General features: G+C 44.0%; 1 protein-coding gene, 2 long non-coding RNA genes and 1 pseudogene across 4 annotated transcripts; all 4 read right to left on the reverse strand.

Annotated features, from left to right (window-relative positions):
• Positions 1–18,221: 18,221 nt before the first annotated feature.
• Positions 18,222–21,300, reverse strand: LOC116657058. Its single transcript, XR_004311982.1, has 2 exons — positions 21,084–21,300; positions 18,222–19,027 (listed from the first exon to the last, which is right to left on the reverse strand). It is a non-coding gene; the product is annotated as an uncharacterized LOC116657058 (long non-coding RNA).
• A 5,523-nt stretch (positions 21,301–26,823) lies between these two features.
• Positions 26,824–30,165, reverse strand: LOC102513843 (annotated as a pseudogene).
• An 11,017-nt stretch (positions 30,166–41,182) lies between these two features.
• Positions 41,183–47,012, reverse strand: LOC116657059. Its single transcript, XR_004311983.1, has 3 exons — positions 46,935–47,012; positions 42,118–42,120; positions 41,183–41,242 (listed from the first exon to the last, which is right to left on the reverse strand). It is a non-coding gene; the product is annotated as an uncharacterized LOC116657059 (long non-coding RNA).
• Positions 47,013–70,474: 23,462 nt separating this feature from the next.
• LOC106730226 (ephrin type-A receptor 8-like) lies at positions 70,475–108,432 on the reverse strand. Of its 2 annotated transcripts, XM_032458025.1 has the most exons (4): positions 108,421–108,432; positions 106,508–106,650; positions 103,037–103,135; positions 70,475–72,355 (listed from the first exon to the last, which is right to left on the reverse strand). In XM_032458025.1, exons 2-4 carry the CDS (start codon positions 106,592–106,594, stop codon positions 72,224–72,226), a joined length of 318 nt encoding a protein of 105 aa, XP_032313916.1. In that variant the 5' UTR covers positions 106,595–106,650; positions 108,421–108,432; the 3' UTR covers positions 70,475–72,223. The 2 variants fall into 2 exon arrangements, with proteins under 2 accessions (XP_032313916.1, XP_032313915.1); XM_032458024.1 differs by lacking the exon at positions 108,421–108,432 and having other exon boundaries at positions 106,508–107,108.
• Positions 108,433–121,427: the final 12,995 nt, after the last annotated feature.

Genomic DNA, 121,427 nt, shown 5'->3' on the forward strand with positions numbered 1-121,427 from the left:
AGTTAAACAGAGTGACGTGCCACACACTGTTGGGGCTTGAAGCTGATCTTCTCGGGCAAATTATGTCACCTCTCTGTGCCTTAGTTCCATCTTCTGTGACTGCCCCCGGGCCACTCATCACAGCTGATTTCCTAGACTAGATGTTGGGAGGGAGGCTGCTGAAGGGAATAAGAAGTGGCAACTTCTAGGGATATTGAAGAGAGAGACAAAAACAGATTAAAGCCGATAAACTGAGTACAAATACCCTCAAAAGAGAAAGAATCCCGCAGTGTTTTGAGCCCCTTAGCGTAAGGGAAACAAAATCACGTGGACCCAAAGCTCTTGAGCATGTGAGTATTGTGGGTGGGAGGGTGTCATCAGAAAAGGGTTGAGAAAAGTCCTTTTGGTTTCCCTTGACGTTTCTGGTAAGGATGGGGAGCAGAAGAGAAAACCCCCCGCTTCACAGTGGAAGCTGCTGTTTTGTGCAAAACTGACCAAAGGGTGGAAAGCAGCCGTCAGCGGTGCTGGCAAATAAACAGACTCCTGGATTGGGTGGGGCACTTGCTGTGACTTCCAGGTGACCTGCTGGCTGGGGGCTGTGAGGTGGGCAGTAGGTTTGCAGGGTGACCCGGGCATAATCCCTGGCTCTGAGGCTGCTGGTCTGACTAGGAGACCTGGGCACACGCAGTCCTAATGGGGCAGCTCGGGATGTGGCCTGGGACACCTGTCATGCTGAGGACGAGAGGAGGGCTCCCCTGAGGGGGTGTCCCTGCGGAGAGTGGAAACGTCCTCCTGCAGGGGAGGAAGAGCCTCTGAGCAGGGGGCCAGATGCACAGGCAAGACCAGCCTGAGCACGGAGGGTTCGGGGAGCCGGAAGTCATACAGTGGCCCGAGCAGCCTTGTTCCTGCGAGACTGGAGGGAAAAGATGCTGAAAAGGCAGGCTGGGGACCGACCCTGTTGGTGGGTCATGAGTGACAGGAAAGGACTGGTCAGGCAGGCACGAGAGAACACTGTGGGCGTCCCAGCTGGGGTGTCACGCTGGAGGGAGGAGCAGAGTTATAGACTTTGCCACTTATTAGCTGTGTGACCTTGAGCAAGATCACCTCACCTCTCTCTATATATATCTTCATCTGTAAAGTGACAGAGTGACAAGCTCGTGTCATCAGAAGGCTTAGTTTAACTCTGATCCTCTATGTCCAGTCTTGTCAGTGCTGCCCTGTGAGGTTCTGCAGCGGCTGCTCTTACCCTGAGATGGGAGGGCTTAGAGGGACAGTGTAGCGCCCGAGGGCAAGAAGGGGTTGCTTTAAAAACAGACATGCAGCCGCCTGCAGCTGCAGACCTGCAGGCAGTTTGGTTGATGGTCGTGGAGAGGACTTTGGAGGACTTAGCATCGTCTTAAGATTTGCTTTCCCTTGGGGACCGGAATTGCCTTTGCAGATTAATGTTGAAGATTTGGGCTTCTGGCAAAGCTGTTTTCAGAGATGGATATATACGTAACATATCATATAAAATAAAATGCTTTTATTTAATGTATGGGACTTTGCAGCTGTTGGGAACAGCTCTGTTGGCCTGGTCTCCACGGAGGACACTAGGGGTCGGCAGAGCGTGCGGGAGGGCAGGCAACCCGCAGTGTTGTTGCCGGCTGTTCTCCCCAGTAGGGCACTCTGCTGAGTTGACTCTTCTCTGACTTTGGTTGCCTGATGAGCAGACAGCAAAGTAATGAGTTCTGGTGGGATTTTATAATGACAGGAACAAAGAGGGACCCGTAGTTTTTCTGGACTAGGACACGCTTTTGGTTCCTGATCGAGTGTGTTCCATTGCGGAATTGATGAGTTGTGTCTGTTCTGGATCTGATTTGGACTAATCTGGAAACTTGGAAAGAAACTGAGATGGAATTGTTGCAGGTACCTTGTGCTTTAATAAGCCCTGTGCAAACATAAACACGGAGGAAGCATACATTTGGATTTGGTGGTGTAGGAAAGGGGTTCTGCACATTACAGGAGAAGGCAAGGCAGAACTCCTCTTCTTTGTGGGCAGGGGCGTGGGTCCACCTGTCTTTTCTGTAGCGGTTTCTGAGAGCAGTTTATGATAATTAACCAGCATTGACAAACAGTGGCACACATTGCATGTAAGAGCTGGCCGGCTGCAAACTTGTGTATTGGACAGGTGGATTTCACAGGTAAATGGTCAGGTGAATGGGAGAGAGAAGGAGCACAGTCCTGGGCACCCCAGCTTCAGGTTTAAATCGCCATTTCCTCAGCATAGGACCTTGGACTAGAATGTAACCTCCCTTAACCTGTTGGTGAATCTGTAAAATGGGCATGATGATATTTGCTTCTTCCTGGGTTTGCTGTAAGTTGTAAACAGTATTATAACACACATGAAGCACTTAACACACTGTTTGGCACTTAGCAGTGTTCACTGTGTGCAGCCGCCCCACTTGGCATGTGTCACAGCCGTAAAGGTAGCATGTGCCTGTTGAGGATGCACTGGTAGCCCCTTGAATAGGTTGTGAATTTGGTGATTTCCTTTAATCCTTGTAACTCTGTGTGCCATGGGCAGTTATTTTCATGGAAACATGAGGAATCTCAGGGTAAAGAAGACTGCAATTTGCCCTAAGTCAGACCATAATTTTGGGTGCAGGGGCCTCGGTTCAGCATGGGCCCCTGGGCTTTCTGCCCTCCCCATTCAGCACCAGAGCCAGACGTGGGGTGGGATGTCTCCCAGCCCAGAATATCCAGCAGGCAGCAAGACACACCTGGCCCTGGGCTGCTTGAGCAAAAACTCCGGAGGGGAGGCAGGTATTAAAGGGATAAATATAAAAACAGATGGCTGCAAACTGTGACCAGCTCTGAGCAGGAAAGGAACACGCCTCGCCGTGCAGAGCTGGGAGCTTTCCCGTCAGGGCTGCTCTGGGGGCGTTCATCTCAGCTAAACAAGCTCTGCTGCTGCACCAAGGCAGGAAGGCAGGGAGCGTGTGTCCAGGTAGACTGGGCCTCGTTGATCATTCTCATTCCCCATTCAGCGGCAGCTGTCATGGGCACTTACCTAGTAAACAGATGTCGGCCATAATCATCAAGCAATTTGCTAGGTAGGTTTTTTGGCCCCACCTTTGAGATGAGGTAATTGAAGCTGGGGAGTTTGCTGCATGCCCGTGATTACCTTGGAATTACCCCCACTGGTCTTTAAACTTAGACTGTTGTGGCTCTCGTGTCCCAGGTCTGTGAATAACATCGTGTAGATTTCCACAAGTGGCTCAAATGACTGACATTGATTTTCTTAATTCGTAGGAAATGATATGTGACAATAAGAGAAAAAGGTAGTAAGAAATTGTTTGGAAAACTAGAAAACAATTCAATACTTCCCCAGCTGAGGACCAGTGTCACTCACCCCACTAACTGCCTGGCACCTCCTCCCTGCCGATTCCGTGTTCACAAGCCACTCTGAGCCTTTGAAGAACATTTTGCCTCATGACACTGTTGACCAGGACCTGCGACCTCTCTGTCCCTGGTTAACTCTCTCTTCAAAGCCATTTAAGTTTTATGCAGGCTCCTCCACTCAGATGTAAGAATAGCCTCTTTCAACTTCTTGATGCAGCTCCTTAATGAAGATCTTGCGAAGGAAACCTAGTCAAGACCTGGGATGTATGCACATAGTGACTGTAACCTCAGCATTTTTTGAAGTTCAGAATCAGAGGGGTGGGAGACTCAGGAAAGGCTATTTTAAGGTAGCAAGGGGAAAGTGAAAGGATGCTTTCACTCTGTGTGAGACTGAAACATCTCGGTCCCAGCCAGCAAGGCACCTGCATTCAGGATGGTGTGTGGAGAGTGCAGAGTTCTCACAAAGAAAGAAGAGGTGGGATGAGAAGGAGGACAGTCAGATTCTTTACTGGGGAAGGAAAAAAGGGGGCTGAAAATTTCCTGGTTGAACAAGAGGACTGTGACATGATGTGCTTGTATTTATGAGAGAAGGGTTTTGTGGGGACAGGCCTAGGGAGAACGCGCTCTGTGTGGGAATTCAGCACAACAGAGACCCGGGCAGACCCCAGGGCCCCTGCTGGGGGAGGGGCTGCCTGCCAGGTCCAGACCTGGGGCTGCTTCTGTCCCTTAGCTGGGGCCTCAGAGCTCTCTTCACAACCCAGTCCAGTTGATACAAGAAAAAATACGTGGAGCATGAGAAGGGCTGTGTCCCAGGCTTTAGTTGAGCCCCTGGGATGTGTCCCTCCAGATGTGGGTCCTTGGCTTCATGTAGGAAATGATTCAAGAGCAAACAGCTGTTGAGTAAAGGTAGATTTATTCAAAGAGATACATTGAAAGGCAAGAGAATCGCCACGAGGTATGGGGGTTGGGTGCTCAGATTAAAAGTAGGTACACACTCCACATACAGAGTGTGGGCCTTCTCCGAAGAGGGAGAGAGGGGGGTGAAGGCGAGGCGGCGCTGTGTTGCTTGTTTTCTTGGGCTTGGTGGTTTCATGTGCTAATAAGTAGAAGGACCAGCCTAAGGGGAAGGAGCTGGGATTCCCAGGGAGTTGGCCATTTCCCACCCTGTTACTTTTGTGGCTAGCCTTGGGACTGCCATGGTGCCTGGGGGTGTGTTATTCACCATGTTACTATTACAATGGGTGTATAATGAAGCTCAAGCTCTGCTAGAAGTTAAATGTCTTCATCCTGAGCCTCAAGGCCTACTGGGGGTTGAATCCTTCACCATTTTGATGTTAATTGCTGTGGCCTTCCTTGAATGGCTGTGCTCTGCCCCCTTCCATCCTGTCTCACTGTGATGACACAGAGAGAGCAAAGGCCGGGCCCTGCCTGTGCTCCTGCATTTAACGGGGGGAGGGGTGGGGTGGGCTGAGGATGACTCTGGGTGGTGTGAAGGATGTTTTAGATTTTCCCACGTGGGTCATGGGGACCTGCCAGCAGCCACCGCAGATTTATCTCACTGGCATTATGGTTTTTGTCACTCATCTTTTCCTATTTTTCTTTTTTTTAAGTGTTTAATCTAAATTTGATATCAGTTTTTTTAAAGAAAGAAATTTCTCTTTTTCTTTTCTTTGGGGCTCTTTTGCGGGTTAGGTAATCAGGTGTATTTGTTTGTTAGTGGAGGCCCTGGGGCTTGAACCCTGGAGCCCGTGCATGCTAAGAAAGTGCTCTGCCACTGGGCTGTACCACTCACCCCATCATCTTTTTCTTTTTGTTTCAGCTGCCAAGAATATTAGAACTGAATTTCTGGTCGGCCTTTAACAATTACCCTGACTTCATGGCATGCATTTTTATGGCTTTACCTCCCCCGGTTTCATTTAAGTATTGAATCTCCGTTGTCTCTTCACTCTCACTTTTGTCTTTTTTTGTTATGATTGTTAAGTTGTGTTTTAAAAGTTGTTTAATTTCTCTTTTAGCAGGAGGCTGAAAGCAAATATATAAACAGACTTATCACAATTAATTGCTTTTATACATTCTAAGGTATTTAGTAGTTACTCAAAAAACGAATTGAATATTAAAGTGATAAAAATTTTTAATTACTTTTCAATTTTTTATAAAGGTATAGTTGTACAATATTATATGTTCCAGGTGTACAATAGATTCACAATTTTTAATGTTATGCTCCATTAATAGTTATTGTAAAACATTAACTGTATTCCCTGTGTTGTAAGATACATCCCTGTAGCGTGTTTATGTTACATGGAGCAGTTTGTATAAGAAAGTTGGGTAACGCAGTCTGGGGCGCGGCTGTGTCTGACCCAGGTTCACGGTCAGTGGAGCCCCTGCCTGTCAGAGCCCAGGCCCTCACTCCTGTTTGCGGGGGAGCGAGTGGAGGCAGTGACAGCAGTGACTGTGGCCGTGCAAAGTGTTGTTCCAGCAGCTTTACACTCATTTCTACATTTTATCCTTAAAACCCTCCTGTGAGGAGTCATTTTATGGTTTTTAATGAATAATACACTTTATTTTTATTTTGAAAACCTTCAAAGCTCCGGAAAATTTACAGGAGTAGCTCAATGAACGCTTAGATACATTTCACCTTAAAGGACAGTATTTGCCCTTTTGTGTCTGGCTTATTTTAGCATAATGTTTTCAAGGTTCATCCATGTTGTAGCCTGAATCAGTACTTTGTTATTTTGGTTTGATAATACTCTGTTTCTTTTTTTTCTTCTTCTTCTTTCTTTTTTAGTTTTTGGTTTATTTAAAAATATTTTTATTGAAGTATAGTCAGTGTATAATGTTGCATCAGTTTCTTGTGTACAGCAAAACGCTTCAGTTATAGAGGAACATACATATATTCATTTTCGTATTCTTTTTAAGCATAAGTTACTATAAGATATTGAATATATTTCCCTGTGCTATACAGTATAAACTTGCTGTTTTTCTATTCTATACATAGTCAGTATATGCAAATCTTGAACTCACAGTTTATCCCTTCTCACCCCCTTTCCCCCCTGGTAACCATAGTTTGTTTTCTATGTCTCTGTGTCTGTTTCTGTTCTGTAGATAAGTTTGTCTTCTTCTTTCCTTTTTTTTTTTTTTTTTTAAGATTCCACATATGAGCGATCTCATATGGTATTTTTCTTTTTCTTTCTGGCTTACTTCTCTTAGAATGACATTCTCCAGGCCCATTCATGTTGCTGCAAATGGCATTATTCTATTATTTTTTATGGCTGAGTAGTAGTCTATTGTATAAATATACTACAACCTCTTCATCCAGTCATCTGTCAGTGGACATTTAGATTGTTTCCTTTTCTTGGCCATTGTAAACAGTGCTGCTGTGAACATTGGGGTGCAGGTGTCTTTTGGAATTAAAGTTCCCTCTGGATATATGCCCAGGAGTGGGATTGCTGGATCAAGTGATGTCTTTTTTTTTTTTTTTTTTTTGTCTTTTGAGGAATCTCCATACTGTTTTCCACAATGGCTCCACCAAACTACATTCCCACCAACAGTGTAGGAGGGTTCCCTTTTCTCCACAGCCTCTCCAGCTTTAATCATTTGTGGGCTTTTGAATGATGGCCATTCTGACTGGTATGAGGTGATAATTCATTGTAGTTTTGATTTGAATTTCTCTGATAATTAGTGATATTGAGTATTTTTTTCATGTGCCTGTTGGCCATTTGTTTGTCTTTAGTGGAGAATTGCTTGTTTAGTTGTTCTGCCCATTTTTGGATTGGGTTGTTTATTTTTTACCTATTACATTGTATGAACTGTTCATATATTCTAGAAATTATGCCATGGTCAGTCTCATCTTTTGCAAATATTTTCTCCCATTCCATAGGTTCTTTTTGTTTTGCTTATGGTTTCTATTACTGTGCAAGAGCTGATAAGTTTAATTAGGTCCCATTTGTTTATTTTTGGCTTTTATTTCTGTTTCTTGGGTAGACTGCCCTAGAAGAACATTTTTGAGATTTATGTGAGATAATGTTTTGCTTATGTTTTCTTCTAAGAGGTTTATAGCATCTTATGTTTAAGTCTTTAAGCAATTTTGAGTGTGTTTCTTTCTGTTTTTTTGTGACTCTGTTGTATGCTTTTGATTTGTGGTTACCTTATTTTTCAAGTATGTCAACCCATTACTGTATCTATTTCCTATAGACTGGTAATCACGTAGGCTCCAACACATCCTAAGAATAATGAAGAAAAAGAAAGAAAATCTATATTTTCTTGTTCCCCTTTCCCATTTCTACCTTTTTGTTTTGTTTTGATGTCCTTTTTCTTTTTTATATCTTCATGTTTATTCTCTTGTAACTCGTTATTGCATTTCCAACTATGGCTTTCCCATTTCTACAGCATCCTGCTTCCTTTCTGTTTAGAGCAGAACATTTTAATGTTTCTGTTAGGTTCAATATTCCTTAGTTCTTTTAGTTTCTGCTTTTCTGTGAAGTTCTTTGTCTCTCCTTCTCCTCTAAATGATAGTCTTGCCAGATAATATCCTAGGTTGCAGCTTTTTCTCATTCAGGACTTTGAATATATCTTGCCACTCCCTTCGGGCCATCAGTGTTTATGTAGAGAAATCAACTGAAAGCCTTATGGAGATTCCTTGTAACTAACTCTTTGTTTTTCTCTTGCTGCCTTTAGAATCAATTCTTTATCTTTAACCTTGGCCATCTTAATTATAATATGTCTTGATGTAGGTCATTTTGGGTTCTTGTTTGGGACCCTTGTGGTTCCTGAACATGGATATCTGTTTCTTTCTTTAGATTTGGACGATTTTCAGTCATGCTTTCTTCCAATACCTCTTAAATCCAGTTTGCTCTTTCTTCTCTTTCTGGGGGAACACTTTGTATTATTCCAATATAGGTCCCATATATTGCTTTCACTGGTTTTTGCTTTTCTGTCTGTTGTTCTGATTGGTGAGTTCTGTTATCCTGTGTTCTGAGTCACTTATTCGTTCCTCTGCTTTATCTAATCTGCTTTTGATGGCATTTAGCTCAGCTCTTCTAACAGCCATTGAGTTTCCTGTTTTTAATTGGCTTCCCTTTATAGTTTGTATTTCCTTTTCATAGTATTCTCTGTCTCTAATTCATCGTCTCTCTTATTTCCTTCAGTGTTTTTATCACCCCCTTTTTGAAGTCAAGATCTAGTAGATTGCTGAGGCCTATCTCATCGTTCTTCCCTTCAGGGGACTTCTCTTGTTCTTTAGTTGGGAAGTTCCTCTTCTTCATTTTACTTCTATTTCTCTGGCTCTGTGGATTTAGGAGTATCTGTTATCTACTGCGGTCTTGAAGAGACGTTTTATTTTTTGTTGGTTTTCATTTAAAGTAGGTGTTCCTGTGCAGACTGTGTACATCTGATAATTTTGTTGTGAGGGCTGTTCCTAGTATGTATGATTGCCTTGTCTCTTGTGTGTGTGTTGGCTGCTGTCCCTTTGATTGAGGGTGTGTTTGGGGTTATGCTGATCAGAGTTTACCCTGATCATTGTTGCTGAGCATGGCCCCCTTTTTTGGTCTGCGGTTGTCACAGCCTTGCCAGGGGCTGAGTCTTCTCCACTGTTGCTGGAGTAGAGGCTGCTAGACCCGTTTCTGAGCTGTGGTGTGTGGCAGGCGTGGTTGGGGTGCTTCGCTGGGAGAAGGGTTGCTGAGTGCACCTCCACAGGAGACAGCCCCTGGGACGTGCCCTCTGTGGTGGTGTCTGTCACTTTTTATACAGGCTTACAAAGTCTTTGTTGACGCTGCCTTTGTTCCCACCTTAGCTGTGGGAATGTCGGCCACCTGCTCTGGTGTCCCCCGTGTTCTGGGCCCCAGGAACCACCAGTGCTGATCTGCCAGTGTCAGGTGCTAGGACCTACCGTAGCAAGCGTGCAGGCACACACCTGAATCTGTGGTGTGCCACAGGTGCCAGCACAGATGCCAGCCCCACCTCCATGTACATACGGTAAGCCGGCCTCTTGTAAATCCCCGCACTCGCCCCTGCCACGTGCCAGAGCTCCACTCAGTGCCTGTTAGTCCCAGAGGCTTGGGTCCACAAAGGGTCCAGAGAGAGCACATCTGCCCTCTGCTGGGAGCTGTAAACAAATCTCAGTCCCGCCTGAGAAGCTGCCAGGCCCCCGCCTCTGTGCAGTGAGCCTCAGCCTTCTGCTCAGGGGGCCCCACCAGTCTCCAGCAGCCAGTTCCAGCTTGTCCCTGCTGGCTCGCATCTAGAGCTGGGGATCATACCAGTGTTCCTTAGTGCTGGCAACCAGACAGCTGCCACTTTGTCCTCTGAGCCTCAGAAGCTCCACTTCTGTCCCAGCTGACCTCCTGGCTGGAGAGGGATTGTCCCCGCATCAGCATGCCTGTCTTCCTGCACTGCTGCCTCCTTGCAGTGCTGGTCCTGCACCAAAGTTTCCTTTTCTTTTTTTCTTCTCCACACCCCCCCACCCAGATTTTGTGAGGATCCTCCTATGTTTTGAAGTGAGAGACACTGCCCATGTTCAGTAGGTGTTCTTTATGCTTCATTGGTTTTGTAGATGTAATTCTGGGTATAGTTGTGGGAGAGGGCAAGCTTTGACTCTCTCTACTCCACCATTTTGGCGCCTCTCCTAAGTTTTGCTTTCTGATATTTTGTTGTTAGTATATAGAAATGCAACAGATTTCTTTGTATTAATTTTGTATCCTGCAACATTACTGAATTCATTGATGAGCTCTTGTAATTTTCTGTTTGTGTCTTTCATATTTTCTATAAAAGTATCATGTCATCTGCAAACAGTGACAGTTTTACTACTTCATTTCCAATTTGAATTCCTTTCATTTCTTTTTATTCTCCAACTGCTTTGGCCAGGAACTCCAAAACTGTGTTGAATAAGAGTGGTGATAGAGGGCATCCTTGTCTTGTCCCTGATCTTAGAGGAAACATTTCAGTTTTTCCCCATTGAGTATGATGTTATATGCCTTGTATTATGTTGAGGTATGTCCTATCTATGCCCACTTTTTGAAGAGTATTTATCATAAATAAGTGTTGAGTTTTGTCATATGCTTTTCTGCATCTATTGAGATGATCATATGGATTTGTACTTCAGTTTGTTAATGTGGTGTATCATATTTATTGACTTGTGGGTATTAAGAAAGCCTTACATCCCTGGGATAAATCCCACTTGATCATGTTGTCTGATCCTTTTAATGTATTGTTGGAGTTGTTTTGCTAGTATTTTATTGAGGATTTTTACACTTATGTTCATTGGTGATATCGGCCTATAATTTTCTTTTCTGTCATCACTGTCTGGTTTTAGTATGAGAGTGATGGGAAACCACTGTCATCTGTCTTGTCTTACCTCGTAGGTTAGGTGTTACCCTCACTGCTTCACGTTTGTTGCTTTAGTTTTTGAAGTTTGACTATATTGTGTCTTGGAGTAGACTTGTTTGTTCTCTTTGGAATTTTCTGTTTCCTGAATGTACAGGTTTATGTATTTTGTCAGATTTGGTAACTTTCATCTGTTATTTCTTTGACTATTTTTTCAGCCACCTCCTTTCTCCCCTTTTTCTGTGACTCTATTGAGATGAATGTTAGATCTTTTGTTACACAGGTCCCACAGGTCCCTGAGGTTAGTATTTTTCCAGTTTCATTTTGGGCAGTTTTTATTGTTCTTTCTTCATGTTCACTAAGCTTTCCTCTGTCCTCTCCATTTTGATGTTCTTCCCATCTGTTGAGCTTTTTATTTCTGGGTTGGTTTTTTTGTTTTGTTTTGTTTTAGTTCTAAAATTTCTATTTGATTCTTTTTTTATATCTTCTATTTCTTTGCTGAGAGTTTCTGTTTTTTCACTTTCTCAAGCATGTTTGTAGTTGTTTATTGGATCATTCTTATAATGACTTCTTTGAAATCTTGTTGTCATTTGGTGTTGGTGTCTGTTGATTATGTGTTCATCCACTGAGAACGTTCTGGTTCTTGGTATGATGAGTGATTTCTGATTGGAACCTGGATATTAAGTATGAGACTCTTTTATGTGGAAATTTTTCTTTTGGCTGGTTTCCCATGGCTATACTTGTTGGAGGAAAGTGAGTACCACCACCTTGATGGTGCCAGATTGGGGTAAAACTTCAAGCTCCACACTGTTGGGAGCTTGTTGGGACTCATGGGGGTGGGAGTACCGCCTTCCTGCTGTGCAGGAGTTCTGGCTTCTTACTGGGGGAGAGGAATGAAAAAGCTGTTAGTTTTTACTGACTATGTGGAGCAAGGTGTGGTGGCGCTATGAATTAACAGTGGGCTGAAATCAAAGGTAGAGCTTTCTGCATGGCCTCTCTGACAGCCCAGCCTGGGGTTGATCCTTCATCACAGCCTGAGAAAGGTGGAAACTTTCAGATTTTCTTTGATGGTTTGCCTGGAGTAGGAGAGTTATTGTATAGTCGTTTTCTTCTCAAGAGGCTGCCCTATCCTGAGTCTTTGGCCAGAGAAAGTGGGCTTTTGTTGGAGTTCACAGTTGTGCCTGTCGGTGTTTCTGGGCCACCTGCATCTCCAGCGCTCAGTGTGGGACACGTGAGGCAAAGAGACAGCCCCAGGTGTTACCTCCGTGCCATTCCTGGTCCTGAGGTTTCTGCTTCCTTCAGTCTGCCTTCCAGAGCCTTCAGATGACTGTTTCACGTGTAACGTCCAGGACTTTCAGGGTACTTAGAGGAGGAATAGGGGAAAGTACTTGTCCATCTTCCAAAAAGCAGAGTCTTCACAATTGTTTAAATATCTAGTGTTATTAGGGAAACTACATCTAAGTCACATTTTGATAATCAAGATAAACCTATTAAGGTTTATACACAGCTTTTATAGGACACTGGGGTATTTTGTATGAGCCGTATTCGTAAATTTTTCCCTTTGATTTCTGGCTTTGTGTTTTATCTCACTGGCTAAAACTGATCAATGTAGCTGTCTGCTCCTAAGTTAATGTTTATCACGGCCTGAGGCTTGAGGGCTGGGTTTGGAGGTGGACGTGGATTTCAGGCACTATCTTTACGATGTCAGTGATTATTTGTCCCAGGTTGTTTGCTCCTTTTGTTTTTAATCAGGGTTGGATGTTTGATCTTCCCAGATGGCTATTTTGTTTCCTGTGGGAAAGGTTGTGTACTTTGGTCTTGGTTATTAATGTGGGTTAGCTTTGGCACTATTACTAATCTTGTGGATGGAGTTAATGCTGAGCTCTTGGTCAGAAATACAGCCTGTTGCTTGGAACTTCATATGACAATGGCTTATCCAAGTGAGATTACTCTCTCTCTTACATACGTATTCCAGGGCAGGCACTTTATGGTTGATGCGGCAGATCTGATTTATGCAGCCCTTACAACCCATTAAATGGTCTGCTGTCACTAGTGTGGCCTTCATCCTCCTGAAGTAAGATGGTGGGTACAAATCCAGCCGTCACAACTGTATTCCAGCAACAGTAGGAAGAAGGGACGAATAAGCTGTCTGTAAGGAATATCTTAGAGGATTTCATGACTCTTTAACTCCTGTCTCCTTGGCCACATCTAACTACACAGCAGGCTGCACAGTGAAGTTGTTATTCTGTGTTGCCAAGTCCCCTGATTTGAGTAAGGGGCTAGATTGTGGTGCTAGAGGTGGAAAAGGGATCCGGGAACAATGGCTGACTCTGATCCCCTGCTGTGGGGCTGGAACCAGAAGGAGAGGAGCCAGACCAGCCCATGCTGGTGCAGGAGGTGCTGAGTGTGGGTGCACGGACATGCTGGCCCACAGAGGGGCCTGAAGATGGATCCCAGCATTAGAGTGCAGGGTGTGGGTGAGGGGCCCGGGGCAAGAGGAATGGGCATGAAGTGAGTCAGAGTTGGGCACGGAGAAGGTGGTAGAGGACACGGCCACAACCAGCAAGAGAACCAGAAAGGCCATCTCTGCTATGGCTGACCTTGATAGTGGTGCCCGGCTTTTATAACCACCTGTGGTGCATCACAGTGGCTCCCTGTGACCCCTGCGGCCCTTCTAGCCAACCACCAGGCTGCTTTCAGCAGGCCATGCCTCCAGCCAATTGCCAGGAGGCTCTCACTATGTCCCTCTGTAACAGAAAAGAACAAATCAGACTCCATATTAGATCTGTTCCTTTAGCTTTACTCACTGTGCACCATTTTCCAGGCTTAGCCTTGCTAGCTCTGCACCTTTTGTAAAACAGTGTTGCCTTTAGCCTGAAATTTACAGGAGAGCCTATTCTCGGGGCACTGACCTTTAAGGATGTTAGTACTTCTACACTTCTGTAGAGATGACAAGTTGCAAAATAGAGAATAACTTTTATTTTGTTGGCGGTTTACAGGGACACCATGGCCTGACCCACATGGATGGCTGCAAGAACAAAGAATTCCTGCAGAAAGAAGTTTGTAACAACCAACCACACCATCTCCCCTATTTTTTTGTATAAAAGGAGCCTGTAGTCTGACTGGAGTAGGATGGTTCTCCAAGACATTAGTCTGCCATCCTCTCCGTCTGCCAGCTTTCCTAATAAAGTCACTATTCCTTGCCCTAATACCTTGTCTCCTGATTTATCAGCCTTTTGTGCAGCAAGCAGAATGAGTTTCGATTCAGTAACAAGTGGGATTTCCAGTCGCTGAAGAGGGCCACAGTGGGAGGGGCAGGCTTTAGTGGCGGGAAAGCAAGGGCGAGCTTTACCTCAGATGAGCGAGGTTTGAGATGCTATTACATGTCCAAATAAAGCTGCCAAATGCACAGTTGGAGATATGGGTCTGGAGTTCAAGAAAGTTAGAAGGACAAAGATGCTAACTTGGAGGTTCCCGAATTTCCCTTCTACCACAGAGGCCCTGAGTCCATGGCTTTTCATGGAGCAGTTGCCTCTGAGAGAAACCCGGAGCCTGCCTGAGTGATTCCTACACATCAGGTAACAGAAAACACCCCTATCAGAAAGGGTAGAAAGGTACATCCCCACCATAAGCCCCACCCCCAGCACAGTGCCCTGCAATTGAGGGGACCCCCAACTCCCAGCTCCTCCCTGTGGAGCAAAGGGTCCAAACTGAACAACTAACACCCCCCAGCTTTAAGGCTTCTGTCCAAAGGACGAGCTCCCAGGTCACTGAGCTTTGAAAGTCAGCAGGGCCTATGTCCACCAGTCCCACAGGAACACAGCCAACAGGGAACCAGTGGGAGCACCAGCACCCACTGGGCTTCTCCCCGAGGCCCCAGCTCAGAGGTTGCAGTTAGAAATAAAATCTTCCCGCTTCCACTTGCCTGGAAGGGGTTTGGTTGCAGAATTTGCAAAGGACTGCCTGGGGCCCAGCATCTAATTAGCACACATCCAGGTGCCAGCTGTGACCCTCCCCAGAGCCCTGCCTTCTCCCTCTGGTTCACTCCAACAGTAAAACCTAAACATCTCCCTGGAAGGAGATTGTCCACCCATCTAGTGCCCCAGCTTTTATACCTGCCACTCGAGGGATGGGCCCTCAATCACCCAGGCTTGGTGGCCTGCAGGACTTACACTCCTGAGTCCCACAGGACTGAAACAAAGATGCACATTTTAAATGGACACAAGAATACCCCCAGCTACACCCTGCACCTCAGCATGGAGTGAGCAAGTGAAAACACTCATCTCCCAGTTTCTCCATAGAAAGGCCTTCATTACATGCTTTCTCAGTCCTGTCTGAGGGTCCAACTTCCAATCAACCCACATTTAGGCGCTGACTGAGAGTTTCCCCTTTGGAAAACATGGGTCTTGGGAGCAACCAAAAACAAAGATAGCAGCTTGGACAATCACAGAGGTTTAAGACAGACAACCAGGAGCTCAGGCTGGGCTGACTGCCAGGGTTCAACTCCCACATGAGACCACTCCGTCCGGACTGGGAGAGGTGGTGATTTCATCTGATGTGTAGAAACCAACACAGAGAGTCCAGGAAAATGAGGAAGCAGGGAAATAGTTTTCAAACAAAAGAAAAAGATAAATCTTCAGAAACTTCTCATAATGAAATAGAAAGAAATGATTTCCCTGAGAGTTCAAAATAACAATCATAAAGATGCTCACTGATTCAGGAGAGCAAAGCATGAACAAAGTGAAAACTTCAACAAGAGATAGAAAATATTGAAAAGTACAAAACAGCAATCATATAACTGTAGACTAGACTGAACAGAAAGAATGATCAACAAACTTGAGAACAGGGCAGTAGAACTTATTCAAGAAGTAAACAAAAAAGAAAAAGAATGAAGAGTAAAGATGCTTAGGGGACTTTCAGGAACCACCAAGCAGGTGAACATGTACATTACAGAGGTACCAGAGGAGGAGAGAAAGGAAAAGAGACAGAACACCTATTCAAAGAAATAATGGCTGAAAACTTCCCTAAACTGGGGAGAGAAATAGACGTCCTGACCCAGGAAGCCCAGAACTCCAAATAAGCTGCATCTAAAGAATCCCACACTGAGGCACATTATAAATCAACAGTTAGAAGTTAAAGACAAGAAGACAGTCTTAAAAGCTGCAAGAGAAAAGCAACGTATTATAACAAGGGAACCCTCGTAAGACTGCCAGTGGATTTTTCAGCAGAAACCTTGCGGACCAGAAGAGAGCTCTCAGGATGATATATATTAAAAGTGCTGAAAGAAAAAAACATCAAGCAAGAATCCTCTACCTGGCAAAGCTGTCCTTCAGAATTAAAGAAGAGATAAAGAGTTTTACAGACAAACAAAAGCTGAAGGAGTTCATCACCACTAACATTGCCTCACAAGAGATGCTAAAGGTAGTTCTCCAAGAGGAAATAAAATGATGCAATTTAGTAACAGGAAAGCATATGAAAGCTTAAAACTCACTGGTAAAATTAAAAATAGAGTTAGATTCAGAATACTCTCCTATTGTAATGCTGCTGGTGGTTAAATCACTTATAAATCTAGCATGAAGGTTAAATAACAAAGCATTAAAGTAACTATAATTTGTTGATGAATACACAGGTAAAAATAGATAACTTGTGACATTAAAGGCATAAAATATGGAGAGAAAGTAAAAATGCAGAGATTTAATATGGTACAAAGTTATTATCAGCTTAAAACAGACTGTTATGTTTTCTGTAAGCCTCATGGTAAACACAAAGCAAAAATATACAGTTGATATACAAAAGAAGGAGAGAAAGAAATCTAAGAATAGCACTACATAAAATTATCAAATCACTAAGACAGAGAGCAAGAGAGGAAGATAGGGGCAGAGGAATTACAAAACAGCCAAGAAATAATGAATAAAATGGCAATAGTAAGGCCTTACCTATCGATTATTACTTCAAGTGTAAATGGACTAGACTAAATTCTCTAATCAAAAGACAGAGAGTAGCTAGGTGGATTAAAAAAAAAAACTAATTATGTGCTACCTACAAAAGACTCAATAGCTTTAAAGATACATGCAGACTGAAAGTGAAGTGATGGAAAAAGATATTCCATGCAAATAAAAACCAAAAGAAAGCACAGATAGCTATACTTATATCAGAAAAATAGACTGTAATCAAAATACTGTAATAAGAGACAGAGGTCAGTATATAATAATAAAGGGGTCCATTCAACAAGAGGATATAATATTTGTAAATATTTATGTGCCCAACATAGGAGCAACTAAATATATAAAGCAAATATTAACAGCTTAAAAGAAGAAATATATAGCAATACAAACTTTTTTTGTGGGGGGGGAACTTTGATACCCTGCTTTCATCAATGGATCGATCATCCAGACAGAAAATCAATAAGAAAACATTGGCCTTAAATAATGTGTCAGACCAGGTGGACGTAACAGACATTTATAGAACATTCCATCCAGTAGCAGCAGAATACACATTCTTGGCAAGTGTACATAGAACAGTCTCCAGGACAGATCCTATGTTAGGCACAAAACAGGTCTTAATGAATATAAGAAGATTGAAATCATATCAAGCATCTTTTTCTGGCCACAATTGTATGAAACTAGAAATCAATTATAAGAAAAAAACTGGAAAGTTCACAAATATGTGGAGATTAAACAAGTTGCTCTTGTTTGACCAGCCCACAGCTAACATCATACTCTACAGTGAAAATCTGGAAGTTTCCCTCCAGGATCAGTAACAATCAGGACATCCACTCTCACCAGTTCTATTTAGCATTGTACTGGAAGCCATGGCCAGAGAAATTAGGCAAGAAAAAGAAATAAAATGCATTCAAACTGGAAAGGAGGAAGTACGATTACCTCTGCTTACAGATGCCATGTTATTATATATAGAAAACCCTAAATGTTCATCAACAGATGAATGGATAAGGAAAAAATGATACATACATATATATAAACAAAGGAAGAAAATCCTGAAATTTGCAGCAATATGGATGAAACTTGAGGGGATTATTTTAAATGAAATAAATTAGAGAAAGACAAATACTTTGTAGTATCCAATGGGATTCAAAAAAGCCAAGCTAATAGAAACAGAGAGTAGATTGGTGTTGACCAGGGGTTGGGAGGTCAGCAAAATTAAGAGATGTTGATCAAAGGGTACAAACTTCCAGTTTCTAAGAGGAGTATGTTCTGGGGATCTAATGTACAGTGTGGTGACTACAGTTATAATGTTGCATTCTATAACTGAAATTTGCTAAGAGAGAACGTAAGGGTTCTCATCAAATAAAAAAAAATATGTGAGATGTTGAATGTGTTCATTAACTCAGTAGGAATCCTTTCACAATGACTGTGTATTTCAAATCAAAGAACTTTTAAGTTTTTTGCTATTTTATTTGTCAATTTTATGTTTATAAAGCTGAAAAAAAGAATTTAGCAGTATAATCATGGAGGTGAATTGCAGACCAACCACAGACCTCTGGTTACTTTACAAAAAGTGAATAAAAAAAACAAAACTGAAACATTAACTTAGCATTTAAAAACATTTATTTAGGGACAAGAGAACCATATCAACATAAGTTTACTCTACTGCTACAAATGAACATAACCTCACAAAGAGGAAAAGTTAATAGATGTCATCTTTTTTAATGAATAGTGGTTGAATTTCTTTGTAATATCATGTTACATATATGTACATGAAACATATATATGCAATTTTTGAAGGTATAGAAATAATTTTAAGAATTAATACCCTAGCTAGTACCTACAACTCTGAGTATTACTTATTACCCAGTTAGAATTCATGCCCCATTCTTAAGCTTCCCAAATTAAAGTCATCATGTACAAAGCCAAATAAAATGTTAATGGATTTTTGAAAATGAACACAAAAGAAATGTGACCATATAAATTAGAAGACATTAACTATTAAATAGCATATGTAATAAAATTTGTGGAAAATATTTAAAGATACGTAAGGTAACCATTTACATATAGAAAAACAAAATCTTTTACATATAGGATAAAAGTTTATGGAATAAACAGACGAGTTTTTGAACTTGTATTAAACATTGTTTAACTGGATAGTAAATCCTGTGAGTGTAGAAATAATTTTCTTGTAATTCTCAAAGAAGGAAATAATATGAACTTTAATTCATGGTAACAGAGTTGGCTGGAAAAATGCCGGCTTGACCTCAGAGCTTTCCTTCCCACCAATCAAAACACGAGTTTGTTTTTGATATAACTGTGATTCTGTCTCCGGCTTGAAAATTCATCTCCTGGTTGTTATCATTCAAAGAAATACAGTGCTGTCACTTCTGTAGGCTGGTTTAAATTGCCTAAAACAAGAAAGAAGTATTTAAATTATTCACATGTCTATGAGAAAACTGAAAGTATGTGTCAGTAAGATATCAATTAACAACTTGGGGCTTGGTATGCTGACGCCTTGGAAGCACGTGGGCTGTGTGACTTCACCACATTGTGAAGAGCAAATGTTTGGTAATAACATTCCCTAAATCCACGCAAGTCAAACTGCATATAATTATGTACTTAAACATGTGTTTAGCAAATATTTGTGGTTATTATTGTTTAAATTCTGAATAATATATAAAATAATATTATTCCGTTTTCCCCATTTTAATCAAATAGTCATGATAGTTTCCATAAGTTATAGTTAATTTGATAAAAGTGGATGCTTATGCCCCTGACTGTATCATTAAAGACTTAATGTAAACACCGTGCTCTGCAGTCACTGCTTTTGAGGCCTCCAGCCCCGGCGCACGTGGCCATTGCAGCAGCGGCATTTAATTCTCCCAGGCTTTTATGGCTGTTCTCACTGCTGTACTTACTGGATCCCTTCTCTCAAAACAGAGATGAAATTCAAATTTGCACATCAAGAAGCACATCTACATATCTTTTTCCAGAAGTGATTATAAAACACCCAAATAAAAAACCCTGCAATCCCCAAGCCAGTGATTTTCAAACATCCTTGCTTGCTTAACAGCTAAGATAATTTTTAAACAGCAATATTCACTAGTATATTTTTAATTGATATCTAAAATTGTTGAATATAAGCTTAAGGTATAATGTTCAGCATATTTCACTATCAATTACTTAATCATATTTCTCCTTTTCTGACTAAAAGGATCTTAGGTGATAGTGATTTGAACTCGCCATCATTCATTAAACAAAATCAGTGAGTTTTTTTTAATAGTCAGAGATTACATATTGTTTATTTTTGAAGGAAACTTAGCATAGAAACTGTGGATGTGCCTACACGCGGGACATTTCACAGAAGTGGCCGGACTTGTCTGCAAACAGAAATTCCTGCCAAGTGACTCTGCCCATTCCCAGGGGAAACATTGCTTGCAAACAAGAATGTTTATTAGTTCCTCAAAAGGAACAGGCCTGGGAACAGGAGGGTCTGAATGTAATTAAGATAAGGAAGTCTTAGATGTAGTGCGCACGCGTCAATTTAAAAACTGTTTACTCTCTGTGCTTGGCAAGGGTTACTCCTTTGTGTAGATGGTATAAAAAATAAAGGAACCCGAATCTCGGGAGACATTTTTCACCACAGCAGCTCTGTGATTCATTTCATCGGCAACAATTTTTAACCTTCAAACCATATATTCATTCCAGTTGTCCCAAATATTTTTACTCATGTATTAATATTATATTTTTATGTAAGTTTCTAAACAAAAATTTGTGCTTAAATATATTTTTAAATTTTAAGTAACACAATCCTATATTAAATAATTTCTTAGATTGAGTTTCATTTTCGTACACATTTATCAAAATGTGAAATATATTATGAATTTGTTGATTTACTAAACATGAAAGTAAAATTTTATTTGAAATGCATCCCAATATAAAGGCAAGACTTTTAAGAATTTGTTCACACACAGGATGACTATTTCTTGTTTCTGGAATGACACAGTTCAACATCAAATTGTATTTCAGTGTTCCTTTTTAAAGACATAGGTGCTAAGAAAGCTGATTTTTATAAAAACTAGAGAGGGCAAGAAAGAGATATTTTATAGCAATGTAACAGAATTCTATATCCTCTCCAAGATAGAGGTGAAAATATCACACAGTGACCTATCATCAAAAAAAATAATAAATTATTATTTATAAAGTAATAAACTATTACTATTATAACTTTTTATTTTGGTGATAGCTATGTGATTTTTAAGATACTTAATATATAATGATAATATTAATTACTACTCATTGTAAATTCAGATAACTATGTCATTAAAACCCCCTTCAGTTTTGCTAAAAGCAAAAAAAAAAAAAAAAAAAAATCACCTAATCTACAAAAGTATTTACTGCTCATCAGACTTACTAACTACACCATATCAACATCCATATTTCAAATTGGATCATTATATTTACATTGTGGGGACAGCGTACTGCAGATGATGAAGATGATTTGGCGGTGCTTTTATTCTAGTGTGAAAAAAAGCCCCCATGAAAGGCTAGCAGACAGAGGACAGCCTCATGTCACAGGTCTGCTTTGAGGAGGAACACACGTGGGAAATGGAGATCTGGAAATCCTGTCTCCAATTTTCCCTGTGCCCACGTGCCCTGCGCAGTCTCTGTGTGCCCCGAGATGTGCTCCAATGTGAAGGCCACTGGCTAAGAAGTCTATGCGTATAAAAATACACAATTAAGCATTGAGGGGGCAGTGACGGTGGGGGGGGGGGGAGGCAAGCAGGGGGAGTGGGGCTGAGGCGTGCGGCCTGGCTTGGGGCTGGTGGTGGATCTCGTTGGGTGCCGGGCCCAGACGGTGCCGGGGTGGGGCTGTTTCGGGGACGAGGACCCAGCCGGCCTAGGCCGGCAGCGGGTGGGCGGGGTGGGGCTGCCCCATCGCCCGGCCGAGCGTCCGCGCTGCGGCGGGAGGGGGAGGACGCGCATGCGCGGACGCACAGACGGGAGGACGCCGGACCCCGCCCAGAGCGTGTGGATGCTGGCGGGAACCTGGCGCTTCTGGGTCAGCTACCTGAGGAGGAACCGGCCTGGGGTCTGGGCTGTCGCTTGCCGTCGCCTCCGGTATGGCCGCCGGGCAGGTAAGGGGGCGCTCATGGGGGCGCGCAGGTCGGGGAGCCAGCGGGTGAGGCCTGGGCTGCGCGGCTGGGGAGGCGCACAGGTGTGTAGGTGAGGCCCGGGAGGGGCGGCCCGTTAGGACCCTGCACAGGGCAGGGCACGCAGCCCTGGTTCATGGTGCTCCCTCTGCCCACATTAGCAGTCCCTGAACCCCGCGTCTTCACTGCCGCTCACGCACGGATTTGGGAAAGCGAATGCAGCCATGGGAGGTGGGAGGGGGCCGGACAGACCCTGGAGCACCTCCCGCCGGCCCTCAGACCATGGCCATCCTGTGTAGGTGGACCTGCCTGGCGAGTGGAGGCCGCTCCGGACCCTCCAGGTCAGAATAACGGGTGAGACTTGGGCCTTTGGGAGCTTGGTTGGCCTGACCCTGAGATCAAAGCTTTTGGCAAGTCTAGTTTTAGTCGTTTGAGAAATCTCCCTACTGATTTCCACAATGGCTACACCAAACTACATTCCCACCAACAGTATAGGAGGGTTTCCTTTTCTCCACACAATCTGCAGCATTTCTCCTTTGTGGACGTTTGAATGATGGTGATTCTGACTGGTGTGAAGTGATACCTCATTGTAGTTTTGATTTGCATTTCTCTGATAATTAGTGATATTGATTAGTTTTTCATGTGCCTATTGGCCATTTGTATGTCTTCATTGGAGAAATGCTTGTTTAGGTCTTCTGCCCATTTTTGGATTGGGTTGCTTGTTTTTTTGTTATTCCATTGAGCTGTTTATATATTCTGGAAATTAACCCTTTGTCAGTTGCATCATTTACAAATATTTTCTCCCATTTCAGAGGTTGTTTTTTGTTTTGCTTATGGTTTCCTTTGCTGTGCAAAAGCTTGTAAGTTTAGTTAGGTCCCATTTGTTTGTTTGTTTTTTGCTTTTATTTCTGTTGCTTGGGTAGACTGCCCTAGGAGAACATTGCTGAGATGTATGTCAGATAATGTTTTGCCTATGTTGTCTTCTAAGAGATTTATAGTGTCTTGTCTTACGTTTAAGTTTTTAAGCCATTTTGAATTTATTTTTGTGTATGGGGTGAGGGAGTATTCTAACTTCACTGATTTACATGCAGCTGTCCAGTTTTCCCTATACCATTTGCTGAAGAGAATGTCTTTACTCCATTATATGTTATTGCCTCCTTTGTCAGAGATTAATTGACCAAAAGTGTGTGGGTTTATTTCTGGGCTCTCTATTCTGTTCTGTTGATCCATATGTCTGTTTTTATACCAATACCATGGATGACTGTAGCTCTGTAGTACTGTCTGAAGTCTGGGAGGGTTATTCCTCCAGTTTCAGTCTTCCAAAGTAATGCTTTGGTAATTCTGGGTCTTTTGTGATTCCATATAAATTTTAGGTTGATATGTTGTAGTTTTGTGAAAATTGTGACATGATAGGGTTCGCATTAAATCTGTAGATTGCTTTGAACAGTATGGCCATTTTAACAATATTAATTATTCCAATGCAAGAACATGGAATATCTTTCCATTTCTTTATGTCCTCTTTCATTTCCTTAGTCAGTGTTTCGTAGGTCTCCGCGTATAAGTCTTTAACTTCCTGGGTCAGATTTATTCCTAAGTTTTTTTTGTTTTTTTTGTTTTTGGATTCAATTTTAAAAGAGATTATTACTTTCTTGTAAAGAAATGCCACTGATGTCTGTATGTTGCTGTTGTATCCTGCTGCCTTGCTGATTTCTTTTATTAGCTCTTACAGGTTTTGTGTGGAGCCTTTAGGGTTTTCTATACATAGCATTATGTCATCCACATATAATGACAATTTTACATCTTCTCTTCCAATTTGGATCCCTTTTATTTCTTTTTGTTGTCTAATTGCTGTGGCCAGGACTTCCAATACTATATTGAATAGAAGGTGTGAGGGTGGGTATCCTTGTCTTGTTCCAGATTTTAGCAGAAAGGCTTTCGGCTCTCTTGGTAGGGTATTATGGTAACTGTAGGTTTGTCATAGGTTTTTTTATGTTGAGACATGTTCCCTCTATACCCACTTTAGTAAGACCATGGGCACAGCGTGGCCAGGGGGCTGGGAAGATGGCAGAGGCGGTAGCCTTGGAGGTGGTGGTGAGGGGAGCGGGGCTGCCCCTTGGGAGCCAGTCACTTGCTCCCATCTCCCCCGCTGCCTGGCCTGGGGGTGGCCTGTGCTGCCTCACATTTGTCTTTAGGTCAGACTGCACCCTAGAGGCCTGTGCGGTCCAGTCAGAGAGCAGCAGAGACGATGGCAGGTGTGACAGCTGTGGAGGCGGGATAAGGCGAGCTACCTGTGAGAACCCGTGTATTTCTTCCCATCTTCCACGCGGCCTGGCCTGGGGGCAGCCTCTGCTGTGCAGGTTCGCTGGAGGCACATCCCCAGGTGGGCCAGCTCCTGGGGAGCCTTGCTCGCAGTGCGGTCGGGGGGCTGAGGCGGCTGTGTTGGGAGGGGGCTTCCAGGTGTGAGCCCCTGGATTTGTTTCCACCTCCCCTGAGGCCTGGCTTGAAGGCAGCATCTGCTTCCCCAGGTTCCCCATATGCATGTCTCCTAGTTAGCTTGCTCCCAGGATGCCTGCACAGTGAGGTCAGGTTGTGGGGGCAGCGATGGAGGCAGGTGTAGGGAGCCTGCCCCGGATGCACTGCCCTGGTCATCTTGCTGCCATCTGCCCTGCAGCCTGGACTAGGGTGGCCTCTACTGCCCCAGGCTGGCAGGATACAGGTTACAGGTCAGCCTGCTGCTGGGAGGCAGACACCGTGCAGTCAGTGTGGGGGGGGCAGCAGCAGTGACAGAGAGAAATGGGAACAAAGCCCCCTGCTCACACGGGGCAGCCCCAATCCCGCCTTTACCACTGCTGCCACCCTCAGAAGACACCGCGCCTGCCTCCCAGGAGCAGGCAGATCAAGAGATGTGCATCCCGGGAAGCTGGGGCAGCAGAGGCAGCCCCCAGACTCGACGTGGGGAAGATTGAAGCACATCCACAGGTTCACACAGGGCAGCTCTCCTAACCCACCACCACTGCCCACTGACCACACCCCGCCTGCCTCAGGGAGCAGGCTGACATGAGGAGGTGCCTCCAGCAAATCTAGGGCAGCAGAGGCCACACCCAAGCCATATTGCAGAGGAGATGGGTGCAAATATACCAGCTTGTCAGGGGCAGCTCCCCTCTCCTCACCACTGCCCCAGGTTCCTGGGACACTTATTTCCAGGTGAGTTGGCTCCCGGGAGGTGGGCACGGTGCTGTCAGGGGGCAGTGGTGGCCAGGTGAAGGGGGTTGCCCCGGGGGAGCAGGTGGACATGCCTCCATCTCCCTGTGGCCTGTCCTGGGGGCAGTCTCTGCTGCCCCAGGTTCACTGGAAATGTGTATTCATGTCAGCCTGTTCGTGGGAGGAGGCCTCAGTGCTCTCAGCGCCATGGACAAGAACTTGTGAAGGACTGGGTTCTAGCCCAGGATAAATAACTCTCCTCTTTTATGTCAGGTGGTGGCTGTAGCAGTTTTTTCATTAATAGGTTATTACAATATATTGAGCATAGGTCTCTGTGCTATACAGAAGAAACATTCTTTAAAAATCTATCTGTATATATACTGACTAACATTTGTAAATCTCAAACACCCAAATTTATCTTTCCCCACCCCCTTTCCCTGGTAACCCTAAGATTGTTTACTAAGTCTGTGAGTCTGTTTCTGTTTTGTAGATGAATTCATAGTGTCCTTTCTTTTTTTAAGATTCCACATATGAGTGATATATGGTATTTTTCTTTCTTTTCCTGGCTTACTTCACCTAGAATGATGATCTCTAGGTCCATCTATGTTGCTGCAAATGACATTATTTTATTCTTTTTCATGGCAGAGTAGTATTCCATTATATAAATATACCACAATTTCTTTATCCAGTGAAATGTTGCTACATTTAGGTTGCTCCCAGGTCTTGGCTATTGTATATAGTGGTGCTGTAAACATTGAGGTGCAGGTATCTTTCCACATTAGAGTTCCCTCCAGATATATACCCAGAAGTGGGATTGCTGGATCATAGGGTAAGTCTATTTTTAGTTTTTTGAGGAATTTCCACACTGTTTTCAATAATGGCTACACCAAACTGCATTCCCACCAGCAGTGTAGGAGGGTTCCATTTTCTCCATGCCCTCTCCAGTATTTTTCATTCACGAACTTTTGAATGATGGCCATTCTGACTGGTGTGAGGTGATATAGTTTTGATTTTCATTTCTCTTAAAATTAATGAAGTTTAGCATTTTCTCCTATGCCTATTGGCCATTTGTATGTCTTCATTGGAGAATTGGTTGTTTAGGTGCCCTGCCCATTTTTGGATTGTGATGTTTTGTTGTTGTTGTTGTTGTTGTTGTTATTAAATTATATGTGCTGTTTATATATTCTGGAAATTAAGCCTTTGTCAGTCACATCATTTGCAAATATTTTCTCAAATTCTGTAGGATTGTTGTTACATTTTGCTTATGATTTCCTTTGCTGTGCAAATGCATATGAGTTTAATTAGATCCCATTGGTTTATTTTTGCTCTTATTTCCATTGCCTGGGTAGACTGCCCTAAGAAAACATTGCTAAGATTTATGTCAGAGGATCTTTTGCCTATATTTTCTTCTAGGTGATTTATCATGACGTCTTATATTTAAGTCTTTAAGCCATTCGGAGTTTATTTTTGTATATGGGGTGAAGGGAGTGTTCTATCTTCATTGATTTACATGCTGCTGTCCAGTTAACCAACGCCATTTGCTGAAGAGACTGTCTTTTCTCTATTGTATTCTCGTCTCCTTTGTCAAAAATTAATTGACCATAGGTCTGTGGATTTACTTCTGGGCTGTCTATTCTGTTCCATTGATCCATATGTCTGTTTTCATGCCAATCATGCTATTTTGATGCCTGTAGCTCTGTAATATTGTCTGGTCTGGGAGGGTTATTCCTCCAGCTTCATTCTTTTTCAATATTATTTTGGCAATTCTGAGCCTTTTGTGATTCCATATAAATATACACATATACACATACACATATATACATATATACACACAGACCCTGCACCTGAGCAGTCCCTCAGAGGTAAAGCTACCCGTGGGAGGGGAGGAGTGGTGGGAGAGGTGCAACCCAGGGAGGCTGCCCTGAGCTAAAGAAACAGGTGCTGGCAATGGGAAGAGGAAATTACAAAAGAGACTGGGAGCCATCTTAGAGATCAGAAGTCAAGAGCAGGGGAAAGATCTGGAAACCAACTGACCAAGGGCTGTTATGTCATGTGGCTATGAGCAATGATGTCTCATCTCTCCTCACGGTTCCCTTCTGAGGTGCCTGGGGCTGGGACCCTCCCCTGCCAGCCCTGGCGGCCACTCCAAGCCCCTCAGAGGGAGGCAATGGCTTTGGCAGCCACCTGGCGGCCCAGGGGCAGGCTGAGGTCTGTGACGGCCAGAACCACCTTGGGGCTGGACATGGCCGACACCCGCACCAGTGCTGATATGGTGGTGAAGGGCATGCACTGCAGGATGCTGTCCCAGCTGCCCTGCTCCAGGCAGTCCACGCCCTCCTCCATGAACCACTGCACAGACTGCGTGTGCAGGCCACGACCCCAGGATGGAGGAGATGACCAGGAACAGGTTGGCCAGCACTCAGTTCAGCGGGTCTCATGTTAACTTTGTGGAGCTGGGAGGCCGACAGGGAGCTAGCTGCTCATGGATCGGTCGGTGAGATTCGAGAGGCTACTTGCATCTTCCCCACTGGAGCTCAGCCTTCGCATCGGCTTCAAGGGCTGCATATCGTCCAAGGGGAAGAGGCTGATGTAATCCTCGATGTCTTCATGGTGTCTCTTCTTTCAGCGGGAGGACACCTGCCCCTTGTGGAAGGAGTAGGAATTCAGGGCACACCAGATGGCCAGCTTGACGACAGAGGTGCTGGGCGGCCCATGAGGCTGTGCCACTTGGAGGAGTTGGTGAGCAGGCCGGGCAGGCTGTGGCCCAGCAGGACCAGGGTCACCTGTCACGTGTCCAGCCAGAAGATGGAGTAGAGCAGCTCCACCACCCGCAGCGGGTGCTCCTGCATCTGCTTCAGCAGTTCCCTAATCCGGTTGTTGCAGAACCAGTAGATGCCTCCCATGTGCAGCAGGGTGTAAGAGATGTGGATGGAGTGGCTGTCCACCCATCCACTCTCCAGCACCTTGGCAAATATGTCCATCAGCACCTTCTTGATGTGTCGCTTTGCGGGCAGCAGGTTCCAGTAGGGCATGGTGTCCATGCCCGTGGATGGGAACTTGATCTGTGTGGCTGTCTGCTGCAGCGCGTCGGCACACATGTGTTCCAGGATGGAGCTCATGATCACCACCCTCTCATTGTAGAATTGCAGGGTGTTCTTGCTGTACAGCGGCCCTGCCAGCTGGCAGATCATTTGCAGTGACTTCTCATGCTCATCCAGCCCCAGCATCTGCACATGGACCACCAGCCAAGCCATGGCACACACTGCCAGACTGCAACCTTCCCCTTGATATTATCGGTGATTTTCTGGATGGACTCGAAGGCTAGCACCCCATTCTCCCAGGCGTTGAGGATTTCCAAGATGGCCACTGAAATGCTGAGACAGGCTTTGTGCCACTTCATCTGCACCAGCTTCACGTCCGAGGAGTTGCTGAGCAGAGCCACCAGGGACTCCACTGTGGAGTCGGGCCAGAAGCAAGGGTGGTCAGGTTTCAGGATTTTGCCCTCCTCGGGCATGCACGTCTGCATCTATGTCTCAAAGAAGAACACCTCTGTTCCTGTGCTCGACTCAGACAGGATGACCTCTGAGCCATAGGTCTGGGCTACATGGCACCGTATGAGGAAGGAGATGTCAAAGGGCAAGGCTCAAACCAAGGCCACCTTGCTGCTTTCTTCACTGCCGTGTGTACTGAAATCTTTCAAATTGATGAATTTCTGGGTGAAGGACTTAAGCTTCCCAGTGGCAGCAGCCACAGCCAGCAACAAGTCCAGGCTCTTCACTGACAGCATGTGGCCCAGGACCCCCAGCAGCCTCTCTGGGGACTCAGAGTGGCTGCGTCCATTGTTCTGAGGATGTTGGTGACTTTGGGCTCCACACACAGGATCAGCCAAGGGTTGGGCTGGAGGTTGGCATTTTCATCTGATTTCAGCCGCGGTGCATGCTCCCAGTCTGCTTTGCGCTTGGCCATTATGTTGTTCATACTAGCTTCAGACAGAAGCCCCTGCTTGCTGCATCCCTGGAACAGGAAGCTTGTACAGTCACAGTGGCAGCGCTGGTCAGCCTTGTCCAGCAAGGGGGTGAGCTTCAGCAGGAACTCAAAAGCAGAATTGACATCCTTAGTAAAGTCCTTGTCCCCATGAGAGTATTTCTTCAATTTCACCAAAACCTGTGGAATCTTAAGGAAGGTGAAAACTGTCCACTTGAGCTCTCCAGTACCCTCAGGAGACTCGATGAGACCCATGAAGCGAGCTTTCCAGGTCTCCAGGGCACAAGGCAGGGTGGGCATATGCTGCTCTTCACCAGCGGCTGTGTCTCACCTGTCAGGTTCTTGGTGCCCTCGAGCAGGACCGCGGCATGGATGGTGGGGAAGCCAGTCTTGTGCAGCTGCTCCGAGTGCACGGACAGCATGATGGGGATGCCCCTGATAAGCGCGTGCCACGCCGCTCGGCCTGGCTCCGGAGCTGGGGGCTGCTGAGACCAGCCAGAATAGCCTCCAGCTTCAAAAGGCAGTGTTCAATGGCAGTCCAGAAGGAGGCCTCCTCTAGTTTGGCCATGTGGAGCAGGGCCCGGTTCTTGGTGCTGCTGAGGGTCTTCTCCAGGCGCTACAGGCACATGGCAAGCTGCTTTTCAGTAGCAGCAGCGGGAGTGCAGGCCTCCAGCCCGTCCCAGAGCCGCTCAACAGAGGCTGCGGTGCGGCGCAGCAGCCAGTAGAGGGCGCTGAGAAGGGCCCAGCACAGCCCGATATACTCCTGTGCTTTGTTGTGACAGCCAAGTCAGTCACAAAACATGTCCATGATGCCCAGCAAGGCCTGGACACACAGGTCCCGGGAAAAGTCATCAAACTTCCTGATAGCTGTGAGGACAGAGGAGCAGGACACCATCTGGGAACTGATGGCGTACTTCAGGTAGGACAGGATGAGAGGATCAGGGGAAGGTCCAATCATGGCCTGCCCCAGTAGTGCTTCTGCTAGGTTGAGAATGTCCCAGGCGGCTCCTTTGGGAAAAAATTCCTTCATGTTGATTGCCCACTGGAAGTCACTCTATCGCTCCTTCCAAGCTTGCAAAATGGCTTGCTTCAGGTTCACCGCCTTCATGACTTCACTCAGGAGAGCAGGCCGGTGGTGGTCAGCTGCGAGGCAGAAGAAATCGAGCTAGAGAAGGGGAGAGGAGATTCTGAGGAAAAGAACGGGGTGCTGAGGGGGGAGTGAGTAGAGTTATACGGAATGGAGAAGACACAGGAAGATGCAAAGGAGGCAGAACTAGAAAGAAAAAAAGGGGGAAAGGGGGCAAAGTAGGGATCCTGTCAGGTTCTTCCCTCCTAAACCATCCTTGGAACTGGAGTGCTAAGGTGTCAGAGGGGCTTCATACAAAGATGAATGGGCAGCAAGGAGTTAAGCTGATTCCAGTTCCCTAACTACGACCTTAGCTCTCGCTACGTCCCTCAGCAGCTACCACCCGAATCCAGATTTCCCCCCTCATTTCCTCCACCTTCCCCAACCCTGAAATTCCCTATTTGATTCCATATAAATCTTAAGATTGTTGTTCCAGTTCAGTAAAAACTGTCCTGGGTAGTTTGACAGGGATTGCATCAAATCTGTAGATTGCCTTGGGCAGTGTGACCATTTTAATGATATTGATTCTTCCAATCCAAGAGCATGGGTTGTCTTTCCATTTTTTAAAGTCTTCTTTAATTTCCTTAATCAAAGTTTTGTAGTTCTCCACCTGTAAGTCTTTCATCTCCTTTGTCAGGTTTATTCCTAAGTATTTTATTGTTTTGGATGCAATTTTAAAAGGGGTTGTTTCTTTACTTTCTTTTCCTCTTGATTCATTGTTAGTGTAAAGAAATTCAACTGATTTGTGTATGTTAATCTTGTGTCCTGCTACCTTGCCAAATTCTTTTATTAACTCTAGAGTTTGTTTTTTTTTTAATGGTACTTTTCAGGTTTTCTATATATAGTATGTCATCCACATATAATGACAATTTTACCGCTTCTTTTTCAACTTGGATCCCTTTTATTTCTTTTTCTTTCCTGATTGCTGTGGCTAGGACTTCCAAGACTATGTTGAATAGAAGTGGTGAGAGTGGACAATGTTGTCTTTTCCCAGATTTTAGTGGGAAGGTTTTCAGCTTTTCACTGTTGAGTACTATGCTGGCTGTAGGTTTGTCATAAATAGCTTGTCATAAATGGATGCTGGATTTTATCAAATGCTTTTTCTGCATCTATTGAGATGATCATGTGTTTTTTCCTCTGATCATGGTCTCTACCATTCTTTCCTAGGATGGCAGGCAATTCACACCATGTCTTCTCTCCTTCTAGTGGATTCAGAGCTTCTCCCAAACCTGGATGCTCCTCAATCAATGCCCAGTCTGCTCTTTGCACAGTAAATCTAAGTGAGTTATGCCCTATTGTTGATGTTCTCCTAAAATTAGAATTAAATCCTGGAAAAGAATCAGGGTTAACTTGAAGCAAAAGAACTGGTTTAGTTTTTGCAAGGTTTGCAGACCAGGAATACACAGCCTTTGCCTGTAACTAAAAGTATGTTCCTAGGTGGTTGAGAGGTTGAAGGGCTCTTAAAAGCAAACCCCAGAGGATATATAGTTGGGAGACTTCTAAGGGGAATGGAAGGCCCTTGCAGACTGACTACACGTTATTGCAGATGGGCCTCAAGTATTCCATGATTCCTCTAATGTTTTGAAATTTCCTCGGGTGGATCACATCCAAGACACTGCTTTTAATTCAGTAACCTCCCTTATTTTTAATTTGCAAAATTTTAATTTAATGTAAAAAAACAATGATAATCACTCTCCTTATATATTATACAGACAGACCCAGCAGGCCACAAGTAATAAACTATCTCTGACAAGAATAATTAGGACGTGTATGTTCATAGATACATAAGGAACACTGGGAGCCCCAGCACTGCAGGTGAGGGGAGTCGGGAGAGACTGGCTAATACTGACAGCAGTGCCCTTTGCTCTGGCTCTGGAGCTGTCACAGGCAGGAGACATGTAGCTGGCTCTAGGTCTTCAGGTGTTTCCACAGCGTGTTCCAGAGCTGGTGCTATACCTCCAAGAAGGGAAACTGTCATCAGTCTGACTGCTTTTCCACATGTCTCCCAAAGACAGGAAAGTCCTCACTGATAGTCAGTGATGTCTGTCTCAAGTCCCACCCCCAGGGGGTGTTCTCAGACTGCAGTCCAGGGGAACTAAGTCTCCTATTGCTCCTGGCCCTGTCCCAGCCTCGGGAGGCTCTGCTCTGTCTGGTCCAGGGCTTTCCCCTTCCCACTCACCCCATCACCCACCCGGTATCCTCCTTACAGTCACCCTCTGCCTCTAGGCCCCAGGTGCTCCCGCTGTGCCAGGAGAAGCTGGGCCTGGTGCTCCAGGTCTGAGCCAGGCAATCTGAGCTCTATGTAAGCCAGTAGCATCTTCAGGAAGGGGAGTCCTGGGGGCTGTTGGAAATCCTCTGGGCACTGGTGCAGCCAGGTGCCCAGGATGGAGGATTTGGCCCTGTAGGTAGCCACGGGGGCAGCACAGTCAGAGGCCTGGCCTTGCCTTCCACACTGCACTCCCAGGGACATGGGCATTTTTGCCTCTGGCTCCTGCTATCCAGAGGCCCGTTCTACTCAATGTTCCGTCTAACATGGCAGTCTTGCCAGAGGCAGGTCTGAGCATAGAGGAGGGGTTTCTACAAGACGTTGGAAGTGACAGCCCTTGATCAGTGGTGTGACAACCTCTCCACATCTTCAGGGATCCCTGACACACTGCTCTATCCCTCTCTGTGCCCCTCCCCACTGGACATCTCTTCTGTGAGGACAGGCAGGCCATCTGCTCTGGGCACTACTCTCTTGGGAAGACAGGGGTGCTCTATGAGCATCTGACCCCAGAGGGAAAAAGCAGGCTGTGTTTCCCACCGAGACTTCCCATGGACCTCCTCACAACTCAGATTTCAGCTCATGTACCTAGCTGCTGTCTAACCCTTCAGGGCCCCTGCCTGGGTCTCCTCCTGCACCTGCCACTCACCTCCCACACAGCAGGCTGAGCTGTCCCCTCAGACTCACTGGGTCCCCTGAGCACCAGCTGAGTCCCCACCATTGAGGTTCCACCAGATGGAGAGCAGGCTGCTTTCCACCTCTTGTGCTCTGTGTCCCAGGGAGGGGATAGAGGCAGGGCTGAGACAGAGGGAATGGCTGTGGGTTCTCCAAGGGGATGGCTCTGTCCTCTGACATCCTGAATGCTCCTCCCAGCACCAAAGCCTCCTCCACAGCTCTCTGCTCCTCCTTTCTTCTTTGCCAGGCTAAGCCCTAAGACTTCTACTCTCAAGCCAGAATCATAAGTTTTGTGGGATCCATGGTTCTGCCTGCTCCTGCACATCAACTAAGCCCCAGCTCCACGCTGTTTTTGGAGCAGGAAACTCACTGTTTCAGCTGGTCCAGTGGTCCACTGTACTCATCGCAGTAAGGGAGGGCACATCCCTACCTAGAGGAGAGCAGGACGCCGTCACACGGGCTGTACCAGGAACACTACCTGGATGTGATGCCTAGTGTGACAGTGCAACTCCCTGCAGAATGGAAGCCCTGAAGGCAGACCTGGTGTCTTCTTAATGTGTTAAATGATGGTTTTTCCTAAAAAATCACCTGTCCCTAGTTGCCCTTCCTACATATTTGAAAAATGAGCTCAGCCAGCCCCATCACACACGTCTGAGTGGATCTGGGGCCACACTGCTCCCTCCCAAGGATCCCTGCTCTCACTCTCCTAGGACAGGGACACCTAATCCAATCACAAATCCTTTTTCAACTGTAAACATGGATTTTCTTCTCAGGTGAGCATGAATCCAGCCACTCTCTGCTGAATAAACCCATATCCCATCACAAGGAGCATAGCAATCTTGCAGGACTTGTCCCTTTTCTCTCAAGATGAAGACACCTGCCTTGTGGAAAGTAGTCCCAATTACTGCAAGGCAAATGTCCTTTTAAGTCCATGAAGAAATCCGTCCATTGCCAGATTCCTGCTTCACACCAGAGGCTAACTGCTTTTCTCTCCATAAATAGGTTCCTTTCTCTGGCAAAGTGGGCTCAGCGACTGTCCAGTGATTATACAGGGATTCTCTTCCAAGCAGGTTTGAAAAATTCCTGGGGTTTGCGCCATTCCCCATGAGACTGAGCCTGGTGTTCTGGCAAGATAATTCCTACTTACTGCAAGTCAAAATTACTCCTAACTCTGGTGAAGTAACCCATCCATCTTTACACTGTGTCTAATGTTACCCTTGAGAGTTACTCCTTTTCTCAACATATGCGGATTCCCTCCTAAGAAGCATAGAAACCCAGGCACTCTAGAGCAATTTTTTTATCTTATCATAATTAGTATGGCAAATATGAGATAATCCCTCTTATGGAGCTACAAATCTCATCGCTCTTGGGAGAGTAATCCCCATTATTGGAAGCCAAATCAGTTCTTAACAAGGGTGAAGAAATTATCGATTATCTTCATGAGATTATTTCCATTTGCAGTCCTGACTATAATCCCTTTTTACTGTAAATATGGGTTCCCTCGTCGGTTGAGAAGTAACCAGGCACTCTCAGGAGATCACCCATAACCTTCTCCAGGTGGTGCCAAATCTTATGAGATTTTCCCTTTTATCATGAGATTTAGCCCACTAGTCTGGGGAAAGGAATTCTCATTATTGCAAATCAAATCTATTCCCCCCTGAAGGGAAGAAATCACCCCATAGCCAGATTCAGTCCTTCATCACTCCAGGGTCTAAATCCATTTCTCTGTAAGGATGGGTTTTTGGTTTTTTTTAACTCAAGTGAGCATGAATCCAGCCACTGCCTGCTGAATATACCCATATCCTCTCACAAGGGACTCAGCAATCTCGCCAGTCTCTCAGGGGCATAATCCCTGTTATTAGAAGCTGACCGTGTTTGTAACACAGATGAAGGAATCATCACGGCTAACTATACCCTTCTGCAGTCTTGAGGACAGATCACTTTTACTGTAAACACAGGCTCCCTTCTCAGGCTAGCTGTCACCCAGGCACTCTCAGGTGGTCAATAGTAATCCTCTCCCGCTGAAGACAAATCTAGTGAGATTTGCCATTTTCTCATGGGATATAGCCCATTCTTCTGGGGAAAGTAATTCACCTTATTGAAAATCAAAACTAATCATTCCCAAAAGGAAGAAATCACTCCATCGACAGATTCTGCCTTTCATCACGCCTGAGACTAACTCCTTTCCTCTGTAAGGATGGATTTTCTTCTCAGGGGAGCGTGAGTCCAGCCACTCTTGGCTGCATTAACCCATGTCCTCTCACAAGGGGCTCAGCAACCTTGTGAGGTTTGTCCCTTCTCTTGGGAATTAACTTGCCAGGACACCAGGCTTGGTCTCACAGGGAATGTTTCAAATCCCATGGGATTTTCAAATCTGCTTGGAAGAGAACCCCTGGATAACCACTGGGCAGCGGCTAAGCCACACTTTGCCAGATAAAGAAGTTCATATATGAGGAGAAAAGAAGTTAGTCTCTGGTGTGAAGTAGGAAAGATTCTGGCGATGGAAAAATTTCTTCACAGACTTAAGAGGAAATGTGCCCCAGAATAATTGTAATTACGCTCCCCAGAGAAGGGGGCTGAGTCTCGTGAGGAAAGGTACAAGCCTTGCGGTACTGCTGAGCCCCTTGTGAGGGGATATGGGCTTATTCAGCTGAGAGACACTGAATTCACACTCACCTGGGAAGAAAACTCATCCTTACAGAGAAAAGGACTTAGTCTCAGGAGTGATGAAGGACAGAATCTGGCGAAAGAGTCATTTTTTTCTTCAAGGAATAGATTTGATTTCCAATAAGGATTACTGTTCCCAGAAGAGGGGGGTGAATCCCCTTGAGCAATGGACAGACCATGTGAGACCTGGCTCCACCTGGAGGTGACTAGGGGTGATTACCTAAGAATGTCTGGGCTCCTGTTTGCCAGAGAAGGGACCCATATTTACTGTTTTATTCTTGGTATTTATTCTTAGGACTGAGAGAAAAAAAAAAAAAGAATCTAGTGTTGATTTTTCAGCTCTGTTAAGAATAGACTCAACTTCCCATAATGGTGATTACTCTCCCAAGAGCAATGATTTTGTGTCTCCAGAAATTTAAAAAATCCATGAGATTTGTGATCCTAATTGTGATATGACAAAAAATATTAATAATCCCCAGAGAGTGCCCGGGTTTCTGCTCTTCTTAGAAGAAAATCTGTATATGTTGAGAAAAAAAACAAAACTGTCCTGGGTAAAGTAAAACCTAATGTAAAGATGGATGGATTACTTCCATGGAGTTAGAAATCATTTTGCTTGAAATAATTGGGAATTCTCTTGCCAGAACACCAGTCTTTGTCTCATGGTGAATGGTTCAAATCCCATAAGACTTTCAAACCCACTTGGAAGAGAATCCCTGAGTGATCACTCAACAGTGACAGCAGCAATCACATGTTGCAAATAAAGAAACTCTACATGCGGAGAAAAGGAGTTAGTCTCTGGTGTGAATTAGAGAAGAATCTGGTGAGGGATGGATTTCTTCACGTACTTAAGAACTTTATTTTGCAGTAATTGGGATTTCTCTTGCCAGAGCACTGGTGTTAGTCTTGCAAGAAAAGGGACAAATCTTGTGAGACTGGTGAGCCCCTTGTGAGATGATATGGTTTTATTCGGCTGAGAGAGGCTGGATTCACACTCACCTGAGAAGAAAATCCATCCTTACAGAGGAAAGGAGTTAATCTCAGGAGTGATGAAGGACAGAATCTGGTGATGGAATGATTTCTTCCCTTCAAGGAAAAATAATTTGACTTTTAATAATGAGAATTACTTTCCCCAGGGAAGCGGGCTGACTTCTGTGAGAAAAGGGCAAATCTCAGGAGATTTGGCTCCATCTGGAGAGGTCTAGGGCTGGTTACCTGAGAGTATCTTGGGCTACTGCTTGCCTGAGTAGGGAACCGATATTTACAGTTGAAAAAGTATTTGTGATTCCATTTGGTGTCCCTGTCCTAGGAGAGTGAGAGCAGGGGTTCCTGGGAGGGAGAAGTGTGGTCCCAGAAGCCCACTGTGACCTGTGTGATAGGGCTGGTTGAGCTCATTCCACACTGATGTAGGAAGGGCAAATAGGACAGGTGCTTTTCTAGGGAAAACCATCATTTACTGCATGGAGCAGACACCAAGCCTGCTCTCCAGGGCTCCCATTCTACTGGGAGTCACACTGTCACAACAGACATCACGTCCATGTAGCCCTCTGTACAATCATGTGACAGCTTCCTGGTCTCCTCTAGATACAGGTGCATCCGCTCTTACTGTGATGAGTAAGCAGACCCCAGGACCAGCTGAAACAGTGAGTTTCTTTGATTGAAGAAGGAGGAACTCCCTGCCCCCAAAACACTGTGGAGCTGTGAGCTCCGTGAATGGGCAGGCACAGGCAGAACCCTGGATTCCACACATCTTACGATTCTGGATTGAGAGCAGAAGTCTTACAGCTTCTCCAGCCAAAGAGAAAAGGAGAACTGGAGAGCTGTGGACAAGGCTTTGGTGCTGTGAGGAGCATCTGGGAGGTCAGAGAAGAGTCAGCACCCAGGAAACCCATAGCCATTCCCTCCCGATCTCAGCCCTGCCTCCATCCCCTTCCTGGAACCCAGAACACAAGGGATAGAGAGCAGCCTGCTCAGCCTCCGGTGGAGCCTCAATGGTGGGGACTCAGCTGGTGTGCAGGGGACCCAGTGAGCCTCAGGGGACAGCTCAGGTGAGTGGTGGGGGCAGGAGGAGTTCCAGGCAGGACCCCTGGAATATCAGCAGGTAGGTACAGGAGCTAAAGTCTGAGATGTGACAAGGCCCACAGGAAGCCTGGGTGGGAGACTTAGCCTGTTCTTTCCCTCCTGGGTCAGATGCTAACAGAGCAGCTCCTGTCTTCCTGAGAGAGTAATGCCCAGAGCAGGTAGCCTACCTGAACTCACTGCACTGACATTCAGTGGGGAGGGGCAGTGAGAGGGACAGAGCAGTGTGTCAGAGCAGTGCCTTTGAAGATGTGGAGAGGCTGTCACACCACTGATCAAGGGCTGTCACTTCCAAAGGCTTGTCACAGTCCTACCTCTGGCTCCAAACCTGCCTCTGCCAAGACTGCCAGTTTAGATGGGACATGGATTAGGACTGGCCTCTGAATGACAGGAGCCAAAGGCAAAGAATCCCATGTCCCCACAGGGCTGCCCCGGGAGTGCAGTGTGGAAGGCAAGGCCAGGCCTCTGACTCTGCTGCCCCCTGACAACCAGCAGGGCCATGTCCTCCATCCAAGGTACCTGGCTGCACCAGTATGCAGAAGATTTCCACCAGCCCCCAGAATTTCCTTGCCTGAAGATGCTACTGGCTTACATAGAGCTCAGCATGCCTGGCTCAGATGGAGCACAGGCCCAGCTTCTCCTGGCACAGCTGGAGCACCTGGGGTCTAGAGGCAGCGGGTGACTGTGAGGAGGATGCAGGTGGGTGATGGGGCGAGTGGGAATGGGAAGGCCATGGACCAGACACAACAGAGCCCCCTGAGCCTGGGACAGGGCCAGGAGCAATGAGGAGGCTTAGATCACTCTTCCCCTGGACTGCAGCCTGGGAAAACTACTTGGGGGTGGGATTTGGGACTGAGACGTCTCTGACTGTCAGTGAGAACTTCCCTGTCTTTGGGAGAGATGTGGAAGTGCAGCTGTATTGATGATAGTTTGCCTTCATGGAAGTACAGCACCAGCTCTGGGACCCGCTGTGGAAACACCTGAAGACCTAGAGCCAGCTACATGTCTCCTGCCTGTGACAGCTCCAGAGCCAGAGCAAAGGGCACTGCTGTCAGTATTAGCCAGTCTCTCCCGACTCCCCTCACCTGCAGTGCTGGGGCTCCCAGTGTTCCCTATGTGTCTATGACTGTTCAGTTCCTGATTATTCTTATCAGTCATTACTTATTATGTGCCTATTGTGTCTGCCTGGGTAATATATGAGATTGATTATCATTGTTTTTTTGCATTAAATAAAATTTTTGGAAATGAAAAATAAGGCAGGTCACCTGTTAAAGCAAGTGCCCTGGATGTCATCAATTGAGCTCATGTGAGCAGAAAGAGACTTAGATGAGGATCTGCAGGCATCTCAGAGCCCCATGCCAGGGTCCTGGGGAGTGATCACAGGCCCTAACACCCCTCAGGCTCCCCAGCAGTGACTCATTACAGACCTAGTTCTTAGAAAACCACAAGCCAAAACTCTAAGTAGACTTCTGAATCTGCTAAGGGTCCCACTTGGTAAAGCCACTAAGGAGATGTTCTGATGTCAGCCAATCACCACATATATATGATGTATATATGTATATATACCTATATATATTTATAAAAGCATATGTGTATCTATATATATATACACACACATATGCTTTTCTTCTTCAATCTCATGTGGAAGCTAAAGTAAGTCTACTAAAAGTCACAAATATAAGGTGAGCCACTGAGTGGAAGTTGTCCCTTGTGACACCTAGACATGTGAAATTCTTTGTCCAACCCCTATGTCCACTTCTCTTTCTTCCTCTCTCCTCTCAACCATCTGTAAACATCTAAATTTAAGAAAAATACTTTGACAATCAGTGTAAAAGAGCAGAGATATTTTAAAACATGTTGCCTTCTACTTGTGCAATGTAGATCTTTGGGTAGCAAGTGATTTGCTTACAAGACAATGGGGTATCCCTGAATACCTAGGAGACAGTGGAATGTGGGCAGTAGGTCTCAGTGGGAGTCACTCAAAGGGAAATTCTTCTACTCAGCACAGCCAGAGTGGGGTCCACAGTGTCTCCCTTGCCAGCACTGAGTCTGCTTTCCCCTGTGGAACTGTGCTAAGATCCTGTGTATCCTGAAGGAGTATCAGGGTCAGAAAAATGAATAATGATTTTAAGAATTGTGAGAAGGGGATAGGTCATGATTTTAATTCTCTGGTACTCTGTCTACAACAGCCTTCTCTGTATTTTATTATAACTGAGGCTCAGCCACCTGGGAACAGAGCCTATGCTTTGGTTTCCAGTGTATTACAGGTCTCCAGCCCAGCACTTGGCCAAGAAGACATGCCAGTATTGCTGAGTGAATACCTTTGGGAGGCAAGATGTGACAGGTTTGAGAATGTATTTGAAATTTGTCTTTACCAGTAAGCTTTTTTGTTTGTTTGTTTTTAGTTGTGGCCTTTCCTTCTTGGCTTAGAGAGGTTCTTTTAGCATTTGTTGTAAAGCTGGTTTGGTGGTGCTCGATTCTTTTATCTTTTGCTTGTCTGCAAAGCTTTTTATTTCTCCAACAAATCTGAACAAGAGCCTTGCTGGATATAATATTCTTAGTTGTAGGTTTTTCTTTCATCACTTTAAATATATCATGCCACTCCCTTCTGGCCTGCAGGGTTTCTGGTGAAAAACCAGCTGATAACCTATGGAGTTCCCTTGTATGCTATTTGTTGTTTTTCCCTTGACACTTTTAATATTCTCTCTTTATCTTTAATTTTTGATATTTTAAGGATAATGTGTCTTGGTGGGCTCCTCTGTGGGGTAATCCTGTATGGGACTCTCTGCACTCCTGGGATGGGTGACTGTTTCCTTCCCCACTTTAGGGGAGTTTTCAGCTATTATCTCTTCAGATATTTTCTTGGGCCTTTTCTCTGTCTCTTCCCCTTTTGGGACCCCTAAAATGTGAATGTTTTGTGCTTTATATTGTCCCAGAGGTGTCTCACTTTTTCTTCTAGCTCACTGGTTTCTTATCATATTTCTTAAATTTAAAAAAAATATATTAATTACAGTCAGTTACAATGGGTGGGTCAATTTCTTGTGTACACTGTAATGTCCCAGCCATGCATATACATACATATATTCATTTTCATTAAATGTTATTATAAGATATTGAATATAGTTCCCTGTATTATATAGAAAAAACTTTTTTGTTAATCTATTTTTATATTTAGTGGCTAATATTTGTAAATCTCAAACTCCCAAATTGTTCCCTTCCTACCCTCTTTCCCTGGTAACCATAAGATTGTTTACTGTGTCTGTGAGTCTGTTTCTGTTTTGTAGATGAGTACACCAGTGTCCTTTTTTTTTTTTTTTTTTAAGATTCCACATATGAGTGATATCATATGATGTTTTCTTTCTTTTTCTGTCTTACTAGAATGATGATCTCTAGGTCCATCCATGTTGCTGCAGATGGCATTATTTTATTCTGTTTTTATCACTGAGTAGTATTCCATTGTATAAACATACCACAACTTCTTTATCCAATAATCTTTCAATGGTCATTTAGGTTGCTGCCATGTCTTAGCTATTGTATATAGTGCTGCTGTGAACACTGGGGTGTATGTATCTTTTCAAATTAAAGTTCCCTCTGGACATATGTCTAACACTGGGATTGCTGGGTCATATGGTAATTCTATTTTTAGTCTTTTGGGGAATCTCCATACTGTTTTCCATAATGGCTGCACCAAACTACATTCCTACCAACAATGTAGGAGGGTTTTTTTTTCTCCACACCCTCTCCAGCATTTATCTGTTATGAACTTCTGAATCATGGTCATTTGACTAGTGTGAGGTCATATATCATTGTAGTTTTGATTTGCATTTCTCTGATAATTAGTGATACTGAGCATTTTTTCATGTGCCTATTGGCCATTTGTATGTCTTCATTGGGGAATTTCCTGTTTAGGTCTTCTGCCCATTTTTGGATTGGGTTTTTTATTTTTTTGTTATTAAGTTGTATGAGCCATTTATATATTCTGGAAATTAAGCCCTTGTCAGTCTCATCTTTTACAAATATTTTGTCCCATTCTATATGTTGTCATTTTGTTTTTGCTTGTGATTTCCTTTGCTGTGAAAAAGCTTATAAGTTTAATTAGGTCCCATTTGGTAATTTTTTATTTTATTTCTATTGCCTGGGTAGACTGCCATAGGAAAAACATGGCTAAGATTTATGTCAGAGAATGTTTTGCCTACGTTTTCTTCTAGGAGGTTTATCATGTCTTGTCTTAAATTTAAGTCTTTAAGCCAATGTGTGCTTATTTTTGTGTATGGGGTGAAGGAGTGCTCTAACTTCACTGATTTACATGCTGCTGTCCAGTTTTCTCAACATCACTTGCTGAAGAGATTAGACTGTCTTTTCTCCTTTGTATGTTCTTGCCTCCTTTGTCAAAGACTATAGGTCTGTGGGTTTATTTCTGGGTTCTCTATTCTGTTACATTGATCCATATGTTTGTATTTATGCCAATACCACACTATTTTGACTACTGTAGCTCTGTAGTATTGTCTGAAGTTTGGGAGAGTTATTCCTCCAGCTTCATTCTTTTTCTTCAGTATTGCTTTGGCGGGTCTGGATCTTTTGTGATTCCACATAAATTTTAGTATTATTTGTTGTAGTTCTGTGAAAAATGTCCTGGGTAATTTGATATGGATCATATTAAATTGGTAGATTGCCTTGGGCAGTGTGGCCATTTTAACAATATTGAGTCTTCCAATCCAAGAGCATGGGATGTCTTCCATTTTGTTAAGTCATCTTTAATTCCCTTAATATTTTGTATAAGTCTCCATGTATGTCTTTCACCTCCTTGTTCAGATTTATTCCCAAGTATTTTATTGTTTTGGATTCAATTTTGACATGGATTGTTTCTATACTTTCTTTTCCTGCTAATTCATCATTAGTGTAAAGAAATGCACTGATTTCTGTATGTTAATCTAATCTTGTGTCCTGCTATCTTGCCATACTTTTACCATCTCTAGTAGTTTTTGTGTAGAGCTTTTAGGATTTTGTATATATAGTATCATGTCATCTGCATAAAGTGACAATGTTCATCTTCTCTCCAATTTGGATTCCTTTTCATGTCTTTTTCTTGTCTGATTGCTGTGGCTAGGACTACCAAGACTGTGCTGAATAAAAGTGGTGAGAGTGGGCATCCTTGTCTTCCAGGTTTTAGTGGGAAGACTTTCAGTTTTTCACCATTGAGTACTATGCTGGCTGTGGGTTTGTCATCATAACTTGTATTATGTTGAAGTATGTTCCCTCTATACCCACCTTGTTAAGAGTTTTAATAATAAATGGGTATTGAATTTTATCAAATGATTTTTCTGCATCTATTGAGATGATCATGTGGTTTTTTCCCTTTCTTTTGTTGATGTGGTGTATCATATTGATTGATTTTTTTATGATGAACCACCCTTGTACCCCTGAGTTGAATCAACTTGATCGTGGTGTATGATCTTTTTAATGTACTGTTGGATTCTGTTTGCTAATGTTTTGTTGAGGACTTTTACATTTATATTCATCAATGATATTGCCCTATAATTTTCTATCTTGGTTATGTCTTTGTCTTGTTTTGATATCAGGGTGATGGTGGCTTTATAGAATGAGTTTGAGAGTACTCTCTCCTTTTCAATTGTTTGGAAGAGTTTGAGAAGGACTGATATGAGCTCTTCTTTGTGTGTTTGGTATAATTCCCTAGTGAAGCCATTTGGACTTGGGCTTTTGTTTGTAGGGAGGCTTTTTTTTAATTGCTGATTCTACTTCATTTGTAATGATTGATCTGTTCAAGTGGTCAATTTCTTCTTAATTTAGTCTTCATAGACTACATGTTTCCAGAAACTTGTCCATTTCTTCTAGGTTGTCCAATTTGTTTCCATGTGATTGTCCATTCTCTTACTTTTTTTTGTATTTCTGTGGTATTGGTTGTAATTTCTCTATTTTCCTTTCTTACTTTATTTGTGTTCTTCCTCTTTGTTTCTTGGTGAGCCTGGCCAGAGGTGTGTCTTTTTTTTTTTTTTTTTTTTTTTTTTTTTTTTTTTTTTTACTGTTTCAAAAAAAAAGCTCTTGGTTTAATTGATTTTTTTCTATTTTTTAATATCTATTTTATTTCCTCCCTGATCTTTATTATTTCCTCCCTTCTGATGAATTTAGGCTTTGTTTGCTTTTCTTTTTCTAATCCTTTTAGGTGGCAGGTTAGGCTGTTTACTTGAGATTATTCTTGTTTTTTGAGGAAGGCCTGTGTCACTGTGAACTTCCCTCCTAGGACTGCTTTTGCTGCATCCCATAGCTTTTGTGTGGTTGTGTTTTTATTATTGTTTGTTTCAAAGTATTTTTTGATTTCTTCTTTGATTTCATCATTGACCCATTTTTAGTAGTAGTTGTTTCATCTCCATAATGTTGTTTTAGTCCTCCTTTGCTTTTCTGTGACTGATTTCTAGTTTCATGGCATTATGGTCAGAAAAGATGACTGAAACAATTTCTATCCCTTTGTCTCAGTCCTGGAGTCTAAACTACTGAGATCAAGGTGTCAGCAGGGCCATTTTGTACCTGAAGGCACTAGAAAAGAATGTGTTCAAGTTTCTCTCCTTGGCTGTGACTGTATAACTCCAATCTTAACATGGTTTTCTTTCTGTATTCCTAACTAATTATTTCTACAATGACCCTATTTCCAAGTATGGTCACATTCTGAGGTACTGGGAGTAATAACTTCAACACATAAATTTTAGGGGGCACAATTCAACCCATAACAGCAGTGTATGAATTAAAATAAATTTCTTCATGACATCTGTTAAGATGCCTCCTGTGCACTGATGAAATACTATCATATTTTATTTGTATTTGTTAGTTTTGAATGAGCTTAGTGAACTCTGCACTTGTAATACACACATTTCATTATATGTAAATTCAACAAAATGTATTGGGGGTACATATAAGAAAAAAAGAAAGACATGGTAAGAACTTTGAATAAATATATATAAAACAAAATTTCTCATCTGCCTAGATCCTCAAACCTCTAGACTTAAGTACACTTTAAAGAATGTATGATAGTATTTGTGAGCCATTTACCATCACTGGGGGTCAATTTCTTTGAATGCATTTCAACAAACATTTACTGAGTTTCTACTCCAAGAAAGGCTGAAGGATAATTGTGAAATAGACAAAAGATTTCCCATCATCAAGTAATTGTCTAATAGGGTTTGAAAGTCTTCAGAAAGAACGATTTCAAGGGCAATTAAAAAATATAAAAATGTTCACTAGGACAGGTTACAAAAATCATAATCATTATAGTAGAACCTAGTATTGTGCCTGAGATATAGGGCAGAACGAACTTGTAAAAGTAAGTGTTATTACAGAGTAATTACTTGAAGGCAAAATTAGGAAAAAATGGGTACAAACTGAGCCCCTTATTCCTATTTGAGTCCTTCAGTACAGCAATGTATCCCAAAACTGGTGGCTCTGACATTTTAAAATAGCTGTGAGGTTGGAGGCAACACATTAAATGCTCTTGAGGCTTTTTCTGTCATATCTAGTAAAGGAGATGCTGTGAAAGACGGATTAAACTTCCTAAGTAAACTTCTAGGTAAGCTTTGTGGGCAAATGGGAATTTAAGAGCTTTCCTTTGGAGGACTTTGATCTTTTATTTGCTTTCTAGATAGTAAAGTTAAATATACAATGACAAAAACACCAATACCTACAAAAACCTGCAGTGACTAAGAGGCTTAGAATCCTGTCTCTGCCACTTACTATCTGTGATCAAGTCACTTAGTTTGTTCTTTGCCTTAACTTCTCATCTGAATATGGGAATAACTGCAGTACCTACATTAGAGTGATCCTGAGAATGATATATGTTCTTTAGATAAACAAAATTGAAATTCCTCAGGGCATAAACATTCAATGAATGTTTATTATTCTTACTTAAGGAGACATAAAGCCCTTTTGCATGCTGTCTAGCATTTGGTGACAACTTAATATACATTGTTACAATAATATTCATTATTTTAAATTTCACTTTAATGATTATTATGATTTTAACTTCAGCACTGCCTATGAGTTCTGGTATAACAAATATGTACTCAATAAATAAGCAAAAATACACATTAGAAAAAGAAACTGAAATTGTCAAATGGCCTGACTTTTTTTTAAAGCAAACTAACACTTTTCAAAATAAATTTTGGACATATAATTCAGTATTCTGCAAATGACATATAGACTAATGTAAAATAAAAACATTTATTCTGGCAAACAGAAAAGATGTAGATTGACAATTGGCAGGCAGTCAAGATCAATAACTGAAACTGGATAATCTGACATCAAACAAAGCTCACTTACTATGTTTTGCTTTCGCATCTCTGACATTCCTACTACTGATGCTGTTTTCAGCATTCTATTTGACTTCCTTATGGCATTTTGCTCTAAATTAAAATGTATGGGGAAAAAATGAGCCATTTTGCTACAAGTTGAATTGCTGATATTTCCTTCCTTTGACAAGTCCTGACTTGTCTCCCAGCACTATCACATATGTTCTAGTGTATTTTTCTGTGTATTGTCTCACTTTAAATGAGCTATAATCTTTTACATCATAGTACTGATTTTGCTTTTTAAAAAGATTCTCTATTCCATTATACTTCCTGATCTATTTGTAAAATTTTGCATGAGAATTTGTCTTTTTCTTACCACACAAACCATGTACACACACAAACACACACACACACACACACACCCTTGAATAGAACATGAAACCCAACTCACTTGAAGGGAGAATCCACAATAGAGACCTGGAAACCATTCTATGGACAGCAGGGCTGTGAGAAAAGCAGCAAGTTATCTCCCTGTGAAAAAGTACCTGTTCCGGAGGCCATCAGGGGACTTTGTCCTGGCTATTAGACTTTTTTTTTTTATTTATTTTAAAGACACATTTTTGTTTGTTTGTTTTGTTTTTAATTTCTGGTGTACAGCACAATGTGCTATACAAAAGAAACTTTTTAAAATCTATTTTTATATATAGTGGCTAACATTTGCAAATCTCAAACTCTCAAAATTTCTTTTTCTTGATTAATTCTTCACTTAGAATGACGATCTCTAGGTCCATACATGTTGCCACAAATGGCATTAGTTTATTCCTTTTTTACGGCTGAGTATTATTCCATTGTATAAATATGCCACAACTTCTTTACCCAGTTATCTGTTGATGGAAATTTAGGTTGATTCCATGTCTTGGCTAATATATATAGTGCTGCTATGAACACTGGGGTGCAGGTATCTTTTTGAATTAGAGTTCCTTCTGGATATATACCCAGAAGTGAGATTGCTGGATCATAGGGTAAGTCTATTTTTAGTTTTTTTTTGAGGAATCTCCATACTGTTTTCACCAAACTTCATTCCCACCAGTAGTGTAGGTTTGATAGCTGTAGGCCTTGAGAAATTTTCAAAATGTTTTCAGAGGCATGAAGTTTTATACAAATTTATGAAACTGTGAGTGTTAATGAATGGAAACACAGAATTCCCTCATGAGTATGAGATTTGAGGACAGAATAGTCTGCAGTGGAATGAGATGTCACTTAATAGCTGAATGGCTGGAATAAAATTGCCCAGCATGTTTAATTTCAGAGTTGTTGTTTCCTTCTCTGTAAAATTAGGCTATTTATTTTACCTGAAAAAATTCTTGGAAGTTTTAAATGCTATAAAATTCTGGCTCAATACTTCACTCACACATGTTCCACATGTGTTATATGTGGAACATCTGTTACAGAAAAATCCTTTGCATTATTTTTCCAAAGAAGCCTATTACAGTTTTTGTTAGAATGTCTACCTTTTTTAATTACTTTTTTTTTTCACTATTTTTCACAGGGCTTGCAAGGAGAGAAAGCTGAAGAAAGTGGAGAAGTGCAGAGGGAAGAAAAGGAAAGAGAATGAACAAGAGAAGAATGATTTCTGGCACCCAAGGCACACAGAGCTGCCTGGCCTTTGGGTACAGCATGAAGACTTGTGCAGCTCTGACTTCTGAACATTCTGGAGTGGTTACTTTGCATTTAAAAGTGCAAATATGACTCAATAACATGAAATTGTTTTGTGTAGTTGAATATTATGTATGTTAGTTATTTCTTCCATTCTCTCTCCCTTGAACACTTCCATCCCTCTTCAGATGTGCTATTCTGTGCTCTTTGCCTTGGAAAGAGATTGTAACACTCTGAACCATGAAAAAGGTTGGTGGGCTCTAACTTTTACTTCCAAATATTTCGCATTTAGAGACCAGAGACCACAAATGTTTGGAGAAAACAAAAGGGAGAAAAAAAGACCTTTCCACAAAACTTTACTAAATATCCCCCAGTACTGTTCAGATTTTTAAAAAATAAAAGGATTTTTTTCAGTATTAGAAAAGGGACAAAAAATGGAGAGGAGATAATGAGAGTTTAATGGGCTTAAGAGAGGGAGCGAGAGCCTGGAGAGATTTAAGAGACTTAAGAGCTGAGAGGGTTTAGGACGTGTGTGTGGGCCCTGAGTCCTCCCTAGGTGGGCAACAAGACCCCAGCTGCACCAGCCTCTCTGAGATTCTTTTAAGCCAGTTTTAATTGTGGAAAAAAGGGACTTCTTAATTGGAATATGCATGGTCCTGGATTAAGAGGTATCTCAGTAGGCACTGACCTGATAGAGCTGTTGAAGACAAGGTAGGTCCTCACATCCTGAAAAGCTTGATTCTATGTGAGCCTCCTCTCCTGGGAGACTTGAGCAAAAGGAGGGAAAGGAGCTGGTAAGATTCAGTAATTGAGACAAATTTTTTGCCACCTTAGATCAATTAGGGCTTGAAATAGAATTAAATTTCTTGTACTTCAGAGTCTGTGAACTGAGATTCATATCTGCTGATTTCTTTAAGTATTATAAAATATATATAACATAAAATTTACCATTTTAACCATTTGAAGTGTATTAAGAACCTTCACAATGTTATGCACCCATCACTATCATCCAACTTCAAAACTTTGCAACATCTCCAACTAAAATGTTGTATCCACTAAACATGAACTTTTCATTTCCACCTCCCCTTCATCCCTAGGCACCACCATTCCCCTTCCTGTCTCTGTGAGTCTGAATACTCCAGGCACCTCATGTAAGTGGACTCATACAGCATCTGTCCTTTTGTGACTGGTTTATTTCACTTAGCATAATGTTATCAAGCTTCATCCATGTTGTAGCATTTGTCAGAAGTTCCTTTTTAAAGAAAGGAAAAGAAAAAAGGAAAGAAAATTTGTAAACATATTTATATGTATATTATTTGTATACATATGTTTATATATATATACCACATTTTATTTATCTGTTGATAGACACTTGTGTTGCTTCCAATTTTTGACTATTATGTCTTGATTTTCTTAATCTATAAAGAGAAACAATAACTTTTGTCTTCCAGAAATGTATGTGTGTGTGTGTATATATATATATATATATATATTACATTTTGTAGCCCCAACAAGCACACACATTTATTAAAATGACAGAAACAAATGTCAGTTTGGTAAGTGATGACTCAGGAGCCTTGAGATTCTAAAAAGCCAGGACAAATTACCCCAAAGAGCAGTGAGCAGTTTCTTTTTAAAAGGCTTTTCAAAACCCCAGCCAGACAGCCCACAGCAGGCCCGTGGGAGGCCTGTGTCTCTAGCACTCTGCTGTAGTTTTTTCCTATTTGTTTTTGCAGTGTTTTTTAATTATTATTGTCCTTTAGAGTCTTGGAGAGTGGGTTAAATCAGTACTCAGCTATGTTTAATTATGTTAATGGTATTGATTTTTAGTTACAAAGTCTAATTAAGTTTCTTCAACTTTTCCCTTACAATTGTCTTTTTTATGATAATGATGATGTTGATTTTTTTTAAATAAAAGGACACTTAAGTTGGAATAATATTAAATATTAGCTCCTGGTTTGTTAAATAGAAGCTTTATTACACTTTCATCTCTTCACCCCTCTCTCCTTCACATTTTTAGACCTAAAGAACCAAAGAGAAGTTGAAAGCAAAATGGAAATGTGTATGTTGATTTACTTTTTGCTGATTTGATAAATAGCAAAAGGCAACATGATAGGTTAAAAAAGAAAAAGCTATGGCTTAAGGCAGACGTGTGTGAAACAGAGGCACTCTGATGTGAACACTGTCCTAGAGCTTGTTTCATTCTGCTGTGACTTGCTGGTGTTTCTTATCTGCTGGATTCGGAGTATTTATAACGGGGATGTGGAAGCTACAGATGTGAATTACCAGTGTTAGGCCCTCTTACAGGGGGTCAGTCTTACACTTCTTGCCATCCCTGGGGCCACCTTTTCCTGTGACTTTGACACAAAGTTCTTATTTAACCTAGCAGTAACACATTTTAATTACATTTGTACTATGGTCTCAATGTTTGTGTCCCCCCAAGACTTGCATGTTGAAATCGTAACTCCTGAGGTGATGGTTTTAAGACATGGGGCTTTTAGGGAGGTGACTTGGTCATCAGGGTGGAGTCCTCATGAATGCAGTTCATGCCTTTATAAAAGAGGCCTGAGAAGCTCCTTGCTGCTGCCACCATGTGAGGACTCTGCAAAAAGACAGCCGTCTAGGAGGTGGCTCCTCACCAGACACCAGACCTGCCAGCCTTTCATCTTAGACTCCTCAGCCTTTAACACTGTGAGAAATCATTTTCTACTGTTTATAAGACACTCAGTCTATGGTATTTTTAAGCAGAATGAGTGAATTGAAATAATTTCTAATGATTATCTTGGATAATTTTATTGAGGAAAACTCATCTGTTTTTATGACAAAATTTAAAATAAATTCTTAATACCTAAAAAGAAATAATGTTGATAGATTTTTAAATGAGTTTGGGGATAATTCATAAGTCTGCACTATTAAGCCTTTCCTTGCAAGGATATAATCCCTCTCTTCATGTCTTAAAATCTTCCTTTTTGTTCTTCAGGAGAGTTTTGAGATGTAAGGTGGACCCTGTATTTCTTAAATTGAATCACTAAGTAATTTTGGTGTTGATACTGGGATTTTGTAGTTACAGTTCCACTTAACACTGCATGCTGCTGTTGTGGCCAGCACTATATTGAGTAACTTACCATTATTCATTTATCTAATTCTTACAAAAATCCTGAAATTTAAGAACTATGTGGAAACCAATTTAAAGTCTGTGGAACTGACATTAGATCAATTAAGGAATTTTCCCAAAGTCATGCAATAAGCATATGGCAGACCTAGAATATAAAACTAATTCTGTTTCTACATCAGACTATTTTTTATTATTGCACTATTTTATTCTGCTCCCTTGATTTAAGGAAACACACACACGCACACGCACACACGCACACCCCTTCCAAGTAACACACACACACACACACATACCCCTTCCAAGTAACACACACACACACACCCCACCCCCCACCCCACACACACCCCACCCCCCACCCCACACACACCCCACCCCCCACCCCACACACACCCCTTCCAAGTAACGGTGGCCGGGAGAAAACTTAAAAGGGTCCAGGCCCTCCGCCTGGGTGCCGCCTCCCGCCCAGCCGGCGGCCCCGCACCAGTCCGCGAGGGCGGGCACCGCTCTCCCTGCAGCCTCAGCAGGGCGGGCGCGGGGTCTGCGGGGGGCGGGGGCGGGATGCGGGGCGGAGAAGGAGCGCCCTAGTATATATTCTTGATTCATTTATACTGAACTCCCAGCCAGCAGCACTCTCACCCACGCCTGAATAGAACTTACCTAACATGTATTTTCTCCATGAGGCAAACCACAGCCGCCTTCTGCTGAGGAACGCTACGCAGCACTTCAGCGCTACACTGGGGGGGGGGGGGCAGTTTTAAACTGTAAAGCCACCAAGAAAAAGCACAGAGATGTGAAAAATGTGGCACCAAATATACTGTGAAAATGATAACTTGTTTACACCTTGAGAGCTGAAACAGTAAGGCAGAGTGTTGCCCTGTGTGATCTCAGCCGGGGACTGGGAGTACTCCGCACACATGCACAGACAGCTGGGAAAGCACAGCGAGCGCTGATTTGGGGTTACTAGTAAATTTTATACAGCAAAGGAACTGATCAAAAAGGAATCTAGGAATGTGAGGATGGGTCTCTCTCCCTCCCTCTCTTTATGTATACATACACAACACACATACACATATATACCTATTCGCATACACACATAGATGATCATATATTCATATAATATGTACATATATGTTTAATTTGATGCTACTATAACTCTATTAGTCTTCTTTATTCAACATTTTGTTTCTCAGATCCATCCATGGTGATGTCTGTAGACCTAGTGCATTCATTTCTCTCCTTCCAGCGTTACTGAGATATAACTGACACACAGCACTGTGTAGTTTAAGATCTACAACATAATGAATTGACTTACAAACATCATGAAGTGACTACCACAATACATTTAGCGAACATCCGTCATCTCATAGAGATACAAAATAAAAGAAAAGAATTTCCTTATAATGAGAACTCTTGGGATTTACTCCCTTAACAATTATCATATATATCATACAGCAGTGTTCACTGTACTTACCACGCCATGTGTTACTTCTCTGGTGCATATTTATCTTATAACTGGAAACTTGTATCTTATGACCATCTTCATTCCTCCTTCCCCAAGCCCCCACCACTAATAACCACAAATGTGATCTTTTTAATGATTTGTTTGTTTTGAAGTATAATTGACCTACAATGCTATGTTAGTTCTTAATACACAACACAGTGATCTGATATTTCTGTACATTATAATATAAACACGACAATAAGTCTAATTATCATTTGTCACCACACAAAGGCATCATATTTATATGGACTATATTCCGCACAGTGTAGATTTCATACCAGTGACTCATTTATTTTATAACTGGTAGCTTGTACCTCCTAATCTCCCTCATCTATTTCTCTCATCTCCCCACCTCTTTCCATCTTGCAACCGTCTGTACTATGACTTTGCCTCTTTTTTTGTTATGTTTGACCAGTTCTTTTGTTGTTTACATCCCACCTATACATGAAATCATATGGTGTTTGCTTTCTTTGACTTATTTCACTTAACATAATACACTCTAGGACCATCCATATTGTCACAAGTGGTAAGATTTCTTTCTTTTTTATGGCAAAGTAATAATCTGCTATATATAGATATGGTTAGGGTTAGGGATATATATATATATCACATCTTCTTTATTCATTAATCTATTGATGGGCACTTAGGCTAGTTCCATGTCTTGACTATCTTAAATAATGCTGCAATGAACATAGAAATGCATATATCTTTTCCAATTAGTGTTTTCATTCTTTTTTAAATACTCAGAAGTGGAAATCCTACATGATATGGTTTTATTTTAATTTTTTTGTGATGAATCTCTGTACCGTTTTCCGCAGTGGCTGCACCATTTTACATTCCCAGCAACAGTGCATGAGGATTGTCTTTTCTCACATCCTTAACAACACTTGTTATTTCATCTTGTTTTGAAGACAGTCATTCTGAAAGTTGTGAGTTGATATTGTGGTTTTGATTTGCATTTCCCTGATGCTTAGTGATCTTGAGCATCTTTTCATGTGCCAGTTGCTCATTTATATGTCTTCTTTGGAAAAATGACTATTCATGTCCTCTGCTCATTTTTTAAATGAGTTTGTTGTTTTTATCCATGTGGAGCTGTATGAGTTATTTTTATGTTGTGGGTGTTAGTCCCATATCAGACATGAAGTTTGCAAATATCTTCTTCCGTTCAGTAGGCAGCTTTCTGTTTTGATTATAGTTTCATTCTCTGTATAAAAGCTTTTTAGATTGATTTGGCCCCTTTTCATTATATTTGCTTTTGTTTCCCTTTCTGGAGAAGACAGACCCAAAAAAAGTATTTGTAAGACTGATGTCAAAGAGTGTATTGTTTGTGTTTTCTTCTAGGAGTTTTATGGTTTCAGTACTTATATTTAAATTGACTTTGACTGTACATCAGAAATTGACACAACACTGTAAACTGAATATGCTTCAATAATAAAGTAAAATAAAGCCATTTTGAGTTTATTTTTATATATAGTGTGAGAAATAGTCCAGTTTGATTCTTTAGCATGTAACTGTTCAGTTTCCCCAACACCGTTTGTTGAAAAGGCTGTCTTTTTGCCATTGCACATTTTTGCCTCCTTTGTCATTGATTAATTGATCATTTTAGGTTGGGTTTATTCCTGGACTTTCAATCCTATTTCAACTATGGGTATGGGTCTGTTTTTATGTCAGTACCGTACTGTTCTGGTTACTGTAGCTTTGTAATATAGTTTGAAATCAAAGAGTGTGATATCTCCAGCTTTGCTCCTTTCTCAATATTGTTTTGGTTATTCAAGATCTTTTGTGTTTCCATACAAATATTAGGTTTTGTTCTAGTTCTGTGAAAAAACTTCATTGGTATTTTGGTGGGTATTGCATTGAATCTGTGGACTACCAATCCATAAGCACAGTATATCCTCCCATTTGTTTATGTTGGCTTCAAATTTTTAACAGTATCTTACAGTTTCGGTGTGTTTTTTTGTTTTGTTTTGTTTTTTTGAGTAAAGGTCTCACACCTCATTAGTTAGATTTATTCCTAGGTATTTTATTCTTTTTGATGCAATTGTAAATGGGCTTGTTTTCTTGATTTCTCTCTCTGATAGCTCATTGCTAGTGAGTAGAAATGCAATAGATATACAGATTTCTGTATATTAATTTTGTATCGGAAAACTTTACTGAACTAATTGGTGACTTCTAATAGTTACTTGGTGGCATCTTTAGGATTCTCTAAACATAGTGTCATGTCATCCACAAACAGGTGTGAAAGCTTTACTTCTTCCTTTCCAATTTGGATTGATTTCTTTTTCTTGTCTAGTTACTGTGGCTAGGACTTCCAATATTGCGTTGAATTAACATGTTCAAAGTGGGCATCCTTGTCTGGCTCCTGACTTCAGAGAAACGTCAGCAACTTTTCACCATTGAGTATGATGTGAACTGTGGACTTGTCATACATGGCTTTTATTATGTTGAGACTTGCTTCCTATTTACTCACTTTGTTAGGGTTTTTAATTATAAATGGATGTTGAATCTTATCAAAATCTTTTTCTGTATCTGAGTTTATCATATGATTTTTGTTCTTCAATGTGTTAATCTGGGATATCACATTGACTGACTTGCAAAGACTGAACCATTCTTAAATCCATGGGATAAATCCCGCTTGATCATGGTGTGTGATCATTTTACTGTATGGTTGAATTTGGTTTGCCAATGTTTTATTGAAGATATTTGTATCTGTGTTCATTAATGATATTGGCCTGTAAGTTTTTTGTTTGTTTGTTTTGTTTTGTTTTGTTTTGTTTTTGTGGTGTCTTTGTCTAGTATTAGTATCAGGGTGGTCCTGGCCTCATAGAATGAGTTTGGAAGTGTAATTTCCTCTGCAATTTTTAAGAACAGTTTGAGAGGAATAGGTTTCACCTGTGAAGCTGTCTGATCCTGAACTTTTGTTTCTTGGGATTTTTTTTTTTTTGATTACTGATTTAATTTTATACTAGTAACTTGTCTGTTTATACTTTCTATTTCTTCTTAATTGAATCTTGGGATATTGTACATTTGGGAATTTGTCCGTTTCTTCTAAGTTGTCTATACTATTGGCATATAATTGTTCATAGTGATAGAAATGATTCTTTGTGTTTCTGTGGTGTCAGTTGTAACCTCTCCTTTTCAACATTTGTTGAGTGCCTGTCCTATGCTAAGCACTATGCATAGACACTTCCCCAAGCTACCTCATTTAATTTTGCCACCAATCATGTGGTAGAAATATCACTATCTCATGTTATAGATATATAAGCCAACTTAAAAAGTTAAGTTACCACAAATCTGCAGTTGCAACATTGGGAGTTGAATGTAAACTCAGGGTTTTTTCTACCGCATCAGGATTCAATAGGTTTGAAGATGCACTAAAAAATCAACAACTAACATAGCTGTTTTATTTTCTTCTGATATGGGCTCTTGGAAAATTGTTTCTTTTCTTAATTATTCATTTTATCTTATGATGGATATATAACTCTTAAAATGGCATCTTGCAATGCATTGTATTTAATAATGTAAAAATATAATTTTGGCTGTCGTAGCATAATGAAATTCCATCCACAAAACCCAGTTGATAGTTAGCCACAGAAAATGAGTGCTACTCAACCATCAAATGTGAATAGCAATTCCCAACACACTGTACAGATCTTCACCTAAATCAGTGCAAACTTCTCCTTCTCCTTTTTTCCCTTTGGCCTGAAATAGACTCAGAAGTGTCTAAGAATTTTAATATATTTATACTTATAATTGTATGCTAAATGATAGCTACATCAAAAATAAACACTTTTTTTATGAAGAGTGTGATACACTGTGTAGAACTTCACGACAAGAGAACTCCTAAGACAACACGTTATCCAGAATGGCGTTGTGTTTATGTTTGCTCAGTGCTCACCCAGGGATTTCCAGACCTCAGATCTGATGTTTGTTTTTCATATTGTTTACTTTGAAGTATGTGATGTCTCTGAGTAGTGTGTGTGAGATCCCATCTTAGAGAATTCTTTTCTTTATACTTTCATTAATGTTAGAAATGTGTATTAAAGTTTCCTGGAAATCTATTTTTAAAGCCTTCACTTATTCTTTCATTTTCAAAAACAGGTATAGATTGCTGCAGGGATACCAAAATTAAAGGACTTCTGCTCGTTACTAGAAGAGCCAGAAAGCTTATTAACCGGTCTGGTTAACACTTTCCCCTCCATTAAGAATAAATAGGCTGGAGATAATTAAGAGAACTGGTTAATGTGTATAATCTGTTTATAAACTAAGGCCAGAAATTGTTAAATATCAGGTATAATTTCATTTGGAAAATGACATCTCTTTATTTTCAGATATGACATTTGACAAGTGAAAGAACTAACTCATATTATGTTTCTTTGTGGAAAGGGATTTGCACCAAAAAGAATTGGTTCCAGAGGGCTAAGCATTTTTGACATGTTCTTGAACGCTCATGCCCATTGTTTTATTAGAAAAACATGTTGGTTATTAGAATCCGAATTTTAATAAGGAAACTAAAGAAGGTTTGTGAGAGAAAGCCTGGTGATACAACAAGAGACAGTGTTATAAACATCAAGGACATTTCTGAAACCGATAGAATATTAATTTAATTCCAAATTTGCTGGACAATCCAAAACCTTACAGATTCACAAATTTAATCTTAATGTCAGACTTTCAAAGTATCTCCACTTGGTTGAAATTTCCAGGACCCTCTCAGGATGTTTAATTTTGTAAATGCTACAGTAACACAGCACAGTAGAGAAAACCTTCAGGTCTACAGTTAGAGAGACCTGGGGCCGCATCGCATCTCTTTACTTCCTAGTGATGGGACCTACATCAAGTTATTCACTCTGTTTTAGCTTTCTTATCTATGAAATGGTGTTAATTACAGTACATATTTCATGGAGTTGTTGTGAGAATAAAATAAAATAATGAACATACAATGTTTAACTCACAGTAAGCTCTCCATCCTTGGTCCTGCTTGTTTGTTATTATCGCATTATCCTGGGTCAAAATGGGGACAGGGAATATGAGAAGTGATTTTCTTCCTCAGGACTGTCAAGATTCCACATATATGCAAATAAAGGACATCACCTAACATAGGAAAATACTCAAATATCCCAATGGTAAAAACAAAAACAAAAATAAAAGCATTTTTGGCTGCCTCAAGCATTTAATGATAGAATGACATAAATATTTACTTATGTTATGAGGTTTACCAATAGACCTATATTCTTGTACTTTAACATAGTTAATGAAACGAATATGTAACATGTTAATTTTAAAGTGTTGCTTATTTTTCATTCTCACATTCATCTTCAGTGTCAATGCCATTGGCACCCGTAGTGTTACTTTTAGAGTAATTGGACAGATCTCTGGAGCTCATATTCTCCAACTTTATGTAGATTGAGATACAGCAATGTTTTAATCCAGTAACAGGGCTATCATTGGAAAATGTATCCAAAGTCATAAGAACACATTTAAATGTTATTAGGAGTTTTGTGGGGTTTTTTAGTTGTTTTTTGTTTGTTTGTTTTCCAGTAAGTTTATGTTTATGATCACCACAATATAACAATTTGCTAAGTTTCTTTTAAAGTAATCTTTTAAAAATCTTTTTTTTAAGTATTGAATAGAGTGCTTTGGGCTAACTAGTTTAGTCCTGGGAGGCAAAAGAAGGCATCCCCACAGAGGTGGTGTGTGAATTAAACACCTAAATTGATTTAGATGTTTAATAGAAGAGGGTGGCAATAGTCCCCAAGGTATATTAATGGCAGGGATACTGGCCAAAGGCTACTGCACTAATATAGGGGTGGGCTGTAGGAAGCAGTGAGCTAGGAACTGAGTGGAAATGTCAAACTGAATAGTCACATCAAAGATTAAAGCACATAGATTTAAACAAAGATAAACTCCAATGGCCAATTGCATATAAGAGGTAGAAAAGTCGTAACAGGTGCTCAAGAATTATTTGTGAAATGATTGAGGAAATGATCAAAAATAAGCTCATGGTTTCAAAAAGGAAATGATAACATTGGCAAAAGAAGCTTATTCAGTGCTCAAAAAAAAATAATAAATCCAGTTGTGCACTAGAAATATGTCATTCAGGAAGAGAAATGGGTGAAATACTGCAGATGGAGACTTAGATATATGAATCTTCCACATATGGGGACAGGTGCAAAGAAAATGTAGTGCAACTGAGATTAAAAACTGTCCGTGCTGAATTAAAGATAAATGGTTTGAGTGTAGCTTTCAATTCTTGAGTGATTATGCTTGAGCGGTGAATACGCTGTACCTGTACAGCAGTGGAAAGAGTGCTGGGCTTGAAATCAAGATGAACTGAATTCCCCTCTGAGATTCTCCATTTACTGGCATGAGTGATTTTGGCAAGTTATTTAATCTCTCAGCTGGTTTATTTTTCATCAATCATGAAAAACATCATCTCTCTCACTGAGAGTGAGAATTCAATGAAATAATCTAACATATGTCTGCCACATAGTAAGTATTCAGTTAATGTCTTTTTAATTTTAATCTAGAAAGAAAAAGAAGTTTGAGAAATATCTATCTTTCCCCTGAAGGTACCTGTTCACCAGTAGAACCCAAGTTTAGCAAAGGTAAATGAGACAGGAAGAAGGAAGAATCAAGGACAGGAGAAACATTCAGTCCAGCTGAGAGTCTCCTGTGGATCTTAATTAGAATTCATCATGATGGCATCTAAAATTATTCCTTCATAACAATATCTCAGTACAAGTTTAACATACAGAAACCAACTGCATTTCTATACACTAACAATGAAATACCAGAAAAGAAAAGAAACAATCCATTTTAAAATTGCATCCAAAAAATAAAATACTTAGGAATAAATCTGACCAAGGAAGTGAAAGAGTTACACATGGAGAACTACAAAACACTGACTAAGGAAATTAAAGATGACTGAAAGAAATGGAAAGATATCCAATGCTCTTGGATTGGAAGAATTAATATTATTAAAATGGACATACAACCCAAAGAATTCTACTGATTTAATGCAATTTCTTTCAAATTATCAGATGAGAACCTTAATATCTTTGGCTAAAGGTCATTCCCAAAGTTCCAGGGAAAAAAAATCATAGAGAATGTGATCTTCAAAATATTTTTAGGTTGACTTTCTAAGCAGGACAAAGGAACATTTGATTGGGTTATAGAACTATTATTCATAATACTCCCTTGTCAATGACAAGTGCTGGCCTGGTGGCTAGAGTTGGAAAACGTCATTTAGCAGCCATGACAATACAGACTGGTTCAGACAAGAATCATCAGTGGCTGCTAAACCTGGGGGTGAGGGATTTTGAAGAACAGGATATTCACATAGCCTGTCTTCCTGTAGACTGCTTATCAGCCACAAGTGAAAAAATATGTAATGCATACTGCATGTAAATATACGTTGGGGAACTTGGGGAAAACCTCAACTGGGTGATCAAAATCAATAACTCCCATGAGGGGTGGATGGACATCTCGTGACTTGAGATGTGATACCCTAAAGGACGCACACCACTTATGTCAGGTTATGGCCAAGAATGTAGAACCTGAACCTGATTGTAAGGATCACCAGAAAAACCTCAAAGGAAGAATGTTCTATATAATTTTTAAAAAGTGACTGTATTCTTTTAAAAATATGTTAATGTCATTGGATATGTTCCAGCCTGAAGCTCTAGGAGACAGAAGAGATGTGATGGCTAAAACCCAGCCCCGGACCACAGGTCCCGGAAGGCAGGTACTTCTCATCAGGATTGGTTTGGACAAAGTTAAGAATCTTATTCATGGTCTAGACGTCTTCATTAAATTTTTTAGAGAAATGTATCTAAACAGTTCTTTAAAATCTCCTTTTCACTTGATTGGATATGTAAAGGAGTTCTCTGACCAAGCAATGGCATTTCCTTTTGAAGCTGTTCTTACAGAGACGCCAATGAGGAGCGCCCCAAGCATGCCTAGCATGGCTTCAATTGTGGGCAGTGAGTAAACACAGCATGGACAAGAGCCTAGACTCGAAGCTCCTAAAATAATATAAAATTTCCCTGAATCTTCCTTAAAGACCAATATTGGACATGGTCTGTAGAGTCTCTTCCAGGCCTGGAAAAAGTATGATTGGTGGAATAGAAATGTTGACCACGTAAAATGAGCCACTGACATCAAAGCTGATGACCTAGAGTCTTCACATAGTGTACTTGTAGTGGCAAAACCCTTGCTTGAAGGGAACCTTAGTAAAACCTCAGCTAACGCAGAAGGGAGGAGCTGCTGTGGTGGATGTCTGGTGGTGGCCTGAAGCCTGGTCTCCCCATCACCCCAGCAGTGCCCCAACCCAATTTCTACAAACCCTAGGATGTGAATCTGGCGTTATCGACCACATGGGTAAAAAGGCATTCTAGTGACTCACCTTTTTCCTTCCTTTGATTCACATATATATTCTAACATAATTGCTTTAATTTTGAGCTTATTAAAAATTCTAAAAATACTCCCTGTCTTAGATGGTTAGGCCTACTGATGGTTCAATTACGTATCATGTCTAAAGGAGCACATGCTTCCTAGAGGTGACTGAGTGAACTCTCATTTCCCAATACAGGCTTTTCTGCTCTAATGCTATACATATAGGGGGGAAAACTTTACTCTGCAAAATAGCACAATAAAATAGCAGAGACTACGGGGAAAAAAACACATTTGAGGAAGACTGCTCAAAATGTAACAAAAACACAACAATCCTAATAAAAATAGCAGCACAGGTAAATTAAAACCTGCATTTGGACCAGTGTATCAGTCAGCTGCTCCTTTGTAGTCAAAATCCTGGATTTTGTGCCTCTTCTTTGGAGATAGAGGTCCTGGGGGGCATTCCTGTCTCAAAGAGATCAGTTTCATTAAAATTAGAAATCTGAGCCCGAATATAGACATCTTTGTCAAGAAAATGTAGTTTAACATAAAGGAAATGCTTCCAGTCTGTTCAGTTTTGCTTTCAGCTTCACCAGAAAAGAGTGGGTTCTGGAAACCACTAAACCAGCCACTATTTGCACTAAAGAAAGGCCTTTCTGTCAATGTTCAGCTTGTCAGTCTCCTTACGTTCTTCTTATGATGCTAAGGCTTCCTCTTTAAATGTAAGCAGCCTTGCCCCTGATGGTTTTATGACATGACTATGTTGGGAAAGATCATATGAGAACTGTAGCCCTTCCACGTTATCCTGACGTCATTCCTTCATTCACCAGCCATCTACTGAATGAGTTTTCATTGAAGAAACAGTCACTGTAAGAGAACAAGCTATATCTCCATTCCCATTTTTATAAGGAGCTTCAGGGGAGAAGAGAGCAAATGGGCATTTATCAAGTAGCCACTGGGTGCCAACTGCTCTGCTGGGCACTTTACATATTTAATATCATCTAATTTTCACAATCTTACTAAGAGGTAGGTTCTTATCCCTGTTTAACAGATTAGAAAACTGAGGCTCATAACCTCCCCCAGGTGATGTAGCAGAGCCAGATTTACATTTCAGTCTCACTGCCATCCAAGTTTGTGCTCTTTATGTACATATTACATTGATTAGATTTTAATGCAAAATCCCACCACTTGCATTATTAACTGGATGGAACTAGTCCCTTTCATTGCTAATTACATTTGGCATGTTATATATTATTGGAACAGATTTTTCCCCCTAAATCAGGTAAAAGTGTTTTACCAAGATCCAGAATGATTTATTCTAGGTCATCAGCTTTTATAGTAACTTTTCTTTTGTTACATTTTATAGGAGTGTAGAATTTTATTAAAACACTTTCAATATAATATTTTTCCTTTGATCTTTACAATAGTCATGTGATATAGACCAAGTAGCATATCTTATTCCCATTTGACAAATAATGGCACAGAGCCTCAAAGAGGTAAAGTAACTCTTACCCCAAGTTACTAATTGGCTGACTCAGGACTCAAACCATGTTTTCTGCCTCGAAGATCAGCTTTGTCCTTATAAATGTCAGAGAAATGTGACCCATTTTCATGGGGAAAGGAAGATGCCAACCTGAGGATGACCCAGACTTATTATGGCTATGTTCAATGACAGAAAGAAAAATATGCTTATGATGAATAAAAGGATAACGCAACTCAGCTGAGAGTTAGAAAGTATAAAAAGAGATTATAAAAGAAAAAGTATAGAGCTAAAATATACAAGATCAGAAAAAAGTCTCTTGAGGCACTTTTTCTTTTTTAGCAGAATGGAGGTGGCAAATGAAAGAATCGATGAATTTAAACATAGATCTGAGGGAAAGGAAAAAATGGGGAAAATAATGAACAAAGCCTGAGGAACTGCGGGACAATTTCTCAAGATCTACACAAGGTAACTATAGTACTGGAAGGAGGGGGAAAGGGACAGGAAATAATATTTGAAGAATTGTGGTTGAAAAATTCCCAACTAACAGTGAAAGACTTAGATTTACAGATTTAAGAAGCTTAGAGAATCTCAAACAAGATATATTGGGGGAAAAAAAAAGCACATCATAGTCAGGCTAAAAACAAAAGATAATGAGAACATCTGGAAAGTGGCCAGAGAAAAATCAGTGTGTCTTTATATCTATATCTATATCTATCTCAGAATAATGATTCAAGTAACTGAGACTCCTCATCAGAAACCATGGCAACCAGAAGACAATGAAACGTCTCTAAAATGCTGAAAGAAAAAATAAAACTACAAACCTGGACTTGTATATCCAACAAAACTATCTTTCATGAGTGAATGGAAAATACAGACATTTCTCTGATAAAGGAAAACTTAGAGAATATATTGTCCAAAGACCTGCATGACAAGAGATACTAGAGGAAGTTCTTCAGACTAAAGGAATCCTTGGATCTTAAAGAATGAAGGAAGAGCAGGAGAAACAGTAACTATTGTAAGTATAAAATATTTTCCTCTTACTATCTTTAAAATATATATGAATGCTTACAGGAAAAAGTGTAAGATTGTCATGTGGGACATATGAATATTATAACATAAAGGGCAGCGGGGATGGGGGTGGTAAATGGACCTGTATGTTTTGATTATGTTGTTCCGTGTTCTACATAAAGTGTTACAATATTAACCCTAAGTAGACTGTGAAAAATTGAAAAACAAAACACCTACATATATACATGTATATGACGTACGTATATAATATGTTATACATATATAATATTATACACGCATATATAATACATTATATATGTGTTTATATATATATATATATATATATATATATATATATATATATATATATATATATTCTAGAGTAACCATAAAAAATGTAAAGAAGTAGAGCTGAAGAAAATCAATAGATAAATGAAAGTTAAAGTTAATAGCCTGCCCACCACTGTCTAAAGATGGGGTGGAGGTGGGTACAATATGGCCTGGTTTCCATGTACATCAACCCAAGGCCAGCAGAGCCAACTGAGAAAGATGACAGCTGACTTGGACTCTAAATACAACCCTTTGCTGGGTCTTTGGGAGGAAAAGGGGAGAAAAGACAGAGAAATAAGCTTTCTGGGACATCACAAATGACCCATGTTGGGGAGGGAGTCAGGCACACTGTGGGGCCGGAGAGGGAGCCAAGATGTCCTGAGCGCTGGACTTAGAGTCTGGATGCCTGGACAGAAGGGCCAAAGCTGCACTCACAAGCTATGTGACAGAGTGACTCATTTGACCTCTCTAGGCCTCGGATCCCTGCTCTGCAAAATGAGGGGGTAGGAGTTACATCAAATTCTTAGTAATTGCCTCTCTGGAGGGAAGGGACAGCCAGGCATCCATGCCTCCTACTTTATATACATTTGTATTGATCAGTGTTTGGCTTCTTCATGCTCAGAATGATGCCCTTTTTCACTCTATCCTCTTCCAAGTCAAGTACATTTACCACCCCCACCCCATTCTGATTCATCAATGTAAAGACTCCTAAATATACGTCTTCATTTGGACTTCTTCTCCACGCTCCAAACCCGTGTGTCCAGCTGCCTATTCAGCAGCTCTTCTTGGGTATCCTACCAGCACATAAACATCAAAATATTCTAAGCAAGTGTCTTCATCAGAAGTTTTGTTATCAGAATCACCTGGGAAATCTTGGCAAGAAGGCAAAGGCCCAGACCATATTCTACTTCAGTGAGTCTGTGCCCCTGGGTTCCTTTTTAGCTCTCCTGGTAAATCTGATACCCACCAAAATTTGAGAAACACTGCTTTAAACAAAACCCACAATTTACTCCCAACCTCTCTATTCTTCCAATCAGTTCCTTTCCAGCATCCCCCTTTTCAGAGAATGGCACCATCATCTGCCCAGAGACACAGGCCAGATACAGGTGTCATCCTTGGCCCTCTGTCACCCTCACCCCTAAGCATCACCCACTATTAAGTGTTTTCCATGTTTCTCCCGGGTCCCTCTGAGCTTCATTCACCTGCACTGCCCCGTGGCTTCCTGACACAACTTGCTTCTACTGTTGCTGCTCCCATCCATTCTCCACATGTCAGCCAGGGGAAAGGTTTTTTAAAAATATTTTGAGACATTTCAACCTCTAGAAAAGTTTCAAGAATACTACAAAGACTGCCTGTACACTCCTCAGCCAGACACCGCGTTCCAACTTCTAACAATCATCACAGAAACGCCTTTTTAGGGATCACATGTATCACCCAGTTTTCATGCCTCTCTAATGCCCTTCAGTCTGGAGCAGTTGCCAGTCTCCTTAATGTCCATGACCTTGAAATGTTAAGACCATAGGTTAGGCATTTAATAGAGTGTATCTCAATTTCAGTTATTCTGATGTTTCTTCATGGTAAGTCCTAAGTTACACATTTTGAACACTGTATCTCAAATGCCATGTTCTTTCACTGTGTCCTCTCAAGGGGCACACGATGTCTACTTACCCTGTCATTGGTGGTGTGAACACTCATCATTGATTCAGATGGTGTGACCAGACATCTCTGTAAGGTTACTGTCTCCTTTTCTGTAATAAATGTTTTGGGAGGAAATACTCTTGAGGCTATGTAAAACCCCATTTCTCGCCTCAGTTTCACCCCAAGTACTAGCATCCACTGATGTTTCTTAACTATTAATCCGATGGTTGCCAAATAGTGATATTTTAATAACATCATTCTTTACGCTATTCAGGGAAAGCTTTATCTTTTCTTTATTTCTTTAGTTCATTTATATTCATATCAGTGTGGACTCCATCATTCCTTATTCAAAGTTTATAATCTGTTACAATCATTATATATTTTGAGGCTCAGATTATCTCATATTTGGCCCTTGGGGAGCCCTTCAAGCTGGGTATTGTGTTCTTCTGACAGATTCCCATCATTCTTTGCAAACTTTCTTACTTTCTGGCACAAAAATATATACTAACTCATCTCATACTTCCCCTGCCCAAGCTCTGGAAGGGGTCATTTCTCTACTGAGCCCTGGTTGCCTTTAGTATAGAAGAGAATATAGAATCCAAGATGAGTGCCAGGTGACCTCTTTGCTACACAGGTGCCACTGCTTGAGGCATTCTCCCCTCATATTTATTTCTTTATCTCTTTATATATTGAAAACCACAAGTTCACACTGATAGCTCCAATTCCAATTCAACACCATGTAATTCATTCTAGCTTTCATGCTTTCCATATTCGAACCTCCTTTTCCAAAAGCTCCCATTTCCCCAATATGTTTCTCAGTATCCCTGTGTATAGCTAATCTCCCAAGTTGGCTGGGTTTCCATCCCCTCCCACGTGGGTCTCAGTGCCTCCTAGGGCTTGCCTCCCTAACTCAGGATGTCTACTTTGATTAGGCCTGCCAGATGGCTTTTTGGTGAAAGAAAGAAGGAAGAAAGCCAAGAAAGTTTTTTTGTCTTGTTTGTAAAGAAGGAAGGGAAGAGATTGGAAAGGGAAAGCCAGAGAAAAACCAGGTTATTTTTCTAAAGTGCAAATCCTTCACTTTTGGATGATGTGCACACACACATACATACAGAGCCCTTGAGTGACCCCTCTTGGTCTAAGGCTGTAAATTCCATCACAAGTGTCCAGAAGGCTCTGCATGATGTAACTGCTGCTGATATCCTAGGTCCCTTTCCCCTTCTTTATCCAAATGCCAAGCATTGAGGTCTTCTCTCAGCTCCTCTAAAATTTCATCTTCCCTCTGGCCTCAGGGCCTTTGTATGTGCTGCTATGTTTCTCAGTGCTCTAATCTGCCCCATTTACTTGGATGACTTATTCTTCAAATCTCTGCTGGAGCACTATCTCCTCCTCTGGATGCCTTCCTTAATTCCCCTAGATAGAGTCAGATTACTTTTCTTATTTATTGTTTTATTCATGCTCTCATAGAACACAAGGGCTCTTATCTCAACCGGCAATTATGCCCTTATTTGTGTATGTGTCTGATTCACCTTCCCTTTCCTTATTCAATTGTGAGCAATGTAGGAACAGTAATGCTGTCTCTTTTCAATCCTCATTGTGCCTCTATAGCTTGTGGTCCAGGATTGGTACTCGTAGGTGATCAATAAATATTTTTCATGTGAATAAACTGTGTTTTTAGAAACATACATTGTTTAGTCAACACACATGATCATTTTCTCTATTTTGAACAAAAGGCAAAGCGTGAAGAATAATATGGTAAGATGTGAAGGATCCCAAAAGCTGTTAGGCTGAGGAGTTTATAAGCTTTATCATTCAGAAGAAACATTTACAAAACCACAACCAATGATCTAAATAACGCGTGCAGGAAAATGCTGTGGGGAAACTTCCACCTAAGAAACTTCCAATGGAAAGCACATACATACTGTGTCTTTGGTTCACATTATTATTTAGGTGACTCGGGGTCATTAAAAGGTTGATCATTCCAAATGTAGAATAAGTTCTATGCAAAATCCATATGTGAGTGTATACATGTGTGTGCGTTTTGGAACTGGACAAAGCGATCTTAAATTGCTCTTGAAAGAAAAGATATTTGAAAAGAGCCAAGAAATTTTTTTTAAATGATGAATAACTTACTTTACCTAAAGAATAAAACTCTTGCTAAAATTATTACAACCAGAGCAATACAGCTAGTAAAACTTCTGATAAACTTATAATCAGAATAATATGGTTGGGCATAAGAAGAAATAGATCAATGGAGCAGAATTGAGAATCAAAGTTGATCTAAGGAACTTAACATACGACAAGGATGACATGTAGTCCAATAAAATATGGAAACTATCTTTTATAAATGATGGCATAATTATCTATTCACCTGTATGAAAACAGGGTAAGACTATATGTCCTGCCACATTCAAAGACATATTTAAGAATAGCCCTGGTGTCTATCAACAAGAGAATGGAGAAGCAAATGATGGAATGCTGCAGTAAATAAGAACAAACTCCGTCCACGCACAGTGCTGACTGAATCTCACACAGAGACCACTAAGGGAAAGCAGGCAGACATGAAGAGCATCCTGATTCGACTTACGTCGAGTTCTAGAACAGGCAAAACAAACCTATGGTTGAAAAAATTCACAACAGTGGGTGCCTTGGTGTGGGGTGGGGGAGGGACATGAGAGAGCTTCCTGGCCTGAGGATAATGTTCTGGACCTTGACAGGATTTGGGGTTGCACAGTTGGGTGCATTCATTAAAACTCTGCAGTGTCCACTTCAGATTTGTGCACTTTTGGGGGGGGGGTAGTAAACAAAGTTTTTCCTAGGAAGAGCAACTCACTGAGAGAGAAAACCATTTTAAAACTTACATATATGTACTGTTCATTGTTTCTAAGAACAGATTAGAGCTTTAGCTTTTTAAACTTACATAGTTATCAAAGGAATAAAGTCAACCACAAAATAAGAAATCAACAGAATGCAGGAGTCCAATCAAAAAGGACAGTCAGAAGATTTGTGCACTTTTTTTTCTTTGTAATGCCTAAAGGTGGCCAAAGGTCATCCTACTTGAAGTTTATTTCATGTGATTTCCAGCATGCAGTGTGCTTTCTTGGGAAGAAAAGTCCCAGTTCATATTACAAATTAATTTACAAATATAGAGCTGTTAGAAACAATATTTATAAAAGCCCATATCATTTTACACATAGAAAAATATCCACAGAAACTGTTTTTTGTACACACTACATGGGGATAGGCAGTCCCTTTGGCTGTCTTCCTGCATAATATTAAAAGAGTAATGGTGATGTTATTTTTATCTCAATGAACTATTTAAAAAAATAATTTTCTGTATGCATATTTCAAAATAAAAATTTAACAGTAATGCTGTGAGAGTCTTAAAAAAGAATACCTTGGGGAAAAGTTTTTGTTTTTGTTTTTTTTACAATGTATTGTGTTCCTTTTCCTAAAAAAAATTAAAACCCCAAGCCAGCAACACTCCGATCAAAGACTGAACAGCATGGTACTAAAGTTAACTCCTTGGACATTATCTTCATCTTAATGCATCGCTATTCCAATAAAATCAACAAATATCTGTATTGTAATGAACACTTTTTGGATAAGTTCAGTGACTGTCTGCCAGGTGCCAGGCACTCTGCTGGGCACTGGGAGGGTGATCATAAAAAGCTATTCAAATGAAGATACCTCTTGAGAAGTATAAGGGAATGCTAAAAATAAGTTATATTTTTTTAAAATTTTGATCACAAAGGTTTTATTAAAAACTATAAAAATCCCATTTAAAAACTTTCTAATAAAATTCTAAAACTTTGTGTAAAAGTTGAAAAATCCAAGACATATGCTAAAAGGGACAGGACGCCAAGCTGAGTAGGACAGTAGTCACCCCAGACCTCAGAAACATGGCAGCAGAAGTAAGGCAAGAGGGGGTGTCCGTCCTCACTGCTCAGGGTGGTATTTATCTCACCTGGAAACTGGTCAGATGAAGTCAACCTCACTCCTATCCTGCACACACTGTGTCTGCCTGTGAAGGCCGGTGCCTTTGTTTTTTGGGAACTACAGCACAACATTTACAAGCACCGATTCTGGATCCAGACTGCCTGAACCTGATCCTGGCTCCACGGCTTGCTATCTGAGTGGCTCTGGGTGAGTGACCTAACATCGTGGCGGTTCACTGCCCTGGTACAGAAAATGAGGGGTAGTGAGAACACCTATCTCCCAAGGTGGTTGTGATGACTAAATGAGTGAATACATGTCAAGTGTCTAAAATAGCGCCCGGCACACAAGGCTGGCTTGCCTGCGCAGTTCTGTTGCTGTTTGTGTCTACCCTGCACCTGACGCTGAGCATAAGTAGAGGTGATTTGGGAGCTGGATGGAGCATTTGCATATCCTAGTACCGTATTTTTAAAACTTTCATTAGCCACAAAGAATCCAACTGGAGGCTTCCTATAACAATCCACTTATCTGACTTTTCTAGAAAAATCAGGATGCTGCCAGGTGGGAGATAACAGCCTTTAGCTGGCCAGTCTCAATCCCTCCCTACTGCTTCTGCTGCCAACTGTTAGCTTTTTCCCACCCAAAAACTTCATTCACTTTTTTTTTTCCAGTTCCTATGCCTTTTAGCTTGTAACCCTGATATACATTGATGAACAAACAGACATGGGCCCTGCCCTCACAGGGCTCACAGGTCCTAGCCCAGAACAGAGAGGGCTGGGTTTCTCTCCAGGGAGCCCCTTATCCAGAGAAACCTTCTCGATAGGCACATTTTACCTTAAACAAGGAAAGAATTATAAACAAATATTTAACTCACATTAAAGACATGTATGCTGGAGGGTTCAGGGCTGATATGTACTAATGTCTGTAACTTATCTGGAAATGCATCCACAAAATAGGATGCAGCGATGGACAGAGGGGTGGATTAAATGGATATTGACATGAAAAAGCAAACATGGCAAGGTATTGATTCTAGAATCTATGTGGTCTTTTGCAAAATGCTTCAGAAAGTTTTCAAAATAAAAACTTGGGAAAACAAAGTAAATTTCAGGTGTACTAATTATTTAGATATAGAACAAAACCCTCCCAAAAATAGTACAGGAAATTTTGAAAAGCATTTTATAACCCTGGAGTGAAGAGAACTTTAAAATATACCAGAAAATCCAGTAAGTAGAGGACAAGATACATACTTTTGACTAAATGAATATTAACCACTTTTGCAAGCCAGAGGATAGCATAAACAATATCAAAAACACAACTGTATTCTTTTGAATCCAAAAAAAGAATTTTATTTTTTGCACCAAAAAAGTGGAAGAACACATTGCATCAAATAAGGGAGGCAAACAGTTAACATCTCTAATACAGAAATAATTCTTATCAATTTCTAAGAAAGCAGAAAATAACCCAATAGAAAAATAAAGACATGTACAGATAATTAACCAAAAAGGAAACATGAATCCCAGGAACTGTGTAAAAAGATGGTACTATCTCTGGCAGTCAGTTGAAAATACAAATTAAAACAAAATGAGTTATCAGTATTCATCTTTGGATTAGCAAATCTTTAAATATTGATTCCTCCCATTGCTGGTGAGCTGCTGGAAGACAGGCACCACAGCTCCCTGGTGGAGTGTGCAGGTTTACAAATTTCAGAGCAGCAACCTGGAGGAAGGATGCCCCAGAAACACACAAGACACCGAGTAATAGGCACAGTATGATCCCATTTTTATAAAGTAAATATTTTCCAATTTTTTGAATGAGGAGAAGACTCTGAAAGCCGCCACATCTAACTCCTGAAATTGATGCTTTAATGCAGGGATCGGTAAACCACGGCCTGGGTACCAAACCTGGTGGGGTCCTCTGGTTTTCTACAGCCCACGGGCTAAGAATGGTGTTCACACATTTTTTAAAGGGTTACATTTTAACTGGTTCTGTAATCATCTACATCATAGCCTCCTTTGGCCTCTTAGGCAGCAAAGCCTAAAATTTTTACTCTATGGCCTTTTAGGGAATGTGTACCACACCCTGCTTCAGGGCAACAGTAGTTTCTGAGTTACTCCTTTCCTCTTCTCTGTATTGCTGTGTTTTTTGTAATAATCATTTATCATCTCTGCAAGCTGAAGGAATATAGGTGGCAGGGATGTGGGTAGGAAGACCAGTCACTTTGGCCACTGTTGGAAATGGCCTTCAGAAGACAAAAGGAGAGCAGGGAGACTAAATACGAAGCCACAGTAAACAGCCCAGGTGACAGAGAATGATGCTTTGGAATCAGGTGGGGGCACAGTAGACATGGAAAGAAAAGGACAGAGTTTATAGAAACCAACAGGAGCTGCTGAGGGACTGGACATGGAAAGAGAGGCACAGAGAGGAGTCAGGACTGCTTCCTAGGCTCAGTCATGAGCTGGATCGTGCAGCCTCTGAGCCGGAGAGTCCGGGAGGGGGAATTGGACAGGGAATCAGAGCTCTTTTGGGCCTGTGAACGTTCTGAATCGAATGGTGTGAACAGACGACTAGCACTGCGGGGCTGTGGCGGGGGTTGGGCCGAGCGAGCATCACAGACCTGAGAGGCGGCGCTCACAGCTGCCTGCTGGCGGGGTGGCGGGGAGGAAGGGGCCGGGAGTCCGCCTGGCGCCCCAGTGCTCAGCCCCGCCGGAGCCGCTCCCGGCTGGCGGAGGTCTCTGATGCCACTGTCCAGACGTTTGAATTCCCCCAAATCATGTTCCAAAACATCCTCTTGCATTGGCCAGGGAGCAGCATGGCTTCAGGGGAGACCCTGGCCCCCACGCCGCAGCCAGTGCCCAAATGCTTACCTGGACAGCCAGCTCCCGCTGTTTCTCCTGGATGAATGGCCCAGCCAGCACCTGGCTCCCCAGCTTGGACAGGTGCATTCAGGTCCCAGACCCTCCCAGTATGTCCTGCCGTGTGCAGCCACCTGTCACTCAGGCCGTGCTTTGACCCGAGAAGACCCAGAAGGGCTCACCAAGGAGCTGGTGTAGGTGGGGTCTGAGGTGTCGTCCCTGAGGTAGCAGGAAAGGCCGGACACCTTGCACACCAGGTTACTGGTGATGAGTGTTCCACGCAGCCAGGTCCCGGGGCACATAGTTCATCTCGGCCAGGTACTTCATGCCCGCGGCGATGCCCCTGAGCATGCCCACCAGCTGGATCACCGTGAACTGTCCATCATTTTGCTGTAATAAGACACCAACAGCATCCAGGTCAAGATGGGCTTCAGGGGTTAAACAGAAACTGACGTGCCATGGTCCCACTTCTTGTCCCTCCATCAGTGCCAGGCTAAGCTGCTCCCCCCTCCCCCTCCCCACTCCATCCTCATCCCTCCCCTTGGATGCTCAGCTCTCTTCTCTGTGTCAAGCTTTGTAGGTTAAGTCTCCAAATCTCATCTCAAACCCATCCACTCCTCTCCATCTCCACTGCCACCATTCCAACCAAGTCATCATCATCCACCACCTGTAACAGACTCCCCCACCTGCCCTCGCCCTCTCCCCATCAAATCCATCCTCTACCAGCAGCTAAAGCTACCTTTGTAAGACAAATCTGGTCATGCCACCTGCTGGTTTGTGGCCCTTCCTGCTGCATTAAGGAAAAGCTCCAAACTCCTCAGCGTGGCCCACGGGGCCCCATGGGATCAGCCTCTGCCTCACCTTACCACCACTTTGTCCCTCACTTCTGCGCTAAAATCACAGTGACTGGTGATCTTTCACTCCTTTCCGAAGCCAAGCCTTCCTGCCTCAGGGCCCTTACATGTGACTTTACCCCGTCTCTCCCCCACAGTCAACACCTACTTGCCTCAGATCTCCACTTAAATGTTACTTCCTCAAAGAGGATGTCTCTAAGGCTGGTCCCCTCCCCTAAACATAATTAGCACTTTCTTAACCACTATCTTTCCGTGCATGCTTTTATTTCCCTCCTTAGCACATATCAAAAATTTTAGGTGCGTGTGTGTGTGTGTGTATATGTGTGTGTGTGTGTCTGAGGCTTCATTCTAAGCTCTTTGAGACAAGAAAAGACAAGAATGCTCTCCTGTCGTCACCAGAGCATTTCCGGTGCTGAGGACATTAATGCAGACAGAAAAGCTCAGTAAACATGTGCTGGATGAGTAACTGCTACGTCTCTTACTGTCTCCAGAATTTAAGTGTTCAGATGTCTTTCTTAACACTGGGATAACCACACCCGCCTCGCAAGGCTTGGTGGTAGGAGGGGTGCAAAGCCACCTGTGTGGGGCCCGGGGCCCCTCCCAGCAGATGGGAGCTGCTGCTGCCCACCTCCTGCCAACCTGTAGCCCTGCCTTCTCACCAATCACAGCTTCTTACCTGGCTGCCCTCCCTCCTCCGTGCTTAGATGGTAGGCTCTTCTGTGAACAAATCTGTGCCTTCCTCCTGCCCCACCCCGAGCCCGAGTCTGGGCTCTGCACACACTGGTTACATTAGTGGACCCTGGGCCATGCTGCCAGGAACACATTTTCCCATCTAGGCCAGCCACAGCTGCTCCCCGGAGGGCTGGGAGCTGTATTCTGAGGTACAGCATGGCCCAGGCACTGAGATGATCTGACTGGGGGGAGGTGGGGCACCCTGGGGCTAGTCTAGTCACCGCTGAACACAGACCCTGGCCAGGCAGTCCCTCCCTCTGTCCCAGTGTCCTCGTGTGACATGCAGGAAGCATAAGCAGAGTGAGCAGCTCCCATTTAAGGAGCGCCTACTGTCAATGAGACTGTCCACAACGCCCTCAGGGCACTATCTCACTGGGATGGACGGGGCATAGCATTGAAGCATGCGCTCTTGCAAAAGTATTTTCTATGCAAAGGTAAGTAAGGGAAAAGAAAAGAGCTGTTATAAAAATGCACTATTAGGGAAAAACCAACAATCAAAAAGTCTAACAATGATAGTGTGAATTGTTCAAGACCTCTGCTCCTCGTGCAAGATCACAAGCCTGGGGGTTGGTTATGACCCACGGTCAGTTGGAGGAGTGGCACAAACTGACATCCCCTCCACTCCTTCCTGACCCCCAGCCCCGACCAGAGGACTGGACCCTCTAACACACTGAGTTTCACGCACGCATCCTTAAAACCAGCCCTGTGGAGTAGGCAAGACAGGCTGTTCCTCACTCCAACCTCGACCACCTCCCAGCCTGCCCAGAATGCACTCTCTGCAATCTTTGCCTGTAACCAACTCCAAAAGAAGGTGTAGTGCTGATTTTTGGAAACTGACTGGTTTCAGCACACGGTGCCCATCTGCCAGAGCTGGGGGTGCCGTGAGTGATGCAAACATTTCTCACTAATGAACCTCGCTCAACATCTCCAGAAGCTCGTCTGGCTTTCCCCAGCACATCACTCCTCTAAGTAGGTCTCTGGGGTCTGCTTCCCCAGAAGGTTGTCACGCAACTTCCATGTATTTGGAAATGGATTTCAGACACAAGTCACATGGGTCATATTTTTCAATTCAGTTTGTTACCTTCCCTCTGTAAGTGAGAATGACAATGTGGTTAAAATGAATGTCTCCCTAAAGAAGCCCACTTGTAGATAGATGTTGGGGAGGGCACTGGTGGTAGCTGGAAACAGCTTCGAGAATAGCAGGGTTGATATTTGCAGATTTGTGTCTATGTTTTTATTTAAAGTCATCAAAGACATCCTTGAGCTGCTTCATTTTCTGATTTGTTTTAATGTTTAGATCAGTCATCCTTATAGTTTCTGGGGTCCACAAAGGACAAGAAGTGGTTAAAAGTCCAGGCTTTGGAGCCAGATAGCCTGGGGCTGGAGACAGGCTCTGTCTCTCACTGGCTGTGTGTCTCTGGGCAAATTATTCCCACATCTGGAAAATAAGAACACAGTGCCCATTCTTCCTAAGGTTCTGGATTCAAGGTTCAATGAGACAATACCTGTGAAGGCTTAGCTTAGCGCCCTGTGAACACTAAGACGGCACCATCGATTGCTGGAATTATCAGCAAGGCCTTGACATCTCACAAGTCAGCTCTCCCATGTAACCCAGATGCATGGCGAGAGACAGAGGACACCTCGGGCCGGGACTGTAGGTTCCTCCTGGCTTCCTGGGTGTGTGGGGCAGACATCCTCAGATCGTAGCCCCTAGAGAGCCTAGTTTACAGTGCATTCTGAGCTCAACAGTTTGACATCTGTAGTAACCACCCCTAACTTAATTGTAGTAGTACCTATGATGCTGGCCTGAAGTTTGGATCAATTAATCTACAAGTAGTGATTTCTCCCCTTGTTTGACTTTAAAATGGCAAGTCATACTCCATGGAATATGTTTTCATGCTTAGAAACAGTCCTGTGGAGTAGGCAAGGCAGTGATAACGCACTGTTTTTATACAGAAGGTAAAGGAAGTCCAGAAGGTTTAAGTGATCAGCCTTGAATCACTGTGTAATTTTGACTCATAACAAGAATCTAAGACCAAACAGTGAATTGCTTCTCCACTGACATTTAATCTTTGATCAATTGGCAATGGCTGCCTCAAATGCTGTGTGAAGTCTGTGTATAAACTTTGTAGGAAGAAGAGCCATGTTTGATTAATGATGTCTGCCATGGTCATAGAAACAGAAGGCAGAGACGTGTACCACCCATGGGCCACTCTCGTCTGAATCTTTTCTAATCCCTATCCAGTGCCTTTGCCACTGGAAAATGCTGGCTCTGCAGCACATTTTCTTTAGGATTTGCAGGGAAATCACATATCATGATAAGACAGAATCATACCTGTTGAGTTCATAATCTTGGTGAAATTTAAAGGTATAAACATACTAATATTTTCTGACAAGTTCAGCTGTTGTATGTTCAGCTCATAGGTATAAACTCCTGCAAGAACTTCCAGAAATATGAGCATCAACATACAAAGATAAACAAGACAGAAAAAGAAAACCAGGTTTCTTAGAACTTTGAGAGAGGACCTGCTTCTATGCTGAGCACATGGTTAAAACAGAGCTCACAGAAGAAATACAGGCTAGGTGAAGTGATTTAAACTTTCCTCCCTTCATGAAGTGCTTTCTGCTGAAACTGCTTTTCTGTAAACTCACTGAAGCCATTTGCTGGCCCTTTTATTAGACCGGAAGGATTTAGGTATTTCAACTTTCACTGACAAACCCACTTCAGAAAATGAAACCCTGATTTCATTTGTTTGAAGAGAATGACTCAGAGTTTTTGTTTCTGTTTCTGTTTTTTAACCTGAAAGATCTCTTTCAAGATCATCTAGTTCAATGCCTTTAGATCACAGATGGGAAATTTGAGTTAACGGATTTGCTCAAGGCCACAGGGTGACTCACAGCAGAGCCCAGAGCGGGACCTCACTCTCAGGACTCCCAGTCTAGTGTCCTCTTCCTGACAACTAGGTTGCTGACCTCTAGCTCCAGCCCATGAATGATAAATGCCCCCATCTGACATTGCTCAGTGACTTCCAAGGGGCTTCTTGTTACGACCACCCGTGAATAAACCAGCAGTGACAGTAAGGCCGAGCTTTAGCCACGAAGCTTGACAGGGGCTTCATGCTGCTTGGCTGCAGCTTAAGACACAGAGGGAGGCTTCAAGGCTTGTTCCTAAGATTACGGAAGAGCTGAAGATTGAATCCCTGAATCAGAGCCCCAAGAAGGAAAGTTTTACTTATGGATTTGCTGCCTAATCCCTGGCACAGACTTTTTAAAAATATGGATAATGATGAAGCTACTGAATGTGTGGCCACAGATAATGGTGTTTCCAGTCCCTCCAAAATGTGGATTCAAAGTCCTGCAACAGGAGAGCAGCAGTGAGCTGCTGTGAGGAGGCCTGTCCGACATGCTCACTGGACACCTGACACCCAGGACCTCTGAGATGCTGACCGGGAGCTGGAGCCGTGGCCAGTCTTCACAGCCACCACGTCCGGGGGGGGGTGCAGGGAGGTGGAGAGAACAAGGGCAGAGATGGAAGACTAACCCTTTTCTTTGCTTCTCTGAATGGTGATCCTAAAATTATATTACTTCCCAGAAGATGGACCCTGCAGAACTGAACTGATGACCCACGTTTCAATTTTATCAAGCAGCAGATACATCAATTAATGCTGCCAGGCTCCAGGGCTTGGTAGTCAGGCTGAAGGTAGTTTCACAGGCAGTCTGCCCTCACGCCACGCAGGGGAGCAGAGGCGCCGCCGGCTCCGCCGCCCCTTCCTGCCAGCCTTCCCTTCCCTGTGCTCCTCTCTTGCCCCCCGCTTTCCCCCACCGCCTGGGCCACGTCATCATGAACAATACTGGTGTCCAGCCCATCCCCCTGTCCTGCCTCCCCTCCCTCAAGAAGTCGGCCCGTGCAGGGCAGCGGTGTGCTGGGTTTGGGTTCTCTGTTCTCTTGCACGCTCTGGGGAGAGAATCTGATCACAGTCCCCATGCCATGTCGTGTGGCTCTGTGAAGCACAGACAGGTGGCTTGTAGGAAATAAATGACTCCTGAAAGCTTCTGGAGGCTGGTTCCAGAAAAGACTGTTTCTTCTTACATGGCCTTCTATTACATCTGGATGGCTATCTTCACGAGGCCTCTGCTCACGAAGGAAAGTCCGCAGGAAAGCCCGGTGCATGCCTGCGCTGACACGGCAGGTCTGGCCACAAGGACCGCGTGCACTCAGGACGCTCCAGCTCTCCTGCCGCGCACGCCCAGATGCTTTTGCTCCAGGAATGGTCTTGTATGCTCTTCATTCAACTCGCATTTGCCAGGTGCTCACTGTGCCCAGTGCTCACTGTGCCAGATGCTGCAGGCTCAAAATACAAAGCATAACCTGTACCCTTGGGGGCCGTATCAGGCAATGTACGTGGGCCCCACAATCCACATCGGTCACCCCCACCCAGACAAACAAAACCCACTACTGCTCAACAACCCCGACGAGGCATTAAGTGTGTGATCCCCGCTGCCACGTAGCTTTAGTGTGTGCAGTGCAGCTTCTGGACAAGTCCTCCGACACCTTCCACACCGCAGCCCCGGAGCTCTGCTGCCGAGCATGGGAGACTCCACGCAGCTAAGGACTGACACTGAACAGGCCACGCTGACCGTGACCTCTGAACACCCAGTCCTGTTGTTCTGTCAGCCTACCAGCCCACTTCCGGACCCATCTGGCAAATTCATCTTTCTCCAATATCAGAGAAATTCTCTCCTCCTTGAAGCCTTCCCTGATTTCCTCAGGAAGATTTCAGTTCTTTATGTGATACTTTGTACTCCATGCACAAAGACAAAAAGTATCATCAAGGTGGATGCTTGCTGGGAGCTTTGGGCACTAAGACCTGGGGGGCAGGGACTTCTGGGCAGGTAGTATTCTCGAAGATAGGCATGACGGAACCCCCATGCCTTACGTTTATGAAGCCCTTAGGTTGCTGCCCTCCATCAAAACAGGGGGCACGATTCCTCGTCTTGAATCTAGGTGGCCCTGTCACTGGGCTGAGGGAGGCTGTGAGACTTTTCAGGCTGGGTTACAACATGGATACAGCCTCTGCCTTCCATTCTCAGGATGCATTCTTGGGGCCCAGTTTGCCATGTGGAAGCCCTGGCAGGCCGGGTGGAGGGGTGCCAGCGTCAACTAGGCGGCAGGTGAGTGAACGAGCCTTCAGATGATCCCAGGCCTGAGCCCTTGAGCTGTCCTCTACTGGCAAGACACGGAGCAGAGCTGTCCCGCCGAGCCCACCCAAGCTGCAGGCTTACGAGCAAGACACAGTGTTGTGGTGCCGAGCCACCGAAGTCTTGGGGTGATCTGCCCCACAGCATTAGAGCCACACCCCTTTCCTCTCTTACAGGCCTGGTTCCCAGCAAAGGGCATGACCAGGGCAGCCACCTCATAAATGTTCCAGTGACTGATTCTGTGAAGGGCCCTTTGATCTGCAGCCACAGCCACTGTTTGGTGGCACTGGTGACAGCCGCAGCCTGCTCCTCGGTATTACCCTGAAGCCTTGCTCAGAAGCCCCTGCCCCATTCTTTGATGCTGTCCCCTGGACCCTGGGCTCCCAGGATGCCCAGCAGTCCCCAGCAGAGCCTCTGGTCCCAGTGAGGCAGACCTTGGTCCCCCGCCTATGATAAGAGACCGTCCACTCCCGCACACGAGCATCACGCTCACCATCACTCAGCCCCTGAGTAGCTCTGGGATACCCCACAGAAATTAAAGTGCTTCCTCTGTGGCTGCCTTTGGGCACGTCCTGATAATGGTCTTTTATCAATCTCCTGGCCAGAGGCCTTCAGGGACCCCCACCTCTGGCTGGCCGGGAGCTATAGTTCGGTATCAATCCCAGAAAAGACTTGTGGATCATGAGATCCAGTCTTCCCCTGAGCTGCCCAGAAGTGCCTCCTCAGAGGCCAGGCGGCCCAGGCATCAGAAAAGGGCAACCTGTTCTATCCCTGGGCTGCCAGTGACGAGAGTAGGCTGGGAGGGCAGCTGTGCCGGGGAGAAGGCCAAGATGGCCACAGGCATCTGCGTGAATCACGCAGGACAGCGTAGCCACTCAAAGTCTTCAGTCTCGGTGATCCACGTGGATGCCGAGGGCCACTCTCAATCCTCCCCCATTCATCCCTGCTCTTCCAGCAAGCACTGACCCAGGCCCTGCTCCGTGCCTTCTCCTGCCGAGGGGTCTGCATGCTCTGCTTTGTTCTTTCCTTTTAGCAACAAATCTGTTCACCTCCCTAACATCTCCAACACCTGCCCACGTTTCATCAGGGGTTCCTGAGCGGCAGGCTGTCCTCACACAGATGCTTCCCCTGGTCTGGCCACCGTCCTCCCCTGCCCTCCAGCACCAGCATCACTCATGCCCCTGAGCTGCTCTTCCCCTGAGAGCAAATCCAAAGCGTAGTTCTCCACGAACTCCGGGATGGCCATGACCGGCCGACTATCGGTGAGCATGCCCTCCAGGCGAATGACGTTGGGATGGTGGAACTGGCCCATGACAGCTGGCCTTGCCAGGAAGTCCGGACACTGCTTTTCCGAGTACCTGGTCTTCAGTGTCTTCTATGGCCACGTAGACTTCCCTCTTGCACAGAAGTTCCAAGCACTCCTTGTACACCTCTCCAAGCTCTCCTGCAAAAAGGCCATTATTACCTGCTTCCTTCTCAGTCTGGGGAACCACCAGGGGAAGCAGCTTATCAAGACCAATGGTGCTCCCCCAAAGCAGACTCACGGTCGGAGAAAACAAACTATGGTTGCCAAAGGGGAAAGGGTGGGAGGGATAAATTAGGTGTTGGAGATTAACAGATACACATTATAAAATATAAAATAAACAACAAGGACCTACTGTATAGCATAGGGAACTATATTCAATTTCTTATAATAACATATAATGGAAAAAGATCTGAAAAGAAACTATATACATATATGTATAAGTGAATCACTTCGCTCTACACCTGAAACTAACATTGTAAATCAACTCCATTTCAATAATTTTTTTTTAAATAAAAGAACAAAAACGCTCCCAGTGGAATGGTGATTAGGGAGGCAGAAGGAAAGCAGCGTTCTCTCATTGTAACTCTGATGTCTTGGCTCTAATCAGTCATGGCAAACACAGAAGGAATACTCAAAGACGTTCTTTACCTCAGGTCTTAGAAAGCTTCCACAAAGTGGAATTTCAGACTATGAGTTTGTTTTTGCCACTTTTGGCTTTCCACTTGTGCCCCAGCTGAACAAGTGACATGAAGTGGTTGGTTTCACTGTGGCGGAATCGTAACTTACTTTCAGCAGAGCCTGGGGCAAGGCTGTCCCGGGGCTAGGGGACACTTGGGTATCAGGTACTGGAGTCCTCTGAATGGGACATCTAGCGTTTTTGTTCCCACACTGCCCTGGAAGTGTTTGTGTCTACTGAGTCCCTCAGAAAGCAGACAGAGGAGTTAGGGAGGGAAGTGAGCAGGCCCTGTGCAGGATATAAGGGAGAAGAAGCAGGATCAGGCAGGGTCCCAGATCACGACACAGACCTGACCTCATGGAAAGACAGGAAGAGGCAGGAGAGGACAAGGAGAGGCCCAGACTGCAACCCAGATGCGGCTGGCGCAGACCTGACAGCCTCACCCAACCCAGTGAGGAGTTCCAGAACAGAGCGCCCGTTCCAGACAGGCCCAGGCCCCAGCATCCCGCTGTGCTCAGCCACGGACTGGGGTTGCTGGAAAGAGCTTCTTCCTGTAGGAAAGCCGGGGCAGACCCAAGGGTGCCACAGCTGAAGGTTCCCGGCAGCTGAACAGCAGGTGGCTTTTCCAAGCAGACGCGGGCTGCCCACCTCCACGGGCGCCGCAGCATCTCAGCACTCCTGCAGCGAGACCACCAGGAGTGAGAACAATTCTGGTCACACTATTTCACAGCTGCCTAGAAAAATGTGTCGAATCCCATTAAATGTGCTTTCAAAAGTTATTTTCTGGTGTAACTTGGTTTTGTAACTTCTGTTCTTTCACGTGAAACAGCTTAGCGTCTCCTTGAAGTGCGTCACGGAAATGCATCAAAGGCCTGAGAGGAGAAACACAGGAAAACTTTTCTTCTTCTCTTTCAGCTCCTGGAGGAAAATGATGCAGCCAGCTGTGAGCAACCAGATAAATGCCTGGCCGCGTTAGAAAAGCAAGCTAACATCTGTGACACAGCTGGGAGTCTCCTGTATTTCCTGCTGCGTGGGCTGGAAGGAAGCCGCATGAAGGGGCTGTGTGTGCAAAACTGCTCCAGAGCCAACGGAACTTGCTAGAACCTAGGGCTGGAGTAGAGGTGAAGCACCACCAGGAAGATGTCAGCACGCACCTGAGCTATACAGTGCATGTGACACTGGGATGCGATCACAGCTGTTTAGGGTCAGACCACGTCTCCTTCACATCCGCGGCTTGCATCCTGCTGCACGGTACGTGGCAGGCACGCCAATACAAGAGGAGGTGTCACAGTTCCTGTGACTTGTGTGGCTTTCGCTTTGCCCACTCTTGGGTTATAAACTGCTGGAGGCTGCTCTATCCAGAAGACGTAGAAGTACCAGTATTTACATTTTTACAAAAGACTGTCTATCACAGTATCTCCTTCTATAGCCAAACACCATGACCAAAACCAGGGGGATGGCTGGAAAACTGGGACAGCCATCCTGCAGAAATGCCATGAGCTACTAAGAACTAATAATGAGTGAGATATACTGCCTGCAAAAGATGCCCACATTACATTGCTAAGTGAACAAGAAAAGAGCAAGTGATACCATGTGACCTTGTAGTCGCCACCCTTATAGGGTGTGTGTTTGAATGCAGCAAGGCACTATGGGAAAAATTCATAGCAAATTTAGTTTCAACCTCAAATTATTTTAAAAAATAGTTACACTAGCATGGGGGGAATACGAGTGAGGGAGTAGATTAGTAAACTTAACTTAGTTAGTTTTATGTTGTTTAAACTGTTATAAGCATTGCTTTCATCGTTCAAGTAAGTAAAATTTCAAGAAAAGTACCGAGGAACAGCGACCTGCCATATACGGGTGTGCACGTCTACGTGTGTATGTATGTGTGTGTAGAGTATGCATATATATGTAGCTATTCATACGTGTGTATATGTATGTGTCTATATGTACATGTATGTGTCTATATGTGTGTGTATAGATATTTGGAATCCAGCTCTCTGACACCACAACCTAGTAGGTGTGTCCAGTTAGTGTCACAGGGACAGTGCCATGTGGATGTGAGCTCACAATGTGGGGACACTGTGCCCCAACTATGCAGGTCCTAACCACTCAGAGGCAGTTACTCTCAGAGTGACTCAACCACCAGGGAACAGCAAACATGGTGGGACTATCTCATAGACAAGTGTCATCTTCATCAAAAGTTCCTGCTTGGTTAGTCGGGTGGGATCGGAATATTTAGGAATCAGAATATTACCCCTGTCTTCACATCAGTCTGTGCAGTTCATAAAAGTGCTGCTGGTGAACCTGCCCTTCCCCACGACACACACTCCCCCGGCCGGGACTTCTGCTCTATACCAGGGGTTCCCAACTCTGGCTGCCCACTGCCATCCCCTGGAGAGCTTACAACGTGCAGAGGCCTGGGTCCCACCTCCAGCAATTCTGATTCATTGATCTGGGTGCATTCTGGGCACCTAGACATCTTTAAAAGCTGCCTGCAGGGTCAGCTGCCTAATTTCCCTGGCAAGATGAAAACACAGGATCCCTTATTCAGAATGTAGTAAGAATTTCAAGACTGTGATGGCAGAGCCTTAAATTAAATGTGGGCCCTGCTGAGCACGGGCCCCGGGTGACTGCTCTGGTCACAGGCCCATGAAGCCTGACTGCCCAGGGGGCTCTGAGCTGAGGTTGCAAGCTGCGGGTCTAAACCACGCAAGCTTATTCCACACGGGTCAGGGACCTGCCAGAGGCCCTGAAGTACCTGGTGGAATTCATCCCTAGAGCTTCGAATTCTTTCAAGAACAGTGCTTACATTCAAGCTGCCCCTTACTGCCCAGGGCCTGACATATAGTGTGGGCTTTGTAGCTGTGAGCGGGAAGAAAGAGGCAAGAAACTGAGGCAGGTATGGCTCTGCGCAGCCCGTTCTATGCAGAACCGTGCAGGCCACCTACACTCCTTCCCTAAGTGACAAATGCCACGTCATTGCTGGGTCTTTGTGGCTGACTGCTCTCCAGGGGCTGTGCTCCTAATACTTCAGCTCGAAGTGATCTCCTCTGTAGGGAGAGGATTTATTGCTATCCTGTAGCCATCAAATAGTTTCTAAAAATTATCAAATAAAACCGTGCTCTCCTGAGAGGATTTGAGGGCAGTGAAATTCCTCTATGGGAAACTAACGGTGGACACGCTTCATGACACATTTGTCCAAACCCACAGAATGCACGGCATCAAGAGTGGACTGTAAACTGTGGGCCCTGGGCGATGGTGACGAGTCAGCGGAGGCTCACCAGTCATGACAGGTGGACTGCGCCCACACTGGGGGTGTTGGTCATGAAGGAGGCCAGACGTGTGCAGGGGCAGGAGGGTATGGGAAGTCTCTGTACCTGCCACTCAGTTTTGTCGTGAACCAAAACCTGCTCTAAGAAAATTAAGTCTTTTTTAAAAAGTGCTCTCCCTGGGTAGGCTGAGATGGGTTCTGCATGGTTACCACAGAGCGGTGCGACAGCTCTAAGAAATCTGCTCCATTAATCGCTGGAAAGCAGTGGCTTAAAGGATGGTGATTCTGTAAAAATTGCTCCTTTCCTGCATCTGACAAAGAAATGACTTCATGTTCTCCAAGCCCAGAGGTTTTCAAATCCGACTGCAGAGGAAGGCTCCTGATCCACTGTCCTCATCCGAAGGCTCTGCTCCCCCCCCTTAGCTGAGTGGCTCCCAGGGCAGTGGGGACAAACTCTGGCCCAGAAGAAGCTCGAGGAGGAAGCTGGTGTCTACTCCAGCCCCACCCTTGACTTCGGGCAGGGTGCCTCCTTCCAGCCTCGGCTTTCTCAGCTCAGTTTGACAAAAAGAAATGATGGGCTCTAGGGCCTTCCTATCAGGGAGTGAGGTCAGTGAGAAAGTGCTCGTAAACTCCACACAGGTGGGGCTGCATGGTGACTTAAAAAGAGCAGCCAGGGTGGGGAGCAGGGGTGGGGTGGGGGTGCAGGGCTGGGAGTAGGGGTTGTGGGGTGGGGAGTGGGGGTTGGGGGTTGGGAGGGGGTTGGGGGTTGGGGTGGGGAGTGAGGGTGGGTACTGGAAGAGAAAAGGGAGGAAAAGCAGGTTTGTGCAGCCCGGCGGTACTGACCCAAGACACAGCAGGATGTCTTGCCAGGGGTGTGGGAGTCGATGGGCCTTAGACAAGTAACAAACACAAAACCAAGGCCTTGTGTCGCTTACCATCTGACTGCCGTCACCTGTGACCTTTGACTTTGGGTTCCTTATACTCCGCTCAGGGACCTAGCTTTGATTTTCGGACACCCTTCTTGTAACGAGGGCCAGAATTTGAGGTCTGTGGTGCTTAGATCTGCCACTGATCTGAACTCTACAGCTCCAAATCATGGCCATCCATTTTTTATCCTTTTCATACAAATTAATACCTAAAAAAATATTTTCAACAAATTGAGCATGAACATGATACTTAAAATGGACACTTACAGGAAATAACTGTTTGGTGGTTGTGGTTGTTTTTCAGGCAGCTCCTTGACTGACAGTCATTTCAAGCAACCTAATTCTGGTCTGGCTGGACTCTGACTGGGGTGTGTCTTTGCAGCTGACCTTGGATCCTCACCTGCAGCCAGACCCCTCTCGGCTAGGACTCCACTCCAGCTTCAGGCCAGCTTAGTGCCAGCGGTTCTCAAAGTACTGTGCCTACAGCATCACCTGGCAGCTTGTTAGAAAATGTGGATTTTTGACCCCCGCCTATACCTACCGGACCAGAAACTCGGTAGGGAGAGACCCATGACATGGGTTTTAACATGCCTGAGGGTGATTCTGATGCACGGCCCCATTTTGAGAACCACAGCCCTCGAGGCTGTCAGAGGAGGGCCATTTAGCCAGTTCCTGCCACTGCCCTCCCAGACAGCTGCTAAATTATTCTCTACAAGTTTCAGCTCCTTGCCAGGTCCTCTTCCCTATCTTCCTTGACAAATCGAGGAAGAGAGGAAAAAAATACTTCAGCAGCATTAAATGCCTCAACTATTATATATAAAATCAGAAGGGAAGAATTTTCAATTTTTGAAAATGAAACATCCAACCTGTCAGCAGGTATTTAAAGCACTTGCTGTTGGCATGTGCAGCGCAGATCTGCACATAATTGCCTTTTTTTTTTTTTCCTAGCATTTTGAAGTCACAAACTGTCTTAGGGGAGAGAAAAGGAAAGCAGAGCTGTTAGTTAGTAATTCAAGCTTCCACCAGCAAATAAACTCTGAAAGACTAAATTTAAACTTGGTTTTAAAGTACGATTTCCAGACTAGCCTATGCAACATTGGTCATGGCTAATTCAGAGATAGTGAGACCATGGCCGGCGCTCCACCACCTCCTGACCCTGCATCCAGGACAGACATTACTAATTGATCACAACCCTGTTTCTCCTTCTCAGCAGAGTTCTCCCGGGACCCATTACCAGGCTACCAGAGTTGGCAGATGAGACGGAATCTAAAAAATAGCCATGGTGTCCACAATCCCTAATCCCTAGATGGTAAGAGCCAATGAGCTTTCTCTTTTCTCACAGCTTTTTGTGGTCATTAGTCAACCATATACCTAGATAGTGCTGATTATTTCCTTCATGTAAGCAAGCACAGATGATTTACAATGCTAAATATCTTGGCCCTCATTATTGCCCTTCTGCAGACAATGACTGATCAAGCCAGAACAGGGGGACCCGGCTGGAGGACAGGGCAAGTGTGCTCTGGGAAAATCGTGCCCTCCCCAGGGAATGTGGGACACCTTTGTGGTACCATCACATGGGCACCTAAAGTCTAGGAGGAAGTATCATTCCCAGCCAAGAGGCTTGGGGTGTCCAAACTGCTAGACAGAGCTCTCTGCCAGGAGCAGTGTCCCTGTGCACATGGCTGCTCTTTTCCCGAACAGTAATGAAAACGGCAGGTAGTGTGACAGTCACACTCATCAGACTAAGATCAACTGTCTCCAGGTCTCATTTCTTGCTCTAGCATTAGCTCACCTGGCAGCAGGGCAAGCTGTCCTCTGAATCCTTACATACACAGTTTACACACACACACACACACACAAACTCCCAGGGCTACCCAAGCTATTTTGAGGATTTAATGAAACGTTGCTTGTAAAGTATGTACACGGTGAGGGTTCAGTCCATGCCAGCTATATTCATTATAATCATTGATGACATCTATTTGATTTACTGCTCTAGAAACCCTTCCTGCTGTGACTCTGCTCCAGTCTGAGGTGACCCTCATGCTGTCCGTCCTCACTCTGAATGAGCCCAGGAGAGTCAGGCTGGCAGGTGACTTTCTACCAAGTCATCCCCAAGAAACCCCTCCTCTTCTTCTGAGACACAAGTGGTGGGCCTCATTGGCCCCCTTCCCTCCGTATCCAGCACAGATTCCCTCTCCCCAACTCTCCTTACTCAGCCCTCTCACCACAGGCCTCCTCTCCTGTGGAAATGCTGAATCGGCAGCTGCTGGAGTCAGGGGAGGATGTGTTTACAAGTTAAAATAAAGCTGGCTTCTCTCCCCTTGGATGACACCTTCTGGTGACACCCCTACCTATATTTTTGTGCATTTGTCACACTCAGGCCATGCTACGTACGGTTATATTGGTGTACACTGCACAACCCAGGAATGCTATTCATGCCATAAAGCCCAGTTATACAGGGCAGCCCTGGTTTATGCTCTGAGCATGTCTACAGATCAAATCAATCAGAATTAACCCATGGATCAGAACTCCACAGGGGACTCCTATTAGATTCATGGTTACAAAGAGCTGACATTCTCCACAGGCACCAGGCCAGATGGCCTGCCACCCTCTCTCAGGAGACTTCAGTAATTACCATCACCTGCAGGGAGAAGAGGAAGGACCAGCCTTCCTCCTACCACCAGGCTGCTTTCAGCACACTCACCATCTCTCTCTAGTCTCGCATGTGAAATTACCTCGCACATTCAGCCATGTCTCCCCATCAACTCCAGTCACCAGGCCCCCAGCCTCTCCATTTGCCATGTCTGGATACATTCTGACTTAGGTCAGTTGACTTGCTGCAGTGCAGCCTTCCTGACCACCCTAGGTCCCAGCACTGGCCATTGCAAACCTTCTCCTCATTTCCAAGCCCCACAACTGGTCTGCATGCCTCTGAGTTCTTACCCACCCTTCCCCATCGTCCCTTCCAGTCCAGTCTAAACACAGCATCTGCCTTGTTCTCCCCACCTCATTCCCACCACTCACCCTGCTCAGAAGCCGCCTGCTCAGCACTTCTACAGGATCAAATCCAAACTGCAGCCCCCAGATCTCTAAGCCTCAGCCTGATTCTCCAGGTTTAACCCTTGATACTTACCCTCAGGAAACCCATCCCCAGCAGCCTCCTCTTACCCTTGTTCTCAGGGATGTGCTGCACAGAGTACCAGCCCATCCAAAGCCTCCACATCCCCTGGGGCCCCCCAGACCCCCGCTTCCCTGGGTCCTCTCTGGCCATCAAACCTTTGCTTCTCCCACCTCCAGGGCTACACGTTCTCCATCCCCTCCCCTACTCTTAGCTCCATCCCCTCCCCTACTCTTGCGGAGCGGGACTGCACCTGTGTCACACCATGGCCTGTCGGGCTGGGATGGCTAGGCACTGAGTGTGTTTCCCAGCACCCACCAGAGTCACAGGCATGGAATCAGTGTTTCATGAATGAGGATCTTGAATTCTGAACTTGATCCCTTCTGCCACAGACACAGCCCACTCCTCTGGGTCTATGCTCAGCAGGAGCAGGCCAGTTTCTCTGCAACCTCTTTGAAGTTACCTTGCACATTTTGGAAGGCTGGGGTGTCCTGATAAGCATTCAACAACCAGCTCTCCAGAAAACAAACAAATACCCCTGATTTGTAGCATTTGCCGAGTTCCAGGGTGTAAAACTCCTGAAAAACTCCACCCATGGCTGATGTCAAACTACCAAGATGATGTCACTGAACACGGGGCTGGAAACAGAGGCACAGAGTTGGCTCTGGTGAGACAGAGCAAGCTGGCTGCAGCGCACACTGCTGGAAGGGGATGTTCATCTCCCTCCTTAAGTAATTTAATTTCCTCTTCCATCTTACCCTCTCATGAGTTTCACAAAAAGTGACTTTTTCTCCTAGTTTTCACACTTGAACGCTCAGGCAGAGGGGATCTCCTTGGTGAAGACTTCCTGATCCCCTGACTCACTCCCAGAACACGAAGCTGGCCACTGCTCTGTGTTGGCCCCGAGTTTTGTACATACACGCCTGTGTTGTGAGCTGTGCGAATCAGTGAGCACGTGCCTGGTCTGTTTCTCACTAAGACTGTCAGGCCTCAGAGCGGGGAGAGGCTGTCTGTTCGCCTCTGGGACTCCATATCCGGCATGCAAAAAGTATTCAGTAAGAGTGTGCTGAGGGATGGAGGGAAGGAATAGAGTGAAAGAAGGAGAACTGACTTCCAGTTCTTGACTTCTCATGTTGTGTTACTATTTTGCAAGCCAGATTCTGCCCCCTGCACTCAATCTGCCAGGTGGTGAAGGGAAATATTGCCAATTACACTGCACACCTTTCACCTTAGAAAGTTCTTTTTTTTTAACTTGACCTTCACACCAGCTCTTTCAACATAAAGTGAAGCCAGTCTCAGTGAGGCAGGGTGGGAGCCGAGCAGGAGTGGTGACAGGAGGAAAATGACTGGAGAGGGAAGGCAAGTGGAGGCCAGCCAGGAGTGTCTCCCATTGAAACTGCATCAAGTGACACGGAGTGAATTAACATCCACAGGGATTAGCTCTGCGATTTCTGAAACGTGAGCAGAGGGGTGTCTGGTAGAGGATGGTCAGCAGCAGCCGGGCAGAAGTCTTTAGTACAAGCTGCTGGGCATCTTATAAATGGCTAAATGGATCATCCCTGCCCAGGACCGGGTGCGCCATGGCGAGGACCGCACCTGCTCTGAGCAAAATGCACAGCACGGCAGCATCAGCAAAGGCGACACAGAGATGGAGGATGAAGGATGGAGCGGGGCCATGACTGTCCTTTTACAGGCGGCCAGCAGTGGGTGAGCTCACGGCAAGCAGCAATTCCCCAGCCCGGTCATAAAGTGAGAAGGCTCTTTCCTTCTCCCCCGACAAAGGCGGGAAGGGGGCTGACGTGTGCTCTCTGGGATGAAATGCAGTCCTGAACATGCTGCTCTAAGCACATGACGTAAATAACAACACTAAAACCACTAGCACCCCTGCCATGTGACATAACAATGAGTAACGCGGAGGAAAAGGGTGCGAGACTGAAAAACCTCCTCCCCAACATGCTTTCAACTTCACTGGAGAAAGCTGAGCCCCTACAAGTAATCTGATTTATCTGCTATCCAGCCTTCCAAGGCATGACCCTTAGGGATGTTAGCATTTCAGGGCGAAGGGAAAATTACCTGCACAGAAGGGGAAGTCGTGGCTCAGGAACACATGTAATGAAAGTCAGTGGGAAATCTGTGCAGACTCCTGTGGACCAGGTTACAGTCAGCCGGCTGGGACTCGGGAGGGGCTGGCAGGAAGAGAGGCGCGTCCCCGCAGGGAGAGTCCCGGTACCCACCATGTGATGCTGTGGGGCTGGAACTCTTTAAGAGGGAAACCAGAGCATGAAAACAGTGGATTCATGGGGCAAGCTTTCAAATGTGACTTCCAATTTCACAGATGGCTTTTTGACCCCTCAGTGCATGACGAGAGGCAGTGAATGGAAGGATGGTGACTTTCCTCGTAAAGATAACGTATGGACTGGCTGTCTGTAAGGCTTGGACTCAACGTACTTTATGGAGTGAAAATATTACTGGAGGGCCCACGGCCTTCCAAACGTTGACATGAACAAAGCACTTCCAGGCACAGGAGCTGCAAAGGCGGCCACAGCATGCGAATGAAGAGAGCTTGAACAACGGCTCATCAGACTGGAAGAAGAAAAGACAAAAGACTGTTGTAGAAGGAAGCAAAAGTAGAAGAGAGGACGCAAAGCAAACTTATCTTTTAAGAAGATTCAGAAAAGACAGCAGCGGGGGCAGCAAAGAGATTCCTTCCAAAGGAACGAGACCTGGGGATGTTTTACTCAGTTATGTGAACGAGGCTGGATCCAGGACCCAACTGACTCAACCACTGACCCATTAAAGGAAGATGAAAATTCTAGCTCAGTCTTAAGATAAAACTTCCTGAGAGCATCTCAGGCAGTTAGTTCTCTGCTAGGCTGGATTTCTATTCCAATGCAGTAAGACGGATGGGAGCACGTTTCTTGGGAGTGACTTTGTCTTGTGTTACCATCTGTATCATAGATCTTTTGTAGGAAATATGGCTACGGGTGGGCTTTCATCTGGAAACAGTGGTCCTTTTTCAGTTTATCATGGTCTGTCTCCAGATCCATGCACACTGCAGAAGGAGAACTGAAAGTGTGGGAAGGAATCTCAGCCCAAAGCTATGGAACTATCAGTGTCAGTCAATGGGATACTGGATTGGACTTCTAAAAACTTGCATTTATTTCAAAATATTCTCAATTGATTGCCCTATGTCTCTCTCCTTATCTGCATTTAGTGGTCCATTTCCAGAGCTATTTCTGAGTCTTTTAAAACTAGAGCTGCCTTCTTCGCATCAACAAATAAGCTTGGACACCATGGACAAGATCCCCAAGTGATCCCTAGACACACACCACAGGGGGTTTAGACACATCTTCTGGGGAGAAAGAAAGATGGCAGTGGACACCTAGAGCGCTGAGAAAAGGATGTCTGGACACCCGAACAGAAACGGGGTGAGGGGGTGGAGAGCCATAGCTGCTCCGATGACCTCTTCAATTTTCACACAGGAGACATCAGTCTCCTTGTCAAACTCTTGGACAGCTTCATTGGGATCCTTGTAAGTGAGGGAGTCAAGGTAGATCTTCATCCCTGGGGACCCTTATTGGAGGAGATAAGCAGGGTTAACATCCCAAGAGGACACAGTGGTCACTAAGCGCTGGCTGATGTCCCAGGAGGAAGGGTATGGCTCGGGGGGAGGTTTCTTCTGCACACCCGGCTGCCTCACTTTTCCTTGCTGGACTGCCCCACCTGCCTTCCCTCTGGGCCACACTAGCCTGGTTCTCTGTCCTCTACTTCTCCTCTGTATCTCCTTCTGTGTTTGAGCTCTTGATGAAATGTGGAGCAGATTACTTATAAGTGACAGATCAAGACCAGTTCCCACACCAGGCACTCACAGAAGTAAAGAAGCTAGTTGATGCATTGACAGAAAAGTGGTGGTAAAATGTTAGGGTAGTATCAGTATTTATCCACTTGACAACTTCCCTGAGCGGAGGCCACAGTTAAGGTTATAACCGATGGCTGTGTCCAGGGCTAGAAGAGGGATGAGAATGGATTAAAAAAAAAAAAAGAAAAAAGAAAGAAACTGCTATTAGAAAAACCTCAAGATAGGAGTGCCAAGCCAGGATACCAGAAGAGAAAATGTGGAAGAGCTTAGAAAACAGAGAGAAAACAGTAAAGTCTATGAGGAAAAAAATTGAGGTGAGATGAAAGAAAAAGGGTAATTGAGCCCCCGTGCCTTCAAACACACTGAAGTGTGAAAAGTGAACAAAATGGTGAATGAGAAATGCATAAAGGGATATGGACTTTGTCACTGATGTTTGCAGCAGCAAGTTAAATAGGTCTGCATGGGGACAAAATAGAGAATTGTCATTGCCAGAAAAAACACATTCAAAAAGCAGAGAAGCGGGGACATAAGAAGGAAATGGAACCTAAGAAATAAATGGATTCATCGCGAGGTCATTTTTCACCACGTATGGATGTGTCATCAGGCAAGTATGGAGATTGTTTGACTGGCGGTGGTGTGGTGGGAGGTGGGCTTCAAAAGCTAAGCAGCACAGCCTGGCATCGCATCCTTGGGGAGAGGAGCCGCTGCCCTGCCCGCAGCTGCCGTCTGGCCTGTGGAAGAGGCAGGTCAGCGGGGACGGTGGGCCTGAGACAGCACGAGCGATGCGCCTGCGGCCGGGGACCAAGGCCGAGGCGGGATCTGCGGTTCCCTGAGCTCCGCCCTCCCAGCGCACACGTCCCACCGCGGCTCCTCAGTGTCTCCCAGCCCTGAGCACGTGGTCTAGTTGTGACATCTTTCATCCCCAAAACTTCTGGTGACATTACAGGTCCCCCAAATTCATGTTGCCCTAGTCACCAATTCCTTCCAGGATACAATCAGAGGGAGAAGGAAGACGCAGTAAAGAAATAAAGTGGGTGTGTTTTTAAAGCCAGCGAAAGCCAATGCCCTGCCCAGAGGAGCTGCTTTTTCTCAAAGCTGGGTTAGCCCCAGTCATGAAATAGAATCACTCGTGGTGTACACGGCAGCCTGCTTTAGGGTGGCCTGCATCATCCTAGAACGCTCTTTGGAAACTTGGGGTTGACAACATAGGCTTTGGAATGTGCTGATTGAAATTTGGACAAACCACATGCTCAACTTTACAACAGACATAGGGAACATAAGTCCGTTATGGAACTTACAAGATCCCTTATGTGATCTTACAAGAATCCTCAGAAAAATGAAAGCTTGTGAAGATTTATTAATGCAAACAATGTGCTTCTAACTAGGATCAGTGTAGATGCTAAATAGTCATTTGGGAGTTGAGTGTGTTTCAATGAAAAAGCTATAATTCATAGCAGTTTAAAAATAAATTCTATAGTGATTGAAAACTCTACCAAGTCCCATAGAATTCTAGCACTGGATTTCTTACAGTGGAATTAAAACAATCAAATATATTTAATCCACAAATGCAAACAAACAATACTATTCTGATAAAAAGATAAAACAAAAGACTCTTTAAAATGAAAAAAACAAAATAATTCAAAAATTAAATAAATCTATTATATAGCACCTACTTATAATGCAAGAAGTGCAAGCACCAATTTTCAAGTTGTGGTCATCATTTGTGCATTTTCCTCACTCAGTGTGGCTGTCCCAGGCTACCTGATCCCTATTACAGAAGATTTTCATCAAGTTTCCTGGCCACTTGTTGATTCATGCCCAGATATAAAAAAGAAAACTTCATTATTAAACTTTATTGTTAAAAGAACCAAAGGAAAATTAGCACGGAAAAGATGGTACTACCAAGGTAAACGCATAGTCTGTCTGTTTACACAGAAAGTGACGTGCATGTGAAAACCAAAGTCTGAGTCACGGCATCACCCCCTTGTTAATTATGTCACACAAGCAAGTCTCAAAAGCTTCAGCCTCAGTCTTCTCCTCTGTAAAGTGGCTATCTTATTAATATGTATGTCATAAAGTTGCTTTGGAGGGCCAAGTACTACAATGTCTGTAGTACCCTTTTTAACCCTCAGATACCTCTTTACATAGGTAGAAAGTCTTGATTGCTGGAATGTGTCTTTGAGCTACAAAACTGTCATATGTAAGAGAAAAAAGGCATTTTGTAAACAAAGGCAAAGTATTATCATCACTCTCCTAATCAAAATTGCTCTAAATAAACATAATTCAGATGTTAAATGTGTATCTCTCCAGGCAAATGACATGATCTTAAGTGTATAAAATCATAAAAATTCCACACACGAAAAATACTGTTAAGAAGTAAAAAAAAAAAAAAAAAAAAAAAAATCAATAAAATTTTACAATACAAAACCAACTGACAACAATCAGTTGCATATCTATAAACAACAAACAGTATGAAAAGGAAATTAAGAAAGCAATCCCACTTATAAAAACACTAAAAAGAATGAAGTATTTAGGAATAAACTTAACTAATGAGGCAGAAGACATGTATACTGAAAACTACAAAACATTCCTGAAAGAATTTAAAGAAAGACACAAGTAATGTGCTCATGGATTGGAAAACTTGGTACTGGTCAAATGTTACCCATACTACCCAAAGCAATCTACAGATCCAGTGCAACCCCTATCAAATTCCCAGTGGCATTTTTTGCAGAGCGGGGCGGGGGGGGGGCGACTCTTATAATTCATATGGAACCACAAACCCTAAATAGCCAAAACAATCTTGAGAAAAGAGAACAAAACTGGAAGCCTCATACTTCTTGACTTCATATTACACACTTACAGTAATCAAGAGTATGGCACTGGCATAAGATAGAACTGTAGACCAAAGGGACAGGATAAAGGCCCCAGAATAAACCCACACCTAAATGGTACAATGGGACCTTCAACAAGGCGGCCAAGATGACACAGTGGGGAAAGGACAGTCTCTTCAATAAATGGTGTTGGGGAAACTAAATGTACTCTTACAAAAGAATAAGATTAGACTCATCTTTCACTATACACAGAAATCAACTCAAAGTAGATTAAAGACTTAAAAATAAGAAGCAAAATTGCAAAATCCCTAGAAGAAAAAACATAGGTGAAAAGCTTCATAACTGTAGTCTCGGCAATGAGTTCTTGGATATGACATCAAAAGCACAGGCAACAAGAGCAAAAATAGACAAGGGGGACGCCTACTTCTAAAGCTTCTGTGCAGCAATGGGAATCATCAACCGAGTGAAAAGCAGCCTTCAGAATAGAAGAAAACATTTTGCAAATCATACAACTCATAAGGGGCTAGTGTCCACAATATATAAGGAATTCCCACAACTCAACAGGAAACAAAAGCGAAAAATAAAACAAACAAAAACCCCAAATAACCGAATTTTAGAATGGGCAAAGGACTTGAATAGACATTTCTTCAAAGAAGATATACAAATGGCCAGCAGAAATATATATATATATATATATATATAATGCTCAACATCGCTAATTATCAGGGAAATGCAAATCAAAATCACAATGAGATTTCACTTCATACCTGTTAGGATGGCCAATATCAAACAAACAAACAATCCAAAACACAGGAAGGAACAAGCGCTGGTGAGGATATGGAGAAACTGGAACCATTTGGCAATATTGGTAGGAATGTAGAATGGTGCAGTCATTGTGGAAAACAGTGTGGAGTTTCTTCAGAAATTAAATATTATTACCAAATGATCCAGTAATTTCACTTCTGAGTATTGTTCCAAAAGTAGTGAAAACAGAATCTTAAAGAAACTATGTATAGTCATATTCACTGAAGCATTATTCAGAACAGCCAAGAGACAGAACAACTTAAGTGTCCATTATTGGGTAAATGAATAAAGAAAACGTGGCATATACATACAATGGAGTATCATTCAGCCTTACAACAGAAAGAAATCTATCACAGGCTACAACACAAATGAACCTGGAGGGCACTATTCTAAGTGAAATACGCCAGTCACACACACAAGGCCAAAACAACATGACTCCACTTATATAAGGTGTCTAAAGTAGTCGAACTTATAGAAGAAAGTAAAGCAGTGGTTGCCAGGGACTGGGAGGAGGGGAGTGAGGAGCCGCTGCCCAATACTTAGAAACTTTGTTTTAGTCATGCAAGATGAAAAGCTTCTTAAAAATCTTCTGTACAACGATGTACATAGAGTTAACAGTACTGTACTGTGCACTCACAATTTTATTAATAAGATAGATCATGTTATGTGTTTCACCAAAATTTAAAAATAATTACTAATAAAAGAGTTAAACTTCTAAATACTTCATCATATGATTCATCTCACTTTTGCACGGATAATTCTCATGTATCTTTCTTCTTACAAGATAGAAAGTTGTTTGAATTGTATAAATGCTACTTGGATTGTGTATGGCTGAGCAATTATTACAAATTCCTGTGTTTTTAATAGTATGGCTAAATTTGCAGCTGACTGTATTTCCACCTACAAATATTTTCCCCAGCAAATGTCTACAACATTCGGCAAAGGTCAAAGGTTTAGAATCCTTTATCCATATTCTGTAAGAACACATTTATAATTTTACTAACTCTAAAGAAAACATACAAAAAAAAAGAATCTCAATAAACTCTATGAAGTAGGGGTAAAATAAAACTGAATTTCATCAACTTAGCACTACCTAGTTAACTTTTTCTTACTTGATGGCTTTTTTTTTTTTTTTTTTTTTGCAGGGGGAGATAATTAGGTTTATTTATTTATTTGATTTTTCAGTGGAGATACTGGGGGTTGAACCCAGTACCTCAGGCACCACTTGAGCTACATCCTCCTCCCGCTCTCTTAAACTTTTATACATAGTAAATAAAATATAGGTTTAAAGCGATTTCAAGGGAAGGGATGTTAAAAGGAATCCTAAATCATCTGAGCCATAAAGGTGAGATTGATTACTGAAATATTTTAAAATATATTCCAATAGTAACTGCCTGGCCAAGTCTGAATCATCCTTTACGCTGAAGCACGAACACCAGCCCCAAGGAGCCTCCCTCGTCCAGGGTGCAGGTCACGTCAGGTCCCCGCTCAGAACTGCTTCAGCGTCCTTTACTGAAGAGACTTCCTTCCTTGCTAAGTGACACTGCCTGTGTGATCCCGCAGGTGACTGCTATTTGTGTGTATGAGCTGTGCTTCCTTCTCTGTGGCCACAGTACCTGGTGCAGGGCCTTTCGCACATTAAAGCAATTATTTCATTCAGACAGCAACTACCTATCAAGCATCCAATTTATATCCAGTTCAGAAAACCATGAGGAAAAAGCCCAACTCCAGTCCTAAAGAACCTTATACTCTAACGTGGGAAATGGTAAATGACTTGATGATTATAGGAGTCAGACACAAAGGCCAGAATCGAGCACAGTATTTACCACCATGGGAGTCCTGGGAGACCAGGGAGTTTTTAAGTAAGAGGTTACGTAAGGGCCAAATCCTGAATAGGAGTTAGGATTTTGCCAAGAGTCAGTTACGAGTGCTCTGGCTGGAGGAAGAGGCAGAAGGCAAGCACGTGGTGATGTCAGGGGCTGAATGAAGTAGGGGTGAGAAACTGGCTGTCAGGGGGATACCCAGAGAAGAGGCTGAGGGAAGAGATGGGGGGAGGGGGTGGGGAATCTTGAAGGAGACGTTGAAAAGGAAATTAACCTTTATCCTAAAATAAGCAGAGTTAAGATTTCCATATTGAAAAGTCACTTGACTAGCAATGTGACCAGAGAACTAGAGGGATGTCAGACTGGACGTTAACTGCGTGCTGCCCACAAGCACGGAGCCCCCAGGCCAGCTGGACAGAAGGTTTATGATGCCCATTCCCAATCACCTCACCGCCAGCCAGTCAGGAGAACGTCCATGAGCTGATCACACACCCACAACCCCCTGCCTTCACCTCGTCTTTGACAGCCTTCAGGGAGTTCGGGGTTTTTAAGCACTCGCTTCCATGGACTTCTTGCTCAGGGCCTACAACAAACGCTGCACTTTTCTTCACCACAAACTGGTGTTGGTAGATTGGCTTTATTGTGCGCCGGCAAGTGCATGCAAGTTTGGTTTGGTAACACGGCTATACCTTGGAGAACAATGGGAAGGAAAATAAGAGTAAAAGCGGAGGCCTAGCGAGCCAGCTAACAGTGGAAACCCCACACTAGGGAGTCTGACCAAAAGCAGGGTAGTGAAGACAGGACCCACACACAGAAGGGGAACCCGCTGCATCTGATCCTGGTTGAACTATGTGGGAGGATGATGGGGAAGAAAGTGGCACTAAGGAGGATTTCTAGGCGTCTGGCTCATATGTTCAATGCATCAGGGTCCAGAGAGCCAGTGCATGAGCTGAGGGGAGATAAGGTTAAGGAATTAAGCTAGAATCAGACCATGAGGAGAGAATCACGTCATATTGAACAAAATGGAGAATTTGAAGAAGAGCGACACGATCAGATCTGTGATTTACAAAGTCCGCTCTGCCCTAGGAATAATAATTGGTTGCCTAAAGCTTAGAAAGAGAGGTCATAGGCCACTGAATTGGGTTAGGGGTGAAAAGGGGGGTAAAGTGAAGAGCAACCTTGGCTGACATCAAAAACATCTGGAAGCTCTTGAAAACCCCAGTGATCATACTGTGCTGCAGACCAAGTACATCACAACTGGGCCTGAGACTGGGCACCAGGTAATTCCAACGTGCAGCCCTAGCTTAAGGCATCATCTCTTCTAATGCAGCCATGGGTAACGGGAAGTCACGGCCACTGCACTTCTCATGCTCTGGTCCCCACTGCTGAATCATTCATGGCTGTGAGATAAGGGCGCTGGTGGTCTTGGCCTGACATCATCGGGTGTGTATTTCATCTAACCCTCTAGTTATGATCCCACGTGTGTCAACACACCTTTTGAAGATCACACAGCTTGACCACAGGGAAAGAAAGAATTTACCATGTTGACTTGAATATTTAAGGATTCCATGACAGTTACGTTTCTGGTGGGAACAAGGTTGATTAATAAGTGAGGATTTCCATTTCCTCCCCATCCTTAATTCATCAAGAGATGCTTGCTTTCAGCAGTCTTATTTTTAGGCTCTTTATGTTACAAAACCTGAAAAATGATATTGGAGTATAGAAAGGGGGGGGGGAAAGTAACTCTACAGTGGAGAAACCTGGCAAACACTATCTCAACCAGGTGATCTAGATCAATATCAACTTTAATAAGACATATTGATTGCATGGGTTCTTAATATGATGTAATAAAAATGATACATTTTCTCTGCAGTCTTTTCCACAAAAACCCGTAACTCTATTCTAATCAAAAGAAAAACATGAGCAAAACCCCAATTGAGGGATATCCTACAAAATATATGAACTTGTCAAAACTCAAAATCATCATAAAAAAAAAGAAGGAAAGTCTGAGAAACTGTCACAGTCTAGAAGACACAACCTAAGATGACATGATGATTAAATGCAATGTAGTATGCTGAATGGGACCCTAAAACAATAAAAGGGGGCTAAGGAAAAATTGAAGAAATCTGGATAGAGTCTTTAGTTAATAAAAATAATGAGGAATCACTATTAGTTCATTAGTTGTGACAGGTATCCTAAGGTATTAATAGTAAGGGAAACTGAGAATGGGTATATGGGAAATCTCTGTATTATCTTTGCAAAAACTTCTCTGTAAATCCAAACTATTCTAAAATAAAAAAGTTTATTTAAAATAATATTGGAATTAACTCAAATTGGATAACAGATCTAAATGTAAAGTGCAAATTATAAACTCCGAGAGAGCACAGCAGAAAATCTAGGTGACTCTGGGTATGGTGCCAACTTTTTAGATGCAACACCAAAGCGACTGATGAAAGAAATAGCTGATAAGCTGGGCTTCATTAAAATTAAACACTTCCATGCTGTGAAAGATATTGCCAGGAGAATGAGAAGATGAATCGCAGACTGTGGGAAAATATTTGCAAGATGTATCTAATAAAAGGCTGTTACTCAAAGTACACAAAGAACACTTAGGAATTTTAAAAAATGATTAAAAAATGAAAAAAGTCTTAGTCCATTCCAGCTGCTATACCAAAATAGCACACACTGGGTGGCTTAAAAACAACAGAAATTTGTTTCTCACAGTTCTGGAGATTGGGAAGTACAAGAACACATCCCCAAGAGGCTTGGTGTCTAAGGATGGCCCACTTCCTAGTTCACAGACAGTATCTTTCCACTCTGTGTTCACACAGCAAGGAAGGGGCAAAGGATCTCTCTGGGACCCCTTTATAAGGGCACTGGTTCCATTCATGAGGGCTCTGCCTTCATGACCTCACCACCTCCCAAAGGTCTCACCTCCTAATATCATCACATTGGGTTTAGGACTTCAACACAGGAATTTTGGAGGGAACACAAACATTCAGTTCCCAGCAGACCTGAACCAACATATCACCAAAGAAGATATACAGACGGCAAATAAACATATGAAAATGCTCAACATAAGTCATTAGGGAATCGTAGATCAAAACAAGAATGATATACTTCTACACACCTATTAGATTGGCCAAAATTCAACATATTGACAACACCAAATGCTGGCGAGGATGTGGAGTAACAGGAAATCCTGATCATTGCTGTTGGGAATGCAAAATGGTACAGCCACTGAGGAGGACAGTTTGGTGATTTCTTACCAAACTAAACTTACTCTTACCATATGATCCAGGAAATGTTCTCTTTGGTTTTCACATAAATAAATTGAAAATGAATGTACCTGGATGTTTATAGCAGTTTTATTCATATTGCCAAAGCTTAGAAGCAGTCAAGGTATCCTTCAGTAGGTGAATGGATAAACTGTGATACACCCAGAAAATGGAATATTACTCAGCACTAAAAACAAATGAGCTATCAAGCCATCAATAGACATGGAGGAAACTTAAATGTATATTACTAAGTGAAAGAAACAATTATGAAGGGCTGCACACTGTATGATTCCAACTGTATGCTATCTGGAAAAGGCAAAACTTAAGAGACAGTAAAAAGATCAGTGGTTGCCAGAGGGTAAGGAAGAGGGAGGCATGAATAGGTGGACTATGGAAGATTTTCAGGGCAGTGAAACTACTCTAAATACTATAATGGTGAAGACACGTCAAACATTTGTCAAATGTACAATACCAAGAGTGAACTCTAAAGTAAACCAAGGACTTTGAACAATAATGATTTTTCAGCGTAGTTCATCTACTGTAACAAATATATCACACTGGTGGGGGATGCTGTTAATGGAGGAGGCTGTGCTATGCTTGTGTAGGGGCAGAGCACATATGAGAAATCTCAATATTTTCCAATCAATTTTGCTGTAAGTTCTCAAAAAAACAAAATCCCTTTAAAAATATTTAGTGTGGGAGAGTCTGCTGGAAAGAAGAAAGGAGGGAGACTAAAATAAAGATATGACTCTCTTAAGTGAAATATTTCTTGTCTCTAGGCTCAGTTCATCCAACTGTATTTGGCTCAACGAGGGCAATGAGAGTGTCAGTTTCACGTATACCTCCTTCTCCGGTGTCTGTCATTCTGTCGTAGCACCTAGAACATGTTTGACTCCCAGTAAGTATTAATTAAATGAATGAATAAATGAAATGTAACCATCCTATGGAATTCCCTAATTACCCTTGACAAGATTAAGTTATTCCATTTGTATTTCTCAGGTACATCTCTTTATTTCATGCTGTATTGTCAATTTCCTCCACTTGTCCCATATTACCCAGCTCACACCTAAATGATTACATAAACATGCACGTGGATGCACACACACATACACAATTGCAAGCTCCTTGAAGACAGACTGAGCCTCATTTATGTCTTTCACCTGTCAACACTCAGCTTGGGCTTTGTATGTGGTGAACGTTTATATGTGCTTGTCGAATAGACTTTACTTTGCCACGATCCGTTCAGAAGTTCTTCTTTAGTTGTAATCATATAACAAATATAAAATTTTTAATTATTAAGTTGATATCCAATAAATGTACTCATTAATCTAATTAATGTCTAACAACATTTGGCAAGAAATTCTCTTCTGTGTTTGTACCTTCCACACCGCTGGGAGAAGATTCTGAAAGTGTCTAGTATGCTATTTGTAACAGCAGGGCCATTGTTTAGCATTTATGTGTTCAGATACCCATTTGATTTGCCTGTGGAAATTTTCCCAATTCAGCAGCAGGTTAGGTGGAAACAGTACTGGGCCAGTGGGGATCTGGAAACTGGGTCCTACTCTGGTCCTTGAATTTGGTGAATTACATGGCCAATGTTAATTCATTTCACTATCATGGCCTGAGAGACTTATTTTTAAAAATGGTCTAGATTATCTGTAAGAATCTTCTAGCGCCAATATTCACTGTCATTTAAAGCTCTTTGACAATCAAACTGGATCTCTAAGTTACAGGCCAGTTTTCCAAATCATGCGTTTTTCTGGCCACAATATTGTGGACTTTATGCTGTTTTCCTTCACTCTCTACCAGTGGAAAGAACCTTAATCAACTTGCAGTCGTGAATGTTTAAAGCTCCCAATGCCTTCAAAAGTCTGGTAAACACAACACAGACTTTATATTCTGACTCTAAATAGTGTCTCAGATGCTTTGGATTTTCATGATAAAGAAGATTTCCTCTTTTGTGGGTGAATACTGATTAAGACAGTATTTCTATACAAATGTAAAAATCCCACGATGAGATCAAAGGGAGCACAAGTGTTTTCATTTGTTTTTCTTTTTCCTTACATAGCCAAAGACAGTGCTTTTGGAATCCAGAATTGATAAAAACTTTACCATGGTGGCTACTGGATAGAATACTTACAATATATTGTCACTCTCGTATTTTAGCCATTGTCCTTGACACTTCTCAAGTATGTATCCCAATCTTATCTTGCGCCATTGGGTTCTAGGATTTTATCTGAGACAGAAGTAACAAGGCAAAAATACATCTATTTCATGCACCCAATGCGGATTTAGGAAGAACAAAATTTGCACTTTTGAATTTTGAAATAATATTCCTTAATTGTATATAATCTATCTGCTTTAGGAAGAGGCATGATTTTGCCAACTTACCCTGGTCAGAAGTTCATTCATTTCTGTCACCAGCATATTCAGACTGCCTTCTGCCAACTGAATGAGCCTCTCTGTGACCCGCTGAGGCAAGAGCATATGCTGAAAAAGATTTCATTCCACATGCCTTTTAGTAAATGGTCTTGCAGCGATCATGGCGTTGAACATTTAACAGAATGAATTTCTCCTTCACACACAAAGACCTTAGACTTCTCACATTCAAAGAAAAGAGAAACAAACTATTTCAACTGAGCATTACACACACAGCACTGTGCAGGATAATCTGGCAAATAATACAAACTGCTGTAATTTACTGAGACACTACTATGTGCCAGGTCTTTTTGTTTCGTTTTATTTTGTTTTCATTTTGTTCTTACAACAGTTCTATGAGGTAAATGTTACTTCATTTTGTACATAGGAAATTGTGGCTTAAAGAAACTTAAAAACTTACACAAGATCACATAGCCGGGAAGGGGAGAGACAAGATGAACTCTGATTCTTTAAGGCTCCTATTTCAGTCAACAGAGTTACAGTTTACAGGCTTCATACCTCTTTCTTAGCGGACAGGAGCCCTGACAGAGGGTCCTGGCTGGGCTCTAACTGGTGTGGCATCCGTGCTGTAAGGAGTGGGCCTGGCACCCACAGCAAGACCATTTTCTTCTCCTACTGAACATAACCCATCTCACAGATTAGGCACCATCACTCTATGACAGTGACAAATGGAACAAAAAAATGAGACCACTCCACAATCTTGTCTAAACACAGACGAAATCCTGGTCTCTGTTCAGACCACAGAAGGATCCCAAATCCCACTTCCTCGCTAATGACTGGCCGCTGCCTCCTTCCAAATGTTGGGTTTAGTCCAAAAGTTGGGTTTATCCCTGTCCCTTCCCTCCTTCTAGATAAGCTTCACTAGCATACTCAGTTATAGAAGTGGTCCCACTTCCTGACAGCACCCAGTCCACCACAAACCCCTGCTTCCCTGAAACTTCCCCCCAATTCCCCAGCATAAAACCAATACTGTACGTTATTCCTACTGTCTGTTATGGAGACACCCCCAGTACCCCAGGGTGTGCAGGGTCCCTTTATATGACAAGTTCACAAACCCAACTTTGTTCTACCCCATGTGTGCTCCTGCTGGTCTCTGGCTGGAACCTGGGGAGCACTGACACAGTTGAAGAAACTGAACGAAGAGGGTGGATAACTTACTGAGGGACTTAGAGGATCAAAATGGGATCCCAAGTGTCCAGATAGTCAGTGAGTTATGGAAGAACACAAACACAGAATCAAGAAAGACTGAGATTTAAGGCAAATCAAGGTCATCTTGGCTAAGCACCTAGCCATCAGGAAATAGGTGACTGAACCCCTTGGCCTGGCTTGCGTCCACAGATTGGAACTCCTTTCAGAGGGCCCTTCAGTATTTCTTTCACAGCTGAAAGATTTTTTTTTAAATTTTTACATCCTACTGAAGTATTTGCTCCTCTAGATTAATTTTCTTTCCTTGTATTCCATCCATGTAGAAGGAAAATAACAGGCCAGCATTGCCTTTATTAGAACTCTTCACAATCCTGAATGCTGGGCCTGCAAACTAAACTTAGATTCCCCTGCCTGGCTTTCAAGGTTGTCCTTCATGTCACCGAGCCCCACTCAAGTCTCCAGCCTTCTCTTCCACTAGCAGACCTGACTTCTAATGCCTGCTGGACGGGCCGTGCTCATCTGCACCTCCGCCTCTGCTCACATGGCTCTCCCAGATTCAGTGGCCAGAGTATGAATGGACAGGCTGGGGGTCAAGGAGCCCTCGCCCTGGTGGCCCGGGTCCTTCCCTCTCTGAGCTGCACAAAGGTAGTTTCACTCTCACAGCCCCTGAAGTTATGCTGCCTCCTTTCAAATCCCAGCTCTGCACCTAGTAACCACGTGAGGCTGTGTCTCACGCGTAACTTCCCTGTGCCTCAGTGTCCTTACCTGACTACCTGAAGGAAACGCAGATAATACAGTACTCTTCTCCTGGTTCTCGGAGTTGCTGTAAAACATATGCGTAATTCATGTAAGGCTTTACTCGACTGCCTAACACAGAGGTGCTCACCAATAAATGTTAGTGATCCTTGCTGTCACTGAGACTGGTCTCCTCATCCAGTAAATAGGGCTAACAGGCCTTACTTTAAAGGCCACGGTCCGGATAAAAGAATAAAATCCCTAGAAGAGTGTCTGTCAGTGCCCAGTGAGTAACTCTTAGACTTCCTCCTCCAGTCCTCACCAACGATTCTCTATTAAAATTGTTTCTATCCTTTAAGTTCTAACACAAATTACACTTTCAGTCATGATGCATTCTCTGGTTACTCTGAATCTTACCTGTTTCTCCAATTCTAGTATTCTATTATACAAAAAAATTCATAAATTTTCATAAATCACATGATAATTATATATTTTTGCTAATTATTTATTGTTTATTTTTTTTAACAACATACGACTCTAAGCTATAGAGTTGTGCCTACATTTTAGGGGCCACAAAACCCCCAGGGAACCGAGTGCACTCCTGAGACATTCCAGAATCTCTCAATAAATATCTGATAATTGACCAATTGTGTATATGTAGTCACTTTTCATCTTTTTTTAAAAATCAGGCAAAACAACCCCAATTTCCTTGACATTTCCTCCTTTTCCCACTAACGACTGAAAGCTTTCACAACGTCTTAGAATAGTGTTTCTCCAAGTGGTTCTTGTTGAAGTACATTCAAAAGGCTACCTATTCTCTACTATGAAATTTTAACCTTGTGTTTTCATCTTGACAGTAAACTTAAATGCTAATGTAGGTGTTTCTGGAACCCAGGCTGGGCACCAGAGAGACGAACACAGCCTGGCCTCAGCACCTCCCCTCACATGCCTGCTTGAGCATAAGGCACGTGAGTCATGTGGGTTTGTCGAGCGATGCCAGATGTCCTCTGAGGACCCCTCACAAAGGGCTCTCTAGTTCAGATGGTGGGAAGGTGGGAGAACTGACTTACCACGTGTCACATGCTGACGAAAGAACTGGGGTGGAAGTGCTCGGTATCATATTCTTGTTGCAAGTAGCAATCGGCTTTCAGCAAAAATCATCTGCTATTTTATATTAATGTTTTCATTTGAATTTTATTTTATTTTTTTGGGCTTCTGTAAGGATTACTTTGTTTTTATTTTACAGAGCTAGTAAGTATAAGGAGTTCATATCTGATTTTATGTTTGTATGTATTTAAGAAACATAATAAAATTGATTTAGGCCAAATACTGGCGGTATATGAGCCTGTTCCCTTAATAGCAATCGGTAAATTATAGTTCTCAAGTTTGAAAACCACTGGCTTAGAAAGTCTCTGAATTTCCCTAGTGGCTGCCAGCCTTGACTTGGGACAATGGGAAGAGCATTTACCAGTTACGGCAACTACCCCCCGGGAAGCGCCTGTCATCTTTCCGCGGGCTCTTGCTGTTTCTGTTCCAACCTACCTTGAGTTCCTGAGTCAGACTTTCAAGACCATACAGAATGTTATGCGGAGCAGGCAGCCGGCTAGTGAGGCTGACGTTCATGGCCATCTGTTCCAGGCGAGCCAAGTCACTGAGAAGAAGGCCGGTGTGTTCATCTCCGCAAACTGGGAAAGGGAAACAAGGCATGTTTACTTATTCTAAGCATCCCAGGCAGATGTCCAAGATTTCAGCTATGAAATATTTTATGGCCCAAGTAGAATTCCGTGAAAGGTGATGTTTCTCATCTCCGATAATTAACACTTTAAAATGGATGACAGTTGAAAAAAGATGAAAAGAACAACAAAAGAGCAGACATGCCTGTCACTTGGAACCTGAAATATGGAGGATGATACAAACTGAAGAGCCACAGAGAAGGAGCAGATGCATTTTGAGGGGAACGAGTGTATTGCCTAAGTATGAAGGAGAGGTCAGATGTGGAATATAACATTATAAATGCCCCAGAAATCCACACATGAACAATCTAGAGGAAATGTAACTGGGAATAAAATATGCTTCAGAATGTAAAAATGTATATAAGTGTTCCATTAGGTTGCACCGTGGAGTGTCTATAACAATTCAGTCTCCACACACTTCATTAATTACATATTCAAAATGGTACAACCCTTTAGCCACTAACAATGAATCAACAAGAAAAGAAAGTAAAGAAACACTCCCTTTTAAAATTGAATCTGAAACAATAAAATACTTAGGAGTAAATCTGACAAAGGAGGTGAAAGACTTATATGTGAAGAACTACAAAACTTTGATTAAGGAAACTGAAGGCTTAAAAAAAAATGGAAAGGTACCCCGTGCTCTTGGATTGGAAGAAACAACATCATTAAAATGGCCATTCTGCCCCAGGCAATCTACAGATTTGATGCGACCCCTATCAAATTACCCGAGACATTTTTTTTTACAACGATATTAAGGTTTATATGGAATCACAAAAGACTCAGAATTGCCAAAGCAATATTGAAGAAAAAGAATGAAACTGGAGGAATAACCATCCCAGACCAGACATTACAGAGCTACAGGCATCAAAACAACATAGTATTGCCATAAAAAGAGACATGCGGATCAACGGAACAGAATAGTGAGCCCAGAAGCAAATCCACAGACCTATGGTCAATTAATCTTCAACAAAGGAGACAAGAATATACAACAGAGAAAGGACAGTCTCTTTAGCAAATGGCGTTGGGTAAACTGGATAGCAGCATATAAATCAGTAAGTTAGAACACTCCCTCACTCCATACACAAAAACAAACTCAAAATGGCTTAAAGATTTCAATATAAGACAGGACATGATAAATCTCCTAGAAGAAAATATAGGCAAAATATTCTGACATAAATCTTAGCAATGTTCTCCTAGGGCAGTCTACCCAGGAAATGGAAATACAAGCAAAAATAAACAAATGGGACATAATTAAACTCATAAGCATTTGCACAGCAAAGGATACCATAAGCAAAATGAAACAACAACTTACAGAATGGGAGAAAATATTTGTAAATGATTCAACTGACAAAGGCTTAATTTCCAGAATATATAAACAGCTCATACAACTTAATAACAAAAGAAAAAAGAAACAAACAACCCAGTCCAAAAATGGAAAGAGCATCTAAACAAGCAATTCTCCAATGAAGACATACAAATGGCCAACAGGCACATGAAAAAATGCTCAATATCACTAATTGTCAGAGAAATGAAAATCAAACTACAGTGAGGTGTCACCTCACACCAGTCAGAAAGGCCATCATTCAAAAGGTCATGGATGATAAGTGCTGGAGAGGGCATGGAGAAAACGGACCTTCTTACACTGCTGGTGGGAATGTAGTTTGGTGCAGCCATTATGGAAAACAGTATGGAAATTCCTCAAAAAATTAAAAATAGACTTACCCTATGATCCAGCAATTCCATGCCTGGGTATATATCCAAAGGGAACTCTAATGAGAAAAGATATCTGCACCTCAATGTTCACAGTACCGCTAAATACAATAGCCAAGACGTGGAAGCAACCTAAATGTAGCCAACAGATGACTGGATAAAGAAGATGTGGTATATTTATACAATGGAATACTACTCTACCATAAAAAAGGATAAATTAATGCCATTTGCAGCAACATGGATGGACCTACAGATCATCATTCTAAGTTAAGTAAGCCAGAGAAAGAAAAAAAACTGTATGATATCACTCATATGTGCAATCTTAAAAAAAAAAAAAAGACACTATGAACTCTTCTACAAAACAGAAACAGACTTGCAGACTTAGTAAACAATCTCACGGTTACCAGGGGAAGGGGGTGGGAAAAGATAAATCTGGGAGTTTGAGATTTACAAATGTTACTCACTACATATAAAAATAGATTTTTTTTTAAAAAGTCTCTTCTGTATAGCACAGAGACCTATGCTCAATATAATAATCTATAATGGAAAAGCTGCTACAGCCACTACCTAAAGAAATTAGAAGAAAGAGGAGTTAGTTATCCCGGGCCGGAGCCCAGTCCTGCTAAAGTCCTTGCCCACTGCTGACACTGCCCCCTGACCGCACTGCGCCCTCCTCCCAGGAGCAGGCTGACATGAAGGCATGCGACTAGTGAACCTGGGGCAGCAGAGGCCGCCCCCAGGACAGGCCCCTGGGAGATGGGAGCAAGTCCACCTGCTCCCCCTGGGCAGCCACCCTTCCACCACCACCACAGCCACCCTCCCAGCTGCTGCTGCTGCTGCCTCCTAACAGCAGTGCACCCGCCTCCCAGGACCCAACTCACCTGGAAATAAGTGTTCCACGAACCTAGGGCAGCGGTGGGGAGTTGGTCTATTTGCCCCCATCTCCGCTGCATCATGGCCTGGGGGCAGCTCCTGCTGCTCCAGCTTTGATGCAGGCACCTCCCTGGGTCAGCCTGCTCCCGGGAGGTGGCCACAGTGTGGTCAGGGAGGCGGTGGCAGTGGGTTAGGGGGGCTGCCATGCAAGCCTTTAGATTTGCTTCAATCTCCCCCACAGCCTGTCTTGGGGCAGCCTCTGCTACCCCAGATTTGTGGGATGCATGTCTTGGGAACTGCTTGCTCCTGGGAGGCTGGCACGGTACAGTCAAAGTGCAGAGGCTGCAGTAGGGACAACGACAGCTGCGGGGGAGGGGGAGATGCCCCCCAGAGAACCAGTGGACTTGCTCCCATCTTCCCCGCAGCCTGGCCTGGGGGAGGCCTTTGTTGCCTCAGCTTCCTGGAAGGCAGGTCTCCCTGTCAGCCTGCTGCCTGGAGCCAGGCATGGTGTGGTCAGGTGGCAGGGGCAACGGGTGCAGGAGATGCTTCAGTGACCCTGTCCATTTGCTCCCATCTCCCTGCGGCCTGGCCTAGGGGCAGCTTCTGCTGCCCCAGGTTCAGGGGACTCAAGTTACGTGACAGTCAGCTCCTGGGAGGCTGGGGTGGTGAGGTCAGGGGGCAGCAGTGGTTGTAGCAGCGACGGGGAGAGGGGCTGCTCTGGGAGAGCCAGTCCACTTGCTCCCATCTCCCCCGCTGCCTAGCCTTGGGGCGGCCTCTGCTGTCCCAGCTTTGCGGAATGCACTTCTCCCTGTCAGCCTGCTCCTGGGAGGCGGGTGCAGTGTGGTCAGGGGGTGGCAGCAGCGGTGACGTGATTGGTGTTGCCCTGTGCAAGCCTGGGGATTTGCTCCCATTTCCTGCTGCAGCCGCCCCCACACACTGCACCGCGCCGCCTCCCAGGAGCAGGCTGACCTGTAACCTGCGTCCTGTGAACTTAGGGCAGCAGAGGCGAGCACCAGGCCAGGCCACAGGGGAGATGGGGCCAAGTAGATTGGAGCATCTTAGGCAGGCCCCCTACCCCCGCTGTCAGTGCTGCCACAGCCCCCAGACCCCTGACAGCACCACACAGGCCTCCAGGGAGCAAGGTAACCCTAAGACGTGCATCAGGTGAACCCTGGTAAGCAGATGCTGCCCCCAGGCCAGACCTCGGGGGATATGGGAACAAATCCAGGGGCTCACAATGGGCAGCGCCCCTCCCACCACGGCCGCCTCCGCCCCAGCCCCCTGACCACAGGGTGCAAGGCTCCTGGGAGCTGGCTGACCTGGGGCTGTGCCTCCAGTGAACCTGGGGCAACAGAGGCCACCCCCAGGCCAGGCCACAGGGAACTGGGAGCAAATCTCCCAGCTCACAAATGGCAGAATCCTGTTATTCCCGCCTCGAAAGCTGCCACAGATTTCATCCTCCCCGCTGCTCACTGACTGGACCACACAGTCCTCTACGGAGCAGTCTGACCTAAAGAGGATCTTGGGGCAGCAGAGGCCACCCCCAGGCCAGGCAGCAGGGAAGATGGGAGCAAGTGACTGGCTCTCAAGGGGCAGCCCCCCTTCCTTCACCATCACCTCCAAGGCTACCGCCTCTGCCATCTTCCCAGTCCCCTGGCCACACTGTGCCCATGGTCTTACTAAAGTGGGTATACAGGAAACATATCTCAACATTATAAAAGCTATTCATGACATACCTACAGTCATCATAACACCCTACCAAGAGAGTTGAAAGCCTTGCCGCTAAAATCTGGAACCAGACAAGGGTGCCCACTCTCATCACATCTATTCAATATACTATTGGAAGTCCTAGCCATAGCAATTAAATGAGAAAAAAATAAAAATAAAAGGGATCCAAAATGGAAAAGAAGAAGTAAAATTGTCATTATAAGTAGATGGCATACTATATATAGAAAACGTTAAAAGCTTCACACAAAAACTAATAGAGCTACTACTCATCATGGTAGCAGGACACAACATCCACACACAGAGATCAGTGGCATTTCTTTAAATGAAATAATCCCTGTTTAAATTGCATCCAAAAAATAAAGTACTTAGGAATAAATCTGACCAAGGACATGAAAAACTTATATGTGCAGACCTACAAAACACTGGCTAAATTAAAGAGAACTTAAAGGAATGGAAAGATAGCCCATGTTCTTGCATTGGAAGAATTAACATTGTTAAAATGGCCATACTGCCCAAAGCAATCTACAGATTAATGCAAACCCTATCAAATCACCCAGTACATTTTTCACAAAACTAGAACAAATAACCCTAAAATTTATGTGAAATCACAAAAGACCCAGAATTACCAAAGCATTGCTGAAGAAAAAGACCACTGCTGGTGGAATAACCCCCGCAGACTTCAGACAGTACTACAGAGCTACAGTCATCCATGGTATTGGTACAAAAACAGACGTATGGGTCAATGGAAAAGAGAGAGCCCAGAAATAAACCCACACACTTTTGGTCAATTCATCTTTGACAAAGGAGGCAAGAACACACAATGGAGTCAAGAGAGTCTCTTGAGCAAATGGAGTAGGGAAAATTGGACAGCTGCATGTAAATCAATGATGTTAGCATACTCCCTCACCCCATGAAGAAAAATAAATTCAAAATGGCTTAAAGACTTAAACATAAGACAAGACACTATAAACCTCTTAGAAGAAAACATAGGCAAAACATTATCTGATATACATCTCAGCAATGTTCTCCTAGGGCAGTCTACCAAGGAATAGAAGTGAAAGCAAAAGTAAAGAAATGGGTCCAAACTGAACTCATAAGCATTTGGAAAGCAAAGGAAACCACAAGCAAAACTAAATGACAACATACGGAATGGGAGAAAATATTTATAAATGATTCAACTGACAAAGGCTTAATTTCCAGAATATATTAACAGCTCATACAATTTAATAACAAAAATCAAACAATCCAATCCAAAAATGGGGAGACCTAAACAGGTATTTCTCCAATAAAGACTACAAATGTCCAATAGCCACATGTAAAAATGCTCAATATCACTAATTATCAGAGAAATGCAAATCAAAACTACAATAAGGTATCAGCCCGCACGAGTCAGAATGGCCATCACACAAAAGTTCATGAATGATAAATGCTGGGGAGGGTGTGGAGAAAAGGGAACCCTCTTACACTGCTGGTGGGAATGTAGTTTGGTGTAGCCATTATGGAAAACAGTACAGAAATTCCTAAAAAAAACTAAAAATGGACTTACCCTATGATCCAGCAGTCCCACTTCTGGGTATATGTCTGGAGGGAACTCCAATGTGAAAAGATATCTGCACCCCAGTATTCATAGCACCACTGTATACAGTAGCCAAGACATGGAAGAAACCTAAACATAGCAACAGATGACTGGATAAAGAAAATGTGGTATAGTTATACAATGGAATACTACTCTGCCATAAAAAAGGATAAAACAATGCCATTTGCGGCATCATGGATGGACCTAGAGATCATCACTATAAGTGAAGTGACCCACAAAAAGAAAGAAAAATACCATATGATAACACTCATATGTGCAATCTGAAAAAAAAAAGACACTATGAACTCATCTACAAAACAGACTTGCAGACTTAGTAAACAATCTTATGGTTACCATGGAAAGGGGGTGGGAAGGGATAAATTTGGGAGTTTGAAATTTACAAATGTCACTATATATAAAAATAGATTATTTAAAAAGTTTTTTTCTGTATATCACAGAAACCTATGTTCAATATCTGGTAATAATCTATAATGGAAAAGCCGTTGCAGCCACCAGCTGAGGAAGCAAAAGAAAGAAGACTGAGTTATCATGGGCTGGAGCCCAGTCCTCCTAAAGTCCTTGCCCGCTGCTGATGCTGCCCCCTGACTGCACTGCGCCCTCCTCCCAGGAGCAGGCTGACATGAAGACATGCGTCCTGCGAACCTGGGGCAGCTGAGGCTGCCCCGAGGACAGGTCCTGGGGGAGATGGGAGCAAGTCGACCTTCTCCCCCTGGGGCAGCATCCCTCCCTCAGCCACCGCCCCCTGACTGGACCAAGCCTGCCTTCCAGGCGCCAACTGACCTGTTAACAAGTGATCCGCGAACCTGGGGTAGCGACGGGGAGAGGGGCGCCGCCCCTGGCAAGCTAATCGATTTGCCCCCATCTCCCCTGTGGCATGGCCTGGGGGCGGCCTCTGCTACCCCAGGCACATCCCTAGGTCAGCCTGCTCCAGGGAGGCGGGTGAGTTGTGGCTGGAGGCAGGGGCAGCCTTGGCTGGTTACAGAATCTGCCCATGCGAGCCTGTGGATTTGCTTCAAATTCCTTCGCGGCATTTCCTGGGCTTGGCCTCTGCTGCCCCAGGTTCGCGGGACTCAGGTGCTGTTGGGGGGCGGCGGGGGCGGCTGATTGGGGCTGCCCTGTGGGAGCACGGGGATTTGCTCCCATTTCCTATTATCGCTACCGCCGCCGCACACTGACAGCAGGGCGCCCACCTCCCTGAAGCAGACTGACCTGTAACCTGAGTCGCACGAACCTGGGGCTTTAGAGGTCGCCCCTGGGACAGGACACGGGGAAGATGGGAGCAAATCCACAGGCTGGAAGGGGCAGACCCCTCTCCCGGCCGCCGCCGCTGCCCCTGCACCCTGACAACTCCGCGACTGCTCCTCAAGGGCAGGCTTACCATGAGACGTGCACCCCGCGAACATGGGGAAGCAGAGTCCACCCCAGTCTAGGCCTCGGGGGAACAGGGAGCGATCCAGGGGCAGCCCCCATCCCACCCGCGGGCGCCACAGAGGTCCCCTGACCGCACGGCATCCGCCTCCTGGGAGCAGGTTATAGTCTGAGGGCTGGTCGGAGGTGCTCCAGGGCCGACAGGCGGCCTCCCACCTCCCGGGGCTGTACCCGCTTTTCCAAACCTGGGTACAAGCAGCGGCGAAGACGCGGGGTTCAGGGACTACTAATGTTGCGGGGGTGGGGCACCACGAACCAGGGCTGTGGCCTTGGACCCGCATCAGGGTCCTAACCTGCCCCATCATCCGGGCCTCACCTACACACCCCTACCCATGCACCTCCCCAACTGCGCAGCCCAGGCCTCACCCGCCGGCCCCTCAATCTGCGCGCCCTCACCGGCGCCCCCTTACCTGCCCGGCGGCGACAGGAGAGGTGATGGCAAGTGGCGGCCCAGACCCCAGGCCACTTCCTCCTCCGGGAGCTGGGCCAGGAACACACCCGGATCCCGCCCGGCTTCCACAAGCTCTGGGCGCGCTCCCGCGTCCTCGCCCCTCCTCCTCCTCCCGCCCGCAGCGCGGATGCTGGCCTGGGGCTCCTGCTGTACCGGACGTGGCGACTGGGGCCGGGACGGCCTGGGCGGGGCCCGGCGGTGGGGCGGTGGGGCGGGCTCACCCCGCTGCCCGCCCTGCTGGGTCTCCATCCCCAATGTCCCCATCCTGCCACTGGCTGGGTCCTGGCACCCAACCAGAGCCACGACCACCCTGGGCCAGGCCACACACCCCCATCCTCACTCCCCATACTCACCTCCCTCTTCCTGTTACTACCCTCCCACCCCAGGCCAGGCCCAGTCTCCCATCAGATCCGAGGTCCCAGCCCCCACACTCCCTCCTGTTAGGTCCTAACCTATGGCCCCTGCACCACAACCTCACCCCACATGCCTCACCGCAGGACCCCCAACATCCAGAAATGGTCTCCCTCACCTCTTAGCCAGGTCAGTTCCACTCGGAGCAGCCCCTCACCCCTCAGCCTGTACCCCCTCACTGCGGGATCCCCCCTCACTCCAAGTGCACCCCTACCAGGAGATGATCCCCTCACCCCTCATCCCTCACCCCGTGGTTGGAGTGGGGAAGTCCGGGCTCCAGTCACGATGGCGACTGCCACCAGCGGGGGAATCCAGCCTAGTGTGCACCTGCATAGCTAGTGTCTGAGGCTACAGAGCAAAGCAGGCTGGGCTGGAAGTGGTTCCAATTCCCGCCCTGGTGCCCTGACCCCGCGCCTTGTGCCTCAATTTAGCGGGCCAGTCAGGGTGACCCCGGGCTGCCTGTCATTGGCCTGTGGGCCTTGGGTGGTTGATGGTCCTGATGGTGATCTGGACCTGTAGGTGGAGGCACTGGGCACACAGACCTGTAGGGGTGGGCGAGTTCAGAGGGTGCACTTGAGCCGAGGGTTGGACAGCAGGCAGTGGGCTGTGTGCATGGCCTGGACTCAGCCCAGGTGGGTGCAGGGACCTAGTTCATTCACACCAGGCCAGAAGGAAGAGGGATGGGAGCTTTTGAAAGTGTCCAGGTTAGGAAGCCAAGGCTGGAGAGTAAAGCAGGCAGCTGCACTGGCCAGGCCACCTTGGAGCCCGCCATGACGCTGGTCCCTTGCATCAGGGGAGACTGACCATTGACTGGCCAATGAGATGTCCCCTGCCGTGGTATAGCTTACAGACAATTGAAGGGAATTTGACACTTGATTTTAATCACCAATAATTGTTACTTTCTCTGTGGGAGATCAGGTCCACAGTCATGGTGAACCTGGCAGGGCTCCTGCTTGAATCCCAGCCTGGGGCAGAGGAGGACCCGCAGAGGAAACAGCCTCTTAGATCTCACCAAAAGGCACTGTAATAGAAAAGAATAAACCTGACTCCATATTAGATCTGTTCCTCTGACTTTAACCGTGTGCCCTCTTTTCTAGGCTTAGTCTTGCCAGCTCTGTCCCTTTTGTAAAACAAGGTTGCCTTTAGCCTGAAATATACAGGAGACCCTATTCTCAAGGCTCTGACCCTTAAGGATATTAACACTTTTGCACTCCTATAAAGACAACAAGTTGCAGAATAGAAAATAACGTTTGTTTTGTTGGAGGTTTTACAGGGAAACCATGGTCAGCAAAGGATTCCAAGAACAAAGAAATCCTACACCAAGAAGTTTGCAACAACCAACCACAGCTCCTCCCCTTTTTAGTAGAAAAAGAGCCTGAAGTCTGACTTGGGGAAGCTGGCTCTCCAGGACATTAGTCTGCCATTATCTTGGTCTGCAGCTGTCCACATGGGTCAGATCATGGTGCCTCTGTATAACCTCTAGCAAAACAAATGTTACTTTCTATTCTACAACTTGTCTTTATATTAAGTGCAAAAGTGTCAATATCCTTAAGGGTGAGAGCCTTGAGAATAGGCTTTCCTGTATATTTCAAGCTAAAGGAAACATTGTTTTACAAAATGTGCAGAGCTGGCAAGTCTAAGCCTGGGAAACAGGGCACAGGGTTAAAATAAACAAACAAACAAACAAAAAACAGATCTAAAATTGTGTTCTACACTGGAATTTGACACAACATTGTAAAATGAATATAAATCAATAAAAAATGTTTTAAAAAAAGAAAAAAAAAAAAACCAAAAGAACAGATCTAATAGGGAGTCAAATTTGTTCTTTTCTATTATAGGATATTCTATTTTTATGTTTTAAGTTTATAAGAATAAAGTTAAGCCTTTTCCCATTTTAAATTGTGCAATTAAGGAGCATTAGGTGCATTCACAATGCTGTGAGACCAACACCACTGGTTTCAGACTATTGCTTTCCTCAAAGTAAAAGCTTGTATCAAAAGCACACCCCACGTCCTCCCTTCCGCAGCCCATGACAAGCCCTAATCCCCTTTCTCTCTGTGTGTCTTTACCTATCCTGGAGGTTCCCTATCAATGAAATCATATAAAAGGTGGCTTTTTTTGTCTGCCCACATATCTTAAGCAGGGACTGGTGAATTTTTTTGTTTTACATAAATTAGCATTTTTGTATTTTGAGAGGAAAATCCAGATGGATTAAAGATGAGACGTACTAAATGAAGCCCTTTTAGTAACTCTGTACATCATCTCAGGGTAGGCACTGCTGTTCTAAGTGTGAAGCCAGAGCCAGAAGGGAGATGCTTCACTCTTCCTGTGGCAAAATAAAACCAAAAAGAAACAAAAAACAAAGGCTAAGAAAAGCAGCTGGAAAGACAAAACACAACCTGGAAAAAGTGTTCCTAAGACCCAAGGTTGGAGAAAGGCTTCACATCCCTGTGGTCCAAAAACCTCTCAAAACCCAGTGTTCTGAAAAGAAACAGAACACACACAGGCAGTTCCAACGAGAGGCAGTGCAGGTGGCCAGTGTGTGCTAGAGATGCTCGACCTCTCAGGTGAGGACACAGGCAGACGGACACACTGTGGAGGCAGCACTGGTCACTGTCACACTGGCAGGCCTTTAGCCTGGTGACAGCCAGCTCTGGTGACAACGTGAGCAGGCAGAGGCCCCAGGAGGTCCCCTGGAAGGAAGAGAAAATGGCCACTCCTCTCTGGGAGAACAGGGTACAGGACACATCAAAGGGCCACAGGTGCGTCCCTTCCCCAGCAGTGCTGAGCCTTAGAGCTGATCCCACCAAAGTGCTTGCACAGCTTTCAAAGATGTTTTTTCTTCAGTAACATGAATTCAAATGAATCAATACGTCATCAAGGCATTTTAAGAAGTGACTTGCCCTGGGCCCTAACATTACACACACATAAGTACACACATATACACATAAACGTATATACATATACATACAGAAAAGAGACAGACTGAAACACAGAGAGGCAGAGGGAGAGAGAGAAACAGAGAGAGAGACAAGGCAGAGAGAGAGGCACTGAGAGACAAAGAGAGAGAGAATGAACACTGGAGCTGGGAATGAGTGGAACTCATGCACATTTTTGTAAGTCAGTCTGCATGTCAGAACCCGGGCTCAATGTCCATCCACCCTCCAGGGGAGGGTGTGGGGATCACACAAGGACGTGTGACCAGAAGGCAAACAAGCAGGGAGACACTGTGGGGCAGCCCACCACAGAGGCTGAGATGAGACACTGGGCCTGGATCTGAACAGGACACAATGACCTAGGAGGTTGTATGCCAGAGCGGACAATGTCAAAGTTGTAATTAATTTCAACACGCTGACAGGTAGCTGGGAAGTAGGCGGCAAGGAGGGTGACTTTCCCCAGAGCCCAGGGCAGACCCCGGCCTGTGTGGCATGTGCTCTGCACACCGCCAGCCCTCTGTGGGGTCCTACCCTTGCTGAGTTTGTGCACTGAGCTCCCTGTGATGCCAGCCCATGGGGGTGATAGGTGCGCTAGGTGTTAATGGGTCTAGAGACAGGATGTCTTCCCCAGGAAGCAGGGGCCAGAATGACCCCCACTGTGCCGATGGGGGATTGGGGAGACCCTGAGAGGCAGGTGGCTTGTCCAGGGTGACAGCACTGCTGGGGGGGAGCTGGGTCTGAACCCAGCTGTGTCCTCAGAGTTGTGGCCCTGGCTGCATCCAGGCCTCCCCAGGGCTATAGGAGGGGCCGAGTTGGTGTCACTGTGTGTGGACATGGCATGGGGTGGGAAGTGAGCCATCTTCAGCCCAGAAAGGCCCTTGGGGAGCTTTGTGTAAGGAGGAGGCTTGGGGAAGGGGACCCCAGGAAGTGACCTCACTTCCCTGGCAATACAGCCCAACAGAACTTGGAACCTAGGTCACCAGGCACCCACTCTGTAGAGAAGCCCCTACTCAGCTCACCTGGTTGGTCAACTCAGCTCAACTCAGAGGTGTTCTTCTGCGTCCAACACCCCTAGGCCACGGCCACCGGAAAGCCTGCAGCGAGGGGCTGGGCCAGAGGTGCCGGTGCTGGGTCAGCTCTCACCCCAGGCGCCTCTGGCTTTTTGGCCAGAGAGACCCAAAGGTAACACAGGGAGCCCCAGGGCAGGCCTGCCCAGGCCGGGCCACCACTCAGATCCCCCGGGTAGCCCCACATCCCCTTCCTGGCTGGTGGAGGTGGGGCAGTAATGTTGGGGGCGTCCTGCCTCAAGCAAGAGCAGGCTGAGGAAGGGTCAGAGTCCTGGGGGGCCGGTCACATCCACAACCCGGGTCACAGCTAGCTGGCTGGGATGTGGAGAGCTGGGGCAGGGCCCTGCTACCCGAGGTGGAGCCCATGCCCTTCGGGTGTGTCTCTTCCCTCCCGGGTGACTGTCTGAGCTGATAAATGTCCCAGTCTGATCTGGCAGCAGAGGGTCGAGTGGGCAGAAGCAGGGGTGGTCCTGGCCGGGCAGGGCTCTGAGACCTCCGGGCCGGGCCGGGCCGGCTGCCGGTCACTGTCATTACAGAGCTGGACACTGCAGGAATCGGTGGATGAGGACACCCATGCCACCTCCCTGAGTGAGGGGCTGATGCGCCACACATCTGAGGGCCAGCGCAGGCCCGGGTGAGTCTGGATGTGGAGGGCTCCCTACCACCGTGGCCTTCTGCCCAGACACCACCCAGGCCTCTCCCCAGGGTCCTCCCTGGGGCTGATGGGCAGCTCAGCACCCCCAGTTCCTACCTGGAGCACCGTGCCCACCTCCTTGGGAGTCAGGTGGAGGACCAGGAGCTTCCCGAGGCAGAGCCCAAAGGTGAGAAGGGAGGGGCCAGTGCCTGTGTGTAGGTGAGGGAGGGCCGAGGGCTGGGACACACAGGGAGGCATCCCCAGAGGCTGCTGCTGGCACCAGAGCAAAGACTGGCCTCAGACCACCTGTCTGGAAGAATTCAGCCACAGAACACATCCTGTGGGCACTTGCTGGGCGGGAGCTGTCTAGAAAGCTCTGGGAAGATTTCTGTCCTTGAAGAGGCACATGGAAAGGGAGGCACGTGGGTCAATTTTTCTTCTCTCACAGCATGAGCTCTTCCACTAGACTGAAAGCTCTCTCCACTTCCAACAGTTACAGAGCAGGCAGGGGCAGGGGAAGATGCCAGAGACCAAAAAAAGGACGATCTGGATCCAGCAGGAGACCCTGAGCTCCCTCCTGCTGCTCCTGTTTCTCCTGAAGCTCCTGCACCTGGACCACTGAGCAACGGAGAACCAGTTCAGGCGTCAGCACCCCCTGGGGCTGAGCCCCCTCTGCGCCCACACACACCTTCTCCAAAATCCCACCGTCAGTCCCCGCCACACCCGAACTTGACTTCCCTTCCCCTGAAGATGTTTGTGTTTGGTTTTTCCTTAGTTTAGTTTGTTTGTTTCACATTGTTTATGGCATCCTTTATTTTTCTTTTTTAAGTTTCTTTTAATAAAATATAGACTTTTTCCCTTTTAAATTGTGCAGTTCATGAGCATTAGGTGCATTCACATGATGTGAGACCATCACTACCATCTAGTTTCACACTATTTCTTTCCTCAAAGTGAAACCCTGGATCCAGAGCACGCACTCCACTTTCTCCCTCCCCCAGCCCCTGACAAACCCGAGTCCTCTTTCTCTCTGTCTGTCTTTACCGCTCCTGGGTGTTCCCTGTAAATGAAACTATGAAAGGTGGCTTTTTGTGCCTGCCCACATGTTTTAAGCTGGGACTGGTGACTTTTTTATTTTTACTTGAAATAGCATTTTTATTACTTGAAAGGGAAATCCAGGTGGGCTAAAGATGTGATGTACAAAATGAAGCCCTTTTAGTAACTCTGTGCAAAATCTCAGGGTAGACACTGCTGTTCCCCCTGTGACGCCACAGCCAGAAAACAGAAGGGAGATGCTTACCTCTTCCTGTGGCAAAAGCAAAACCAAACAAATCAAAAAACAAGCAAAAGCCCAGAAAAACAGCTGGAAAGACAAGCCACAACCTGGAAGAAGCGTTCCTCAAAACCCAAGATTGGAGAAAGTTTTCACATCCCTGTGGTCCAAAAACCTCTCAAAACCCAGTGTTCTAAACAGAAACAGAACAGACACAGGCAGTTCCAATGAAAGGCAGTACAGGTGGTCTGTGTGTTAGAGATGCTGGACCCACAGGTGAGGACACAGGCCGACGGACACATTGCAGAGACAGCATTGGTTACCATCACACTGGCAGGTCTTTAGTCAGGTGACAACCAGCTCTGGTGACAACGTGAGCAGGCAGAGGCTCCAGCAGATCCCCTGGAGGGAAGAGAGAACTGACGCTCCTCTCCGGGAGAACAGGGTGCAGGACGCATCAAAGGGCCACAGGTGCATCCCTTCCCCAGCAGTGCTGATCCTCAGAGCTGATCTCACCTAAGTCCTTGCACAACTATTCAAAGATGTCTTTTCAAGGGTGTTCATCACAGCACTAGTTGAAACAGTCGGAATTAAAGCAACACTAAGTTTGATGGAGAGGGGATG

The sequence above is a fragment of the Camelus ferus genome, chromosome 17 (assembly GCF_009834535.1).
Source record: "Camelus ferus isolate YT-003-E chromosome 17, BCGSAC_Cfer_1.0, whole genome shotgun sequence".
In the NCBI taxonomy this organism is placed as follows: domain Eukaryota; kingdom Metazoa; phylum Chordata; class Mammalia; order Artiodactyla; family Camelidae; genus Camelus; species Camelus ferus.

Excerpts from the sequence above, each read along its gene's own strand:
- LOC106730226 (XM_032458024.1), bottom strand. The coding sequence starts at position 106,672 with ATGCCTTGTTTCCCTTTCCCAGTTTGCGGAGATGAACACACCGGCCTT. Across the intron at positions 103,136-106,507 it reads GTCTGACTCAGGAACTCAAG|CATATGCTCTTGCCTCAGCG; the intron begins GTAGGTTGGAAC and ends AATCTTTTTCAG. Across the intron at positions 72,356-103,036 it reads TGAATGAACTTCTGACCAGG|CAAAATGATGGACAGTTCAC; the intron begins GTAAGTTGGCAA and ends GTCTTATTACAG.